The 118,254-nt window shown below is 36.4% G+C and overlaps 1 protein-coding gene across 1 annotated transcript; it reads left to right on the top strand.

The window, feature by feature from the left end:
- The first annotated feature begins 23,022 nt into the window (after positions 1-23,022).
- Megf9 (multiple EGF like domains 9) lies at positions 23,023-117,189 on the top strand. Its single transcript, XM_026408650.2, has 6 exons — positions 23,023-23,761; positions 72,749-72,950; positions 95,956-96,095; positions 105,884-106,027; positions 110,268-110,537; positions 112,640-117,189. The coding sequence occupies exons 1-6, from the start codon at positions 23,125-23,127 to the stop codon at positions 113,089-113,091; spliced, it is 1,845 nt and encodes a 614-aa protein (XP_026264435.2). The 5' UTR covers positions 23,023-23,124; the 3' UTR covers positions 113,092-117,189.
- The last annotated feature ends 1,065 nt before the right edge of the window (positions 117,190-118,254 follow it).

The raw sequence follows: 118,254 nt of genomic DNA, 5'->3' as shown, positions 1-118,254 counted from the left end.
AAGATTGATAGTAGGGACTCTATAATGCCCAATAAGTTGTTGATAGTTTAATAATAATTTTAAGTGATAAATGTGAACTAAATTTATGGGATTCTCAAGACATTGGAAATTCAGAATAAAATGTCACAAGCAAAATGAAAGACCAATTTCACACGACTCCTGTTCTTCCAGACTTCCTTGTTCTGCCTCATCCAATCAATGTCCAAAGCATACTGTGTGTAGTTGGACAGAGTATTTTCTCATGCTGTGATTAAACATGAATAGTCTTTGCCAGTGGGATGTTCTTGTCCTTTATGTTTTAACCACATGTTCTCTCTTCACTTTGTGGTAAAGATAATCTAATAAAAACTAAGAGGACTATTACCCATAGCTGCTTCATCATTACAATTTTTAATACTATCTTTTTTAATCTTAATGCACATGTGTAGATTTATATTACTGTACATCATTGTTTTGTAGTATGCTGTCAGAAATGTGCGTTAAGTTTTTACAATTACATACTACTTAGCAATACGTTCTTTTAGTACTGTAATTTGCTTAACTATTCCTGTTTTGGTGGATAATTAGGTAGTTTCCAGTTTTGCTGTAGCAAAAATTTCTTTGTATTTTGCTAGAACAAGTTTCCAGTAGATTTGTTGATAAAAGCAAAGGAAAAAAAATTATGTTACAGATAGGTGAGTGAGTAAAGTAGTTTTATCAAATAGCTACAAAGTGAACATCTGTCTATCCACTGCCCGATTCAGGGGAAAAAAAAAAAAAAAACATTTCTGGTGCCCAGGAAACCTCTTTGTGAAGGAAGGAACACTCTGGCCTTTGCTTTATGTTTAGCCTGTAGCTTTCCAAGTGAGAAATTGATGTATGTTGCCACAATGCTGGATCAGTGTTATGTTTTTACAACATTAGTTCTGAGTGGTAATTCTACTTTTTTTTTTTTTTTTTTTTTTTTTAGCCTAGGGCACTCTACCACTGAGCTACATCCCCATTCTGTTTCCATTTTATTTTGAGACAGGATCTCATTAAGTTACTCAGGCTTACCTTGAATTTGTGATTCTCCTGCCTTGGCCTCCTGAGTAGCTGGAATTACAAATGTGTGGTGTGTGCCATCACATCTGACTAATGGACATTTCTTTAACATGTGAATGTGTGCTTTTTTTTTAAAGCGTGCTTATTTGAATTTCTCATCCACATATCCAGGGCTTTTATGGGAACCACAGGGTACCTCTGTTTTTTCTTTCTTTTTAGATGTATATTCATGTACAACACTTTTTGTGTCAATTTTATTGAGGTACAGTTAACATACAGTAAGTTTTTCCAATTTTTTTGTGTGTGTATTTGGTGCTGGGGATTGAACCCAGGGCCTTGTGCATGCAAGGCAAGCACTCTACCAACTGAGCTATATCTCCAGCACCCCTTGGTTTTTAACCTTGGCTCTCTACTCAGTGACAGGCACCTTCCAAGATAACAAATGTAGACATAGCAGGGCCTTGCAGTCAAGTATCTGGAACTCTAGATAATCCCTTCTATCATGTCCTCTGGGTCAAAGCAAGCCAAGACAACATTCCAGAATCAAGGGGTGGGTTAAACAGATTTCTACCTTTTAATAGGAGAAGCTGTAAAATATTATGGCCCAGCTTTTCAATCTACCACATTGCTATAAAGCAGCTTTCCTAGTTTGTAAGTAGCAGAAAAGTTACAGGAATCATCCGCCAGTGTCCAGCCCAGTACTTAGCGCCTGGCAAGCCCTCACTGTTGGTTCAGTAAATGAATGAAGGTCATCAGTGATACTACTCTTTGACCTTGTTCAGATTCTTTAGAAATATTGGCTTGTGCTGCCCCCTAGAGGAACCTGAGGATTGGTGTGTCTATCCTGGGGCCTGGAATGTTCTTAGAGGTGAAACTGTAGGGTTATGGCAGTGGGTCCTGCCATTTAGCATAGGGTATGAGTTATATTCCTGGGCTCCATCTAAACAGATCCATTGAGTCCTAGGTCTTAGGCTCTGATAGTGGATGCTGCAGGGTGAGGCTACAGCACTGGAACAGGAATCTATGTTCAGGTGGTGAGACATGTCAGAACAGAGCTCTGCCTCTTTCTGTCTGTAACCTTGGGACATCCACTTAATATCTGTGATTCTCAGTTCTCTCATTTGTTAAATGGGATTAATGATATCCACCTCATAGGGTTGTTGAGATTAGAAATAGTTACAGTGCTTAACAGACTGTAACTCAGGAAGTGGGTGGTTAATGTTGTATAATAGACAAAGGTCTTTGAAAATGTGTAGTAGATGTTCAACAAACATTAGAAGAATTTAGAAACTTAAACACCATAAGAACAAGAAGCATAGCTTCACCACTGGTTTCCAAGACCTAGTGTTTAAAAAATGAGGTATATTAGGTGCTCAACAAATTATATATATTTTTGGTACCAGGGATTAAACCCAGGGGCACTTAATCACAAAGTCACATCCACAACCCTTTTTATATTTTATTAGAGACAGAGTCTCACTGAGTTTCTTAGGGCCTCATTGATTTGCTGAGACTGTCTTTGAACTTGTGATCTTCCTGCCTTAGCCTCCCAAGTTGCTGGGATTACAAGTGTGTGCCGTCACATCTGGCTCTAACAAATATATATATATATATTTTTTTTTTTAAAGAGAGAGAGAGAATTTTTTTAATATTTATTTATTTTTTTTAGTTTTCGGTGGACACAACATCTTTGTTTGTATGTGGTGCTGAGGATCGAACCCGGGCCGCACGCATACCAGGCAAGCCCGCTACCGCTTGAGCCACATCCCCAGCCCCACAAATATATATATATTTTCATATTTTTTTAGTTATACATGGACACAATATCTTTATTTTGTTTATTTATTTTTATGTGGTGTTGAAGATCAAACCCAGTGCCTCACATATGCAAAGCAAGCACTCTACCACTGAGCCACACGGTCTGCCACTGAACTACAACCCCAGCCCATCTAACAAATATTTTTTGAAAGAGTAAATGAAGTGCTCAAATCCTGCCTCTATCCATATGGGTATTCTCCCAGTGGATATTTCATTATCAATACTGGTTGTACATTACTGATAGTATAAGAAATTTGGTGTGTGTGGCATGTATACACGTGTACCCATGTGTGTTATTTTTATACAAGTGTCTTCTCAGGACTTGTAGACACTTTGTTTTGTGTCCACCTCAACACTGACTAAGCTGCCAGGAAGCAAGTAGTTTTTATAATTTTTTTTTTAAATGGGTGTAGTGATAAGTATGGAGGCTTAAAGATAGATGATTTGTTTTGCTTTTGGCTCTTTCTGTTTCCCAAAGAGTAGCAACCTAGCTTTGGTTTAGCAAATGATGACCCCTAAGGTATAGCAGAGCAACAGAGAAACTGTTAATAGCGGTGTCACTTCACCAACCTGGCCTGGCTGTTCAGTTTGGGAAGAGAGAGAAATAGATTTTGATCATGTTTGGGCCAGTAGTTTTTAGGGTCTCTCTCTTCCAATGACCCTAACTAATACATACTTCTCCCAACACCGGGGACATCTTGGTGGCACCACTTAATGGTTTGTGGAGCTGATTGGAGGCTGGTGGCAGAGCACATGGAAGTCATTGTGTACTTTACAGAATGCTGTCTTTTATATTCTTTCATATAGACTTCTTAACAAAAATTATTAGTATTTTTGTTTATAAGGTTTGGAAAGAAATGTAACTTGTTACAATTGATCCAAAATGCAAAAGTGCAACACAGAAATCACAACCATAAATAGAAAGTAAGCTGCCAAGCCACATGCTCCTATTAATATATATTTTTTTAATTTTCTTGATTTCTTCTAATTAGTTGTACATGACAGTAGAATGCATTTTGACGCATTGTACACATTTTGAAAGCACATTTTCATCATTGGAGTGTTCTGTACAGTCCTGGAACATTGCTACATTGTGTCCTCTTTTCTTTTCATTGTGTACTCTCAGTGGCAATGATTATAGTATATGTGACTATGGCAGTAGGAGGCATACGTTTTTTAGAAATTGGTTCACGCGATTGGTTAGGTTGAATGTGCTCACAATTCCTGTGGTTGAATGTCTTTGCAGTCTCTCCTCTGAAAAGTACAGTGTCAAGTAGCACTCTGAGGAGTCAGCCTTTGTCCTAGATACTGAATATTTGCAAGGGATCCAGCACAGTACATAGGAAATTCAGAGGTACCCATCATAACAGATCATCTATTACCTTTATGAACGACCGTTTCCACAGCCATCAAGATAACCTGGGTCCATGATTCTCATCATTGTCAAACCAGTCTCTCTGGGATCCCTCTCTGAGGCCTTAAAGGGTAGGGAACTCCAAAATCTAGGGACGTTATCTCCCCTTTGTCCCTTAGGAGGAGAGACCTCCTTCATTCTCTGAGCAAGCCCTCTTCTGGTATCCTCAGTAGGTATAAGGTGGCAGTGGTCCCCAACTTGCTCCTTAGTGAGGAAGCCTGGCTTCTCTTCATCATGGTGATGTGACAGGAACAGGTCCCTGAAGGCCAGCAGGTGAGGATGTGCTTCCCAGCTCCATTTCTCACTGTTAGACCCAGCATAGGTAAGGGAGGCCCCCCTTTTTTAATATTTATTTTTTAGTTGTAATTGGACACAATACCTTTATTTTATTTATTTTTACGTGGTGCTGAGGATCAAACCCAGGGCCTCACATGTGCTAGTTGAGCGCTCTACTGCTGAGCCACAACCCAGCCCCAAGGGAGGCTCTTTTGCATTTGTGTGTGTGTGTGTGTGTTTTCATTAGCAATTTACTTGCTGCTATATTGTCTTCATAATAACCATAACCATTTTTAGCAACTGTACATTATTTCATCAAACAATATAATTTATTTAAAGAGTACCTTATTGTTGGCTCTTTTTTTAATAAAAATATTTTTAGTTGCAGATGGACATAATACCTTGTTTTATGTTTTCATATATGGTGCTGAGGATTGAATCCAGTGCCTCACACATACCAGGCAAGTGCTCCACCACTGAGCCACAACCCCAGCCCTTATTGTGGACTCTTTAGCTCCCAATTTGTGTTACTGTGGAAATTGCTGTAATTACTATTTTTGTCTGTAACTTTTTGCCTCCATTGGAAAATTTCCTCAGGAAATGGGTAAGTTTCAACTACCTCTTATGGAAATCTAAACAATTGTTGTGGCAATGTTTTTTGCATTTTCAAAAAAAATGCGAAACCAGAATCATCCTTCAACAGCAAATACTTAAGTAAACTGTGCTACATTTAATCATTGCACTACTGTGCAACCATTAAAAGAAATCGGATTATTCACAATAGCTAAAAGATAGAAACAATCCACATTGTCCATCAACTCAGCTGATGAATGAATAAACAAAGTATGGTTTAAAGATCTACACAATAGGATATTATTTAGCCATAAAAAGAATGAGATTCTGGTATGTGTTACAACATGAATGAACCTTGGAAACCTTAGCATAAGTGAAAGAAGTTAGACACAAAAGACCACATATAATGTGATTCCATTTTTCTTGTAATGTCTAGAGTAGGCAAATCCAAAGAGCCAGAATATTTTCAGTATTTAGGGGGTGGGGGATGAGACAATATGGGGCTGGGAAATGATTGCTAATGGGTGTAGTTTCTTTTGGGATGATTAAATTATTCTAGAATTTGATGGTAGTAATGGTTGTACAATCTTATGAATACACTAAAAATCCACTGAATTATACACTTTAAAACAAAAAAGATGAATTTCGTGATATGGGAATTATATCTCAATTTAAAAGACTGAAGAACTATATTGATGTGATTTATTTTCATTGAAAAAGCTAAATGCAGAATTCAATCTATAATATGCCATTTTTGTGAGAATTTTTGTTTGTTTGTTTGTTTGTTTTTTCCTCCCTTTAGTGGTGGAGACTGGGCTTTTCCAGGAATAGGTCAGACCTGCCCTCATTCTGCGGTGAGTTCAGGCAGGAAAGTGGCTATTTCCTCTGAGACTATTGAGCACCTGTCATGGACCAGGTGCTGAGAATGCACACAAATTTCTAGATGATTTGTTATTATTCCCATTTTTCAGATAATAAAACAGAGATAAGAGAAACTAGTGACTTATCAAGGTTACTCAGCCAAGACAGGAACCAACCCCAGGCCTATCCAGAGGAGGTGAGTCTGAGGCTTGAGCCACGTGGATCTAGCTCCCAGCTGTGTTTGCACCTGTGAACTGTCAGGCCTGGGACATGGAGACTACTTTTCTTCAGGAGCACAGCTAACAAAGATGCTGGCTTATGAATTTACACTGAGAGGTCATTTGTGGTCCTTTATTTGAGGACAGTATAAAGTGGACTTCAGAGAGTCCTCTTGTCCTAGGCCAGGCACTTGTAACTTGATGGGAAGGTTTCAGTAGTTCCTTAAGTGGTCCACTCCTGTGGCCTGAACATTCCATTCTCCTTCATGAAGCTGCCCTTGATGTTTTTTTCTGACAGAAGACCCTGTCTACCAGCCACTCAACCAACTCCTATGTTGTCCTCAAAACCCAGCTCATGTCCCTTCTGTTGTTTCTCCTTAACAACACCATTTATAGATGCCTGACTGGAGCCTTTAAAATAATACTAGTCATGTTAACACAAGTAGTTATCATTTAGTGAGCTCCCTCTACTGATCACTGGTTTTTAACTGTACTTATTCCTTTAAACTCTCATGGTAATTATGCAATAAAAGTATATGTATAATTACTTACACTTCTTCCAGATTGAGAAAGAACCTGGACAAGTTAAGAAACTTGCCCAGAGTCATACAACCAGGACATGAAGCAACAGGTCTTTCTGACTCCAAAGTTCATATTTTCCCCTTGCACCACATCCTTTTCTTGCACCAATCACTTCAAATTGCAAATGCTACTTGTCTCTTTCTTCACTGTTGCCCTGTAAGCCCTAGGAGGTAGGTGGTGGCTCTGACATCAGGACTGCCACCCCACTGCCCAGTGTGGGGCCTGCTCCCAAGTGGCCAGTCATAAAAGTTTAATAAGAATAAGAGGCATTCCACTGGCACAGCCTGGAAAGTACAAGCAGTGTGTTTGTCCTTACCCTGGAGAGGGAACAGACCTGCTATCTGTCCTAGAGTGGTGATAAAGGGCAGGTTGTGCCTCCTGGAGGACTTGCAGATGTTTCCTGAGGCCCCAAGAGCACGTCTGCTTTCGAGCTGCCTTGGCTGCCCATTGGTGTGACTGCTGGGAAAGCCAATTTCGTGGCTGTGTTGGAGAATGTCAACAACCCACTCTAACCAGCTCTCTGGATATTTCCCTGAAATATTAAGGCCAGCAGGGACCCTTGAAGTAGAGGCCTCAATTGCCAGATTGTTGGATTCCAGCAGGATCTCTGTCGTAGAAACAGCAGCAAGGTAGTTGAGACATCAAGCTTGGTTGTCAGCTCTTGCTTTGAAAACCCTATCTCCCACTGACTACATCTGTGGCATTGGGACAAGTTCCTCAGACTTTCTTAGCCTCAATTACTTAATCCTTCACATGGGATGTTGCCTCCTTTTCAAGGTCATGGATAAAAGGAGATAATACCTATAAAAATCCTTACCAGTGAGCCTAGCACAGTACCTGCATACAACACTAATGGTAATAATAATTGTTATCATTAAACTACCAGAGTAGATTTTTTTTTGTTACTATAGTAGATTTTTGTTTGCAGCTATTATTTAGGGGAATAGAACAGTTTTCTACAAGGACAGGTCCTTGGGCCTGATGGGTAGTTTCCCCTGGTCTAGGACACATCCTGACTGAAGTAGTAGTCTCCATCCTTTGATGTGAGCATGTGCTGTTCCTAGTTAACACTGGGAAAGTAGAGGCTGGGTTAAGAGGAGACGCCACTTTTCCTAGATCACAGGCAGCAAACAATTATTTCTGTATCCCGACCACCTACCACGAGTTGAACAATTAATTAGCAGTTATTAACAGTATTGATTATTATTTGAAGAAAAGAAAAAGAATAATAATTTTACTTTGAACAATATATGAATTAGCATTTTCATAAGGATTATTTTATTTACATTGTTTAAGACAGAAATACCTACCAAGAAAAAAAAAAAAGACATGGCTTTATTTAAATTTCATTGAACTATCTGTTGAACTCCGTCAGTTTTCATCTGCAGGCCTCTGGGAAAGAAATAGATTGGTATTGTGCAGTTTTGATTTCTAACATTTTCCTCATATATCTTTTGTATATGCTTTTCCACACCTCAGTGAGCCTCATATTTGCCATTTTATTTAATTTATTTTTATTGTTTGCTACTGGGTATTGAACCTAGGGGTGCTTAATTACTGAGCCACATCCCCACTCCTTTTGTTTTTTTATTTTGAGATAGGGTCTTGGTAAGTTGCTTATAGCCTTGTTAAATTGCTGAGGCTGGCCTCAAACTTGCAATCCTCCTGTCTCAGCCTCCCTATTTGCTGGGATTAGAGGCATGCATCACTATACCCAGCTTATATTTTAAAGCCTGTCATATTATTCCTTCAAACAGATAGGCCAGAGTTTATTCATCCACCTGTCACTTGGAACCTAGATAGTTCCCACTTCGTGCTACTATAGATATTATCAACCCTTTTAAAAACACTGTTTTAAAATAATCTTTGGAAATATTTCCTTAGGACAAATTGCCAGAAGCCAAAGGACAGGAATAGGTTTTCCTGTTCCTGTTACTTAAGGTTAAGTCATCCTGAAAAAAGATAAAACCAACTCACAGAGATTGTCCATGTATTCACTTCTTGTCTGAAATAGGAAAGGAACACAGAAACAGTGCCAGTGAGATGACAAGGCGCTCTTTGCTGAGCCAGGCAGCATTTGCTGGAAGGGGCTGGACTTTTTTTCTATGGGAATATTCTCCACTGATATCCCAATCCTCTGATTGTCTGTTTATGCAGGGCTGCCCCACCCCGGCCTCAGCTGCCTTTGTAGGAATTGTGCAGTTGCAGTTAATCCAGAGCTGGGCAAGTTCTAGAATCTCGAATGAATTCCCAAGAGTCCAATGCCTGTGATGGGGCTGGGTGGGGGGGTTGTGGGGGGGCTGCGGTGTGTGTAATAAATGTTTACCTGAACTAGGCAGCGTGGCCTGCTGGAAGGAGCTCTGTACCAGCCAGGCAGGCTCTGCTTCCATCTGCTGACTCAACAGGTACTTCCCCCACCTGGGTGACAGAGATATTATGCAATTTTAGATGCATTCCTTTGACTCGGAACTTTGACACTTGATAAAATATGGGACTTCTGGGAGAGGGCACAGTACCATTTATATCCCAGGTGAAGTGTTTTACTAAAGCTGACTCTGAGAATAGACCTAGTTGTGGGTAGAAGATGCAAAGCATCATGAAGATGCTGGAAAGCAAGTGAAGGAGCCCACGAAGTGGGTGAAGCTCTGAGCCTGGCCTTCTGTAGTTCATAAAATCTCCTAAAACCTTCTCTAGTCTAGGAGGACAGCGCACCTGGGTGGGGAGGTATAGACAAGCCCTCCTGGTTGTCTGGTATAGACAGAGACTTAGGATGGACATTTCCTGCTGGGTTTGAGAACTGAGCTACAGATTCCAGTAGATTTGCCCCAGAGACCCCATCCCAGCCAGATACCAGTGATTGGCCTTCACAGTTATCATCACAATGATGCTGTGGTTTCTGCTTTGCTCTGACTCTGAAAGGGGAAGCATCACTGTGATTTAATCTTTAGCTCAGTTCAGTATAGTAGGTTGTGGCTCAGATCAAGACCTCCTCTCAGATTCTATCTCCTTTTCTACTTCCTCTCTTTTGAGGGATTCTACCCATTCTATTTTCTCCCCCCTAGGATATACCAAGCTTGTTTTTGTCCTAGAGGCGTCCCCTCCACTGCTCCCTCTCCTTGACCTTCCCAAGGCTGTCTCCTCCTCACAGGCTTCTCAATTCTGGGCATCTTTTCCAAGAGAACTTCTGGTAAAAGTGGCCACTCTGGTAAAAGTGACATGCTGTTCTGTGGGGTTTTCTATGCTATTATCATCAGCCTGTGTTTGCTTCTTAGCTCTCTCTTTTCCTGAAATTGTTGTTTTACAGATATTTACATAATATATTGTCCATCTCCCTAACCAGAATATAACATTCATGAGAACAGCAACAGGCTTTCTGCTCTCTGAAGAATGGAGAACAGTTCCAGCACCTACAGTCAGAGGAATTCATCCAAGAATTCCAGGCAGCGCTGCCCTCGCTCTTCTTCCCTTTGCTTCCTCCTCCTAAGTGAGACATATATATCTCTCCCGATTGAGAGCCATGCAGGGTGGGCCCGGGCTGTGTGCAGATGGGGACTCTTGCCTAATTTAGCAACTTCGCTTATGTCGTGACTTGGGCCACCTCCTACCCAAATCTCCAGAAGTAGCAGACTTGGTCTGTGGGCCTCCAGGAGCTGAGCGGGGCCCACTGGGAAGTTCATAGAGACAGACTTTAGTTCAATATAGAAAGAACTTTTGGGTGGGGTCCAGAGGAGGCAGAATGGTCATGTTGCCACTTTCCTATGCTGGCTCCCCACTTTGTGACCATGGTCCATTCTCCACTCTCTGCCTCTGCATCGCCTGCCACCAGCCAGCTCATGGAGGTCAGTGGTCCGGAATGATGCTCCAGCACAGATACGGGTGATTCTGCATCACTGAGGGAACTAGACCAGATGGTCTCTATGGGCCATTTTGTCTCCTGTGTCAGGGGTTTGGCTCAGAACCATTCATTTTTAATCCATGTTCTGTGGACTGCAGGGCCTCCAGGGAGAAAAGGGTGACGGACTGGATTAAGCTGTTAATGGTGTGCCAAGGTTAAAGCTTGGGGACCCAAATGCCAGAGAACTGGTTGGTGACCACATCCGCCCACCTGCTGTTTGCTTAGCACAGAAAGTTGATCATCTGCATCAGGAATGTGCCTCATAGCAGTTCCAGGCCTGGTTCTGCTGCCAAGTTATTGTATGAGCTTAAATATATCTTTTCCTTCTCTTCTGGAAAACTGAGAATATTTGGGTTAGACCTCGTTGCTTTGTCTCTTCTGACTTTAACATCTAGGATTCTATCAGTGAACCTCAAACACGAAAAAATCAGGCCTTTCGCAAGGGCTCATGCCTAGGTTCTATTCTTCAGCAGCTCATCTTTCTTTGTTGATAGCCTGGAACAGAATCAAGACCTCTGACCTCCATCATCAGTAGCTCAAGGCCTCTCAGAGTGTTTGAGTGTTTATTCACAGCTCTGACTGGGCAGATGACACAGCTGTGGACAGATCACACCTTGTGTCCAAAGGTGTCCATCATAAGAGATGTGTCTAGCAGCTCCCCGGAACCAGTCTCTTAATATGGAGGGCAAGAGGGGGATTTTGCATATCTAGGTGATAGTGCAGTGAATCCTTGGGCAGCATTGATGACAAGGAGCCTTTTCATGATACCGCATGGTCATTTCATGATGTTTCAGTCTATTATTCTCCCCTGAAACTCATCTTAATTTATCTTTGGCACAACTTGAAGGGAGAATAGAGAAGCCTAACCCTGTATTCTGCAACCAATCTCTGACCTGAACCAGGTCTTTTTCTTTCACCTTGTAGGTTCCTGTAGGAATGAAAGGCTCAAGCCAATGTGATAGTACACATCTGTAATCCAGCGGTTCAGGAGACTGAGGCAGGAGGATTGCAACTTTGAGGCCAGCCTCAGCAACTTAGTGAGACCCTGTCTCAAAAATAAAAAAGGGGTGGGGATGCAGCTCAGTGGTAGAATGTCCCTGAGTTCAATCCCCAGTATGTGGGGGTGGGAGGCTCAAAATGCCGAGTGCTTGAGGAAACATTTCACAAGCATCTTCTCTGAGCTAACTCCAACGCTCTAATTTGGCAAGTGGAGATTAAAACTGAACTTATTAACTTTTTAATGCTTTGTACCTCTCTCCCTCCCTACACACAAACAAACAGGGTATAGATTCTTAGAGGAATAGACTTTTCATGACACATATATCTTTTAGATCACTGTTAACAGCATGGATATACTGGCTTTAAAGGAATATATTTCTCATGTTTAAAAAAAAATTGAATACTTAAAAAGGACCAGACATAGTCCCTTATCTCAAGGATTTTGGATAAATCATTTTACCTCTTTGAGTCTCAATTCTGCAAAATGGGTTAAACTGATCCTGTCTAAGGTTGCCAAATTTAGTGAATAAAATTACAGGATATCTAGTTATATTTGAACTTCAGATAAATGATGAGTGATATTTTAATATAAGTATGTTCTATGCAATACTTGGGGCATACGTATACTAAAATTATTTATCATTTATCTGAAATTCAAGTTTAACTAGGCATCTTGCATTTTTATCTGGCAGCCCTATCCCTGTTCAAACTAGGTTAGGACTTTAATGAATAATAGAAGGAATAATTTGTGGATTAATAATGAATGGAAGTCTTTATGATTTACAGAGTTCTGTGTCAGCAGGAAGGGTTTTGGTTGCGTGACTTTGATGAAAAGGGGTCTCTTGCAGGCCTGAGTCTGCAAGACATGAGAACCTAGAGACTCCAAGACATGAGAAAAATCAATGCTGCATCCATATGAATGCCTTTTATTCTGGGACAGGGGATTTAAAACCTATGGTATAAGGGCTGGGGTTGTTGTGGCTCAGAGATTAGAATATTTGCCTTGCATGTGTGAGGCACTGAGTCTGATTCTCAGCACTGTATATAAATAAATGAATAAAATAAAAGTCCATCAACAACTTTAAAAAAAAAAAAAAACCTATGACATAGGGAGGACCCTGGAGCAGCACGTGAGAAAACCATAGGTTTTGGCTCATAGGAAACTCAAAACAGGACCCCTTAAGGGTATCAACTACATCTGAGTTTTCCCACTACATCCTCGGAAGTACAGTGTCTAGAATGCTATCGATACTCAGACTCTCCCCGCAAGGTTGAAGGGGATGCAATGGACTGGATTCGAGGGTTTTGACACCAGAGTCCAGGTAGGAGCTGGAAGAATGGGAAGCATTTGACCCAGAACATGTGGACATAGGGTCATAGGCCATAGGCTTCCCATCCAGCATGGATTTTGCTTTCTGGAAGGTGTCACTTCCAACCATGGTGGCTTTTTGCTTTGGTAGACAGCCCCAAATAGACATTCCTTTCCAATCCCTGCCCTGTCTAGAGGAGCAGAAGGCCACCAGAATCAGTTGTTCAAAATGTGAAGGTTGGAAAAGCCCTGGGAATCATCAGTCTTCTGTCCTCGTACCTTAGAGATGGGGAAGCTAAAGACAAAGCTGGGGAAGGACATACCCACGGCCATGTGAAAGCTAGGGGTGGAACTAGGACTGGAGCCCATACCTGCTGTTTTGCAGCTCTGGGTCAGGATCACAGCAACCCATTCTCTCCTAGGATCCCCTCTGTTGGGCAGTCCCCATCCTGCTACAAGCAAGTCACTGCCCTCCAAGGCCAATGATCCCTTCTCACGGGGCCCGGGGGGGGGGCAGCTATTTAAAATCATGATGATAATCTGCTTGGCGGCAGTATTTTCTAATTTGCAAGATACATTCAGGTACCTCCATGTCGATTTTCTTACCTCTCATCACATCCCACTGCCTCACACCCTACATTTTCTATACTTGCTGTCAGCTCCAAATGTGCAGTGCCTGTCCCACAGGCAGGCAGTGTGGCTCTGCCACAACAAGATATGTGATCTTGTACAAGTGATGGAACAGAGGTTAACTGTGCCTCAGTTTCCTCATCCATAAATTGAGAGTAATAATAATGATATGCCTCATAGGATTTTTATGTGAGGGTTGACTACTTGTGCCTCTGAGAGCACATGCTCAGGGCTTAATGAATATCAGCTCCTACTGTTAGACTACTACTGTATTTCAGAGCTCTTCTTATTCCTTTTACTCCTTCAAGACTCAGCTCAACTTTCCCTGCCCTAGGAAGGTTTCTTTGACCCTTTCCCTTCAGTGGAGTTAGATGTTCTTTAGCATTTATTGTACTTATTTAAATATATTATATTTGCCTATTTTCTGGTCTGTCTCCCTGACTTAGCTGTGATCACCATCCCCATTTTTATCCCCAGTGCCAAGCATAAGATCAGCCAGGTGTTTGTGCTTAATGATATTTGTTGAATGGATGAATGAGTGAGTGAGTGAGTGATCCCTTTGATTCCCAAATCTTAGCCATTCCTGATGTCTATCTCTCACCCCACACCCAATCCAATAGCACGTTTGGACAATCCCACTTCCAGAACAGATCCTGAATCTGCCTCCAGGCCAGTCCATGCCACCATCCTCTCACTGCTGGCCCTCTCCGCCTCTGTGGCTTCTGAGTTTCCATCCCTGCTGCCCTCATCCCCTCTCATCCCCCTGCCTAAAACTCTGCCTTCAATTCTTATGAATAGAATCTAGTCTTCTTGCGGAGCTGTGGAGCCCTGCAGTATCTTACTGGTACCTCTCTCTCCTGCATTTCACATGCTTCACTCAATTTCATCTCTTTATCCTCCTCAAAATCTCATGCTTGCTGTTCCTTCTTGTTTTGCAGAGTTGACTCCTCTTCCTTCTCCTTTTATTCTCCTCCTCCTCCTCCTCCCCCCCTCCTCCCCCCCCTCCTCCTCTTCTTCTCCTCCTCCCCCTCCTCCCTCCTCCCTCCTCCCTCCTCCCTCCTCCCTCCTCCCTCCTTTCTTCTTCTTCTTCTTCTTTTAAATTTTGCAGTTCTGGGGATTGAAGCCAGAGTCTCACGCATGCTAGGTAAGTGATCTACCTCTGACCTACATCTGCAGCCCTTTCTTTTGATTTCAGGTGGAATAGTACATACTCAAAGAGACCTTCCCTGACCATGCTGAGGGAATGTCTTTCAATTATTCTGCATCATAATACCCCTTTAATCTCCTTTGTAGTATTTATCATAATCCATAAATATCTTGATTGTTTACCCATTTATTCATTAATTGGTTTATCTCGCTTGCTATATTGTAAGCACTGTAAGTGCAAGTCCCTTACTTTGTTGTCTTGTTTACTAGAGTGTCTCTTGGTCATAGCTTAATACCTTTTTGCTGAATGAATGAATGAATCCTCCTTGAACATAATAGGTAGAGCAGGCATTAGATGCAGATTTTACAGATGACAAAACTGGAGTTTAGAGAGGTTGATTCTTGCTGTAGGTAGCATAGGCTGGATGTGGTACAGCTAGGTCCACAAGATCATTGACTTTTCCCATCAGAACAGAAAGGAGATGGACTCTGTGCTGGGAATCCAGCTTGGTAAATTCACAGACTAGTTCCCCAATGTGGGACTGGATGGGTAAGATTCCAAAGCTCCTGCTTCTTAAAGAGTTAGAGCTGCCAGCGTGAGGCGAAGGATTACATCCAGTTCCAAATTCCAGTCTGCACTTGAGGCATTGCACACACCCAACAAACACCCAATGATCATAAGAACAGTGCGATGATTGTTTGAGAAAGGAAATGAGACCCACAGGCTTGATCTCAATCTTCTTCAGAATTTGTTCTAATTTGGGCTTGATGGAATGAGAAAGACATTTCTAGTTTCCTTACATGAATGTGGCCTAATTTGGAAGATTTTGTCATTCCCAAGGTCCCCACTGCTGCTTGAAAGCAGACCTTGATTATTGTCATTATTTAAAATACTGCCTTCACCATTGATAATAGGCTGGCAGCAGGGTACCATTTCTGTGATTCTAGGAGGAAAGTTCCTGGAGGGGATGCCCAGTGACATAAAGAAAGCTCTGGAACAGAAGTCAGAGGGTGGGAAGGCCCATGGTGTCCAGCTGGTAGGCTGGAGACCTCTCACTGGCCCTTAGCTGCCTCTTACGTGAGGAAGGATCTGGGTATGATGGTGGCTTGTACTCAGAGGGTTAGGGTCTGATCCTGGTTCTGTTGCTAGTTTTCAGTGTGAGATCTTGTCAGGGTCTTTTCCTTCTGTGGTTCTGAATGCAATTGTAGGGGCTGATGCTTGTGTCCCCATGCCATCCCTATAGTTGCTCTTTGTGTGGTCTTTTTTGGGGAAACTTACTCCCCTAAAATTTGGTTTCCTTACCATCCAGCCCTCAGAAGCCAGTATGAAATTGACATGGCTACCTTAACATATTTCCAACAAAGGGCATAGTAGTCCCTAAGGCCTGCTTCTCAGGGCACTTCGGGTAGAAAGAGGGGTCAAGTGTCCACTCCTACCAAGCACTCTCTCAGTCCTGTTGCTGTCCTCTGACAAGCATGTGCTCCAAGGGAGGCTCTTGGGATGGGGGTGGGGAGGCACTGAGGGTATGAAAGGAGGGGAGTATGACTCTTCTGAGAGTCTAGAAGTTCTGAGCATGGAACCCCAAGGACACTGTACCCTCCTGGCCTTGACCCATTATGTGGAAAGACGTAGGAAAATCAGATATGTACCAGTGTCTTTTGAGTGTTTTCAGTGGGGCAGACTTTGGCTCAATGGTTTACATACATTGTTTTATTTGACCTTGAACTCTGTGAGGTAAATATGAGGATCCGAATTTCTACAGAGGAAGAAATTGAAACACAGAGTTGAAGTTACTTGTCCAAGGTTATACAACTAGGATGATCAGGATTGAGCCAAGCATGCTTTACTGCTAAATTATTGTCTCTGCTAATTAAAAATAGTGATAAAAAATAATTAAAATGGAGGAAGTGCAGTTAGCAGCTGTGGAAAGCACTTGAGGTCTAAAGTTCTACTTATTAGCTTAGTAACTATGGGCAAGTTATTTGACTACTTTGAGTGATAATATACTTGCTTATAAATTAGAGGTAATTTCTTCTTCTAGTTCACAGTATAACATTAGAGGAGACCATGTATGTAAAGTGTTTCAAGTTGATGCCTCATACATTATTAATTGCTTGTTACTGTTTCTATCACTACTGCTGCTATTGCTACTACCTTCTCTCCACTTTGTTACAAAGCTCAAGAGCTCTGTTTGCTGTGCACCTGTTAGTAATCCCTTTTATTACAATGATAGAAACCTAAGAGAATGAGTTATTTGTGAACCTTCAACCTCATTCCTCCCTCAAATGGTTCACATTCTTTGCTTTACAGCCAACTCTGATGAAGGGCCAGGGTTTGACTTGGTGCCCACTGTGAATGACGTCCTCCATTAGATCTCCAAGAACTGCAGCAAATGCTTTTCTGGTCTTATTTTAGCATCAGGGAGACTTTGAAGCAGGATTTCAATATTTAGTTTTCTCACTTGGAGATGGTGCTTGCAATTAATGTGGGTTTGCAGCTTGGGTCTGTCTTCTCATCTTAAGAGATGCCAGGGGGTAGATCAAGGATGTGGTGGCTGACCTATCCTGAGATTCAAATGAGTCCTATTGTTGGTTATTACTAAATCTGAGAGTACTGTGTACTCATTGTAAAAAAAAATTTGGAAAATGAGGGCAAATATGAAGGAGAAAAATATAAAATACCCATAATGCAATCACTCTGAAATAAAGAATTTAATGTTTTGGTGTATTTTGTTTTGTTTTTTTTATTGTATATCATCATATTTTACATAATTAGGATCATTGTATAAATAGTCATAGAAACTATGTTTTAGTAATTTCATATTGCCAGAATTTCCTTCATGAATATGCTTTAGAAATGTACAATATCCCAACATAAAACATCACAAAGCACTTTACCAATCCCCTATTATTAATTGTTTAGGTTTTTCTAATTATTATTATTATAACACTGACAATATGCATATAACATTTTTTATATATAAATATGTACATCTTTTGTATATAAATATGTTCATCTGATTATTTCCCTTGGACAGATTCTTAAAAGTAGAAATGATGAATCAAAGAGGAGTAAGGGACTGGGGATGTGACTCAGTGGTAGAGCATGTGTGAGGCTCTGGAGTTCAATTTCCAGCACTGGGGGTGGGAGAGGAGTATGAACAATTTTAAGGCTTCCTGGAAAAGTTATATTCTATCAACATTTAAATTCCTATCAATAGTGAGAGACAAATCCTGGCCAGTAGCAAGTATTACAAGTTTTTAAAACTTCTGATTTCATGAGAATCAATAGGTTCAAAAAATAGCAACTAATTGTCTTGATTTTCAATTCTTTGATTACTTTAGCTGAATAAAATTTCATGTTTCTTAGTCATTTGTATTTCCCTTTCTATGATTTGTCTATCAGTCTTCTTGGCTGGGCAGACGTGATTAGTAGAGGCCCCAGTAATCCTATAGTTGTCTGCAGAGGATGCCAAACTTTTGCATTTAGCCACATCTGATAGGCTCTGGCAGGATGACCATGTCAGCATTGCTATTTCAATGGAACCAGAAAGTGAATGTCTCTGTGTTTTATTGCAATCTGGGAGAAGCTGTTTTTATAAACAACATCTAGCATATTATTGTACTTTCTTCCTCTCTGAACTTCCCATTTCTTAAAGGTTGCTCTATGGGAGCGTTAAATTTGATGTGTGTCTGTTCAGCCTTTCAGTATGTGCTCATGTGCAATGCATAGAGGCCACATTAATGGACTGCAGAGTACAGAGAAGAACCTGGGCTTTGGACTTAGGCAAGTGTTGGACAAACTTCTCAAAGGCTCAGTTTCCTCTTCTTTCAAGCATAAATGATAGCCCTATCTTGGAGGAATAAATGTATTATGAATGTAAAACTCAGAACAGTGGCTGTCATATCATAAGGCTCCTTTTAGCCCAACAATTCCTGAGCCCATTCTCTACATCCAGCACTGGGCTAGTGCCAAGTACGAAGAGGAATCACACTGGGTCCATTACAGTGTTGTGTTTCCCTCAAGGTAAAGGTCAGTCTGCTCACAGACAAGGCCAACAAGGCCTCCAGGGGCCTGCCATCCTGTGGATCTTCATTAAGCTCCATGGCTCCAGCTGTCATAGGTCGGTTGACAGCTTGCACCCTGCCCCTGCCCTTGGTACTAAGGATTGAACCCAGGGGCACTTTACCACTGAGCTATATCTCCAGCCCTTTTTTTTTTTTTGAGAGAGAGGGCCTCAATAAGTCGATGAGGACCTTGCTAAATTACTAAGTCTGGCTTTGAACTTGTGATCATTCTGACTCAGCCTCCTGAATCACTGGGATAAAAGGTGTGCACCACTGTACCCAACTAATAGCTCTCTTTAGATCCCCAGACCTTAGCTGCAGTCCTGTGACAATCGAAAAAGTGTCAGTCAACATTCTGATACAGTATTACAGCTATAATTTTTATCTTCTCTTTTTTCTTCCTAACATTATACCATAAGCCTTTTCCCTTTATAGTTGAGGTTGCCAGCTGAAGCCAGCCACCCTGTTTAATTTGTGGCCCTATTACTTGTTAAGTGACCTTGGGCAATTACTTAACTTCTCTGTATCCTGGTTTCCTTATCTGTAACATGCAGATAATAATATGCTAGAGAGTGATTATTGGTGTTCCCCTAAAATTCATTCATTGAAACCCTAAACCTCCTACATGTGATGGCATTTGTAGGTCTTTGGGAGAGGATCAGGTCATGAGGGCACAGCCCCTGTGAATGGGACTAGTGTCATCATTATTATTGTTGTTATTAATTTTGGCAGTATTGGGGATTGAATCCAGGGCCTTACACATGTCAGGTGTGTGCTCTATCACCAAGCCACATCCTCAGCCCTATAGGATGAGTGTCCCTATAAAAGAGACCCCAGGGAGCTCCCTTGCCTTTTCTTTTTCTTTTTTACTGTACGATTATTTTTATTTATTTTTATTTTTTTAGTCATACATGACAGCAGAATGTATTTTGACATATAATACATACATGGAATGTACATACATCAATCATAATGTCTATTCTATTCTGCTGCCCTTCCTATCCCTTGCCTTTTCTACCATGTGAAGACACAGTGAAAAGACTACCATCTACAAAGAAGGGCCCTCACCAGACACTCTGTACCTCAATCTTGGATTTCCTAGACATCCAAACTGGGAGAAATAAATTTCTGTTCTTTTTAAGCCACTTAATCTATGGTACTTGGTTATAGCAGCCCAAAAAGACTAAGACATAATGGTACTTACTTCATGGGGTTCTTAGGATTAAAGGAAGTAACTCACCTTTAGCTCTTAGGAGCATGTCTAGCACATAGAAAGCATAATTATGTATTACTAATATTTACCATATTGCCTTGATAGCAACCCTTACAATGACATTATATAATTAAATTTGAATAGATATAATTATCCCTTTCTCTGATGTTGGATATTTAAAGTGTTTCCAATTTTTAAATATAAACTAAAATGTTATTCCAAAGAAATGAAAAGAAAATCATCTTGTGGTTTAAAGGCACAACAATTAATTTAAGAATTAAATGTTGAATGAACCCACATTAGTAGACCTAAATTGTCTTTTGGAAAAATTTAACAGTTTCTGTATTTATTAGGGCTAATTGTCCCCTCTGAGCAGCCCAACATGGGTGGTCCTTGCCTGGGCAGAACTGGCCTGGATTCCTCAGCAAGGTCTTCTAGTACTTTGCTGTGATTCTCCTGGCAAAGAAGCTGCATCAGCTTTCCTCTCCTAATGCCAGAGAACCTCCGGTACAGCATAGCTCTTGGCCAACCCAGCAGTTTTTAGATATCATTTGGAAATATCTAGTGGGGCAACTATCAGGTCATGTCACCTGATGGGGAAGTATTGGGACAGAGGTTTCTGATCTGGTCTTTCAGACAACAAGGCTCAGAGTTAGCCATGGTATTATTGAAATATGAACCTACATAGACAGCATTGTGACTTAGGCTCTATAAATGTACTTTTGCATCCTCAACGAAGTAAAAGAGGATTTATGGGCTCCACTTTATAGATGAGAAAACTGAGGTCAGAGAAGAGAAGACTTTCCTCCAAGGTCACACAGTCAGTAGAGTCATGAGTCAAGTCTGTCTGACTCTAAAGACACAAACTCTTCCCAGGGGCACCACAGGATCTTTTCAATTTAATCAGCATGTATTAGCATTCACATTGTATTGCCCCCATGAGGCACTGAAAACAGACAGACAGACACATCAGTCACAAGTTCTAGTATTAAGGCTGATGCATGCCTGCGAGGAGTAATAAAGCTGTGTGGGCAGTTCAATTTATCCTGTTGTATATATTTCTGAAAGCCATCCTTAATCCTTTTAGGAAGAGGCAGGGGAGAGGTAGACTGGTAGATCAGGGCTATAATCAATGAATAAACAAAGGGCAGTAGGAAAATGGGGAGGGAGAGATGAGTTCTCAGAAATCCAAAAAAGTCTCTTAGAGGATGTGACAGTTTGGTTAGGGTTAGGAGCCAGGAGGAATCAGCAAAACAGGCACAGGGCATGTCACATTCACTCTCTTCCTAAAGAGAAGTAAAAATAGAACCTCAGTTAGTGCTTGCTAAATATTGGTCTTGAAACCAGAACAATCCATTTCATTTTGTCCCCACTTACATACATAGACAGATCTATCATGACACATTCAGAGGTATCATGATGCAAAAACACAAAATCCCATGAAGCCTGTCAGCACACTTAAGACAAATAATATATAAAAATAGATACTTAGCTCCCATAGACTCACAGATACTTGCAATATTCATACATAAAGACTTAACAAACATGTTTATGCTTTCATACACAAGCCATAAATATCCTCCCTCTCCAACTACTCATGCAGCCAAATAAATGCACGTTTTCGTTAACATATACAAGTTCATACGCAAATCTCATCCTGCCGGTCTGGTTAGAGGCCAGTGACTAATGGGAAACCATGCACAAAGGCAAGCATCATGTAGGGGAGGCCGGGACTGGTTTAGTGACAAGGCTGGGATTAAGCCCGTCAGATGACAAACTCCGTCCTGCCTGGCTGCCCCTGGAAGCCGCTCAGCGGAGGAAGCAGCAGCAGCTGACCTAGCTCTGAATCCTGGGCCAATGATGCGAGGCAGCGTGCCCATTTCCAGCTTCGTTCAGGGTTTAAAGTCATACAGGGTCAAGCTACGCTATCAGCCCCACCCCAATCCCTGCAACAGGCAGGAGACTCTGGGGACACAGCAGGGCTGAGACCTCTGGCTGTTTTCTAACCTAGGCTTGTCCAGACACGGCATTAATAAGGGTTTACAACAGTGGGCCAAGCACTAGGTTAAGCCCTGTAGGAACATTACTTAATTCTCACAACAGCTCTGAGAAGTGGGTGGGATGCGTCCAATCATCTCCATTTAGTGGTGAGAAAACTGGGCTCAGGCCACAAAACCACTCGGCAAGAGAGACAAGAAGCCCGATTCTAGTCTTCCGGGGGAATTAGGGTAAAGTGCATAAGTGTGCTGCCTCCCCTACGCAAGACGCTTGCACCTTCTGCTCCTGACCCGTTTCCAGACCTCCCAGAACTGCCCGGCCCCAGCGCCTGGACCACTGCAGGTGCCTTGTCACAGCATGAAACATGGGTTCAGTGAGGCGCTCAGCAAAGACCTCAGTTTCCCCATCTCTAAAATGGGAACGGCAGTGCAGACTTTGCAGGACTGATGCCAGACTCTCCCGGGTAGCAAAGGGAATTCTGAGGCTCTACATCCCTGCGGCTCTCGCGCCTATAACGGGGTTTCTGCCCACTCCCCGTCGGATCCCGGGTGCGGCACCGGCACCCCATTGTTAGGAGGGCGGGGACGCTCCCAAGAACGGCTTCCCCGCCCCGGGTTGCGCTCACAGCCCAGTGGAGCAGACCATTTGGCCTGGCGTCTGCCGCACGGGGCGCGTCCTTTGTCTACTCCGCGGCGCCGGGTGCCCGAGGCCCGCGCCCCGCTCTTCGGGCAGACAAAGCGGGGGCCGCATCGAGCCCGGCAGGCTGGAGCGGGGCTCGCACCACCCTCCTCCCGCCTTACGTACCGCCCCCTCCCTTCGGCGTGCTCTGATTGGCCATCGAGGTTACAAAGAGGCCGGGAAGCGGGTGGGTCACGTGGGATGGCGTGACCTCCCATTGGTTGGGGACGGCTGCCAATCGAGGAGGGCGGGCTGTCCGCGCTCGGCCCGGTCGCTCTCTCCTCACTGGGGCCCGCCCGCGGGGCCGGCCGCCTGTCAGAGGGAGGTGGCGATGGTGCGCCGGGTGGCGGTGGCGGCTGCGGCGGCTTCCTTGGTCGGAGTGCAGAGAGGAGAAGATGACTGACCAACCGACTGGCTGAATGAATGAATGGCGGAGCCGAGCACGCCATGAGGAGCTTGCCGAGTCTGGGCGGCCTCGCCCTGTTGTGCTGCGCCGCCGCCGCCGCTGCCGCTTCAGCAGCCTCGGCGGGGAATGTCACCGGTGGCGGCGGGGCCGAGGGGCAGGTGGACGCGTCGCTTGGCCCGGGGCAGCGGGACGAGCCCAGCCACCCTTTCCCTAAGGCGACGGCTCTCTGGACCCAGACCCCGAGGACCGGCCCCCCACGGACTACCGCCAGCCGACCCTTGGCTGCGACCTCTTCAGCCCAGTCCCCGGAGACCACCCCTCTTCGGGCGACGGCCGGACCCGCTCCGACCACCTTTCAGGCGCCGCTCGGCCCCTCGCCGACCACCCCTCCGGAGGTGGAGCGCACTCCCACCACTCCTCGGGTGCCGACCAGACCCGCGCCCACCACCTTTTCGACGACCACTGTCCTGGCGCCGACCACCCCTGTAGCGACCACCGTTCTGGCACCAACCACTCCCGGGACCCCGACCCTCCTCTTTCCTACCAGTAGCAGCGGCAGCAGCAACAGCAGCGGCGGCGGCGGCGGCGGCGGCAGCAGCAGCAGCAGCGTCCCGCCCACCCCACCTGCCACCGAGGCCCCTTCTCCTCCCCCAGGTGAGTCCGGGCGCGGCCACTCGGGTAGGGTCCTCCCCAGTGCTGCCCATCCTCCCCAGCCCCCGGGCATCTAGGGTTGGCCGCTTCACTGGAATTGATCGTTTCTTGTCCTAAGGATCCCCAGATTTCGGCTTCCAAAGGGAGGGCCAAGCTCCACCTAGCCCCCCAACCCCCAAATCTGGAAAGTCTTTTGTCCCCCCCTGAGCTGTGCTCTCTCGGGAGGGGCCGGCTGCTGTGTGGAAGGCATCGCATCTCTTTCCAAACAGGGTTTTGGATTTGGTTGGCTCAGCGGGTCACCCCGCCCGGGTTATTTGGGGAAGTTTGAAGGCAACACAGTACCTCCATCAACCCATAGGCCAAAGCTTACAAGGGGTTTCTCCCAAAGCCCCAGTTTCCTTATTCATATCTTTTTGCTTATGTAAATATCCGATCTATGTGTGACAGGTGGAAGAGATATTAAGAGGATTTTGTTTACAAAACAGTAGTGCAGAGCACTTGAGGCCAAAAAATAAAAATAAAAAATATCCATGTTTTCTCTGCAAATAAGTAGATTCAGTAGGTCATCTGGGACAGGTGTATATCTAGGTTGAGCAGTTTATAAAATTAGGTTAAATCCCTTCCTTGCACTTTTTTTTCTTTCTCAATTACAAGGTCAATATGTTTGGAAAAATATAGTTTAAGGAGGGATACCCAGTTTTGTCCCTTAAACTAGGATGTTCAATTTTGCTGATGCTGACAAATACCAATTTTCATGTGAGTTCCCAGGGAAAATATGGCTCTTCTTCCTTCTGAATGAAGTCTTCAAGGAAAGTTAGAGATGGCTTCTGTTCTTTCCCCCTTCAATTGGGATGGGAATTAAACAAATAAAATCTACTTTGTCAAGGTGATGGACAAGATTTTCTGAGTTCTGTACTTTGAGTGGGGGTGGAGATTTGTCTAAAGCACTTGCCTAGCTTGACCACTGACCTAATTCTTAGGCTCAGTGGTTTACTGTGGTGTCAAGTATGAACCTTGGACTGTAAATTAATTTGTAGAGAATTTCCCCACATGGTTATGAACCTTAATATTATCTTGAATCTTGAGTTGGAACTTGGCAATGACAAAAGGAAGAACTCAGATTATTCACCCCCAAAACAATTTATATCTCTTTCAGTTTCAAGGACTATTTTAACTGAGTTTTTACCTGTGGTGCCTTTTGGCTTTTATACAGAGAGATTGGCATATTATTGAAAAACAGGAAGCATGATGGTTGAAAATATGGACTGTCCATTCTTAGGTTTGAATTCCAGCTCTGCCCCTTATTGGTTATATAAACTTGGCTAGGTAACTTAATCTCTCTGGCCTCAGTTTCTTCAATTGTGAAATGAAGGTAATAATAGTACTTACCTTGTATGATTGCTGTGAAGATTAAATAAGTTAATACATTTATAGTGCTTATAGTTCCTAATGCTGAATAAGCACCCCTTATATGTTGGCTATGCCTATAACCAGACTTCCTGCTCCCATCCTTCTCATGGGTAGAAAAGCATTTGAGAAAATTAGTAGGGAACTGTGATGATTTTTTATTTGTTTTAGTAAAACAGAATAGAAGAAGAATGAATTAGATTTTATGGAATTTCAAGCAATCTCTCTGTATAAAAGCCATAGTTTAAGGAGAGATACCCATTTTTTGTCCCCTTAAACTAGGATGTTCAATTTTGCTGATGCTGACAAATACCAGTTTTCATGTGAGTTCACAGGGAAAATAAGGCTCTTCTTCCTTCTGATTGAAGTCTTTCTTCAAGGAAAGTGGCATTTAGGTAGCAATTGCTTTGGTTAGTTTTGATAAATAAGTCTTTTTCCTTAATGTTATTTTACTTTTAATGTTTTTAAAACATAAAAGTAACCCTTACAGTGAAAAAATATAAACAGCCAGAAGTCTACACAGGAAAAAGTGAAAATTACTCCTTCATTACCTTCTAGTTGGTCCCTAGAGGTTACTACTGCTAGCAGTTTGTTAGATCTTTTTTCAAACGTTTTTCTGGGTATATATGAATGTACACACAGAATATTTAAAAATAGTTTTTAAAATGGAAAAATTCTATATATATTGTTTAACAGTTGTATTTACTTAATTATGCATCATGGACTATTTTTTTTTCATGCCAGTACCTAGGGTCTACATTATGATTATGGTGATTATTATTATCACTATTATTTTTTTTTGTGCTGAGGAATGAACATTGACAATGCCTCATGCATAGGCAAGTGCTCTATTACTAAACTACACCTCCAGCCCTACTTTAGTCTTTTTAATAGTTGTGCTTTCCACTGTAAGAATGTATTATAATTTATTTAACCCATCTATAGACACTAAGAGTGCTTCTGGACTTTGCTTTAGAAAACATGGAGAAGCATGGACTATAGTCTGCTTCAAATAGTAAACATATCCCTTTAACAGAGAAAATTTGTATTTGAATTTGAGAGCTGGTTTGACTTGCAAAGTTAGATTCCCTGGCATTTGGGAAGATGATTGTACAGGTTTTTTTTTTTTTTTGTTTGTTTGTTTGTTTGTTTTAATTAATTTTACATTGGACTGCATTTTGACATGTAGTACGCAAATGGAGCAAAACTCCTCATCCTGTGGCTGTATGTTGAGGGCCACAGCCTAGTCAGGATGACGAAGGCAGTGGTTGAGAGGTGAAGCCAGCGAGCCATTGAGATGATGATGGTTACGTTAAGCTGTGTATTCAATTATATAGAGACCTTTACCGTCCAGCAATAGGGTGGCTCTTGCTGCCTGGGGCGCCTGCTACTTTGGAGTTCCGTGGAGTTCTCACAGGGGGGTCCCAGAGAGCCGGGTGGAGAGCTGAGAGAGTTCCCTGGGAGTGTGTGTGGAGTGCTGGTGGAGTTCGGGCAATAAAGTTTCCTGTTTGAACATACAAGTGCTTTTGTGGCGGCTCGGTGATTTGTGCCCAGCCAGACTGCAGAAGCTGTACATGGTTGTATAGGGTTTTTTTTTTTTTTTTTTAATTTTAATGTTCCTATAAGAACTGAGTGCCATTACTATTTGGTTGGCTTTAGTGCTTTTTGAATTAATAAAAATTTCCATCATGGAGATTTTTCTGAGAGCTCTTGCCTACTCCTCACTTAGGGCCCTTATTGTTTACAGGGACCCTTATCTACAAACTGAAACTACTTGCCCCACAAGTAGGAACTCTTCTCCCAGAAACCTGGCAGAACATAGGGCTGATGGGTTGGCTGGATAGGACATTTTAAGAGAGTGAAGGGAGATACCATGATACTAGAGAGTAATAATAACAGGAGTAATGAGATAATGGCAAATATTTGTTTTTTGAATTATGGATCTTTAGGGCTGGATAGAACCTTAGAAGCCGTTATTTTCTAACATGGCCCTGGGTATTTTAAGAAGTACTTAGGTAGATTTAGTTGAAATATTTCTCCCTGTCAGTCAACACTGACCCAGTCAGTTAACACTGACTGGTGGGAATCTGCCCTGTGGGGCCATGTAGAACAAGTGTATTCCTAATGTGCCATGCATGGCCCTTCTTCAAGGATTTGGGAATAGTGATTGTATTCCCTCTGAGTCTGGACTAAATAACTTCAACTCCTTCAACTGGTCTTTTTGTGAATGTTTTCACATTCTTTTACTGTTGCAGTCACCCGATTGTGATTTTTTTGTCTTTCCGTGATTCTTCCAAAATGTGGAATGGAGATTCATTTAATACTCCAGATGTGCTCCAGCCAGCTCATAGTAGAGAGGGCAGTTAGTTACTTTATTTTTCTGGATATGATACTGATGGTAGTGTGGTTAGTTCCTAATCATAGTAGCTTTTTTGGTGCCACATTATTTTGTTTGCTCAGAGTCCATTGAGATAGCAAAAGCTTTTATTTAAAAAAAAATGTGCTGGATGAGTCATGTCATTCCATAAACTATAACCTGAGACATTTGCCAAACTTATAAAGATTGATTGTGTTAGGTTCGAGTCATCCTTTTAGATCGTAAGTTTGCCAGTGTACTCCACCCAGTTTGTTCACATTACCTGCAGGGTGTTCCTATAGACAGACTCTAAGGACAAGTCAGGGCAGATTATTCTTACCTCACATGACAAAGTAAACTTATGGATGATAAAACAATTTGGAAGGAAAGAGATAACAGTTTAAATTAGTTCTCAAGGGTCTTTTTCAACTCTGAAATTCTGTGATAATTTGATACATATGATTCAAGGCAGGCACATTGATGCCCCTAAAGAACCTGAATTTTTTGTCAGCCAAGTTATGAGAGTAGACTTTGTTTAAGCAAGCCCTAGAATTTAGAGTTTGAAAACCCCTAACTATTATGCATGTAAGTGAAATTTTACAAATGTATTCTATTTGAAAAGAACATTCTGGGAATCTAGGGCCCTCCTAACTATGCTGGGAAATGCTCTCTTTATCTTAACATTTTCTACTAATAGCTCAGGGTTTTATTACTTCAGCTATTTAAGAAGATACCATTTGTTTTAAGGAAATAGAAACTGTGTAGGTTCCCAAGATAACATAGGCTAACAATCCTCCTCCTCCTCCTCCTCCTCCTCCTCCTCCTCCTCCTCCTCCTCCTCCTCCTCCTCCTCCTCCTCTGGTACTGGGGAGTGGACTTAGGGCCACTTGACCACTGAGCCACATCCCCAGGTCTCTTTTGTATTTTTTTGAGAGACAGGGTCTCACTGAGTTGCTTAGCACCTTGCTTTTGCTGAGGCTGGCTTTGAACTCGAGATCCTCCTGCCTCAGCCTCCTGAGCCACTGGAATTGCAGGCGTGTGCCACCATGCCCAGCTTAGGCTCACAATTCTTTCTCCAGAACCTTTGGAGCTGAATATATTTGAGAATTTTGAGATTTTAGGAAAAGTCTGAAAATACATACCAGTGAAGCTGGGATAGCCTCCAGTAATCAAACACATTAAGATACCTGCAGCAAAATGCACACTGAATTAGGTACATAAAGACTAAAAGTAGCCTTGCATCTGTTTAGGTGAGGTTTTGATGCCAAATTTTTGGTTTTGGAGCTTCTGATACTTAGCATCAAGTTTGAGGGATGAGGACCACTGTAGTAGTAATTGCAAACACACTTACTATGTTCCTGCACTGTTCTAAGTGTCTTAATGTATTAACTCACTTAATCCTCAGAGCAGTTAGGTACTGAATTAGGTGCTATCATCATACTAATTTTCATTGTTTATTTTTTGGTGCTGGGGATGGAATCCAGGGACTTGTACATGCTAAACACGTACCCTACCACTGAGCTATCTCCTCAACCCCATCCTTATTTTATAGTTTTAAGGGGAACTGAGGCCCAGAGAGACCAGTGTTCTTTGGCATTTACTCCTTTGTGCACTATTCATTAATCTACAATTTTTTGTTTTATAATGTTTTATGACTTAGTATTAAATTTTTCTTATTCTGGTCTATGAAGGATAAATTTGTCTGAATTCTTTTTTAGGGGTAGGCCCAGGGACTTCTTAAATTTACTATGTCTTACTCCTGGCTCAAGTGCCTAGTTTCTATAGAAATTCCTTAGTTTCATTAGTTTCTGGAACACCATACACCCTAGAATGTTAATTTCAAAGCTTTTGAACGATGTTTCTAGGAAGCCTCCTGGCTAGCTGAAAATTTACACATTGAAATAATCTGACTAGGTCTTTTTATCTTGATTTTACTAAAGACCCATAAAATTAAACTGTGCATTACTTTTCATCTCTGCATTTCTAAACATGTATACTTTAACTTCCAGACGTCCTGGCACCCTTATAAAAAGAATGTAAGAAAAGTATCACAGTGCTGTTTTACTGATGGATAAATTATGGGTAGAGAGAGTTCTGCTTTAGGGCACTTAATAGATCAGAAGAGAATAGAAATGTAAGATCTCATTTAGCTGAAAGAAAACACTAGAGGAAACTTTTATTTATAAATAGCCTTAATCTATGCTTTTTGCCTTGATCTTGATTTTCGTTTGTTTTCTTTAGGTATAATATAAAAATCTTTGTTGCTAATTTTGACTTTGTATTACAGGCACTTCTTCTAAGATCAGTTAGTCTTTTTAAAAAATATATATTTTGGTTTATTTCTTTTTCACTAGAAACAACTATACCTGTACTAGTAACTTTAAAGGGAGATTTTTAAAAATCATGATGAAAAGGATAAAGATTATGTCTAGATCCATATGCATTTGAATCGTTGTAAAGGCTCCCTCAAAATAATTATGCTTTTAGATGTATTTAAGTACATGTGATTAATTTGTGTCAAAAACAATCTCTAATAATGCCACTGGTCCACAGATTATTATTGTCCAATATTTTTCCATTTTTCTTCTTTAGGGAAAAAAACCCCTTCCATTCTCTTTGCTTATTTTTTCAATGTAAACTCTTCTATATGTCTTCTTATTCTTTTTTTTCTTTTTGTCTCAGTCTTAGCTTTACCAATTCTTTTCATGTTCTTTCAGGAGCCAAATTACCCTCTCCAACAATTTGCTACTTTGTCCTCCTTCAATGCCTCTTCAAAGCCTAATTCTTCCAAGAGGTCTTTCCAGATGAATGAAAAGTCCTTGAAGATGTCCTGGTGTCAGGGTGCACAGGGTGCAACACTTTGCACTCAGAATAAAACTTGTCTTTCTCTGTGACTGACTTTTTTCCTATTGACTTGTTTTTAGCTTACTTAATTTAGATTACCAAGCCCACCTGACAAGGAAATGTCATTGTTTATACAGTTTATACATATTTTTGTTTATACATATTCAGGATATGGTGTTGATTATCTTTTTGGAAAAAAAAAACAGAGAAAAGATTTTCTTTTTGCTTTGGGGTCTTCTTTATTGCTCAGCTTTCCTCCACCCTCTTCTCAGGAGCAACGAAGAAAAGACTGTCATAACAAAAGTTATCTACCTTTAAATAAAATCAAGTATTTTGAGAAACTAGAGATTTTCTTTATGATTATGAATAATATGAACTGTTTTTGTTTATAGGTAGATTTGGGATGCATATCAATATAAAAGTTTAATTTGGTTGAGAAATAAATGTTTGATATTTTGAATGACAGAATTTTCCCTGTAGAAATGTAATTAAAGTTAATAGTGAACAGAGTGCTTCTAATAATTAACAAGTGTGCAGTGAAATGTGGTTTACAAAGTGCTCTTAAAATCCTCAATCTTTGCCATCCACTTTTTATTGATTTCTGTGTATTATATGAATGAAAAAAAAAAAGGACTTGGTTTCTGTCTCCTGTTGATACTTTTAGTAGTCAACATTAACCAAACCTTTACAAATTTTTGGTGGGTTTCACACTTGATGTTTTCTATTCTGACTTCTGTCCTCACAAATTTTATTTTGCTGAATGGAAATCTTTGTCTGGTTTAGTTGCCCATATTTAAATATGTAAAAATGATATTTGGAGATGAGGCTTTCTTAGTGTACGTTCTCTTTCCTAGGCATTTTATGGGGCTGAATGTTATAGAAATACCTCAGTAGTAATTGAAAGTAAATGGTGAGAGAGATGACAAGGTGAACTAGAGAACTTGATTGGGAGGGCATCTAAATTTCATTTCTTCAGATTGAAATATTCCTTGCTTCTTTCAAGCGGATATTTAACACTTAGGCAGTTAACTGTGCATGATTATTATATACCTGACTGTTCCGCTGTTGACCTAATTTCTACTCTGATCCGTGACGAGTCCTTGCTTCCCCAAAGTTGAAGAATAACACCAGAGAAGCACTCGGAGGCAAGGTCAGAGTAGAAATGAGAAGTTTATTAAAGGACAGCAGAAAAGACTTCTCCCGGAGGAAGAAGGGGACCCAAGAGGTGGAATCCGTGGAAATGCGGTTGTCTCTCCATTTTATAGTTTTCAGTTTTGGAATGTAGGTGGGAGGGCCCAAGGGGTGGGACACAGGTGGGCCAAAGAAGTAATCTGGGCACTTCCGAGTCAGCATCTTTAAGTTTGCTGTTCATTAATATTTCTTTGGGATGGGCTAGCTTCAAATCTTTTGGGGGCTGTTCATTAACATTTCTTTGGGATGGGCTATCTTCAAATCTTTTGGGGGCTGTTTCCAGGACTTCATTAACATTCCGAGAGTTGCTCAACTTTTCTGGGAATTCATTCTCAACATGGCCTCCATTTTAGATTTCACTCGATATTAGACCCGGTTTACCTAACTATACTGATTTAAATCTGGCTTCATGACTACCTATCAGGATTTTTTTATATGCATCATATCATTTAGCTTTTAAATTATAAAATAGTAAAATATTATTGGCTTTAACTTATGGATGGCAGATTCTGAGATTTAGAAAGTTTAAGTAGTTTGCCCAAGCCTGTCAGGCGTATATTATCCATGAGGACAGGGACTTCTGTTTGTTTGTTCACATTTATATCTTCACAGTCTGGCCCAAGAAAATTCTCAATAAATATTTCATGATTGAATGAATGAAATTACATTAGACATACAGGAAAATAATGTAATTGGCCTTTTAATTTAGAAATGAACTTTTCTTCATTTTTTCCTCTTAGTTCATGGTAATAGTATAAGAGCCTACTTAGGGCAAGTGGAGCTCTTTGAGATCTCAAATATTTCATTGATCATTCATTTTTCTGTTATATAACTCTGTGTCTTCTATTTTTCTTAAAGAAAGAGCAATAGACAAATGAATATCTGATGACTCATGGAAAGTATAGCTAAGTTAAAAAAGCTGAGCTTTTGTAAAATGTGGATCTCTAGGTTCTTACTAGTTCTTTTACTAGTCCTATGATCTTGGTCAGGTTATTTCATTTGTAAAATAAGAGACTAGATTGGTGGTTTTTAACCTGTTTCATTTTGTGACTTAGGGTTCTTCAGATGTGTGTGAGAGTCAGTAGGTACTAGAGGGGCCAAGTGGTTCTATTTTTGGACTATCTCACTTCCTACCCTTCACCTCTCACCCCCATATCCCCACCCATGCTTTGATTAGCTCTTTTCCCATTTTGTTTGTATATTGGATTTATTCTTCCTGTGAAGATTTTTTAAATCTTTTTTTTTAAAAGAGAGAGAGAGAGAGAGAGAGAGAGAGAGAGAATTTTTTTAATATTTATTTTTTTTTTTTAGTTTTCGGCGGACACAACAGCTTTGTTTGTATGTGGTGCTGAGGATCGAACCTGGGCCGCATGCATGCCAGGCAAGCGCGCTACCCCTTGAGCCACATCCCTAGCCCTCCTGTGAAGATTTTTGAAATAGGAATTTTCTTAGTCTAAAATTTTATGATTAAAAAAATAGGACTGGGAGATGTAGCTCATTTAGTTGTAGTGCACTTGCATAAGGTCCTGGGTTCAATCTCAACACCACAAACCAACCAACCAACCAACCAACCCAAAAAACCTCATATTATGTTAATGTTAAGGAGCAATATACACAGGAGGAGATAAATATATGGAAATAGTAACTTGTTAAGGCTGAGTATTGGAATTATGAGTAATTTTAATTCCCTTTTTTGTGTTTTTTGAAGTTTTTAAAGTTTTTTTTTCAATGAATATGTCCAATTTTAATTTCATGTTCATAAATAAATAAAATGAAAAAAGAATAAAAAGTTGTGATAAGCTTGGCAAGGCCTTACTTATGTAAGATCAATCCAGATGATATTTCACAGATCCATTTAAATACAATTTCTGTCATTGACTCAACAAGTGTGATCTACATTAGAGATAATTGCTTGGTCTCACAGAGATTCTGATGAAAGGAGACTGCTGAAGACACTACCCAAGAAAGGAGACTGTTCCTGAGGTCTGAAAAATCTTAAACAGGGTAGGGATGATGTATCTAAGATTCTGTACTGTTAAAAAAGATTAACTGAGATTTTCAGTAGAGGCTAAAAACAGGGAATTGGTTCTATCTCCATTTTATTCTGTATAGGGAATTTAAATCATGCTCTTAACTAGGGATGGTGGTGGCGCTCGCCTGTAATCCCAGTGGCTCCTGAGGCTGAGGCAGGAATGTAAGTTCAAGGCAAGCATTGGCAATTTAGTGAGGCCCTCAGCAACTTAGCGAGGCCCTGTCTTAAAATAAAAAGGGCTGGGAATATGAGTTAGTGGTTAAGTGCCCCAGTTACTAAACAATAACAACAACAATAAAAAAACTTTAAAAAATTGATTTAAATAACCTATTGATATAGATCTTATTTAAATTGTGCAAAATTTGAATTCGTTGCATTTTAAGATGTTTGATTGTTTCTTTCGTTAGAGACAGAGACCCCCAAAATTTGGTTTTGGTCTATCCATATGTTTTGCAATTAGATCAGATGGGATTGCTTTTATACTGGTAATATAACAGCTGTTCTATATGGTGCCTTGCCAGGGAGAGAGTTAAGCTCCCAGGGAAGGGGAAATTTATTCATTTGCAAAAAGGAATGTATTCTGCTTAGTCATAGAAAAAATGATAAAGAGTAGGAATGTTTTCAATGGATGGGGAATGTTAAAATAATTTGTATTTAGTAAATGTTAGATAAATTGATTTTGGAAACTCAATTCAGTCTTGCATGCTTCCTAGAAATTAGCATATTTTCATGGATCTTCTTATATTTTTATTATTTATTTATTTATTTATTATTATTTATTTTTTTAAAAATCTAGTGATTTTATTTGATGTATGTGAGCTAAAAGGAGAGATTAGAAGTAGCACTGTTATCTCTAAGGAGAATATGATATTCCCTAGTTCCCTTAATTTTGGAAATGGTCTTTAAAGGTGAAGTTTCTTTAAAAATATCCTAGAAAATGTTAGATGTTGTTCAGTGTGAAGGGATTGGATGAATAGCTTTTTAGGTTCTCGTCATTCTTCATTCAGTCATTTATAGGAACGTAATTGTAGTATGGGAAGGGTTACTGGAAATAATGGAGGAAAAGAAGGCATGTTTAGCATTTCAACGTACTTATTCTGTTTTATTTGTATGTGAAGGCTTGGTTAGAGGAAAACATTGGGCTTTTTCTCCTGGAGATGTCTTATTTGACATTATGCTAGTTATAACCCTACAGTTCTATATATACAGCATTAACAGTATAACCCCACCATCCATTGATGTTGTGTGGGTTAATGAAGTGTTCCAAACATACAAAGCAATTTAGCTCTTGAGTATTATTATATTGAATTGTTGGTGTATTGCCTGCAAACCTATCCTGTTCAACTGGTTTTAATTTTTAAGTTAGTTTGTTGCTTCAACTTGTCTACAAAGCAGGACTGAATGGTCCAGCTGTGGAATAGCAATCAGAATAACTAAATTGCAGTCTTTCTTTTCATTCATTTTGTGAATTACTGAGCACATTATTTTAATGGTCCTGTGACTTAGTTTCCCTAACTATAAAATGAAACATTATATCCAGTTTTCCAAGGTTTTTTTGAGAAGTAACATATAAATTACTTTTTCTTCAACACAAAGGCTTTATAGAATTCAAGCTGTTTTCTGGTATTCTTTCCAGATTACATGGTTTATATTAGTTTATAATGTAATGTGAACAAAACAGTTTTGATTAAAGGCAACAAAGAAATGCACACATGCATTTTTTTTCTAAAGAGAGAGTGAGAGAGGAGAGAGAGAGAGAGAGAGAGAATTTTTTTTTAATATTTATTTTTTAGTTTTCGGCAGACACAACATCTTTGTTTGTACATGGTGCTGAGGATCAAACTCTGGCCACAGGCATGCCACGCGAGTGCGCTACCGCTTGAGCCACATCCCCAGTCCCTGCACACATGCATTTACATGTGGCTTTTTTTCTATATATTTTTATACTGTTTTGTAGTTAACATATTTTTATAACCTATTATACACTGGTATTTTCCAAAGATTTGGGATTTTTAAAAATATTTATTTAGTTGTAGATGAAGTATCTTTATTTTTATGTGGTGCTGAGGATAGAACCCAGTGCCTCACACATGTGAGGCAAGCACTTTATTATTGAGCTACAGCCTCAGCCCCAGACTTGGGATTCTTTAATGTTATTTTTCTTCCCATACTACCTTGAGAAATTAATGTAATCTTTATCTCATATTAAATCACAACAGAAATAAATTGTGCTTTGTAAATCTTTAATATTGTTGGTTGATCTTTTTAGAATGGATTCTACGTAATAGTTTTTGTGATTGAAAAAAAGTGTTCATTTTACAAAATACAAAGAATAAAAATATAAAAAATGAACCCAGAAGTAATGAAAGGAAACATTTTAGTGTTAACTACAGAATACTTTTTAAATCAGTATTTTATCCTCCTTTCTGCCACTGAGATATTCTGTATGACTGTATTGCTTTGAAATTGATTTAGCACATTTTAATGTTTTGAAATGGGATATCTTTCAAATAAAGTTGAAAATAATGCTGTTGGGGCTATTATTATAATTTGAATTAGAAAATTTTGAGTGTTTACTATGTTCAGATTACCATGATATAGGTACCTCCTGATACTAATAGAAAAAAACTATACCATAAAGTTTTATCTGAGTTTAATTTTTTGGTTTTAGTAGTAGGTATTGAATTCAGGGGCCCTTAACCACTGAATCATATCCCCATCCCTTTATTATATTTATTTAGAGTTAGGGTCTCCTTAAGCTGCTTAGAGCCTCACTAAGTTGCTGATGCTGGTTTTGAATGTACGATCCTCCTGCCTCAGCCTCCTGAGCCACTGGGATTATAGGTGTGTGCCATCATGCCCAGCAATATTTTTTTAATTGCATATATTGCTCCATTTTTCACAGCAATAAATGAGATGACTTATTTGTTACAAAACAAAGGTATGAGTTGGATTTAGCTCTCTTCTGAAGTCAAATACATGACAGATCAACATAGGAAAAAAGGGCTGGGGTTGTGGCTCAATGGTGGAGTGCTCACCTGGCATGTGCAAGAATTCTGGGTTTGATCCTCAGTACCACATAAAAATAAATAAATAAGATAAAGGTATTGTGTTCAACTACAACTAAAAATATTTTTTAAAAAATAGGAAAAAATCTACCACATTTAAATTATTTATCATGTCATCAAAAAGAACATAAACCTATTTTGGATAATAAAATGATACTTTACTTGAGACTTGGTGCTTCTTGGCAGAACCAGACCAGTGACTTATTTTTCTTGTGTCAGCTCCAGAACAAGCATGCTTTTTCTTGGGTTCAGATTGCCCCTGAAATCCTAAAACAGTCTGGAACCAAGCCAGGTATTTGGTATTTTCAATACTGTGGTGGGAGAAGTCAAGGTATCTGTCTGCCTGGCTCAGACATTGCCAAAAGGCCTAGGTGCTATGCTGGACAGTATGCCAAAGAATAGGCCAAAGAAGGCTCTGTCCTTCAGAAACTGGTATCTTACACAATGATGTCTATTCTCTGAGTTTTGAACTTTGAAATCAAACCAATAGTGAACTGTAGTATTACTGAGAAGGGATTAAATTAATTAATGCATGTAAGTCAATTTAGCAGTGCTTAATAATCAGCACATAAATTAATAGCCTTTATTATTGTTAATGCTGTTTTATTACCTATTCACAATGTTTGGAAAACAGCAGGGAAAATTTTGTCTATGAATTCTAGATTAACACATCTACCAGATTCTTTGACACAGTCTGTAGTCTGGTAACACATTGATAATTGGGAATACTTGCACATTGCTACAGATCAACCTTTTATAATAGGTAGTTCTAAGTGCAGGGTAGGACCAATATATCTGAGGCAATGGCTACTACTTTTCCTTCTAGAGTGGACCAGATCAAGTGAGAATTATCCTGTGCTATGTTGCTAGACACAAACAGTATTGGAACTGCTCAGAACTGGACGTCATGCAAGCTATTTTCAAAAAGTAAATGCAAAGATAAGACTCCAGGGAATTCCTGAAATAGCCATTGTCCAGTTTGGCAGTTGTACTCTTTGGGGATCTTTTATAGGCATCAGACCCTAGCCACATATGGTCTATTAGAGTGAAAATAAGTTTGGGCCAATAGAAAGACGTGACTGTTCAATTCTATGTTGTTAGCACATTGGCATTTTTTTAAAGCATGCCAAATACAACTTGCATATACAAGTGTAGGTCACATAATCTTCTTAGGCTTCAGTACTGAGCTCTGTAACATAAGTATAATAATACCTACTTATTAGGATTCTTGAGTGTTAGACCTAGAATTCAAAATCAGCTCTGTCTGACTCAAAAGTCTATATACTTCTCTTCCTTGGAGTAAGCTCTGTTGCATTGCCAAAGCAGATGGGAGTAGCAGAAAATGATATAAAGTATTCAATGGTTACAGAACACATTTTGGGTTCTGTTTTTGCCACCTTTTCTAGCCTCTCCCAACAAGATCATACTTTTTCTCTGTCAGCATTGGGTCCAAGTTGAACACAGTGATCCAGGTTTGCTTTCAGTAGTTACTATAAATATTAAAATTAGATCAAAGAATGTTTCTCAAAGACAGATATAGGTGTGGAGTAGGGGTGAATATTTCTCAAAGACAGATATAGGTGTGAAGAAAGATGATGGTGGAAAACAAAGGAGCATAGTAAATTGAATGCTGGACTTAACGGGAACTATGAGATTGCCTCTTCAGCACTAGAAGGGTTGTTGCTAACAGAGAGTGTGTAATGCTTACTAGCATTTGACAAGTAATAACCATACACTGTGAATGGTAGTATTGATGGTTCTTGACTCAACAATAAAACCTTTAATCTTTAACTTAATATGGACTGGAGATCAAAATGTTGATGTAAAACAATATGTTGTAAAAATAGCAAGTGACATTTGATTATATTAAAGTTATTGAAGAATATCAGATTTGCAAATGTGATCCATACTTCTGCCTGTCACCTCAGTGTCCATTCCTTTTCTCCCTTTTATAAATTTCCCTCCTCATGCAAAGGTTAGTTGTCTCTCAGATCAGACAGAGGAGCCACTATTATTTCAACTATAGATCCAGCCCCATCTGATCCAGTTGCAAAACATGTTTACAGATAATATTAAAAAAATTGGTGGTTTTGTTAATTAGAAGCTTCAGTAGGTATTACATCAGCATTCAGCAATAATAATATTATTACATCCTGCAAGTGCACAAATACTGTGGTCAGGTCAAACTATATATGTTGAGAATACATATATAATATAAAACTTAATCGCACCATTCTTCCAGTTAATAATTTAAGATAATATTTATATTTGATTCTCCTGTTAAACACAGTTAAGTGATCCAAGCCAATAAATTCATGTTTCTTAATATGACTTAAAACTTTATCCATTTCTGTTCTTATTTCCTATACCCTTTTCCTTATGCTTTAATCTCTAGCAGAATCAAATTACTTACATTTTCCTCCATATACCATCATCATTAGTAGTAGTGAAGCACTCATCTGTGATGTTCCTACTCTTTGTCAGATTCAAAGAGATTTAAATAAATTACCATGGAGTGGGGATAGTAGGGGATAGGAAAGGTAGCAGAATACAACAATTACTAATAGGGCATTATGTAAAATTGTGGATGTGTAACCGACGAGATTCTGCAATCTGCATTTGGGGTAAAATTGGGAGTTCATAACCCTCTTCAATCTCTTGTATGAAATACGATATGTCAAGAGCTTTGTAATGTTGTGAACAACCAATAAAAAAAATAAAAATAAAATAAAATTTTTTTAATTTGAAAAATAAATAAATAAATAAATTACCACGACCTCATTTAATTCTCAAAAGAAGCTATGAAGAAATATGTGTTGCTGTCCCCATGCTACTAAGCCAGGATTGAGGTTTTGAGAGTTTTTATACACTGAGCAAGGTTTCACAGCTAGTAAAATGTAGAATCATAACTCAAATTCAGCTCTGTCTAGATTCAGAGCTTTTTTAAAATTTATCACTAGGGATCTTAATTGTAAGCAACAGAAATCAGTGACTGTTGATTTAATCAGAAAGTGAGTTTATTAATAAGATATTGAGAAGTTCCCCCAGAATCTCCAGGGGAACCAAATCAGGCCATGGAGCTAAAGTAATAACTAATTGCATCCATGAATGTGCAACTGACACCATGGAGCATAGGTTCTGTAGTTTGCTCCATTGACCCTGCTAACCCTGTGTACTGGATGCACTAGCAGGTACTACATCTAATTGTCATACTGCACCCATTTCCTCCTTAGCAACTAGAGAAAGGGCCTTATGCTCATTTCTTGAATCATTAGTTTTTAATTGCATGCATCTGATTTTAGAGCCCCAGTCACTTGCTCATGCCCTGGCTGCAGGGTAAGCTAGGAAAATAAGAATCCAAAATTATGAATCTCTGTGGTGGGAAATCAAGGCTAAATAGGAAGGGATTCTGAGATAGTAGGAAATTATAATATGATACTAAGCTGCCAAAAGAATGACAGATGCCTGTCACACCCCTTTTCTTGGCCACCTGACAAACTTATTTGTCCTCGAAAAACATTATCCCTGTAGCCTCATAGTACTGTTGTACCCAATACATTCTAATATTATTAACACTTTTAATTCTTGCCTTTTAAAGACCTTTTGTTTTAGGTATTACTTGTTTATGTAATTGACTCATCTGTATTCATGTTTTCAAATAGCTTATAGTCTGTGTTGTATTGTTGTTTGCACTCTTTTCACACCATCTAAGATAGTGTTCAGCATGTGATAAATACTCAATAAATGGTTGAATTGCACTAAAACATAAATCTTTTTTTCCTTTCACCACTAGAATGAAAGTTCCATAAAGGAAGGGATATTTGTCTTTGTCAGTCTCTCTGTCTCTCTCTCTCCCTCTCTTCCTCCCTCTCACTGTGTGTTTAGCAGCTAGATTAATTCTTAGTATGTGATAGGTCCTCAGTGACTATTTATTGAAGAGAATACTCCTAAATAGTAAATTATTTACCTCTAGAAATGATACTGTCAGATCTTTGAATGAGAATGACAATTTTGAAGTATCATATCATATTTTTCACTTAGATCACAGACAGTAAGAGGATAGAAACTGCCATATTTGTCTTTGGCTAACTCTTCCTTCTATTCAGAAGCATAACCAGAAAAGTGCAATTTGGAATTTTTTCCCAGATCTACCACCATAGTCAATAGCAACAAAAATGGCCTGAAGTAGAATATCTGTTCAACATGAACCTTTTTTGGTTCTCTCTCTCTCTCTCTTTTTAAAAAGAGTTTAACCTTTATTTATTTTTTTATTTATTATTTTTTATGTGGTGCTGAGGATTGAATCAAGGGCCTCACCTGTGCTAGGCAAGTGTTCTACCATTGAGCCATAACCCCAGCCCTTTTGTTCTCTTTTTAAAAACTAGCTTTGTCCTGAGATTGTATCTCTTCTGGGAAGAAAAAAAAAGGCTATTGGGCAAACTATCTTGTATGTATATTTTGAAAAGTGTAATAACCCAGGACAGTAGCATCTCTCTTTGAAGAAGTGGAGGCCCCTAATGGTAACATGATTTGTATAAGGGCAGTGGACTGGTAGAGAGATACTGTAGACCAGAGTTTTATAACTTTAGAGGTTAGTGTTTTGGTATGAACAAAAGCAGAATTAAACCAAGCTGAAAGAAAGCTTTTGTTCAAGCCAAACTTAAGAATTATTGTCATTAATGATAGCTGTCATTTCTGGAGCAAGACTTCCTAGATTTGAATTCTTTTCTTTACCACTTACTGTGTGACCTTGGGTCATGTCTTAGTGTCCTCCTTTGTAAAATGGATATAATTATGATGACTACCTCACAGAGTTATTGTAAGGATTAAATAATAGCATGTGTAAAAGCATTCAGAATTGTTGGCATAAGTTGGCTTTCTAAATGTTAGCTGTTTTTTTAAATTTCTTTAGTTGTAGTTTGACACAATACCTTTATTTTATTTATTTATTTTTATATGGTGCTGAGGATCAAACCCAGTGCCTTGCATGTGCTAGGCAAGTGCTCTACCACTGAGCCACTACCCCAGTCCCTCAATGTTAGATGTTCTTTTTGTGATTATATTTTGAATACCTATTTACCCTTATTACTCCCATCCTTTTAATTCTTTACTACATCTAATTCTTTGAATTCTGATGATAGAAAGTGTTATACCATCTTACCAGTAGAGAACCTGAGTCTAAGAGGAGACATTGTTTGCCCTATAAGTCATCTAGCTGGGAAGGGCCAGTTAGCTGGGATTCAAACTTAGATATATTTTATTTTTTGAGGTACTTTCTAGCATGTTATAAATAGATTGAATTTAATGCTATTTTATTGTTCTAGCTCCTCTTGTTATTTTAAATGCCTATTTTCCTCCTTTGCTTCTCTTTTCTGTTTTTCTTTAGACCTGTTTACTATCTTCTCCAGTTTCCTCTTGATTCTTTGAACTTGTAATAGAGAGTGTGCACTTTACCTGAAAGAACAAAGCATATCCTCACATGCTACTTTGTCCATTTTAATTTTGCTTTCATTTTTATTTGTTGTTAACTGGTCTGTACAGTAGATTGTTTCCAGAGGAGAAGACTAGAGTATCTGTTACGAGTCAGATGAGTAAACTTATACAAATAGTATGCATTCAAACACTAAGGGCCATTTTAGCTGTTATGAAAGATGAAACACAAGTTGGTCATAAATAGACAATAGCAAATAATAGTATTGAGTTGCTATTGTCTGTATTGTCAACTTTTGTGTATTAATCGTTTTTATCTTATATATAATACTTTTGAAAAATTCCTAGACTTGTTTTTCTTTCCTGTTAACAACAGGCCTTTTAAGAGTTTATTAAAAAGTTAGCATTTCTCTTTGCATGCCATTTAGTTTCTAATCTCATGTAATAGAGTATTCATTTAGAAATACACATTTAAAATCAGTGATTAAGTTTCTTCAAGAACTAAAACCACAAATGTCAGGATGCTATTACTTTCTATTTCTCTGTTGCTTGACCAATCTGCAATGGTATCTTCCTCTTTCCTTTCTTCTTCTTCCTTTTTTTCTTAACCAGACAAAATTTTAGATCCTCTTTTCTCCTGATTTATTTAATTTTCCTCATGCTCAAATTCGTTTTCAGTTATGCTTCCATAAGATGGTTCAACTTGACTTTGCATTTTTAAAAATTTTAATTTAATTTTTTATTTTAGGGCCGGGGTTGTGGCTCAGTAGTAGAGCGCTCGCCTAGCATATGTGAGGCCCTGGGTTCGATCCTCAGCACCACATAAAAATAAATAAAGGTATTGTGCCCAAGTACAATATATTTTAAAAAATTATTTTATGTTTTTATGGTGCAGGGGATCAAATGCAAGGCCTCATGCATGCTAGGCAAATTCTCTACCACTGAGCTGTGCCCCAGCCCTGCATTCATTTTTATTTACATAATAGGGAAAAAGCTTTGCTTTTGCTAATAAGTTTGCACTTAGCTTTCCCAGTGATCTTACAAACAAAATAAGGTGGTCTTTGTTAATCAACCACTGTATACCTACTGTCACCTAGACAATTAAGATAGAATTTCTGTTCTAGAGAACACAGTAGAAGGTACAAAAAATTAGACTACAGAATGGGAAGGTCCATCATAGTGGTGTGTACAGGACACTAAAAGGAGCAAAGAAGGAACTCCTCACCCAGACATTTAAGGGTAGGCTTTCTGAAGGAAGTTTTCTCTGATCTGAGTTTTGAGAACAAATAGGTGGTGGTAGAGGAGGACACTGTAGGAAAAGGGAACAGCATGTGAGAAAGTGCAAAAGGTAGAAGAGCACATGTATGGCTCATTTAAAGAGCTAAAGTTCTGAGTAGGTTGATAAGAGAGGAGAGGAACTGAAACCATGAGACTGGGAATTGTGAGATTTGAGGCTGGAATAGTTGGCAATGTCAAATCATGAAGTGCTTTCCATATCATACACAGAAATTTATTCCAAAAGCCATGAAGAAGTATAATACAAGCCAGGAAGTGACATGGTAAGATTTGTGTTTTGCAAAGGTAAGTCTGAAAACTGGTGTACTTGTAGAAGTATAATTGGTCCCCAGGAAAGATAATTAGAGATCACTGACTGTCTCTTTAAATCTTTTCTAGCATTAATTTGGATTAAAGGGTTTAAATGGTAGATGGCGTAATAATAGAGGGGGATATGAATTAGTTTTCTATCCTCTCTTATTAAGTAAACATTTGAAGCCTATTTTGCTTGTTGTTGTCTTAGAAGACTAAAATTAGAGACTTGACAAAACTTGCAATTGGTGCTGGACCTCTTAATGGATCTGGTGTTATGTTGAACAAACGCAAGCACCTGTGTGCCAGGAGCTGAGGAGAGTATGGTGGACCTATGCATTCTCAGTCTGGGAGACACTCATGCACAAATACAGTGGCCTAGGATAGTATGTATCAGTTTCTCTAACATTTTCACTTCCCAGCCACTTACCCCAACCTATGGATGCAGGAATTGAGGATGAAAGTTATTTAACTTAGTCAATGTCATGTAATAATGAATGGAACATAGCTACAATTTAATATTCAATCCATCAACCTAATTTAAATTTTCCCCACTTCCCCATACCACACCAGAATATTACACTGCTGCCCATGACAAGGCAGTACATATATACTTTTGAGCCTGAAATAGTTTTATTTTCTTAATTCTTTCCAAAACTGCCCAAAACAGTTTTGTGGTTAAAGGTACAGGCTCTGAAGTCACATTGACCAGATTCTAATGCCAGCTTTATCACTTACCTCTCTGTTAACCCAGTTCCTGGAGCACTGATTACTATATGAGACTATGTTGGTAAAGCACTTAAAACAGTGAGAATACAGGAAAAGAATTCAATAAATACTAGTTTTTGAAATCATCCCTGAAATAGCAGCTCATCTACTTTCTAAACATTGAGGAAATTTTGGTAAAATGCACTTAATCTATCCTACCTTATTCAAATTAATCTTGGTGAAGATCTCTTGCCATGTGTGCACATTTGAAGTCTGATTTCTTGTTGAGGGGTTCAGTGTCATTGCTATCATAAATAAAAACCCAAGGAAATATGCATTTAAAGACAATTAAAACTTTTTCTTGTTTTTGGCTATGCAGTGGTTGATTTCTGGGCCTTGTACATGCTAGGAAAGTACTCTACGTGAGCTACATCCTAGCCCTTTTTAAAAATTTATTTTGAGACAAGATCTGGCTAAGTTGCTGAGGCTGATTTCTGAAACTTGTGATCCTCCCATCTTAGCCTTCTGAATAGTTGGTATTACAGTGGTGTGCCACCATGCCCATTTTACAAACTTTTTGTTTTGGAAAGTTTTGAGCATACATAAATATTAATATAACAGAGCAAACCAATCACCTTTCTCCTATCTATTATCCAACTGGACCTCTCATGGACAATCCTGGCTTATCCATACTCTTGGACCTCTCATGGACAATCTTGCCTTAATCTATACTCTTATCTATTTACTTTGCTAAAGCTAAATCTAGATGCTTTATTAATTATGTTTTGGGAGAAGTAATGAAAAATGGTGGGTTTTGTTGTTGTTGTTTGTTTTGTTTGTTGTTGTTTCTGACATTGCTAAATTCGTAGTATGGCCCAGATGGGGATGAAAACTGAGGATGAATTGTTATTATAGAATAGGGCACAGATTATTATATAGTTTTTACATGTGAAAAAACTGTGACTCAAAGAAATGATTTGTCAATGGTCATATAATCTGCAAACCACTTGTGAAGAGACTTTTCATTGAACTATGTTTATTTTATAAATATTTATCAAATGCAAGAAACTTAACTATTTGTATTTCTTTTTTTAATGTTTATGGTCCACATTATTTTTATTCTTTGATCACCCAATTCCTTCTATCTTTTGTTATGAATTTAAAGTATGTTCTTCTTCCTCCACTACCTTAAATTTTAGCTAGTAGAGTGACTTTAGGACTAATACAGAGGAAATTTTGGTCTCCAGCAGAGGTCAGTTGCAACTATGAAAACAACTCAGGCAAATGGTCTATTGATGGGGGAACTTTTCATTATAAAAAGTTCTTTTCAGATTCCAGGATATTGGTTGCTTGGTCACTGAAGAGTCTGTACTACCATTCACTAGCACCCTGGGTGTCTGAACAGACCTGGTTAGGAATGTACTGTTCATTTTGAATAAGAAAAAAGGATAGAGAAGCTGCCTCAAACATTGTATCACCCAAGCCAAACATCTGATATTTGGTTGCTACAAAACATTAGTCTTTCAAAGTATATCCTAAAATACAAATCTTTTTTTTTTTTAAGAAATTGTTTTAGTTCCCTTTTTTTTTTTTTTTGAGAGAGAGAGAGAGAGAGAGAGAGAGAGTTTTAATATTTATTTTTTAGGTTTTCGGCGGACACAATATTTGTTTGTATGTGGTGCTGAGGATCTAACCCGGGCCACACACATGCCAGGAGAGCGCGCTACCGCTTGAGCCACATCTGCAGCCCCAAATCGTTTTCATTTTGAGTGATTTAATCTTTGATTGTAGCCCCCCCCCATATATATATATATATATATATATATATATATATATATATATATATATATATATATATATAGTGACTCTTGAGGTAACTGATGAAAGTTTATTGCTTTCCTGACTCTGTGGGTGAGTAAAATTGTTCTAGTGTATCAGGTCTGGATTTACCAACAAAATACCCCACCCAGTATGTCTACCTTCTTTATACAATTTCTTCAATTTTCAAACCCCTGAACCTCATAATTTCCCCAAAGTTTTGTATACTGTTCACTTAACAATTAGCAGAAATGATGGTGCTGATGAAGTATGACTTTTATATTAGTTCACTTATATATCTGGAATGTTCATCTCCCCTAGGTTTTCCAACTGAGGGAGCCCAGCATGAACTCCTACTTTGGAAAATATCTGAGTGGGCAGACCCGTTTGCCACATTACCCTCATTGTCTGTCTTTGTTTATTCAGCTGAAAAGCAGTACTTGCCTCTTACACAGCCGGGCATGAATCTTAAGATCTTAGAAGCTGTTAAAATGGGTAGAAAAATTGTTTTGGAAAGAGAAAAGATGAAAATTGTTTTCAGATATTCACACAATCAAGGAAAGGTGCTATCTTAGGAAGGGCATAATGACTTTAGGTGATTATGCACAATCCTGATAACATTTTATGGGTCTGTTTTATTAGGGTCTTTGATTTTATGCAATTTCCTACCTTCTGGGTAGGAAATTTATTGGCACATTTGATTTTTTTAAAACTACAGTGTAGAAAAAAACTGTTTTTAGGACATGAGAATACCATCCTGTGCAGGTAATGATGAATTTCCTGTGGCCATAATAGCATGCACATATTCTTGGCATTTATTTCTCTGGCTGTCTTCATCTATCAACTGGATTATTTTAGCTGTCTGCTAAAATGTCTCTTTGCCTTATTCTTTCTCAGTCTGTTTTCATACTGCCCCCAGAGTTATGTTTCTAAAATGTAGAACTGATCATATCATTCTCTCTTGTATAAAATTCTTCCATGGCTACTCATTTGCTCTTAGGAAAGTTCTCATGTGTTATCACTCCTGCCTCCTGATTTATGCTTGAGCCACAGTGAACTTTTCCCAGTTCTCTAGGGTACTATGCTCTGTCTCCATATTATTACACATGCTGTTCCCTTGCCTTTGGGATATTTCCCCCCTGTACTCTTAGCTTGGTTATACCTCCTCATTCTTTTATTTATTTATTTATTTTTAGTTGTAGTTGGACACAATACCTTTATTTATTTTCATGTGGTGCTGAGGATCGAACCCAAGGCCCTGCACATGCTAGGCAAGTACTCTACTGCTGAGCCACAAACCCAGCCCCTTCCCTCATTCTTTATGTCCCAAGTTATATGTTCCTTCCTCTGAAAAATCTAGATTATGTATTTCTTCATGTGCAAACACATGTACTATATTTTCCTTTAACACTGTGAGCATATTTTCTGTTTAGTATCATACTATATCACTGCTTTGTTCTTATTTCTCTATAAGTTGTATGAAGGCATGAACCATGTCTGTCTTCCTTATTTGTTGTATCTGTAGTATTTCTGGTACAATACAGATTTGTCAAATGATTGAATTAATAATCAGATGCTTTGCCAAGACTCACTTCTCTTGCAACCTTTTTGAAGTATTAAGGTGCTCTGTTTTCATGTTCTTGATCTTATTCTCCCTCTCTTCTTCTGTTCACGTTCATTCATTTAATTATCTAACAGAATGTTGCTTACTGCATGCCTCCTTTGTATGTACTATGTAAAATGGCATTGTACATACTCCCACAACACGCATATAGTCCTTTCCACTGGCTCATCTCCCTTTCCTGTTTGCTTTCCTACCTTAGTATTTAACAATCTTCTAACACACTAGATGAGCCATATTAGAGCTGAAACGGAAGGGGAACTGTGTGCCAGGCCCCATACTGCATTGTTCATTTATTTTCCACATTTGTACAGGTCAGAAAACTGAGGCTTACAGTTAAATATTAGAACCATTGTTTGGATTCTAGTCTGCCTGGCTGCAAAGTTTATTAGGGAAATTAGTGTATTACTTATAACTTTCAATTATCTATAAAAAGAAAGTAGTGGTAGAGCACATAATCAGATCCTTAAGTTCCAGCACTTAAGATTCCCTAGCTAGCTTCTTTGGTAAGTTAAGAAATACATACATACTTACTGTATAATGATAGTCCCTCCCTTAAAACTGTGATTTAAAAAATACAAATTTTAACCTTTTGGAGCGGGGGATACATGGGATAGAACTCTGAGACACTCAACCACTGAGCCATATCCCCAGGTCTCTTTTGTATTTTATATAGAGACAGGGTCTCACTGAGTTCCTTAGCACCTCGCCATTGCTGAGGCTGGCTTTGAACTTGCCATCCTCCTGCCTCAGCCTCCCAAGCCACTGGGATTACAGGTGTGCACCACTGCACCCAGCCAATATTTACCATTTTTAAATGTACAATTCAGTAGTGTGAAACAGATCTCTAGAACTTTTACATCCCGCAAATTTGAAACTTTACACCCGTGAAATGACCCCTTCTCCCCCTCCTCTAGACTCTTGGTAACCACCATTCTAATTTCTGTTTCTATGAATCTGACTATTCTTGATAACTCATGTAAGTAGAATCATATACTGTCTTTTTTCACTGAATATAATGACCTCAAGTTTCATCCATGTTGGAGCATGGGACAAGACTTCCTTTGCTTCTATTTTTATCCTGGCATTGAGAATTGAACCCAGGGACACTCTACCACTGAGAATTATTCCCAACCCTTTTTATTGGGAATGAGGCTGTCCTCAAACTTGAAATCCTCTTGCGTTAGCTTCCCGAGTAGCTGGGATTATAGGTTTGTGCCACTGCACCTGACTGATTTCCTTCTTTTCTAAGGCTGAATAAATATTCTTGTGTTTGTGTGTGTGTGTGTGTGAGAGAGAGAGAGAGAGAGAGAGAGAGAGAAAGAGAGAGAGAGAGATTCATTTTTAAAATCCATTCATTCATCAATGGATATTTGGATTGCTCTACCCTTTGGATTATCTTGAGTAGTGCTGCTATGAACATGGTTGTGCAAATATCTTTTTGAGACTCTGTTCTCAGTTCTTTTGGATAAATACCTAGAAGTGGAATTATTGGATCATATGGTAGTTCTTTTAATTTTTTGAGGAACTATCATACTATCTTCTATGGTATTGCACCATTTTACAATGCCACCAAGACTGTGGTAATACAGAAAGTAGTGAATGGTATATATGAAATCAGAAGCAAAGAAGAAAGAATAGGCAAATGCTAATAGGCAAACTTCACTTAGTCTGTTTCCTTTAGGTATTTTAGCTAATACCACCTACTTTATCAGGGTTCTTACTTCAGGAGTGGAATGTCCCTCAAAGACTCATGTGTTGAAGACTTGGTTCCCAATGCAACTGAGGTGGAGCTTTTAGGAAAGGATTTAGATCAGGTGCACTCTAGCCTCATAAATTGATTAATCCATTGATAGATTCATAATTCGCATGACCATTGGGAGATGGTAGAAATTATGGGAGGTAGGATGTGGTTGAAGGGAATAGATCCTTGGGGACATGCCCTTGGGGACTATATCTTATCTCTGGCCCCTTTCTTTCTCTCTTTCTCTTTCCTAGCCACACCTTTGTGCTTCCAAATTCTCATTAAAAAATAAAAAAAAAAAAGCAAAAGAAGTCTTCTACTCTTTATCTTAGTATTGTTACTTCTGACTATCTCAGTTTTCTTTTGAGGATCCCATAAGCGTGTAAGTATATAAGAGTGGACTGGGTTCCACTAATGTGTGGAAGAGTAGGAGTGAGCAGTGCACTTAGAAGACAGGTTTATTCTTTTTGCATGTGAAGTGTTACCCAAATGCTTAGTCATGATGATAAAGTGCCGCAGTCTGGCTGGGCACAAATCACGAGCCACTGAAGCAGGAACAAATTTTATTTTTTCTACTGCAAGAAAAAACCTCACACACACTCCTGGGGAATCCTCCCGAAAAGCCACGAGGCTCCTCCAGGAACCCCCAGCCGGAAATATCTCCCCGGGAAAACCTTCCTCCTGCACTTCGCCAACCAATGGGAACTCCCGGGGAATCCCCGTGAGAACTAAAAATAGCGCGAGAACTCAAAATTAGCGCTAGAACTCAAAAGTAGCGGCAGAGGCGGATATTAACGCCTTGCCTGTCAATCAATACTGTTGGCAAAATGCCAGGGGCCATACAGACTCGGCTGTGGCTCTCAGCATCTCCCCCCTTCTGTTTAAATAAACAACAAGTAATGTGGCTTAGGGACCGTGCCTGTTAGGTAGTCCAATTCAACATATGGTCCTTACCCGTCATCGGATGAACTGACCTCTAGGCATCAGCCTCCTGTCTTAGGTTGGTACCACTGCAATCGGATCATACCCGTCACTGACTACCGGTCCAGCATACAGCCATACTTGTGGATAGGCCTTTGCACCAGTGGGGGGGGGTGAGGTTCTTTGCCTCACCTTTGTTGGCCCCCAAACTTGTCCTTGGTGCCAATGGGGGGGTGAGGTTCTTTGCCTCACCTCTGTTGGCCCCCAAATTTTAGACCATCACTAGTAGAAGGGAGGAGGATGAAAAATGCCATGACACCAAGCCAATTGAGGGCTCCTTTGAAAAATTGTACCACCGGTGACACCATCAGCAAAGATGTCAGCATTACCACAATTCGCTGCACCAACAGATAGTTCACAATGCATACAAGTGATACATAGTCCAGGCAAGTTCTGCAAGCAGTTCAAAGTAGAGGAATCTGTCAATATGTCCATTTCTTCCCAAAGTAAATCTACTCCTTGATTGAGCATTACTTGTTGAGTTATTATTCACTGATGCATCAGTTTATACAGTTTGTTGATAGCTACCGAAGAAGCTGTAGTTTGGTTTTATCTTTGTCTTCACCGGCACTGGGATGAAGATAGGAATTCTGGCAATGATGCTAGGAAAAAAATTATGTAACATTCCAACAGGCATTAAGAAAATAATTTTTTGAACAATTTACATTATCCTGAACAGAATTATTAAATATAATGAGAAGGAAAGGTGAAAGCAAACAAACAGATCTGTTAACCTCCTTATTTGTTCACATATTAAAACAATTTTCAACAGCTGTTTACCCAATCTAAATTAAACCATTAAAATCACGTGAATAAAAAAAAAATTCGGATCCATTTATTCATGAGCGCTCCTCATATAAGATATATGGACATACACACATACAGACATACAACACAAAACAGAAGTGTGCGCACATAACATACAACATATAAGACAATAATAAAGGCCTTGTAGCTTTACCTAGGTAAAATCTCCATTGCAATGTTTAAAAACTCCACAGTCAAAAAATAAAACACAGTCAAAAAACAAAACTGATCAGAAAAACATTAACCTAGGTTTGTATGAGCTCAAAAAATAAAATAGAACTTTATGATGTGGGAAAAATGCAATAATAAAATAGATATTGAAAAAAGGCACCGTGGTTAATCACTGTCGCAGATGTAAGAATAGCCAAGCTGGAGCTCTGGATATCAGCTGTTATGGATTTCAGTCAAATCATCTTCTTTTTCTGTAGAAATTGTTTTGGTTAACCTCTCTGGAATCCAAATCGGCTGCTGTTCTCCCTGTGGGAACACACAAACGGAACCCCTACTCCAGACAATAACTGGGTCGGGACCTTTCCATTGTCCTGTTAGAATATCTTTCCAAAGTACCTTAGGCTTATGTACATTTTTCGGATACATATGTCTTTCCGCAGCACTAAGTCCTGATGAATCCAAATTTAGAAAGTTTAGAGTAAAAAGGGTTATTTTAAGTTTATCTTTGGGGGATATATACCCCTTTCCAATTCCCTCTTTTTGCTTTAATAAGTACGTTTTAATAGTTTGATGAGCAAAGCAATCTTTTTTTCCGCCAAGAAGGTATCTCGACCACCTTCAATTTAACCTTTTAAAGCCTTTCATTTATCATGTATACTGTACTTTTAAATGTACTTTTTCACCACCTACAGCTTTACTCTTTTAAATGAGGCTTATATTCTGTTTAAATCGCTAAATGTTAGTTTACATGGCTGCCCTTCAACCAAAGGCTCTTTTTTTTACTCCATTAAGAAGCTTTGTCTCAATCTGCCATGTACAAATACCTTTTTTCTTCTTTCTTCCTTTCTTAAGCTTTTAAAGTAAGTCTAGTTTCCTCAAAATCTTTTTAAATGGCATTTTACAACTTTTTACTTTACCACACAGAGATTATCTCATCTAGAAACATTTCTTTTTCCTTTAACCTTTTATATTAAAATATATTTCCACATCTTGAATCTTTTTATCTCTTTTTTAACCATTAACCCTTTTTATAAATTCACATTCTAAAACAACCCTTATAAAATTTCTGATTTAGACAAATTACTCCACTTTAATAAGATGAAATATTTTCATGTTTTCTAAGGTACTATTATACTGTAATTGAAACCCGACTGAAACTTCTTATACTCTCTGTATATAAATTACACATGATAGAATCTTAACTCTTAGTATTGTTTTAGCAAAGACACAGACCAAAGCAATATTAAACCTTTTTTTTTCCCATTTACCAATTTATGAAAACACACATAATGTTTAAATATATTACCTTATGGAACTTAATAAGTAAAGAGTACTTGATTTTATATTTAGTGGTTGATATTTTAACACTTTAGCTTGGTAATTAATCAGATGTCTGTAAAAACCAAGATCTTAGACAAATGTAGTAAACAGAACTAGCCATCTCTTTCTTGTTGAAGAAAAATCCTTCTACAGGATACCATGATGGTCCCATTGATAGACTTAATAACTCGTCTGTAAAAAGCCATGGGCTACATTTTTGTATTGTATCAACATATGCCCTAGCTGTTCTTGGTCTTACTGGGGTGCCTCCTTTCTCTAACAATTTGTCTTCCTCAGAGGCGAACAAATTCAAACCTTGAGTCAACCATTTTCCCCAGTTTGCCTGAGAAAGTTCTAGGAACAGGCAACTTGAAATAAAAACAAAATAAATCACAACAAGAACACATTGTTTTTTGAAATGGTCACCCATTTTTTTTGCTCTCCTTCAGGAGCGAGCAAATTCACTTACCCCCAAGCTTCAGACATCCCACTTACGGACCACCAAATGCCGCAGTCTGGCTGGGCACAAATCACGAGCCATTGAAGCAGGAACAAATTTTATTTTTTCTACTGCAAGAAAAAACCTCACACACACTCCTGGGGAATCCTCCCGAAAAGCCACGAGGCTCCTCCAGGAACCCCCAGCCGGAAATATCTCCCCGGGAAAACCTTCCTCCTGCACTTCACCAACCAATGGGAACTCCCGGGGAATCCCCGTGAGAACTAAAAATAGCGCGAGAACTCAAAATTAGCGCTAGAACTCAAAAGTAGCGGCAGAGGCGGATATTAACGCCTTGCCTGTCAATCAATACTGTTGGCAAAATGCCAGGGGCCATACAGACTCGGCTGTGGCTCTCAGCAATAAAGCAAAGTACTTCATGGCTTGCAGTGTGGAACAGTGTTTATACCAAGTAAGTATTTGGTAGTAGTGAAGGGTGGCAGGAGTGAGAAGAATTGTTCAACAAGTTTTGAAGATTAAGAGGATTAGATAGGGAACACAAAGTAAGATAGCCCCCTTCCAGTTCCAAATGCAAAATGTAGTTCTATTTAAATGTTCTTTAGAAATACTCAAGGCCCAGCTATTTTCCTTCCTAGCCCTATAGACAACTATAAGCAGGTAGGTTTTCCACCTTGAGGTATTATTATTCATAAAACAAGCAAGCTGACTAAATTTTATTGTGTAACACACAGACAAATGCTACTTACCATGCCAAACCTGTCTGTATGTTTGAAGAAACAATCTTTACTAGTGACTGTCCAAACTCTTCCAAACTTCTCCTGTTAGATTGCTGCAGTAATTTACCAATAGATCTACTTCATATACTCTCCCTCCTCTAATTCTTCTTTTACTCTTCTCTTAAAAATAACATAATCCCAGCTGGACTCTTTATGAGAAAATTATTTAATTTCCCTTTGCTTCCATTTATTTATCTTCTCTATGATAAGGACTGTATCTGCCTTTTGAGTTCCTTATACATTTTTAATGTTAGTACATTTAAAGTGCCTAAAAACAGTGTCTGTCATGTAATAAATAATTAAGTAAATAAATAAACACAGCAATAAGTAGTAGTAGTGTTAGTTACTTTTTCATTATTATTGCTATTTTTTATTTTATTTGTTTTTATTTCTTAGTTCTAAACACATGATGAGATTGATTAATGCTTTTCCATTTCTCCCTTTAACTTATGACAAATTTTGGGGGCATATGAGAATCAGTTTTCAAGCTTGTAACAATACATATTCCTAAATAGCCCTCATTGGGTCCCAGGAATCAGTGTTTTACATTGCTCCCCAGGTTATTTTGAAGCTAGTGGTACTGGGATCCTCTGGGGAGAATCATCTCATGTAGGACCAAGTGAAAATTTCCTAGATTAGAATTCAGGGTCCCAATTTATCTTTCCAATATGTATTTTCTCCTTTTATTCCTCCTGATCAGTCTTTGCTGCTTCAATATTTAGCAGATTTTCTCTCTGAGTATGAGGAGTGTCCCTCACCATACACCCAATGTATTTTCCCAGGTTAGTATGTGGCAACAGAATTCTGATGGAAACAAATATTTATGAAGAACTAAAAGAAATTGTAAAGAAGAATAAACTCATTAGTGGAACACATTATGAAACTATAGTTATTAGAACTTCTTTTTTAGTATATTGATACAAGAATAGTCAAACCAATTTAATGTCAGAAATAAATATTTATGTATGAAAATATATTACTATATGATTGCCAGGTGTAGTGCATGCCTACAATCTCAGTGACTCTGGAGACTGAGGAAGGAGGATTGCAAGTTTGAAACCAGATTGAGCAATTTAGTGAGACACTGTATCATAATAAAAAGTAAAAGGGTTTTGGGTATAACTCAGTGGGTAGAATGTCCCTGGGTTCAATTCCTAGTACTGCAAAAATAAATAAATAATAAAAGGATCATATTTTGTTTAACCATTTACTGGCTAAATGACATTTGGGTTATTTCCAATTTATTGATTATGAATAATGTGGCTATAAACATTCAATTATACTTATTTGTAAGCTCAGGATTTTATTTCTCTTGGGTAGATGTCAATAGTGGAATTATTGGATCATATAGAAGGTATATATATATATATTTAACTTTATAAGATACTGACAAGTTATTTTCTAAGCATTCCCATCAACAACATATGAAAATTCTAGTTGTTCAGCATCCTTATCAGCATTTGGTATTGCTAATTTTTAAAAATTTAGCCATTGTCTTAGGTATATAGTAGTATGTCATTATGTTTCTTTTTAAATATTTATTTATTTATTTATTTTAGGTGGACACAATATCTTTATTTCATTTTTATGTGGTGCTGAGAATCGAAGCCAGTGCCTCATGCATGCTAGGCAAGCGCGCTACCACTTGAGCCACATCCCCAACCCTCATTATGGTTTTAGTTATATTTTCCCAATGAAAGATATTGAACATCTTTTCAAGTGATTGTTTGCCATATCTTTTTTTTTGTGTGTGTGTGAAGTATCTGTTCAGATATTTTCCCTATTTTAAAATTTTCAGTGTTGGGGCTTGAACCAAGGCTTCATACGTGGCTAGGCAAGCACTCTACCACAGAGCTATATCCCTAGCCCTAGCCCTTTAAAAATTTTAATGTGAGAAATATTCTCAGTAAGTTGCCCAGGATGATCTTGAACTTGGAATTCTCCTGCCTTAGCCTCATAGTTCCTGGCCGTTTCCAATTTATAATTGTACTTTCTTTTTTTTTTAATTGTTGAGTTTTTAGAACTCTATATATTCTTTTTTAAAGATATTTATTTCTTTTAGTTGTACACAATGCCTTTATTTTTATTTATTTATTTTTATGTGGTTCTGAGGATCAAACCCAGGGCCTTGCACACTCCAGGCAAGTGCTCTACTGCTGAGCCACAACCCCAGCCCTAGAACTTTATATATTCTTGATTCAAGTCCTCTGACAGAAATGCAATTTGCAGATATTTTCTCCTTTTCTGTGGCTCATGTTTTTATTTTATACTAGTCTTTTGAAGAACAATGTGTTTTAAGAAAGTCTACAAATTTTTCTTTTATGGATTTTATTTTTGGTGTTGTTGTTAAAGCTCTTGCTTAACCCAAGGATTTGCCTAACTCAGAGTTTCTCCTGTTTCTTCTAAGTGGCATAGTCTTACATTTTGCATTTACGGTTATAGTGCATTTTGATTTAGTTTTGGTATAAAGTAAGGTTAAGTCAAGTTTTAGTCTTCGTCCTGTGGACATCCAACTGTTCTGACACTATTGGAAAAGTAACATAAAACTAACCCTTCTTCACTGAGTTGTCTTTCTTTTTAATATATATTATTTTTAGTTGTAGGTGAACATAATACCTTTATTTTTTAATTTTTATGTGGTGCTGAGGATCGAACCCACTGCCCGATGCATGCTAGGCGAGTGCTTTGCCCATGAGCCACAACCCCAAACCCCATTGAGTTGTCTTTTTACTTTGTCAAAAATTAGTTGATGTTTGTGAGGGTCTGTTTCTGAACTCTATTCTGTTTCTTTGGCCATTAGTGTTTGTTCTTTCATCAGTAACATATTGTCTTGCTTACTACAGCTTTATAGTAAATCTTAAAATCAATTATTGTAAGTATTCCACTTTTCTTCTTTGGCTATTCAGTTTGCCTTACTTTTTCATTTTTATTTTAGAACCAGCTTGTGAATATAAGCAAAAAATCCTGGGATTTTGATTAGGATTCCTTGAATTTTAGATCTAATTATTTATGGTATACCTCTCCACTTATTTAAATCTTTTGATTTCTTTCTTCATTATTTTGTAGTTTTTAACATAAAGGTAATCTACATTATGTTAATTTATATCTAAACATTTCATATTTTGGGGGCTATTCTAAGTGACATTTAAAAATTGTATTCAAATTCATAATATGTAGAAGTACAATTGATTTTTTAAAATATTTTTTTAGTTGTAGATGGACACAACATTTTTATTTATTTATTTTCATATGGTGGTGAGGATCGAATCCAGTGCCTCATATGTACAAGGCAAGTGCTCTACCACTGAGCTACAACCCCAGCCCTACAATTGATTTTTTAATGTTAATTTTGTATTATGCAGCCTTTCTAAAGTTATTTATTAGTTCTAGGAATGATTTTTATAACCATCTATGTTTTCCAGGCTAGTCCCAAATTCTTGGGCTCAAGTGATTCTCCCAAGTAGCCAGGTATGTGCTACTGGATCTGGCTTAGGATCACTGATTTTAAGAAGAATTCTGTTTCTAGTCTTGATCTTTTGCTATTACAAGTGGTCCCTAATTTAATGACTTTTTTCAACTTTATGACAGTGTAAAAGCACTATGCATTCAGTTGAAACTGTACTTCACATTTTGAATTTTGATCTTTTCCTGGGTTAGCAGTAGGTGTTCTATTAGACCTGTGATTCAAGGCCAGTGACAGCAAAGGATAAACAGTAGATACTCTATAATGTACTATTTTGTTAAGCTATGATGTTTGGGAGTTTAGCTGTCTTAAATACATTTTTGACAAGATATGTTCTATTTCAGTGGTTTTCCAGGATATAACTCCATTGTAAGTCTAGGAGCATTGCACACATATTTATTCGGATATTGAGTTATTAAAGTTATAGTTGTTATTTTATTTATTTGTTTTTTTTTTTATTTGGTACTGGGTATTGAATACACAGGTGCTTTGCCATTGAGCTACATTGTTAGCCCTTTATATTTTTTATTTTGAGACAGGATCTCCCTAAGTTGTTTAGGGCCTTGCTAATTTGCTGAGGCCAACCTTGAACTTGCAATTTTTCTGCCTCAGCCTCCCAAGTCTCTGGGATTACAAGCATGTGCCACCATACCCAATTCTCCTTTACTTTAAAAAATATTATTTTGAGATAATCCTACTTATAAGAAAATTTTGAAAAATTAGTAAAGAATTCCTATATATTCTTTATTCTGTTCTTGATGTTAGCACATTATATAATTATCAAAATCATTGAGACTAGGAGTTAACACAGATAACAATACTACTTACTAATTTACAGATCTTATTTAAATTTTATCACTTTTTCCATCAATGTCTTTTATTTGGTTGTAGATCCAGCACAGAATCTCACATTGTATTTAGTTGATAACTTTCCTTAGACTTCTCTATCTAATCAGAATTAGTTCTATCTAGGATAATCTTTATCTTTTATGACCTTGACACTTTTGAACAGCACTGATCAATCATTTTTTTTTAATTTCCCTGAATTTGAGTTTGCCTGATGTTTTCCTCATGATTAATTAAGGTTATGCAGTTTTGATAAATATACCATAAAAGTGACATTGTAGTCTTCTTAGTGTATTATATCAGATGGAACATGTTGAAAATGTCTTATTACTAGTGATTTAATTTTAATCATTCTACTAATATAGTGTCTGCCAGTTTTCTCCACTAACAAGTTACTATTTTTTCTATGTTTTTTACAAAGCATCTGGTTAAGAGATACTTTGAGGCCATGAAAATATCCTATTTCTCAAATACTCTCACTCAGTAATTTTTTTACATTCTTTTCCTCAACAATTATTACTGTGGTGTTTGCCTAATGGTAATTTTCTACTTTCTTTTTCTTCTTCTTCTCTTCTTTTTTTTTTCCCTTTTTGGTTCTGGGGATTGAACCCAGAGCCACATGAATGCTAAACACGTTTTACCACTAAGCTGTGCTACCAGTCCCTATTATTTTGTTTTATTTTCAACTGGGAAAGCATATTTCAAAGTATTAACTTCACAGGGAATTTAAACCTAGGGCAAAGGAAGATACTGGTGCTTTGACACTTTCATGTTTTTAGTGTGAGCATTCTCTGTGTCATGGCCACCTGTTACAAACATTGGAGCCAATTTTCCCAAATGGAGAGACAGTGTAGAGGTTGACATGTCCCTGCCCTTCTTTGGTTGTTCTTTGAGGAGGCACTCAAGTACCTGTTGATTTCACTAAACCTTGGTTTTTCCTTTACTGCATTTACTGGTATTGTAAAAACAAGCTATATTCAAAGTCTTGCTTCTGCATCTGCCTGAGGTCCTATAATAAGTAGTGGAAGAGTTCCCAAACTGGTTAAGCTGTGCTGACTCAGTGGCCCATGGGCATCTCACACACACTTCTGAGCCTTTTGAAGATGCCATGTTTCATATCTTGCTCTGTTTTTATCATTTGTTCTACCTTTAAGTAATAGGAATTTTACTGTAAGGAAGTGCTGACTCTTGTCATTTATTTATGTATTCTGTTATTTATTTATATCAGTATGAACTTATGGGTATTTAGTTATTTTTAACTGTTTTCTTTGTTTGTATGTTCTGATGGTAAAGAAGCAAATGAATAAATAGACAAATGAATAAATTGAAAATAGTAAGTAAAGTGTAATAAAGATGTAGATAGAGATAATGGTGATGATTGTACAACAATGTGAATGTACTTAATGCCACTAAATCCATATATGTAAAATTATTGAAGTGGTAAATTTTATGTTATATATATTTTAGCACAATTAAAGAAAAAAATAGGGCTGTCAAAGAACCAAGAGGCAAATAATTGATTAAGAAAAATGTCCGACTATTTTCTCTAATATGCAGAAGCTAATTCACAATAAGGTGGGAGGGGAGGGGATGGGGGACACTAGGGAAGAATAGCATTACCTTAGATTATGTGTTGGGAGGGGAGAGGAGGGGATGTGGGGATAGGAAAGATAGAATGAAACAGACATTATTACTGTATGTATATATGTGACTACATGACCAATATGATTATGCAACATGTACACTCAGAAAAATGAGAAAGTATATCCTGTCTATGTATGATATATCAAAGTGCATAAACACAAAAAATTTTAAAAAAAGAAAAATGTCTATAATATCTAGTAATATTTTCCCCCTTAACATAGTTATCAGGTTTGTGTAAGTGTTTAGCCTTGATTGTTTCCCAAAACAATTCAGATTTCTCTTTGAACTGATCTTAAGTTGTTACTAAGTATTATTACCACCTTGTCTGTGTTTCCTCCATGTACTATAATAAAGAGTTGATTTAACAGATCCCAATAAGGTGTCTTTTGAGAAAGCAAATATTAAAAACAAACCAAGAAAGTATAACAAGGAAACATTGACCTTTCTAAGGGAGTCTGACTTGATGAAGATTAACTTGACTATTATGTAATGGATGGAGTCGAGTTGGGTGTCTACAACCAGGGAAACAAAAAGCATTTGATTCTAATGCTAGGAATCTAATGCAGGGCCTCAAGCATGGTGGGCAAACAGTCAACCACAGACCTCCAGCTCCAGCCCAAGAGATATTCCTTTCCATGAAGTTGGAAATGAACTAATGGTTTGGTCATAGGGTGGAATGGAAGACTAAAAGGGAAGGCACATTTTGAAATAGCCTATTTTGTATTTTTATTTAGAGACAGGGTATCTCACTGAGTTGCTTAGCACCTCACTTTTGCTGAGGCTGGCTTTGAACTCTCAATCCTCCCATCTCAGCCTTCCCGAGCCACTGGGATTACAATGTGCTGCTGTGCCAGCTCCAGCCCAAGATATTGACAGGCTATGATAAAATCATCTGACTCAGGCCCCTGGATATATCAGCTATCTATTGCAGTGTAACAAGTTCACCACAAACCTCAGTGTCTTGAAGCAATAGCAATGATTTATTTGTGTTTGTGATGGGTAGTTCTTCTGTGATCTCTCCCAGGCCATGTTGCTGCATTAAGTTAGAACTAGAGGATTTAAGATGGCCTCACTCATATGTTTAGGGCTTTGATGGAGATGGCTGGGTAACTATGAAGTTTCTCTCCATGGAGTCTTCTTATCATTCAATGGTTTAGCCCTTGCTTCTCTACATGGCAACTGAATTAATGAAGGCAGAAGATGCAAGGTTCCCTGAGACCTGGGTTCTGGAACTCTTCACCTCAATTATGCCTTGTTCATAAGGACATCTCACAGTGGGCTGATGGGAAATTGCAGCAGTATCACAATACAAAGGGACGTGGACATACAGAGACAGGATTCAATGGGAACCATTATTACAAGTTTCTCTCTTTGTGGCAGTGGTAGCACAAGGACAAGACTTGACAGATAAATTCTCAATACTCATGATTGTTTGTCTAATGACAGATACCAAGGGAGGAAAGAGTTTCAGAATGGAAGGGGTGTGAATGGGTATGTGGTTCAGTGGTAGAGCATGTGGTTAGCATGTCTGAGGCCCTGGGTTTAATTCTCAGCAACACTTCACCCCTTAAAAAAGTGGGGGAGAAAGCTAAAGGTTAAGAATAATATGGCCCAATAAGGATATTGTTTTGGGTCACAACTTTTGAGAAAGAATTTTCAGTAGAGTTTGGAAAAGATTGTAGAACATTAAGAAGAGAACATGTGGTGAAGAAAAAGAGGCAGTCTGTATTTTTGGTTTGAGAAATTTTATTTAGAAGATAAATGATAGTTAAGCAGAGCAGGAGATTAAACAAAGTATGCTTTAGATTATGAAGAACTCAATGCATATTGAAGAAAGATTCTGGGAAAAGTGAAAGTCTAAAAACGCTGAAGGGGGAGGAGGGCTGATTCCTGTAAATAGCTGGGAGAGGATATGATAAAGAGCACAGTTGGAGAGATCGTTTGATCTTGAAGGAGGTGGATAGCCTGAAACTGGAGGGAAACTTGAGTGAAAGAGAAAGGGAGGAAGAGAGGAAGAGAAAGAAGATTCCTTTCCATGAAGTTGGAAATGAACTAATGGTTTGGTTATAGGGTGGAATGGAAGACTAAAAGAGAAGGGTACTTTGGAAATAGCCTATGCAGGCAGTGGGTATAGAAGCTGTAAGATAAGTCCCAGGATCTTGGAGCAGTTCTAGGGACTTAATGAAGTAAAACCTTTAACAGGTCAGGTCTTCATAGAGTGATTTTTTTCTAGGAATACTCTAGGAACATGATTGAGGATAGATAGCAGAAGGCACAAAGAACTTTTAGGGGGAAAAAGAGACTCAGAATCTAATGAGAGAAGTATTAAAACATTTATCTTTTAGAGTAAATATTTTTCTAGCATAGTCAAATTGCCTTTCTCTTCCAACCTTTTCATGATTTCATGAAACTTGCATAATTCTTCCAATTCTAGGTTAAAAAGAAGGTTTCCTCTGCTAGAAAATGAGCAAAAGCTGTAGTTTAACCAGTACTAATTCTTGGTATCCAAACCCACCTCCTGTTTTAGAGTATTTCTTGTCATGTCTCATTTCTGATTCTAATTTCTGGGAATAATTTCCCAAAATTCCAGAAAAACGACACATCTTGGAGATAAAATAGTGAATATCCTATTTAAATAGAAAGTACATCCTTATCCCTCTTCATCATCACAGATAATACCATATTTGTTCCCATTTTACTTTGTATATTTCTAGGCTACAATCTTAGATGCATACAAATTTAGAACTCTGTCTTTTTAATCAATTATACATTTTTTCATTATGTAGTGAGAAGATCTCTTTGCCCCTAATAATGCTTTCCCCCCAAAGTCTATTCTTACCTCATATTGAGAGCTCTACTAATTTTCCTTTTATCTTTATTTACCTACTTCATCTCTTTTATTCAGCTACTTTCAGCCTCTGTGTGTTGTTTTTTGTATCCTGTGTTGGATTTTATGGGTTTTAATTCATTGTGAAGAACTTTTTTTTAAAATATTTTTTAGTTGTAGATGGGTACAATACCTTTATTTTATTTATTTATTATTATGTGGTGCTGAGGATTGAACCTAGTGCTTCATACATGCCAGGCAAGTGTTCTACCACTAAGCCACAAATCCAGCCCTGACCTTTGGTTTTTAAATTGATCAGATCTTATCTTATTTCATAAAATAAAATCAGGTTTTGAGTAGATCTCAATAGTTATTTATTTATTTTGGAGTACCAAGTATTGAATTCCAGGACACTCAACTACGGAGCCACATCCCCAGCCCTATTTTGTTTTTTTAATTTAGAGACAGGGTCTCAATGAATTGCTTAGGGCTTTGCTTTTACTGAGACTTGCTTTGAACTCTCGATCCTCTTGCTTCAACCACCAGAACTGCTGGGATTACAGGCATGTGCCCTCATGCCGGACTCAATAGTTACATATTGATCATTTCTATATTAAGCATTTATGAGAAATTTAGAGAAATGATGAGAAAATTTGCTCTTAATGAACAATTTCAAACTTATGAATTTTTCCTGAAAACATAGCATATATACATTTAAACTTTCAAAGAAAAGTGTTTTCTGACTTATTAGGATTACTAGATACACTAGTTATTCAATTAAAAATGGGTATTTATAAGCCAAAAGCAGCAAATGTGACAGTACATAATTTTATCTTTTTTATGATAGATGAAAATTATTCACATTTTATAGATTAAGTCACTACAACTCAGAGTAATTAGACTCATTGAAGATCATAGAACTATTTAATTAGTTGCAAAGTCTGATTTAAGGTGTTCATGGTCTGTCTGGTGGGTTTTTTTTTTTTTACTCATTTTCAAAGGTAGAAGCTTCTTATGATGAAATGAATGTACTTAGGAGTTATTCATTTGGGTTCTTGTCCTTTCTCCATTCCTGGTTAATTGAATAATTTGTTTCATCTCTCTGAGACTCAGATTCCTATTTAAAACTGCCTATATTGCAAGACTGGCAGAAGGATACCATATATGTATAGTTTCTAGTGTGATGTCTGATACACAGGTAGTACATGCTCAATAACTGGTAATGTTGTCTTTATTTTTAGTAGGAAAAGTTAGCTGTTACATTTTCAGAACTTGTCTTTTAGTCTCAATTATTAGATTAATTATCTTTGAATTTTGGAAAATTGGCAATGAGCCAGGGGCAAGTAGCACTAAACAACAATACAAAAACTGGATTATAGTCCCATTATTTTCATATGTCCACCATAAAGTAGAATAAATGTTTCCTTATAGTAACTTGTGATTGGAAGATTTAATGGCTACATTTTCATTTGAAGAGGTAAATCTTAAAGCTTTTCTTTGAAAGTGGTGGCCTAAAACTTTCCACATTTCTACAAGGTCTGGCTTAACTCAAGAAACTCAACAGTTTTAATATTAAGTTTCTCAGCTTTTCAAAGATTTGTGACCCTACCTTGGCATAATATACATGTGAAATGTAATGTGATTATCAATATTATGCTAGAGTAACCTTTATAAAAATAAAAACTCTGTTGAGAACTTATTTTCCCTAGAATGAGATTCCTTTTCTGAGATTCCTTTTCTCCAAACCTACAAAGATGAAATATGGTCCTAATTAAAAGTGTATTTTGAAATATACCGTACACATAGTAAAGATAATATAGTTCATTGGCTTTTAAAGAATTGATACACAGATAGAGGTTTGAATTAAGAATTCTTTGATTTTTGTCAATTAATTTTCCTTTTCTTTTCAATTTGAAAACCAGAAGAGATGTTGTTTTTTTCTAGGTCCTATCCTGGGCTTATGAAAAAGATGAAGTTCTAAATTGGATATATTGTGTAGATTCAAAGTTGTTATCTTTATATGTGTTTTCCTAGTCTTTGTTGAAACAGTTTAGAATCAAAGTTTTTTCTAAAGGGGCTGGTGGGGGGGTGGGGGGGTACTGGGGATTGAACCCAGAGGCACTGTATCACTGAGCTCCATCCCCAGCCCTTTTACTTTTTATTTTGAGACATGGTCTCACTGAGTTGTTAAGGGCCTCCCTGAATTGCTGAGATTAACTTTGAACTTGTGATCTTTCTGTCTCAATCTCCTCAGTAGGTGGGATTGCAAGTGTGTGCTATTGTGCCTCATTAGAGGCAAATTTTTAATGATGAATATCTAAAGGAAATAAACAATTGTAAGTGAAAAAAGGAATGGGAATCCTGTACATCTTTTATTGTTCATTTTTCCTCTCTTCTCCCTCATTTTACACAAGAGCAATTACATCCCCAAATTTAAGTTGGAGCCAAAAGGAAAAGAAGAAATATACCATACACATAGTAATTGCCACTCCTTTTATTTAGACAGCATTTTAAATCCTAGAATGTTATACAGCTCCTTATGTAATAATCAGCCGACACATTAATTACCTCCTTCTATCTTAATTGTAACATTTACTTAGTAAAGGATTGAGCTATTGTTGAATCTTCTGGTTGACTTTAAAACCACAGTCCAGCTAAAGTAGTTGCTTGTGGCACACCAAGGCATCCCTTCAAGAAAGTTTAAAAATCCAATCTAATAAAACCTTATTGCTTTTTTTAAGTATAATTTTTGCTTATTTAAAAATTTATATCTAATAAAGTTTGCTTATTGAATATTCAGTTCTATTGATTTTGATAAATGTAATCAAGATACAAAACAGTTTCCTTCCCCACTCAAAATAACCCTGTGCATCTCCTTCGTAGTCAGCCTTTCCCTCCTATCTGTAACTACTGGCAAAGCCTTAGTCTATTCTCTGCCCCTATAGTTTTGTCTTTTCTAGAATATCAGGTAAATGGAATCATATAATATAGCTTTTTGAGTTTGGCTTTTTTTATTCTGCATAACATATTTGAGATTTATTCATGCTCTTGCATGCCAGTGGATTATTTATTTTTTTATTACTATTTTGTGGCTGTACCATCGTCTATCCAGTCACAAGTTAAAGTAGATTTGGATGCTTTCCAAGTTGTGGTGATTATGAATATCGATGATATGAACATTTGTGTTCAAGTTTTTTTGTGAAAATACATTTTCATTTGTCTTGGATAAACACCTAGGAATGGAATTGCTGAGTCATATGGTAAAGGTGTATCATTTAACTTTATAAGAGATGATCAAACTATTTTCAAAAGTTTCTTTATTGTTTTGCACTCACACAAGTGACTTTTTAAAGTTCTAGTTGTTCTGCATCCTTGCCAAGAATTGGTATTGTGAGGTTTTTGTTTGCTTTGTTTAGCCATTCTAACAGATGGCTAATCATTGCCATTTTTTGTTTTTGTTGTTTTGTTTGTTTTTGGTGCTGTGAATTGAGCCCAGGGCCTCCTGCTTACTAAGCACTCACTCTACAACCCAGCTATATCCTGAATACACTCTTTGCATTCTAATGTTTAGTTTGCTCTTTGACTTGCATTCAATGTATGTTCTTATAATGTTTGTGATGTATATGTAAAGAGTAGCACTACTTTTATCTGCTTTTGCAGCTGAGGCTATGGTTTGAATTCTCTCTTTTGCACTTAAACTTTGAATAGCCGTTATTCATTTCTCAGAATCTTAAATATATGTTCAGTAAATGATAATACTCTTCTGATAAAGATAATAAAATCCATATATTAAAAATAATAATGTTTTATTGGGTACCTATTTTATGTTAGTACTCTTTGCCTCATTTTATTTTCAAACATTGGGCCACAATTAATAGGGGGAAAAGGAGGGGTGAGAAAAGGCAGAGGCATAGGAGGTTATTCTCTGAGAAGATGCAAGCATGGTTGATTCTTTGATATTAAGATAGAATGCGGGAAATAATAATTCTTCCAGCATGACAAGTGACCATGTTATCTGACTTTTGTCCTTAAACTCCCCATATGTTTCATATCCTGGAATCAACTTGTTTCATGTAACAGTAAACTCAGTATGGTCAATTTCTTCATAACTGTAGATGACCTCTAGCTATTGACTTATAAAGATTTCCGAGTGATGATACTAAAGTATCAAGTATGCAGGTCCAAATAGAGAAATGAAATCTAGATATATTGAAGCCTTGGAGGAACATCCTTCCCCTCTTTGAAGGAATATTTGGAAAAAATAAAATCTGGTGGTACATTTAAAAACCACCTTTTATAATTTTTTTTCTTTTTCTATTTTCTGTGGTGCTGACAATTGAACCCAGGGCCTTGTGTATGCTAGACAAATAGTATCACTGAGCTATACTCCAGTCCTTATTATTATTTTAATTATAAAAGTATATTTTAGTATACTTTGCTTATAGTTCATAAAAGTAATGTTTTAGAAATATTTTTCAGATAAGTTTAAATTTATTAATTGAATTTTTAAATGTTTTAAATTTTTAGTTACAAGGGAAGTACTGAATCTTAATGCATTTTGAATATATTTGTTCTAGTTTTTGCTTATTTGATATTAAATAAAAGATTATATCAATACAGTATATTTTATATGTCTTCTGAATAAAGGAAGAGTGAAAAGTTTAGGAGAAGCCTAGAACAGTTTTTTTTGGCATTCTTTTTAAAATTTTTTTTAGTTGTAGTTGGACACAATACCTTTATTTTATTTATTTATTTTTATGTGGTGCTGAGGATTGAACCCAGTGTCTCGCACGTGCTAGGCAAGCACTGTACCACTCAGCCACAACCCCAGCCCCTGGTATTCTTCATATATAATAGTATTTGAAATATTGAAAAGTATGAGTAAAATTATTATTAAATGAATATGGGATTGTAAATTGTGTTTTGCAAAGGTATTTACTCAACTTTTTATAGTAGAATTTCAGGATGTACTCATGAACTAGATTCCTCTGTATTAAAGTTCAATTATTTATCCAATATCTGTTTAAATGCAATACTTGTTTATAATCACTTTTAGCTTAGCAACATACTGTTATCAATTTAACATTTCTTTGTTTTAAGAGGTTTGCATCATGAATTGACTGAAGAAACAAGTTTTTCATACATCTTCAAATTTTTCATTTATTGCTTTTATAGTTTCTTTGGGGGGGGGGGTGTGCTACTAAGGATTGAACCCAGAAGAGCTTTACCACTGATCTACATCCTCAGTCCTTTTTATTTTTTTATTTTAAGACAGGGTCTCCCTAAGTTGCTTAGGTAGGGCCTTGCTAAGTTGCTGAAGCTGGACTCAAACTCGTGATCCTCCTGCCTCAGCCTCCTGAGCCACTGGAATTAGAGGAACATGTCACTGTCACTGGCTATAGTTCTTTTTTATTTTAAATATAAAATATCTATAAAGAGCTAGCTATCACACTATTGTATTAAATTGCTTGTGCCTCCAGACATCATAGTTAATTACAACAGAAGCACAGAGAGTGGGGACATATTCACTAGGACATGCTATCACAACTAATATATTTTTTTTTTAAGGAGAGAGAGAGAATATTTTTTAATATTTTTATTTTTTAGTTTTCGGCGGACACAACATCTTTGTTTGTATGTGGTACTGAGAATTGAACCCAGGCCACAGGCATGCCAGGCGAGCTGGATACCGCTTGAGCCACATCCCTAGCCCAACTAATATTTTTTTAAAAACTCCCAGCATTAGTGCAAAATAGCTGCAGATAACAGATTTGCTTATCAAGACAGGTGTTTGTGTACAAAGGTTCTTGTTGTTCTTACAAGCAAAATTATTCTCTTGGTTGGTCCTTACTAAGGAGTGTTTGAAAAAGTGCACCATTTGATTTATATGCAGTGATTTCTTTGGATATTTTTACATCAAAATTATTTCACAAGTTGAAGTTCTCTGGGGAACTATTCTTTCTCTGGGCCTTTATATATATTTTCTTCTTCTTCTTCTTCTTCTTCTTCTTCTTCTTCTTCTTCTTCTTCCTCTTCCTCTTCCTCTTCCTCTTCCTCTTCCTCTCTCTCTCTCTCTCTTTTCCTCCTGCTCTCTTTTATTTCCAGTTCTGGGGATCAGACCCAGGGCCTGGCACATACTAGGTAAACACTCTACCACTGAACCACACCCCTAGCCCCTGGACCTTTGAATTTCTCTTTTCAAATGCTTAAAGCAGCTTGGCACCAGATTTTATTCTCTTATTCTTCTTCAAGGTTCAAATCACTATGTCTCATTGTTCTCCAGAAACTGCAAATACAAAAAGAAAAAAAATTGCCAAAGATTATATTCTCTCTGTGAACATTTACATTGCTTTAATTATTTCTGAATAATTATTTCTGAATATACTTTTCCCAAGAAGTATAGGGCATTGGAAGGTAACCTGCTACTTGGCAAATTTTTATTCCATATTTTTACTTAGGCAACTGAATGAACTTTTTGACATTTCATTGATACTATTTGTGTTTATCTTTTGGTGTCCTCTTCATATTGTTTCATTCTCATTAACATTCACACTAATGACCTACCATTAATCATGTCAGAGACTCCTTTGAGTTCTGGTGTCTGAGATTCCTCCTCATTAAAAGTCAGCATTTCCTGTTGTCTTTGCTATAGGTCCTTCCCATTGCTTCTACCATTGAAATTTCCTTTTCTCTTTTTCATATTGCTGGCATTCTACTAAGGGATTGAATTATTTCTGCATTATCTCCTATCTGGTTCCCCACAAATGTCCAGAACCATGAAGGATCTGAAATTTTAGTTTTCATTTCACTTAGGTCATTTCTTTTGAGGTTAATCAAGGAACTTCAGATTCTGAGCTACAAATGACAAGATGTACACGCTCTCTAACACTTGGTGTGCTTTGTTCTTGCTTCCTTTTCTTTGCTTATTTTGGGGAAAAGTATTAACACGATAGCACATCTTTGTCTTGATGTCAGCCTCCTTCCCACAACTAGGATGGTCTCTCTTGCTAAAATATTTGCCATTCACCTTACTATGGGTAGGATGATTAGTACCATGGCATATAATTAATGAATATTTGTTTTTCATCCTCTCTGAAACCACATCCTAAATTCTTCTGTTTTATCACTGTGTTTGTAGGCACACATATTAGTGATGCATGGAACCTAGTATTACAGGCTATCCTTTTATTTCTTACCTGGATGGCTCACAACTTGGATTTCTGTATAACAAGGCACTAATTCCATTTTCTAGACATTGACCAAAGATGCCATGGTAATAAATCCATTCCTAGGCTCTCAGATCTTGTCTATGGGGTATAACAAAGCTGTGGCCTGTGAATCTAACAAATGAATTACATTTATGTTATTTTTTCTAGTATCACTTCCCACTTTTCCCCAGCTGTTATGTTAATTATTTGCAGTACTTCCAAAACCCAGTTTTGGGGATGAGTGTTATAGATAGTATTATTAGGCCCTGTTTGTTGATGAGAAAATGAAAGCACACAGAGGTTAACTAATTGGCCTAAGGTTATAAATTTAGTGAGAGAGTATCATAGTAAACCTTAGCTGTCTGCCTCTGTGGTCTGCATACAGAACTGTTTTGCTTTATTGTCTCTTCACATTCTCAGGAGAGTTCCAGGTAGTAGGTGTTAGGAGGGGCAATAGAGTTAGAAGTTATGGTGGACTAAGTTTCAGCTTCTTGAAATAGGAGGAAGGTTTGAATATGTGAAGAACAGAAAACATTTCAAGTGCACAGAATGAGGAAAAGTTAAGAGACGGGACTAACAAGAGTTTGTTCAGGAGGTAATGAAGAAATTGAATTTACTCAGTAGAAAAAATAGCCAATGAACTTGGTTAGTACTGAAGGTTTATCCATTAAATCTTTACTGAAAAAAATACTGTGTTTTTAATCTCTGAGTTCTTAGATTAATTGCATTCTTTAAAAAATACTGCTAATTATATCTGATTCATTGAGAATACTGATTGATTATTCAGATGGAAATACTTTTAATATTAAAAGTAGAATAAATTTACCGTCTTTATTATGAAACTTCTTTTTATTTTTCTTTAGCTAGTTCTTTCTGTACCAGCATAATTTGGTTAGTTTAACCTGTGATGAAATTTGTCCAGCAGGAAGAGTTGGATATATGTTGAATTTCTGCCAAATTCCAGAAGAAAAATGTTATTTTAAGCATTCTGTCTATTTTTGGTGAAGCAAAGGTCTTACCATGAAGTTGTTGTTGGCAGCTTTAAAAGCTACTGAACATGCCTTTCTTATATACAAAACCCACCACACACACATGCCTGGAAAGTAAATATAAAGTAAAAATATGTAACTCTTTCAAAGAAATACCATGCTTATGTAGCTTAGTTAAAATAAGATTTTTTTTTCTCTTTAGTGCTAGGGTTTGAAACCATGGCCTAGCACATGTGAGACAAGTGCTCTACCACTGAACCACATCACCAGTCCCAAAACAAAGAACTTTGATTGTGGTGGCAAGCCGATTCCTTTCCTATACTTGGGGCTAAAGAAATCTGAACTTTCCTTTGGAATTTTTAATCCACTATCCATGCTTGGAATATGCATAAAATAAACAAATCACCCACTATGTGTATAAATTAAAAGAAGTGTGAAGAGCCTGTTTATTAACTGACACCAACGGTTAGGAACTGAAGATGCATAGGAGGTACAGAGTTGGCCAAGTGGGAATTTCTTCATGGAATCCTTTGTTTTGTCTTGCATGGATATGATATGTGTGATCACACAAAGAATTTTGAAGTTTAATTTTTTTTTTTTTTTTAGATAAAAAGGAACATCCCTTTTTAACTTTTCTCAAGTCGCTGCATTTGTAGTTATTCAGGAACTTTTAGAAAAACAATAAAAAATAGCATGTAAGGGTTGTATTTCTGAAGTAAACTTTTATCAGTATGTTACCAGTTTATATACTGTCTTACCTATTCATGAGTATAATTTGTACCATAGATTTCTCTGACTTCTTTTAGTCTAAGTTCATCTCTATTTTGAACCGAAGCTTTGAAACTTATACCTAGAATATATTCTAAGTTTTGTTTTCTCTGCTACATCTTTTTGGAGGTGCTTACAAAATACTATGTTTATTATATGTCAAACTATGTTAAAAATCATTTCCTTTTAATAAAATGAGTAGATGTAGTAGAAAAAAAAATCCTAACCTTCAAATAAGTCTTTGTATTAGAAGGATAAAACCAAGGGCTTCTAATTATTTTCATCCAAAGAGCTGCTTGAAATATACCTAAAGAAAATATTTGTTTTCTAAATCTTTCAATTTGGGAAAGACACATTATGGTTGGTTTTTACTACTGATCTTGATGAACCTGCAGTCTTTTTATTCTGGACTCATTGTTCATCATTTCCTTACCTTAAATCTTCAATCCTCTATTAGTTTCTTCCTAGGTGGAACATATTAGCTCATGATTACGGCTGTGACACAATCTTATATGACCTTGTATATGTTATTGGACTCAATCATCAGTATTTTAGGTCTTTACTGTTATGCAGTGGTATTATTTATTATTTCACATTTCATTTCTAGCATGTGCTCTCAGTGCCATGTAGAAAAGCCTGCTTTTAGAGGCTTCCAATTCATAAAAGCTAATAACATAAAGAGTACTGGAAGGGAAATTGAGGATGTTAGCTTTATAATTATGAACCATACATAATTTTATGTTCCCCGTTTACATTTTCCTAATGTAAATTAACAGTATAGAAAGTAAATTAGTACTAGATAAAAATAATTTATCAAGCCTTACAAATTTGTCACAAACATTTATTATGAGAAATAAAATAGAGCTCATTTTATTAAGAGGGTATTGAACTTTGTTTGATATGTCTCTTTCCTTTCCTTTTCAGAGTATGTATGTAACTGCTCTAGGGTTGGAAGCCTGGATGTGACTTACTGCAACATGACAACAGGGCAGTGTGAGTGTCAGAAAGGTTATCAGGGACTTCACTGTGAAGCCTGCAAGAAGGGCTTTTACCTGAATCACACTTCTGGGCTCTGTCTGCCATGTCACTGTAGTCTACATGGGGCCCTCAGCGTCCTCTGCAACAGGTAAGCATAGAGGATGGAGGTAAAGTTCATTTTATTTTAGCAAGGGGAAAAAAGGGTGGATTAATAAAGATTCTTTTAAATAAAGGGAAAGAATGATCATAAATTTATAAAATATTTTATATATTTTTATTCCCTCACTTTGTATGTTACATGTAATATCATAACCCAAAAGCTTCTAATTTACTGATTTAGTTCTTCAAAAACATTGGGGACACCAATTTTATTTTGTGATAGTTTCTCTAAATTTCATGTAAAAAAATTAAGGAAGGAATCTGATTTCTGGAAGGGCTAACTTTTAGATATCTCCAATGAAAATATTTTGTTTTATTTATTAATGTATGATTGGAGTTTAAGGAAACTTGTTCTTTGGTTTTTTTCTCCTATCAAAATTCTAGGGTTGAACATCTAAGGTTTCACTTGATTATATCAATTTTTTAAAAAGATAGTGGTAAATGGACTGGTTTCATTCTATTTACCATTACATTTTTGAGGCCAAAACCAGATTAAATAGCCCTGAAAAAGTTTGTGATTTGGAGAGACGGATCTGGTGAAACCATGCCTTGTTATGTAAAGTTTACCTACTACTAAACCAAAATTAATTATTCTTTGGCCTTATATAAGGCACTTAGCTTTATGTGGATCCCAAGTCAAAAAGATGAAAAGAATATTATGTAATAAAAAGAATATAGCTTTAGAATCAGTGTAACCAGGGTATAAATCCAAGACATTGTGTGCTGTGGGCAAGTCATTTCATTTTATTGGATTAGTTTCATCTCAAGATTGTTGTAAAGGTTAAATGGGTTGATGTACATAAAATGTACAGCACACATCACGTAATAAATCCTGGTTTGTTTTAATTTCAAAGAATATCTCTGGTGTATACAAGGGAATGTTTTTAAAGAACTTTCATCTTCTTGGCAAAAAAAAAAGTGCTTTTGTACTTTATCCTTAGCAATAGATATTTTGGACGCTTTACAAATCATGTTATTGCACTGTATTGTATCATGTTGTACTTTTATTCACATATAGAAATGTCCTTGATTAGGAAGTTTATAACTTCAAATGCAACAATAATCAATGTTTATGATGCTTGGTATTATAACATAGTTATTTGTCTTAGTCTTCACAGCAATTCCTTATATGTAGGTTACTAGGTCACAAAAATAGTAATTGGAAAAAAAAACAATTCTAAATTAGGTCTTCTATTTCCAAGTCTGGTGTCTTTACTACCACACTGTGTAACATCTTTTTTTTTTAATATTTTAAAGTTGTTGATGGACCTTTATTTTATTTATTTGTATGTGGTACTGAGAATCGAACCCAGTGCCTTATGCATGCTAGGCAAGCGTGCTACCACTAAGCCACAACTCCAGTCCCCTGTGTAACATCTTTAATGAGAAAACTGATAATAACTCTGTTCTTTGAGATTGAGAATATAGTAGCTGCTTACTGTTGTTCCCTCTACTTAACCCTTTCCCTTCCCTCCCCAAACCCATGTCCATATAAGTTATATTACAAAGTTTCACATTTCTACTATTTTAAGACAAGACATTGATAAGTGTGTTTATTTTAATATCTCATCAAATGTCCACCATATCTTTTAAGATAAGATTCTGCAAACATATTTGCCTCTAATTTTTAGGAAAATAGAAAAGTATTTACTTTAAAGCCAACTGCCTTATTAAAGGAGAAAGAAATAAGGAAAGAGACAAAAGAGAGTTTTAAAAGCTGGAGAAGAGGAAAAAACAGTCGCAATAATATCTATGTAGTGTATATTACTGTCTTCAAGTTCTTTCACAAATTATTTCTGATTTATATTGTCCCTGATGGTTAATGCTATTAGAAGTTTAATGATAAATCACTATCCTGAAAATAGGTAGTGACCATAAAGTATTATAAAAATACATAGGACTGCTAACCTAAAAGTCTTGGGCAGGGATCAACAAACCATAGTCCCTGAACCAAATCTAGCGCACAACCTGTTTTCATAAATAAAGCTTTATTGCAGTATAGCCCCACCCATTTGTTTAGCATTGTTTATGGCTCCTTTTGTGCTATAGTGGCAAAGTTTAATAGTTGCAACAGAGACCATATGGCCTGCAAGTCATATGGTCTATTAAGAAAAAGTTTGGCAACTGTTGGTTTATAGGTGGCTTATCTCCAGTCATGGTGGGTATTGTTAAATGACCAAGTAACTTTAGGCACTTATTTTAAGCATTTATCATTTTACTTTTGAGGTGGAAATCCATGTGCTTTCTCTTGCATACAGTTGTTATGTCTTAAGGATCAAAGAATATTCTGTATGTATAAATATTTATAAGCTACAATTGCTAGAAAGATAATAAAAATAATAGGAATAGATAAATAACTAATAATTATTGAGCATGTACTATGTACTAGGGCACTATGCTAACTTATTAATTTAATCTTCACAGAAACTCTCTTGAGGAGATCGCTACTATTTTCCTACTTGGAATATGAAAATTCTGATGTTTGGTGGGGATTGTTAATTTGCCCTATTTTTACACTAATATAGCCTTTCAGTCCAATTGAACAAATGTAATATGAAGACTCCGTAGAATGACTTCATAGTTAATTTTTTTCCTATTAGAAAGTCTCTTAGTATTTGACTCCCAAATGTCCCCATGTTAAATGTGTTTGGCTGATGTTTAGGGAAGAAAAATTTGTATTTCTGTCCAAAAGTGAATAAGCCATATACTACATCTTTAACAAAATAATGTGTGGGAGTCTGTATTAAATTCTAGTTATAATTGTTAGAATCAGAATCACATTTATATGATTTAAAAGGTTTACCAGATATCAACAAAGATGATTTAATGCCTTATAAGCTGTTGATAACCTTAGAAATGTGTTTTGATCCAGAAGTGATGTTTTCAACATTTTGCATCCTAACCTGGGAGTTTGTTACCTTTTTGGGGTGCTTAACTATATTTTAGTACACTTTTTTTTTTTGGTTTGTTGGTTTGGTACTAAATTTTGAACCCCAGGGTCTTGCATGTGCTAAGCATGTGCTTTACCACTGAGCTATAACTCTGGCTTTGGTCATTTTGAATTGTATTTTTTTTCATTCAAAATATTGAGAGATAGGTTTTTTGTTAGTATTTCATATAGAACATCTGATTTTCAGTAATGAATGACTAAAGTTAAGAAGGAGGTAGAAAATACCTGTTTTATTACTTACTCTGCATGGGCTATTTTCTATGTGTAACTTCTAGGTTTTGTTATCCTGTAGGTTTCTTTTGACAATGAAGTAACATATGAATTTATATTATCTGCATACCTCTTGAGTGCTCTCCCTTTCTCCTCCTAGGAAAAAAACAAACAAACAAACCTGTGAAGCTCATGGCAACAGACTATGCTGTTCCAACCAAATCCTTGTTGCTCTCCGGCATCACCCCTTATTTTATACACATGGCTCACTGTTGTCTCTTTGACAATGATCCTGTCAGAGTTCTAGATGATTGCTTTATCTTTAGATAATCCTCACAATACTTTGGCCTCTTTCTTCACTTCTCTTCCAGTCACTTTTCCTTTTTCCAATCTTTAATTCTTTTACTTTCCCTATTTCTTATTTGTCTTTGGCTACAAGGATAGGTATGTACATTTTAGAGAAAAAATAACATTTTTCTATGGTTTAATGCAGAATAATATTTATTTTTTTGGCGGGGGGAACATTCCAGATCTAAACCAAAACAGAAAGTAGTGAGGAATTGAATCAGTATCTTAAAAGAGCAGGACTAGGTCAACCAGACTTGAGTATAAGAAAGAATTGAGGTATTTGTTTTTTATTAATAGGCTAAAAAATAAACTATTCATTATAAAGGAAAGATTTTTCACTTGTTTGCTTCCATTTTCATAAAACCCTATTATACCATTTAAAATTGAATATTCTATATTTTAGAATAATAATAGCTGAAATTAATTAAATACATATTAGGCAATATTTTAAGCCCTTTTCAGTGATTTATTCATCTAATCTTCATGGCAACAATATAAGATAGACACTGTTATTGCTGTTCTCATGTGCACAGGAAAACAACTGGAAGTTAGGTAATTTGCCTAATTTACCAGGAGATAACCAGTAAACAAAAGAGGTAACATTGAAACATTTGCAGTATAGATCTAGAATATGTTTTCCTAGCCACTGTGTGGATATAACCTTTCTCAAAATCTCAGGTATTGGGTCAAGAGAGTGATTATTGTAAGAAACTCTGATGCTATGACTTAGACTACTTGTTATTTTCTAGGAATAGCTTCTAATTGTCCTTGGTAATTAGACCTTAACCCTCATGTGATGTAACTCATGCTATGTAAATAGCTCTGCTTGATAAGGGCTAATCCCAGTTTTGGATTAATAGAAATTTAGAACATGAGAGGATCATCCCTTTGATGAACAAATGTCATTTGCAATATGTATTATATTGCCTTCTCTTTGTATTAGGCAACATTTTAGAATAAAAACAATATTACAATTGCCTTTGTCAAGAAACTTATAATCTTTGCAAGACTAAAGGACACAAACAACTAGAATACAATATAAAATAGTTGATAAATATATGCTTAATTTGTAAGTAGAGTTGTTTAGAGTAGGAAAAGAATAGGGGTAATTTGAAATTATAAGGAAAGGATTTCTAGAGGAGTACAAAACTGAGGTCTGCCTTATAAGTTATAAATTAGAAATAAAGAGAGATTAAAAGAACTTATCACATGGAGTAAAACATAAGAATTCAATTGAGGACTGAGGTTGTAGCTCATTGGTAGAGGGCTTGCCTAGCATGTCTGAGGCATTCAGCACCACATAAAAATAAATAAAGGTATTATATCCATCAGAGAGAGAGGGAGGGAGAGAGAGAGAGAGAGAGTTAGTTCAATTGAATTTCCCAAGATTATACAATGAGATGAGAAATCTTATCTAACACCTACTCAAATTCTCTTCTGTTTTGACTCCCTGTTCTCATTCCAAAAATAAATAAAAGTAAAAAAGCAGACTCAATTCTGTCCTGGTTCTCTCACACATTGAAAAACTATGGAACAAACAACTGACTTTTAAAAAATTAATTTCCCTGTCCTTTATGCCATTATATTTCAGCAGGAGTTGCCCTAGTGAGGGTAGATTTTGGCTGCAGGAGCCAGATGTGGGTTGAGCAATGCCTTTGTATGCAGACACAAAGTCCTTTATGTACTGACAGATGGCCACCCCCTCATGTCACCATTGGTGTTCCAACCTGTTTAATTGGAAAGAGTTGGTCTATAATATATGAACTTTTCATTTTTCCTTTGGGAACACATTTCTAATGTTTTCCTGTTTTACATTTTGATATAGATTTAATAAATGAATGGATAGTATTTGATGTCAAAACACAGTATTACTAGTCAAACCTTAAATCTCTTCATGTAGCTCTTAAAAATACTGCCAGGTCTGACTTTATATGTAGACTATTATATACTGATGAGAGAATTTTTTTTAGTATCTCCAATAGGTTAGTAGACAAGATGTATTATTTTAGATTGTGTTAGTAAGATAATAAAGAAGTTTTAAAATGACCTAATATCCTTTCCATAAAATCTATGGTTGCTGCTATACAATATATTTTGAATTATTTACTACTTTGCATTTTTGCTGATGAGAATATGCTACAGGATATAAGGCAAATTTTACTTATGAAGTAAACTAATACCAAAATAAATTTCAAATAAATGCCAAAACACCTCCAAGATACACATTCAGTTAGGGCTCTAAAAATCATCTCTTGTGTAATACATGGGAGTAAACAGCTGTTTATGCAAACTCTTATTTAGTACTTTGTAATTCTGGAAGAGTAAGGAAAAAATTTGATCGCTAGAAAAAATCTTATAAGTTAGTATATTCTTATGTTATTTTATAGAAAAATAGAAGACATAGCTCTTGTTTTAAAATAACATTTTTCTGCACACCAATTGTTACTCCTGTAATTATACCAGTATCAGATTTTTTTTGTATACTTCAATATTTTTTACCTGAAAATGGAATTTTTTAAAGGTATCCATCTTGGTCAAAAGTACCTCAACTTATCCTTTATCTTGTTATTATGGTTCATTGTTTCCATAAATAAACAAGTGCTTTATATCTTAGAAGGTATATTAAGTATATCACACCAAGGTTCATGTTAAGGCCATGGAAAAACAAATTCTAAAAGTTAAACATTAATAAATGGTCAGAAAGTGGTTTTTCAGAAAAAGGTACTGAGTATGTTGAGATTTTTAAGTGTAAATGATGTATAACTAGTTCAGTCTGGAAAGCTCCAAGTTTTTTTGGTGCACTTTTATCTTAAAACTTCCATTTAATACAGGGCATAATTTGCCTTCCTGGTCTTCTAATTATTAATTAGATATCAACTGTAGTCAAATGAATAAAAAAAACCTTTTTCCTCAGCTATTGTTTGTGAATGTCACATGAGTTGATATTTTTTTTAAGATCTGAACAAAAATTTATGAAACAGAGATATTTCTTTTGATCAAACACGTCACTGTCCTTAAGCCTTATTGTAGATTCCTCTACTTGCTTCACCTTGTTAAGCCACTTTTAGGTCAATTTGGAATTTTTAAAAAATATTTTTTTACTTGTTGATGGATACAATATCTTTACATTTATTTATTTATTTATTTGGTATCAAGAAATTCATTTATTAAACAATTGAATATTTTCTTGACACCAAATACTATACTATGTGCAGGTAATTCCATAAACTTTATGAGAGATAAAATACAAATAAGACAATGGGTTTCGTTCCATAGGAGCTTCTAGTTTAGTTATATATATAACAATGAGAGAATATTGACAAGAGTGGAGGATGGTGAGAATAGTGCCATGACAGCAGTGTTTCTGTACATAATTCTTTAGAAATTTTCCATTTTTTGTATTAATACATTGTACAATCTAAGTTTGTATTTCTCAGTTGAATTTAGGGAAATACTCAGCCTAGGGCTCTTTTCAGGTTCATACCCCTCGATATGCTTACCATTCTTCCTTTGTTGCAGGCTGCAGGAATTAAATTGCTACCACCCACTGTATCCCATGAGATTTTAGTCCCCTATAAGCTGTGCTGCTGAGTGTCCTCATACTCATGTTCTTTCTGGGTTGCTAAAAACAAGTTGAAGGGCCCTTTACTTTTTAAGAGTTTTTAAAATGGTTAATCTTTATAGGGAGGTCTTTGGGGGGTAGCAGATATGTAGAAATTGAAAGTTTATGTAAGTGTCAAACTTTTCCACAAACAAAGCTCAAATATAGACATACCTCCAATTTTTTCTTATTAATTTTTCTGATTCTCTTATACCTCAGTAACATAAAGTGCAATACTGTCCTTTAGAGAGAACTCATTTTTCAATAGTTAATTACTAATTGTTCATTAACTCTATGGGTCAGTCCTGTGATGGTAGTCATAAAACGGACATGATTCTGATTGGTTTATTGATATTGCTGTTTCTCACTGCAATGTGAATTGTGAGTAGAAGTCTAATCCTGAACAACCTGGTGGATAATGCTTGCTCTCTACTGCAGTGATACTCTTACTGGTCCAGATCCTGGCAGAGTCCGAGTGGTGTTTTTTTTTTTTTTTTTTTTTTTTTTGAGGGAGAATGAAACTTTTCCCTTAATGCCAAGTTCTTTCAAGAATACTCTAAATTAGGGCTTCTAAGTTGTAGATCTGCATAATCAGCTTCTTCAGTTTATACATGCAACCACATCCAGTGTGCAAGTTAGTCCCAAAAGGTTGAAGACATTTTGCAGAGTCTTTCCACCAACCAACCCTAAGTCCTCCTCTCTTTTCAAGGGTGAAACACTATTCTTTAACCATTGGAAATACAAAGGGTTTTAACTTTATATTTAAAGTTATAAAGTAATTGACTTGGGAGCATCTGCTTCAGTTATTCTCTACTGCCCAAATGGAAGAGCAATTGTAAACTTCTCTTCTAAAGAAGAAAGAAACCACACTTTTAATCTCTAGTTAAACATCTTCCTAATAGGACATTTCACTACACATAAAAAGTTTTAAAGTCTTATAATACAGTGTTTTCTGGTCTATAGTTTGACTTCATTCTGAGTCAAAAATACCACAAACTTGCAAATGATACTAACATTATTACAGTAGACTATGTAATCCTTATCTGAAATGCTTGGGACCAGAATTATTTCAGACTTTGTAGCTTTTCAGATTTTAGGATATTTGTATAGTCTTTATCAGTTGAGCATCCCTACTCCAAAAATCCAAAGTCTGAAATGCTTCAAAATCCAAAACACTTTTTTCAGAGTATTGAACCCACAGGTGTTATACCACTGAGCTGCATCTCCAGCCCTTTTTATTTTATTTGTATTTATTTATTTAGAGGGGGAGGGGAGAGAGAGAGAGAGAGAGAGAGAGAGAGAGATATTTAATATTTATTTTTCAGTTTTTGGTGGACACAGCATCTTTATTTTATTTTTATGTGGTGCTGAGGATCGAACCCAGCGCCCTGCACTTGCTAGGTGCTGCAGTCTGGCTGGGCACAAAATCACGAGCCACTCACACCTTGTAGATGCAAACAGCAACTCTTTATTCTCGAACTGTCACCGGCACTCTACACACAGGTTCTGGGCAAAATCCACGCTCTCCACTGGGCTCTGAATCCCAAATACTCTCTGAATCCCACGAGAACTCAACGGGAACTCAAGGAGTGGGTGCCTGGAGGCAGCAGGATACGCCCTATTCCCAGCAGGATACACCTTAAACCTGGAACCGCCCTAAACCCAAGGAGCGCCCTAAACCCTGATCCGCCCTGGTCCTTGAGCATGACATGCAATGTCACTGCAAATGACCTGGGTCATGCCATGTGTCATTCCTACTTGGCAATGGCTCTCAGCAGCTAGGTAAGTGCGTTACCGCTTGAGCCACATCCCCAGCCCCCTTTTTATTTTTTATTTTGAAATAGGATCTCACTAATTTACCCAGGATGGGCTTGAACTTGTAATCCTCCTGCCTCAGCCTCCTGAGCAGCTGGGCTTACAGGCATGCACTGCTGCACCTGGCCAAAATCCAAAGCTTTTTGAGTATAATGTCTGTGTTCAAAAAGTTTCAGATTTCAGATTTTCATATTAGGGATGCTCAACCTGTACCATCATCAACTCTGTAATGACCAACATTAACATTTATTGAATGTTGGCTTTGTACCAGGCTAAGTGCTTTATATGTACTAAATTGTAAGGATAAAATAATAATTAATTGAGGGCTGAGGTTGTGGCTTAGTGGTAGAGCACACTTACCTAACATGTATGAGGCATTGGGTTTGATCCTCAGCACCATATAAAAATAAATAAACAAAATAAAGATATTGTGTCCATCTACAACTAAAAATATTTAAAAAAATAATAATTAATTTAAAGTGTATTGTTCCAATTTTACAGATGAAGACACTGAAACTTTATTTGCCTCAAAACAGACTATTAGTAAGTTGTAGAAACAGGCTCAAACCACATCTGTCCTCTGCCTTTTGTGTTTGTTAATTGCCTTTAAGTTTACTATCACATAGGTAAATTCCTAGCATTATAAAATTATCATTTGAGGGGCTGTGGCTGTGGCCCAGTGGTAGTGCACTTGCCTGGCATATGTGAGGCACTGGGTTTTATTCTCAGCATTGCATATAAATTAAAAAAAAAGGTCTCTCAACAGCTAAAAAATTTTTTTAAAAATTATCATTTGAGTGATAACATTAAATGATATACCTTCAGTAATAAGTCATGTGGATATTATGTACCCCATAATATGATGAGATGAGAAAGGGTACATTTCTTATGTGATATTTTTCCTCAGAATTCATAACCTCAGTCTAACTGTGACAAGACATCAAATGAACCCAAGTTGAGGGACATTTACAAAACACCTGACCAACTCTTCAAAAGCTGCAAGGTCATAACAGACCAAAAAGACTGAGAAACTGTCAGATTGAAAGAGGCTAAGGAAACATGATGAGTAAGTGTAAGTGATATACTAGATTGGAACCTTGGACAGAAGAAGGACATTAATGGGAAAATATTCTTTTTAAATAGAATGTTAATTGAATTATTATTTGGAACAACCAAGAAAATATAGATGGTTATATTTATTTACTTTCCTTTTAGCACTGGGAATTGAAGTTAGGGCCTGTGAATGCTACGCAAGCTCTATAACTGAGCTACTTCCCCAGGCCTAGTTTTACTATTTTATTATGAGGGCAAAGTTACTGGTCCTAGTGATAATTCTTAGCCTTAAGTTCAGAAGAGAAATTAGGATAAGGAAAAAAACTTACTTTGTTGGCATGAGGACTTGCCATTATAGATAAATAATTAGAATATGGTTAGGAAATCCAATCAAACCCATAGCCTGATTTAATATCCTTTTTCTCTAAAGTTTAAAAAGAAAAGCTTCTAGAACTTATGTGGAGGAAACATTAGTCTAAATAGAAGAACTCTTGTTCCCACAGAGAAGGCTTTGTCTTCTTGTGTCCCCTGAAAGAGAATTAAATCAGCATGGCTTTTGCATCTCATGTATTTTTTTTCCATAGGAAGAAATGTGCTTTTTGAAGGGTAGAGAGAAATACAGAACTTTAAACTTTTTTTCCCTCCCTGGATAAAATTTCCACTCAAAATATCTAAATTTTTCAATCCCAGAGAGAGATTTGAACTTGAAATTTTTCTAGATTTCCTGTGAAAAGGGACACATGTGTTTCAGCTTTAATTATTGTGACAAAATATGTAGGATTAGGTCAAAATTATGAATTTCATTTTTAAGGTTCTGCATAGATTAATTCTTAACACACATTCTGTGTATTTCACCAATTTGGTTTTTTAAAGTTGAATTGAAAATTTAACATATATAAAAGCATAAAATCACACATATTAATAGAGTATCATGTGATGTTTCAGTACATATATACATTGTGTAATGTTTAAGTCAGGTTAAACATATTTATCTCCTTAAACATTTAGCATTTCTTTATGGTAAAAATATTCAAAATCCTTTCTTCTAGCTTTTTGAAATATACAGTACATAATTTTTCTCTATAGTCATCCTACTGTGCAATGGCATACCAGAACTCCTTCCTCTTATCTATAATTTAGTAACCATTGCTCCACCTTTTCCTGTTCCTTCTTCTCTGCTACATTTCCCAATCTCTGGTAACCACCATTTTACTCTCAACTTCTATAAGATCACCTCTTTTTTTAATCTTCCACATATGAGTAAGATCATGTAGTACTTTCTTTGCCTGGCTTATTTTACTTAACGTAATGATCTCCAGTTCCATCGATGTTATTTCAAATAACAAAATTTCATTATTTTTAATGACTGAATAGTATTCTTTTGTGTGTATTTCTTCATCAGTTGGTGTGGACAGTTAGGTTGTTTGCACTTCTTGGTTATTGTGAATAGTGTTGCAATAAACATGGGAGTACAGAGGTCTCTTCAATATACTGATTTCATTTCCTTTAGATATATACCCAGCTGGATGCTGAATATATAATCCCAGTGGCTTGGGAGTCTGAGGCAGGAGGATCACAAGTTCAAAGCCATCCTTAACAATGTAGTGAGGCCCTGAGCAACTTAGTTAGATCCTTTCTCAAAATAAAAAATAAAAAGGAAAAGTGCCGTTGGGTTCAATCTTTGGTACCAAAAAAAAAAAAAAAAAAGGATACATACCCAGTAAAGGAATTGCTGGATTATGTGGTGGTTCTATTTTTAATTTTTTGAGGATCCACCATACTGTTTTTCATAATGACTATATTAATTTGTATTCCTACCAACAGTTTGCCTGGATTACCTCCAGTGGATTTTTCAAGCTTCCTGTTGTGTTTATAAATTAAATTGGTTTCCAGGGAATATAAATTACTAGTATCTGTTGGGGTTGGGGTTATGGCTCACCGGAAGAGTGCTGGCCTTGCATGTGCAGGGCCCTGGGTTCGATCCTCAGCACCACATAAAAATAAATAAAAAAGTTATTGTGTGTAACTACAAAAAAATAAAAATATATAAAAAATTACTAGTATCTGTAATTAAAACTATTAATTTCCAATTAATAGTATTCTTTTATTTTTATTCTAACAATAGGTAGATAAGGATGATTATCTACCAAATTACAATAAATAATAATAAAAGCAAGATTACATCATTAGCCCAGGCTTCAATGACCATTAACTACCAGAATGAGGAGAGTCAATTCAAAGTCTTCTAACATGATATTCCATATTCTTTTACTAAGTTAAAGTCGCATGGCATTCAGAACTGGGTTAGTATACACCCCAGTGCTGTAGATCAGGGAGGCACAGGAAAAGTATTTATGGTTCATTTTTCTGTGGAGACATTTTATTACATTGGATAGATTTTCAATACCTTCAAGTTTGCTTTATTCTAAAAAGTATATGGGGGGACATAGATATGTTTTTCATGTTGATGAAAACACAGCTGGGTGTAGTGGTGCAGGCCTGTAATCCCAGTGGCTCAGGAAGCTGAGGCAGGAGGATCATGAGTTCAAAGTCAGCCTCAGCAAAAGCGAGGTGCTAAGCAACTCAATGAGACCCTGTCTCTAAATAAAATACAAAATAGGGCTTGGGATGTGGCTCAGTGGTTGAGTGTCTCTGAGTTCAATCCCTAGTACCATTCCCATCCCCCGAAAAAGAAAATAAAATACAGTTTATGTTGTCAGTAACATACCCCTCCCCTTTTTCCAATTTCCAACACATACACTATGACCATTTAATTAATTTTTACTTTTGCTTGTCTTAAGTTGATGTTTTAAAAGTTCAGCAATTGAAGGGTCGTAGCTCAGTGGTAGATCGCTTTTAGAACGCTTGCCTAGCATGCATGAGGCACTGGGTTCAGTTCCCGGCACCACATACAAATAAATAAAAAAATAAAGGTCCATCAACAACTAAAAAATTAAAAATTAAAAAAAAGTTCAGCAATTGAATAAAATGTCCACCAAAACAGATATTATAGATATTTGAAGGAAATATTAGCTTTATTGGCTGACTTGTTTGTCTAAAGAAGCTGCATGATTCAGGAGAGGTAGTGGAGGAACAGAAGGAAATTAACATTAGTGAACACCATTAAACTTCCATGCTCAAAGCTTTACACATATAACTTTTCTTCTTGAAACAACTCATTCATCTTTCTCTTAGAGGCTATGTTACTTAGTAACAAGGCATAACTAGTAAATGGCAGAATTTAGATTCAAGCCTAGATCTCTCCAGCTCCAAGGCTCTTCCCACTGTACCCTGAAATAGAATGAGCAAAATTAGATATGGCAGTATGCACATCTCAATATGAAATGCAGGGCTCCGCGTGGGTGAGCATGAATCAACAACTTAGGTACTAACCCATGGAAATTTAAACCTAGAAATCAGTTTGAGCTATAATGAAAATAAATGTTTCATAGAAGGTAAAGTGAAGTTATGAAAGTATATATAGAGAATCACTTGAAATGAAAAGGTAAAAATTAGGACATTATAATTATTAAAGATGAGTTCATGGTTTGAGGTGTCAGAATATCTGATTTGCTGGGCTTTAAATCACAGCCATTTGACATGTGAGGTCTGAAAGCATGTGTCATGGACCTAGTATTTGGGGTGGGAAGTGGGAGGCAGGGTAACTGGGACTAGAAGCCAGGCATTGAGAAAGTAGGACAATAGTTGTAATTCAGTCATAGAGAACATAGAGGTCTAAGGTCAAAGGAACTAGCAGCAAATGGGGCTTGATAATCCACTACTGGGGCTGAATGCCTTAAATACCCTTTTCTTAGGTCAGGCTTGATACCAAATTAATGGTTCAGCACTAAGGCTGGAGGTAGAAATTAAGTAATTTTGTCAGTCAAGTATAAGGATATAAAAATAGAGTAAAATAAGTACAGTGCTGTTTTTCTAGTTAATGTAGTACGGTAATTCCCCATTATGGTCTCCAGATCAACAATATCAGCATAACCTGGGAAATGGTTAGAAATGCAAATTCCTGAGCCCAATCCAGAACTATTAAATCAAAAACTTCAGAAAAGGGCCCAGCAATGAGTGTTTCAACAAGCCCTGCAGAAAATTGTTGCATGTTAATGTGTCAGAACCACTGATCTAGGACATTATGTTGTCCCCCAAAACCTAAGGTTGACTTACATACAAAAGAAAATCAGAAGAAAAAAGAGGAGGTTGATGGAGCACTCCAACTTCTATATTTCGCTTATATATATGAGTATTATATAAGCTAACAAGGCCCATTTGGCAGGTCCATAATAGATTAATCAAATCTACTAATAGGGGTTAAGCAAAATAGATTTTTCTTTGAGGGGTAATATTTTTTTTTGTTTTAAAATACTTTTAAGTGTGGGCTTTTCTTACTTTAAAAAGCAAACCCAATAGATCTGTGTCTTATAAGATCTATAGCCCATCATGCACCACTCATTAAATGTCCATTTTGTTCATGTAAAATGAATATCCCATTTCCAGTATTCTGAGAGGTTTATTTAAACATGACATAAAGTATCAAGTTTAAGTGCATGGAAAATATTCAATGGGCTAAAATGAAAACAAATTTTGTACTTAGAAGTCATCATGAGTTATGAAGAAAGTATATGTAGATTTTTGGAGCCAGATCATACATCATTAAACAAAGTTTGCAAGCCTATTACATGCAAGGTGTTATGCCAGACACTGGGAATGCAGCAGGGGATGAAACACACACAGATACACACACACCCTGATTCCACAGAGCTGACATTCTAGTTGGGGAGAGAGATTATAAACAAGAAATAAAGTCAGAATTGTTTTGAGACAGAGCAGAAGCAATGTCTCATTTCTTTGGCAATTATGTTTTTTAATCTCTCATTTATTAGAAGAAATATTTAAATGACTACTGAGAAGATTAACATAAAAACTTCTTTTGGAGGTACTGCAAGTTTATTAAATGAATTAAACACATTAAATCCTTCTGGCTTGCTTTTATTAAGTTCATAGAAGTAATCAATAAATAAGAAGAGAGAAAAAATACTGTTAGAAGACAAATACCCAGTTTCTTATTCTGCCTACCATTGACTATGTTATCTCGAAAACTGAGTCCATTTATGTTCCTGAAGATCTACCAGTTGAGAATATTCAAAGTATTTATATTTTACTGTAGGTAGTGCTCCTACTGTTTGGAAGGCACTTAAATATTTAATTTTAATCCTCACAACCTTTTGAAACAAGGATTATTACTCTTTTTTTTTCAAATGTAGAAATAACTTGTTAAGTGGACATTATGTTGTCCCCCAAAACCTAAGGTTGACTTACACATTTAAACAACTTGTTGTTTCTACATTTGAAAAAAAATCAGCCAGAAAGTGATAAAAATGAGATTTATGAAAGTCATACAAAAATTGAAAAGATTACATTAAATAATTTGTGAATATCATGCTGTGTACTTTATTTATAATCCATACTAGTGCCTCCTGAGCACTCTACTCTCTATACAGTTCAGAATTTTGGTATAAAAAACGGGCTTGATCTTTCAATATCAACATTTAAGGTTAAGCAGTTTGTTTGCTAATCTGAAAATTAAGCCACCGCTTATGCTGTCATTTCTGTGAGAAAATGAGTTCTAAATTCTATACCTTAAGTTAAATTAGTTGGAACAGAGTATATACACAAACCAGGTATTAATGATTACACTTTCATCAAGTAAAACTTTCATATTGGTCACAAATTCAAACGTCAACATATTTGAGAAGCAGCTTCTTATCTAGATGATCCCTGGTCCCCATGTTTATCTCTACATTTTCTTTTCAACATGACTTTTTGAAATTCAGAAGTCTCTATAAAAATAATGGGGTCATTGAGTAAGTTTCAGAATTCTTCTGGCTGTGTGTCTTCTGTTAAAAAAAATTGAAAGAATTAAGTAATAACTTTTCTGGTTGAACTAAGTTAGAATTCCCAAGTTTGGGCCCTGGAAATATGATATTTTTTATTCTTTTACCTTTAAGTTCTACTTTTGGCTTTTCAAGAAAATTTTTAAATTTGATTTTGGTAAGATCAGTTATCAGAAAATATTTTTGCAATTAGATAATATTCTTTTCTGAGTATTAAGAATTTCTGTCTGAATACGGATTTCCTCTAAACATATTTTAGACTATTTGTCCTAAAAAATACAAGGAATGTTTAGCATAATAGCCCAATGTTTCAACAATAAAGCTATCCTTTTTTCTTTCAGAAAAGGAGCTTTGCTTGTTGCATAATAGTCTTTTCCATGACTGTAGACAGAGAAACAGACGATCTTTTGCCAAAATGTCCAATTATTGAGTTTCTTTCATAACAAAAAAGAAAGCTATTTTTTTCATTACTTTCACTAAACCATGTCACAAACATGAAGTTAGAATTGTTAATAATTTTTCATTTTGTTTACCTTCCCATGTAAAAACATTTTCTAGTGAGAAAAATTTTTCTTAGCTACCTCTTAAAATTTATTTTGAATGTGTCCGAGAGTTTATAATTAGCGATTTTGTATTGATTTCAGACTGTATCCACAGGGAACTTAGCTGTGCACTGCTGAGTTCCCTGTGGTTGCAGTCTTTAATTCTCACAATAGCCCTACAAAGTTTGGAATAATTATCTTCATTTTACAAATGAGAATACTGAAGCTAAGAGAAAAAAGTACTTGTGTCAACTAGATCCTAGCGGACTAGACTATGAACCAAACTCTGTCTCTTTAGACTATTTTTCCCCCCTTAAATCCTGATACCTTCCTTTCTGCATTTCACTCTTCCAACCTAATCAATATGATTATAAAATAATGGAAATTCTGAACATTCTCCACCCAAACAAAACAGAACCTTTAAAAATCAGTTTGACTAGTATTTTTGTGACATAAATATGTGCCATGTCTTGAAATGATACACTTTTGAGGTTCCTTTTGAGAAATTAATAACTATTTATTTATATTTATTTATGTATGTTTGAGAATGAAGTTTGGGGATTTTCCTTTAATTTTGTTTATTAATTTTTTTCTTTTGATATTGGAGATTGAGCCCAACCCAGGGCCTCCTACATGCTAAGCATATATTCTACCATGGAACAACACCCTTAGCCTCAAAAAGTATTTTTTTAATTGCTAAAACCTTGCAATATTTGTTCATACCCATGAGTGTATAAATTATATAACATTGACATGGTAAAAAATATGAGAATCCTGTTTTGGTATGATTTAAGAAATGTGTAGAATGTGTTTATTTATACTTAGTGTGGTATATGCATTTGCTTTTTTAAAAAATATTTTTTTTAAGTTGCAGATAGACACAGTACCTTTATTTTATTTATTTATTTATTTTTATGTGATGCTGAAGATTGAACTCAGTGCCTCACACATGCAAGGCCACAACCCCAGCCCCGCATTTGCTTTTTATTTCTTTCTTTCTTTCTTTTTGTAGTTGTAGACGGACAGCATGGCTTTATTTTATTTATTTTTATGTGGTGCTGAGGATTGAACCCAGTGCCTCACATGTGCTGGGCAAGTACTCTGTCACTGAGCTTTAGCCCCAGCCCTCCTGCATTTGCTTTTTAATGAATATTCTATATTCTTCTTTGTGACATAATTCTATATACTATGTTAGTACTTTACTATAAACTCACATTTTTAAGAAGTGATACCAGATGAGCAAATTCTATCTTAAAATTTTTGTTAGCTGATCTCAGTAGTATAGATTTCTGATTTTTATTCAAAATCCAGTTCTGCACCCTTATTCTCCACATATGAAGCTGTGAATCTTTGGTTCTTTTATTTCGAATCTGTGGTTAAGCATAAGTGATATGTTAACAGGCTTTTTTTGATTTTGTTTTTGCATTGCATTTATATCTTTGACCTTTGCTTCAGAAAGAATTCAACAGTCTTTAACAGAGGGAGATCATGAAAGGGGGTGCTGTAAAGGCTTTATTCTATAAAAGGAGTCACACAGACAAAGCTTTATGTTTGCTGAGTGATTTAATTCCTATATATGCAGAAACTGGCCATGGGCCATGAGTAACATCCCCACAACCAAACTTTCCCATTCTGTGTCATTCATATATGTATACATATATCTACATATATGTAGATATATAGATACAGATGTAGATATAGATTAGATATATAGATACAGACAGATACTTTTTTTTTAAGTATTGGGGATTGAACTCAGAGGCACTCACCCACTGAGCCATGTCACCAGCCCTATTTTATATTTTATTAGAAACAGGGTCTCACTGAGTTGCTTAGTGCCTTGCCATTGCTGAGGCTGGGTTTGAACTCGTGATCCTCATGCCTTAGCCTCCGAGCCACTGGGATTACAGGCACGTGCCACTGTGCCCAGCTATGCTTTTTTTTTTTTTTTTTTTTTTTTTTAAAGACAGGAAATCACCTCCTTTCCTGTTATTTTAAAATCTACCCTGGAAAGACTGAAGCATGGTATCTAGACTCAGACAATAACTTTATCTGGATTCATGAAGTTAGTCTTGGATTTTTTTTTTTCTCAAATAGACAACTAAGGAACACATTATCCAGGGAGAAAGATGCCTGCTTACATTAGACCTTTTAATGCCCAGAACAGATTTTTTAAGGAAAAGTCTCTGATAGGGCAAGCCACTACTTTGGAACGTTGGCTATGTTAGGGCTATGAGATATTACTAAGTGATTCTGTATTCCAAGGTAATACCTTTTACTTACAGATGGTGAATTAGGCAAACACCATCATTAGAAGTAACTGTTTATCCTCTTGTATACTGAATAATATCTTTTAGGGAATGAGGAGCTAACGTGTTTTGATTAACATCTAAAAAGCCTTGGAAATGGGCTAATGAAATGTTCTTAGCCATTCTTTGAAACAATATGATATCCTTTGTAATTTTTTTGATAGCATAAAGGGACTTAAATTAACTGTTTCTTTCTTATTTTGTAATAAGATATTCTTTTTTAAAATATATTTTTTATTTTTTCTAATTAGTTATACATGACAGGAAAATGCATTTTGACAAATCATACATAAATAGAGTATTCTCATTTGTCTCATTGTAAACTATGTAGAGTTACACAGGTCATGTAATCATATATACACATAGGGTAGTTATGTCCTATTCATTCTTCTGTCTTTCTTACCCTCATGCTCCCTCCCCTCCTTTCACTCCCCTCTATCTAATCCAAAGTACCTCTATTCTTTCCCCCCTCTTATTGTGAATTAGCATATGCATATAAGAAAAAATGTTCTTTGGGATTGACTTATTCTGCTTAGCATAATATTCTCCATTTCCATCCATTTACTGGCTAATGCTGTAATTGCATTCTTCTTTAAGGCTGAGTAACATTCCATTGTGTATATATACCACAGTTTCCTTATCCATTCATCTGTTGAAGGGCACCTAGGTTGATTCCATAAATTAGCTATTGTGAATCAAGCTGCTATAAATATTGATGTGGCTGCATCACTATAGTATGTTGTTTTTAAGTCCTTTAGGTATAAACCTAGGAGGGGGTTGATGGGGTCAAATGGTGATTTCATTCCCAGTTTTCTTAGGAATCTCCATACTTCTTTCCTTAGTGGTTGCACCAATTTGCAGTTCCTTTTCCTCCACATCCTCGCCAACATTTATTGTTGCTTGTATTCTTGACATTTGCCATTCTGACTGATGTGAGATGGAATATCAGTGTAGTTTTGATTTGCATTTCGCTAATTGCTAGAGATCTTGAACATTTTTTTCATATGTTTGTTGATTGATTGTATTTCTTCTTCTATGATTATATTTCTTCTTGCCCATTTATCAATTGGGTTGTAATAAGATGTTCTTGTACTTCATATTTGATGAATACAGATTTACTTTGCCAGATCTTTTAGTACTTTGGAGCATACTTGTGTGAGACTCTGCATTATGTATGTGTGTAGGATTTCTTTTGTGTAGTTACTTAATAGACATGCTTGGTAAATTTCTGTTACATTTAAAAAACCAAATGCTTATCTTCTATATGATCAGTACAAAGTTTAATTAAGCTTTTAAAAAATATTTTTTAAATATTTATTTTTTAGTTGTAGTTGGACACAATATCTTTATTTATTTTTATGTGGTGCTGAAGATCAAACTTAATTAAGCTTTAATATAGCTTAAACATAAAAATATTTTGAGTTTGTGTCTCTGAGAACCTTGGACTTTGTTAGGCAGATGTTGCTCTTCGAGCAGTAACCTTGCTCAGCTCTTGTTAGGGAAAACCTGAAATTTACTTGGCAGCAAGAAAGGAGACTGGTGTTTATTCTGGACTAAACAGAAAAAGCATCACTAAAGTCAACACCTGTATAGATGGTAATGGTGATGCTTGGGATCTACAGAATGTGAAAAGTCTGGCTTGCTATAAATAAACCTGACTCACTGGCTGTAGACAATAGCTTTATCATCTCTGAATTCTCTCAATAGTAAAATGAGGATTATGACTCTTATAGTAGGGAATTACCTTGAAGATTAGAGAGAATGTGTATTTACCAACACAGCCCTCAATAAAGGGGACACATTATTATTATTATCATCATTATTATATGACTCCTTCTTTTAGATGACTCCATTTTACATTTTCTGTAAAATTAGTTGTTTGCCAAGAAATTACATGACCCAATACAGTACTCAACTTTTAATAGGACTAGAGAATTAATAGGTGATTCCTTAGGATAAAAGGCTTTAAGATGTGGTAAGTATTATTATATAAGCCTGGCTTTCTTTCTTTTTTGGACTGATTTTATTTGATTAAAGCTCTAAGAACTGTTTTTTTTTTTCTATAGAGAAGCACATCCTAAGTTAAATTAATAATAATAATAAACCTTAAGTTTATACACTACAAATAGAATACATATGCTTTAAAGTTGTTTTATTTCCATTCAATGCTAGGTTACAAAAACTCTCAAATTTAGAACTTCTATTTTTAGTACAGAAATAGAAGCATATGAGGTAGGGATAGGGGATTGCTTTAACTGATGCATAAAATCTGTGTGTTAACAATTTTAGCTTGGGCTCCTGAACTAAAATTAACAATACCATAGGGTCTCTTTATTATGAGCTACATCTCTAAGAAAAATTATTTTTAAAAGCAGTTTCAATTTAAGAATTTTCCCTTATTCAATATGGCTGGTGCCAGAATCTAATCAGATGAAATCTAAAATTTTGAAGTCCAGAATGAGCATATAAAGAAAGGTCACTATTGGGAAAAAAAAAGGAAAGTACTGTAATTTTTCTGATATTATAATAATTTGTGTTGCCCTTTATCTTTATTTCCCCCAACAGTGCTTAATTCTAAAATTTAGTTAATATATTTATTGAACATTTATATTTATTAAGTGCCTCAACAAACCAGGCATTATCTTTTATATTCTTTCTGAGGGTACCAAGATGACTCATACAAGGTCCTTGGACTAAGGAAATTTACTTAATAAGGTGTAATAACAGTTTGTTACAGTTTGTTACAATACTTGATCCCTATACTTATGCTAAGTCTTTTTAAAATTTTGTACTTGAGATGAACACAATATATTTATTTATTTTTATGTGGTTCTGAGTATTGAACCCAGTGCCTCACATTTTTGTGGGAAGCACTCTACCACTGAGCCCCAGACCCAGCCCCTAAGCTAGGTCTTAATGATAAGAAAACTGCATAATATGCCCATTTCCTCATGGCTTTTACAATCTAACTAATCTAAATAAGACAGCATAGTGTAAGAATATAGAGCAAATCACATTAGGATCAAAATGTCTGACATGGAGAATATATAGTCAGGAAGCTGAAAGATCCCTATGGACCAGTTAGAGAAAAGTTTCATGGAAAGCTGAGAAAATTTTAGAGGTAAAGAGGAAGAGAGACATTATATTAGGAATGATTATGAAAGAAATAAAAATACCAAGAAATATTGGAAAGAATTTTTTTTTGGTAGTGGGATTGAACCTAGGGAACTTAACCACTGAGCCATATATATCCCTTGCCTTTTCTACTTATTGATTTATTTTATTTTAAGACAGAATCTTGTGAAGTTGCTCAGGGACTCTCTAAGCTACTGAGACTGGCTTTGAACTTGTAATTCTCCTGCTTCAACCTCCTTAGTTACTGGAACTACAGGTGTGCATCAGTGCACCGAGATGGAAAGAAAATTTGACTGAAATTGATGATATATTAGATATGAGTGGATGATCATAAAGAGCATGGAATAGAATTAGAGGAATTGAAAAGGACACCAAAGATTTAGATTTTAATAATTGGAAAGAAATGGTGTTCTTGTTATAATGGATATGTAAGAAAATATTTAAGTAGGAGTAGATGGAATACTAAATAAAATATTTCTTAGTTTAGGTGCTTTGTCCTTTTTTTTTTTGATTGGTAATCTAAAATTTTTATATAGACTAAATTCCACTTTAATTACTAGAACTACTATTTAAATATATCCTATGCCCCAAATAGAGAATTATGTCAAGTTTGTAGTATCTAAAGGGATATTAGTTGACATATTCACTAAGATCTTGGTCTCAATATTTTTGATCTAGAAGCATGGTGAGGTTTAGGTGGCATTTCTTCTTTTCCCCAGACTGGGATGGAGGCTAATAAAACTGTGGGATAATCCAGAAAAGAAATACAGTAGTCATACAAGTTCTGGTCCCTAGCACTTACTAAACAAAGATTTCTAAGCATGGAGAACTTCAATTTTTCCATTGAATCCTTTATCATTTTTTTCAAGCTACGCAAGTAGGTAGGATTCATTGTTACACATGATTAGTTATTAGTAACATATTGTATTATATAATCATGAAGTTTTTCAATTTCCAATGTAAAATAAAAATCACTCTTACAGCAAATAGAATCTAGTTGAAACTCTTTGCTACATTAAGATCATCTGTATTAAAAGAAAAAAAAAAAGATCATCTGTATTGAGATACTAGATGATAAAACTTTCAAACCACTTTACTTTTGTTCATTGTCTTTGCTTCTATTTGCAGTTCTGGAAATTGCCAGTGCAGAGTGGGTGTCACCGGCCCTACATGTAACCAATGCCAAGATGGATATTATGGCTTTAGTAAGAATGGCTGCTTGCCCTGTCAATGCAATAATCGATCTGCCAGTTGTGATTCTGTCACAGGTACATATTTTCCTTAATTTTGTCATATAATTATTTCATTTTTTAAATTTTGAAATATTTCAGTGTATGTTGATTCTTCTCAAATTGTTAATAAAGGTCTTTTCTAAGTAGGATATAATAGGTCACAGCAAACCAAACTCTTTTATAACATCTTGGAGAAAATATATTAAATTCAAAAATCATATTGATTGGAGAGCTATTGAAGCACGGAAAGCTACATGAACTAAAATTCCAGAAATGACAGAACACTTTGAAACTCTTCCTAAGTAAGCTGATCACCAGATACTCTTGTGAAAATCCAGTGTAAATGAATTGACCACAAGGCGCCATGATACCAAAGAAAGATGTAGACAAGTCTAAGATTTCGGAGTGTAATTTATTGGAGACTTACTGACAGAAGCAGAGTAGGGGTGGCAGCAAGACTGGTGGATACCTGAAAATTGGGTCAGAGGGTAGAAGCTTACATAGTAGTCAGGATGAAATTAACTTCATCTAAGCTGGAATGTACCTGGTTTATCTTAAGCTAGCATCAAAGATGTCAGGCACATTCCCTGTGTTGATGGTGCCAGGATCCAGTTGTAAAACTCCACATACTCCTCTAATGGCTTTGTATATCTGTAGCATGCTAGGATACCATGCAAGGAAACAAGCTATGGTTACTCAGGAACAGTCATGGCAGTTATGACTGAAGATGGCTACAGTCAGATCAAGCTGGATCCCTATACTAGGCATTTTCTCTTTCTTTCTTTCTTTTTTTTTTTAAACAAAGAAACCTGTCCTTTTTATTTTATTTATTTATTTTTTAATATTTATTTTTCAGTTTTTGGTGGACTCAACATCTTTATTTTATGTGGTGCTGAGGATCGAACCCAGCGCCTGCGCATGCCAGGCGAGCTCGCTACCACTTGAGCCACCTCCCCAGCCCAAGGCATTTTCTTTCTAGGAAACATTTGCTGATTCTGGGTATAGACTAGGAAGATAGATTTGGTCTAAGCAAAGTTTTTCTCCTTGAGGAAAGTTACAAGAAGTACATTAGGCAATCATTTGGGGCTTGTATGCTGGTTGGAAATTAGAGGGACCTTAAACAAAAGGCTAGTTTTCCCACAGAACATTAGCTGACTATGCAGGAGATGGATGGCTGGGCTATAAGATAGAAAGAAATATCAGTTTTGTGTTAAGGAGACAAAATCCTTTTAGTAGACAGGCATGGTGGTGCATACCTGTAATCCCAGCTACTTGGAAGGCTGAGGCAGGAGGATAGCAACTACAAAATATGACCATCTCTTTCTTAAAACATTGCCAGACTGAAGATGCATGGGACCTAGGCTCAAACCAACAAAGGTCAGTACTAAACCTTTTAGGGCTAAGGAGATGAAGGACTGCTATGTTCTCAGTCAAAAGGGCCAGGACAAACAAAGTGATGAACCAGAGGTGAAATGACTCATGCTAAAACTCCATTCATTTTCAACCCACTTTAATTTCTGATTGAACTGTGGTGATCCTTTCCTTATGTTTGCCTAACAGAGGAAAGAAGGACCCTTTGGTTCTTTTATACCATGTTTGGCATCTGATAAAAAAGTACTAGAGAATGTAGAGACAGGAAAATGTGACTAAAATAAAGATAAAATACAAACAATGGAAGAGGAACCATAAATAATCCAGATTTAGAGTTAGCATACAAAAACTTTAAAATAACTAAAATTATGAATATAGAAGATACGTTAGAAAAAATGGGTGTAAAGGAGTAAAATTTCAATTCCGTATTACACTCTGTTTAAAAAAAAAAAATCAAATGCCAGGTGTGGTGCTACATACCTGTAATCCCAGCAGCCCGGGAGGCTGAGGCAGGAGTATGGTGAGTTGAGTTAAAAGTCAGCCCGAGCAGTGGCAAGGTGCTAAGCAACTCACTGAGACCCTGTCTTTAAATAAAATTCAGATAGGGCTGGGGATGTGGCTCAGTGGTTGAGTGTCCCTGAATATAATCCCCAGTATCATCCCCCCTGCAAAATCAAATCGGCAATTTAGAACTGAAAAATAAAATATCTGAAATTAATCACTCATTGCATGTGTTTAAATGCAGATTGTACACAGTGAAGACAGGTTTGTAGGCCCAAATGCAGTGCAATTAAAAACACCCAAACTGAGGTATTTAGAGAAATTACAATGAAAAGAACAAAGCAGAAAAGACATGTGGGACACAGCCAAAAGGTCTAACAAAATAGTGGGAGACCCAGAAATGGAGGAAAGAGATGTTGCATCAAAGCAGAATCTGAAAATATGAACAAGAATTTTCCAAACAGATGACAGACATCAGCCCACAGATTCAGAAAGCTCAGCAAACCCTACACAGTATAAAAACAAAGAAAACCAGATTTAGGCAAACTTAGTCACTGTTAAAAACTAAAGACAATTAACTTCTGATTTTCAATTTTCCTAGATGTAAGGATTAGAAGCACTTCCTTAAAAATATTTTTACTACCAACCAAAAAATCAGAGCACACTAATCTGACAAGTACTACAATTATTTTGATGAGAACAGAGTAGCAAAATGTTTGAAATTGAAAATACCCTGGAAAAAGCTGTTTTGAAAGCTCATTCTTAATTCTAATCCTGTACTCTCTAGTGAAGCATATGTAAGGAAATTGATTTAGAAGAAATTGTGCTATATTTTTTTTTCTTTTTATATGATGTTCCCTGTCTACTTGCCAGTAATGTCTTGTGCTGTTCTTTTTCTTTTCTCTGTGATGCAGGCACACTGGCTTTTATTTCTAAAACAATCTGTATTCCCTTGTCCCAGGGTTCTTATACATGATCTTTCCTCTGACTAGAATGATTGTTCTGATCTGCCTCTACCTGGGCCCCCTTTCCTTATTAAGTCATAATCCTCCTTCAGGTCTTCAATGAAAGGTCACTTTATTAGAAGGCAATTCCTGATGCTCTCTGCTAAATGAAAACTTCCCTATTGTATATTCTCATATATACTTATTCTTTATTTTCTTAGCACTTATCACAATTTTTTATTATATATTTATTATTTGTGGTTGTGAGTTGCATATGGCTCACTGCATTCTTAAATTCCAAGAGGGCAAGAACAATATCAGTTTTGTTCCACATTCTACATGCAATCTCTAGCATGGGTCTTGACATAGTTAAGTACTCACTGAATGTTTGTTGAATAAGTGAACAAATAAGTAGCAAAACCTATACAGGAAGAGATGAGATTCAACAGTGGGTAACAATAGGAGTGCTTCATCAATTTTGCGTGCTCCATAGATATTTGACAATAGCAGAAAGCAGTGTACATTGCTGGTTCTCGCTTTTATTTGTCCTTGCAGCAATGAAGCAGCTTTCTTTACTGTTAAGTAAATGCCAACCTGTGCTTGCTCTGAAAATAATTGAAGGCAAAAGAAATCCTTTTCATGGTTGATTTCTAAAAGCAGTTCGTAATGAGAGAAATAAATAGTTTCCCTTTTTGGAAATACAATTAAAGAGGAATCCAACATGAAAGAGTGCAAATACTTGATCTAAAACTGCAAGCTTTGTATAAAATGAGTCTTTCTTTTTACCTCAAATTGGATTTGTTGAAAAAACAGCACTGTGATACAGCTGCCCTCTGGTGGCCATTTACTATGTTTCACAGTCCTTAATCCTACTCCACCCTTACAACTTCAGATTGAAGTGACTATCCAAGTGCTTTTCGTGGTAAAATGTATTGGGAACATTATGGGTAGCAATTTGACGTAGATATCAGAAATCTTAAAAAATACTTCTTTGATCTAGTAATTTTGCTTCCAGGAATCTATTTTGAGAATTATCTTCCTGATAGGTTGTTGTGAAGATGAAATGCAATACATTTGTACAGCCCTAATAGAATGCCAGGTTTATCATAAGCAATCAGTAAACAGTGACTGTTTTACATTATGATTAAAATATTGTCAAGAATCTGGGTGCTGTGGCTCATGCCTGTAATCCCAGCAGCTTGGGGGGCTGAGGCAAGAGGATCATGAGTTCAAAGCCAGCCTTGGCAAAAAAAAAAAAAAAAAAAAAAAAGAAAAAAAAAAAAAAGCTCTAAGCAACTCAGTGAGACCTGTCTCTAAATAAAGTACAAAATAGACTTGGGGATGTGTCTCAGTGGTCAAATGCCCCTAAGTTGAACCCCCAGTACCCCCCCCCCAAAAAAATATTGTCAAGAATAATAGGTAGCAACATGAGAAAGTAAAAGAAGCAGATTAAAAAACGACATGTACTATATAATTAGACTATTTAAATAACAAACCACAAATCTCTATAAACAAAGAAAGATTTCAAAGAAAATAATTAAAACCTGAATGAGAGATTTCTTTGGTTGGTTGTTTTTCCACTCCTGTGTTTTTCTGATTTTTCTTTATTGGTCATATTTTCCTTAAATGGAAGTGGGAGGGGGTCTATGTAATTTTTTAACCTAGAACTTTGTGTTTACAAAGTACACTTCTTTTAAAGTGCCTCCATGTATTCATAGCATCCCACGTGAATAATGATCTGGGCAGCTTCACCGAGTCAACTGTCTCTTTCTCTTCCATGATGTTCTTCACTTCAGGCTATCATACTTTTCCTGGTTTTCTCTTGATGTAACTAGCTTTTCCTTTCCGATCAGCTTTGCTAGATCTTCTTTAAGCACTATAATGCTTCAGAGCTTGACAAATTTGTCCTTCTCCATTTATACTTTCTCCCTACTGATCTCATTCAGTTCCCTGGATTTAATTTAAATTAGATATATAATTCTTATATATACATTTATGTTTCTCCCTTGATACCCACACTCAAATATCCAACAGACCACTTCACTTGAATGCTTTAATTGGTATTATAAACCTAACACATCTAAAATAACTGTTTCAATTGCCCTGAAATCTAAGCCTGATCTGCATCTTAGTAACTGGTGTCATTTACTCCATTGCTAAGTTCCAAAACCTAGGAGTCATATTTGATTACTGTCTTTTTTACTGCAAAAATCCATTCTATCAGTGAGTTTTGTCAGCATCAGAATACACTAAGTCCTTCTGCTGTTCATGACCTTTGTTCTGTCACTCTTGTCCAAGCCACTATCATCTTTGAACTACATTGACATTCTCATATCTAGCCTTTCTGCCTCCTGTTTCCCTGACCCCCACCCTTAATTGCCCATGACCCAGTCTATGTAACAATTAGGATGATCTTTTTAAAATGTAAAGTAAGATCATAACATTCCCATGCTTAAGCCTTCTAATGGCCATCCCTCTTAGAATAAAATTCAAACTTCTTTCCATGGTCTACTTGATTTAAAATATAATTTTTTAGGCTTATCCTCTTTCTAACCTTATCTCCTGTTACTCTCTTACTTATTAGGCCATTCTGGCCTTCTTTCGGTTTGACAGGTTTAAGTTTGCCTTCTGTCCTATAGAGAGGATCAGACATTTCTTGCCATAACAAAATACATTGCTGAATTTCTGACAGGCTTAGCTATAAACTATGAAATAGTAAAATAAAAAAAAGAAATAAGGAAAAGGCTTTTTACAGGTGACAATTTATGTTTTCAAAGTTTTGTCTTTAAATTTAGTTGGAAAAGAGCCCTACATTCCTTTCTTTGACCAATTATTTTCTTGGTTACCCCTACCAAATTTTTGAGATGCTTAGCCAAGGAATGTGAAATCACTTTAGGAAACATTCATTATTATTTCTCATTCTTATTTTCCTCTTCCTTCCCCTTTTCTTCTTCCACCTCTGATTCCTCCTCATCCTCCTCTTCCTTCTTCCCCTTCTTTCCTCCTCTTGGCCCTCCCCCTCCCTTTCTTCTTCAACCAAACTTTGACCATCTTTCAGCAAAGAAAATGTGCATTTTAAGGCAGTATCATTACATATAGGGGTGGGTTCTATGTGGAGCAAAATGAACAACATTAAACTTCAGCATATTTTTATGTCATTTATCATAAAAGAAATATCTTCAACATTTAGATTTAAAGGAAACTTAGATCACGTCTAGTTCAGCTTTCTTAATTAATAGATGAGGAAAGTGAGATGTAAAAAGAAAACATTATATACTATGGAATAGTCTTTAACCTTTGAATTATTAAGATTACATTAAATCATTAGCCAAAGAGTTATCCCATTTTACAGATTAGAAGAGTGAAACTCAGAGAAGCTGTTTGTTTCAGATCACATAGCTGGTGAGGGGGTCAGATGGGAGTAGAACTCAGATCTACCTTAAATTTCATATTTCTTATGCTACGTTGTCTCTTGGAGGAGTTGTAAGCTATTTTAAAAAGCTACAGTGGAGGGGCTGGGGTTGTGGCTTAGCAGTAGAGAGTGCTTGCCTAGCTCCTGCAAAGGCGCTGGGTTCGATCCTCAGCACCACATAAAAATAAATAAATAAAAATAAAGGTATTGTGCCCAACAACAACAAAACAGTTGCCCCTCATAACTGTTATAAATGTTCCAGTGTAATGATGTCTGGTCTGTCTTTAATAATTTTCTTTTTCCATATCTGTACTCCAGGTGCATGGTGTCTTTCTTTAAAACAATATATATATATAGGCTACAATGGAGGTAGAAAAGGAGCTTATTAGGTATGGAAAATGACAAACCCCCAAAATAGTGAGACTTGGGAAAAGGGAGTGAGAAAGAAAGCCATACATTGAAAGCATTGATCCTTTCCCAATATATTCTTTCCTGGTGATAAAACAAACCTTGAGGAAGAGGTGTCCATCAAACATGGAAAGGCAGTCTCTGGGAAGAGGCTGAAGCATTAATCCTTATATAAACAAATCCTTTCCAGATACCAACCACTGACCCCAAGCCCTCCATTAGGTCCAATACGATATATCCCAGAAACTGACCACTGACCCTAGACTCCCTCCCATTTTGCCCCATAAAACAGACCCCAAATTCCTAAGCACTAAAACTGACCCCTTCACTGATTCATAGAACAAACTCCAAATTCCTGGGTGCTCAAAGTAAAATGATAATCTCATTAGACCATCTCTCAGAATAACCTATATAAGCCCAGGCCCTTTCTTTGTTCAGGGGCTCATTCTTCACCAGGAAAGTGGGTCCCACCATAGTGTCATTTCGTCCCTGCATCCCCTGCTCCTGTGTTTGTTCCTGAATAAAGCGCTGAGCTAATTTGTGAGGTTTGCATTTGTCCCCATCTTTTTGTGCTAACAGAGCTATTATTTTTTAACCTACAACTTTATGTTCAAATTATAAAAGCAAATTTGCATTATTAGTTTCTATTACATGTGTATTTTAAAGGTTATGATTTTTGTTTTATAAAAATTAATCACCTTCAAGTTTCTACATGAGATGTTTTTGAGTTCTTGCAACATTTACTTATTTATATGTGATATATTTGTGACATATTAATTTTTCTAATGAGAAAAAAATTAAGATAATAAAAACAAAAACAACACATGTATTTGAGACAATTTGAAAATCAGAGACAGAAAAACCACTGAAAGGACATTTGTCCCTCATAACTGTTATAAATGTTCCAGTGTAATGATGTCTGGTCTGTCTTTAATAATTTTCTTTTTCCATATCTTACTCCAGGTGCATGGTGTCTTTCTTTAAAACAAGAAAAATGTGAAGGATATTTAAGAATTGATGATTTTTACTCTTAACATTTGCTTTCATTTTACTTTTAAGATAGCATACTTATTGTTTAGGGCTTTTGGGTTTTTTTGTTTGTTTGTTGGCTTTTATTTTGTTTTTTACTGACTTCTTATTACAGGGTATGGCATTAAAAAACTAAGTTCTTCTGGAAAAAAAATTTAAAGTAAAAGTAAATTAAGTAAATGACTTAAGATAGTGAAATTATATTGCAACAGTTTCAAAGACTTGTGGTCTTATCTAGAATGGTAGAAAGCACCAAAATAATAAGCATGTGGGCTCAGTAGCTTTGTAGGAACAAAGTATTAAAAGTATATACATATAAAATAAGAATAGCAACATGGCCTTTTCTTTCACACAAAAAGAGCTTATTATTGAATTATATTTTACCCTAAATGTCCAAATTTTGTTACAGAACTGTTTAACTCTTTTGAGGTATTTTTATATTTTATTAAAGTTTAAAGTTTAGCACTTTGTCAAGATTTTTTCTCTTAGAATTTCTTTTCATTGAACATATTTAATACAAGGAGATCAGGTAGACAGATTTTGCATAAAATGCAAGTTTTGGCTTTTGTAATCTGTACAACACTTTGACATTTCAGATTATATCATTTTATACAGCCAAATCCACCCTTTCCTAGAATGTATTTTTTAATTTTTTTTTAATTGTCACAACGTATAAGACTAAAGAGGGATCAGGACATAAAAAGGCCTGGAAGGAAACTAATACTTACGGTGCTTATTGCTTTATTAGTTATATGCTGTTTCATTCTATATGTGAAAAATATCATTAACACTAATGGGTCTTTAAAAATTATATGATTTAAAGTGATAATATTTACATCAAGGTTCAACTTAAATCACAGTTAAAACTTAAATCACAGATTTCTTTCCCAGGGGGACTTCTGTAATCACCTAAGAATTGAGATTTGACATGCATACTAATAACATTTTGGGGGCTTTTCAAATATTGTTCCAGTGATTAGGCCATTTTATTTCATAGCTTCATTCTCTTATCTTTTTAAAATAAATATTTCACTAGTAAGAAAAAGAAAACAAATCAGACTATGAACAGTATTAGTATTGAACTGTTTTAGCTCATCTTGTAAAATGCCATCATCTTCCTAGATTTCTTTGTAAAATTTACTAACTTATTTCTGAGGTAGTAGTTCTAAGTGTTCTTTTGAATATATGTGGCCTGCAAGGAGGGAATGTGTGTTATACTGCACTTTCTTGTCCCTATTTTCAGATGCTATGTTGCTTTAGTGTCTGTACAGCAACCTTACTAATAGAGTACCAAAGGAGCAGTATTATAAAACTTCACTCATCTATGGAGCATTTGCCTAACATGTGTGAGTCCCTGGTTTCAATCCCCAGCACTGCCAAACAATTAAATATAAATAAAAACTTATGAAAAATAATATGACAAACACCAATGTTCCCATACCCAAAATTCATAAATATTAACATTTTAGTATTTTGTTTCATATTTACACATATATGTATATATGATTATATATTCAAAATAGGAGATTCCAAATAAAGTTGAGGTCTTCTTTGTTTTGCTCCTTTGTCCCTTTTTTCTCTCTCCCTTGGCAGAAACAAGCACAGCATAAAATTCTGCATTCTCTTTACCTCTTTCTGTATACCTTTTAAATTTTTACCACATATGTTGTATGTATCAATCTGGCTTAGCAGTATTATGTAGCCATTTGCTTAGTTATTGCTTAGTGTGGTTTAAAATTTTTTTTTAAATAAGTATTCTTCTGTATGTGTATTATTCTACAATTTCCTTTTAAAATCAGTATTGTTTTTTAAGATATTTACATGTTCATGCATTTAGGTGTAGTTCACTTATTTAACTATAGTATCCAAACTATGAAAATGCCACAGTTTTATCTGTTAATTGATATTTAGATTGTTTTTATTTTTCTTTGCACATAGCTGGCCTCCTTTTAGTATGCATTCATTTGACCAATGGGAATATTGTGACTCTAATCATGTACCCATTCTTTCCCTCTGGGGGACACTGAACTCATAGACATGGCTAGAACAGAAATAACATGGTTAATTCTTACAGTCTTTTTGTTGCAGGCATGGTTTTTGAAAGTTGTTGTGTTTTCAGTGTAAACCTTTAACTCTTAAAAATAATTTGTTTCTTTTAGGTGCTTGTTTAAACTGCCAGGAAAACAGCAAAGGGGTTCACTGTGAAGAATGCAAAGAAGGATTTTATCAGAGTCCTGATGCCACTAAAGAATGTCTTCGGTGTCCTTGTTCAGCAGTGACATCTACAGGCATTTGCACTATAAGTAAGTCTTCATTTCAGAGAAAAATCCTCCCCCAAATTCTTTATTAATAATTATTAATTGCATCGATGAATCAAGTTCTGGATATATAGGTGGAAGAAAGTTATAAAAGCAGCAAAATTTTCCTTTTTAGGAATTTACAATCTAACTCAAATATATATGTGAAATGATACTTAAAATTTATCTACAAACCGTCACAATTAGTTAATACAGGAACTGAGCAACTTTTGCTCACCTATTTGAAGGTACAATTACTAATTAGTTCTTCCAAGGTGCTTAATAATGTGGGCTGATTATGTTTATACAGTTATTTACAAATACAGTTAATGCCATATATTCCTGGTGTATTAATTATCAATTGCTTTATAACCAATTACCCTAAGATTTAGTGCTTTAAAACAATAAATATTCATTATTTCCCATATTTTCTGTTATGAGGTTGAGAGCAGCTTAGCTAGACAATTCTGGTTAGTTTTTCCTTCCTTTCTTCTTCCCCAGCCTTTCTTTTAAAATTGCAGCTTTATTGAGATATAATTTGCATTCCATACAATTTATTCAACATGTAATGTTAAATGTTTTTTAATGTATATTCACAATGTTGTGCAACCATCATCACAGTCAGTTTTGGAACACTGTCATCACCTCTTCCCATCAAAAATCTCAAAAAATGAAACAAACAATTCTATAACCATTAGCAATCATTCTCATTTCCTCTAGCCTTAGGCAACCACTAACCTATTTTCCTTCTCTGTGGATTTGCCCATTCTGAACGTTTTATATAAATGGAATCTACAATATGCGGCCTTTTGTATTTGGCTTCTTTTACATGGGGTATTTTCAAAGTTCATTCATGTTGCAACATATACTGGCACTTCATTCCTTTTGTTTGACAAATATTATGCCATTCTATGGATATACACATCATGCTTATCCATTCATCAGTTGATGGACATGTGGGTTGTTTCTGTTTTCTGTCCATTACAAATAATACTGTTGTGAACATTTGTTTTTGTGTGTACAAGTGTCTCCATTTCTCTTCGGTATATAACCAGGAGTGGAATTGCTGAATCATATAGTAGCTTAACTTTGTTTAACTCTGTGAGGAATTGTCAGATTATTTTCCAAAGTGAGTACACCATTTTACATTCTCATTTTCCCCAATAATCTATGAGAGTTCTAAGTTCTCCACACCCTCACCAAAACTTAATATTGTCTTTTTATAATTATAGCCATCCTAGTGGATGGGAAATGTTATTGTATTATGGCTTTAATTTGCACTTTTCTTATAACTGTGTGCCTACTGACCATTTGCATATTTTCCTTAGAGAAATATCTATTTATCTTTTGTTCATGTTGAAATTGGATTGTTTATCTTTTTATTATTGAGTTAAAAGAGTTTTAGATACAAGTCCCTTATGAGATACGGTTTATAGGAGCTGAGGACAGCATGGGGGAGCCACCACTTGCCTAGCATTCCAAGGCCCTAGGCTTAAACATAAGCACTGAAAAAAAAATGTTAAAAAAGAAAGATGTATGAGGGCTGGGTTTGCTCGGTGGTATTGCACTTACCTAGCACATGTGAAGCACTGGGTTTGATTCTCAGCACCACATAAAACAAATAAATAAAATAAAGGTATTGTGTCCATCTATAACTAAAAAAATTTTTTTAAAGATGTATGATTTGTAGATATTTTACTTTATCCTATAATTTTTTTTGCTTTCTTGATGATATTCTTTTAGCACAAAAATTCTTAATTTCAAGAAAATCCAATTTATTTAACTTTTTCTGTCATTGTTTGTGTTGGCCTGAGATTTCTCATGCGGTTATAATCAAAATGTTATTCAGGGCTGTAGTCAGTGATCTGAAAGCTTAACTGGGACTGTAGTATCGGCTTTTAAGTTGGCTTACTCATGTAGCTTGCCAGAGGCAAAAGTCTCCTATTATTCACCACGTGGACCTCTTTATAGAGTTACTTAAATGTTTTTACAGCAGGACAGCTGGCTTTCCCTAAGAGTGAATGATCCAAGAGAACAAGATGGAAGCTGCAATGCATTTTGTAATTTAGTCTCTGAAACAGAGATTGGTTTCATATGTCTAGCCTATCAAGTGTGGGAGGGTACTACACAAGAGTGTGAATTGTAGACAAGGAGCATTAGGTGCCATTTTGAAAATTAGCTGCCATACCTGGTAATGGGAACTGGCACATTTACTCCTCATAGAAAGGTCTTATAGATACTTTCACTGATTCCAAAAATAGTAATTGAGCACCTGGTACATGCTTGTCAACATATTAGACAAGGGATACTAAGATCTAAAAAGTGAAATATGGTCCTTGTTATAAAAGATTTGGCAGTCTAGTAGAGATGAAGGCACATAGATATAGCATGAAAAGTAGCAAATGTATTTATAGAATATAATGGGACATAAGAGGAAGGGTATTCCATTGAACATGGGAATGAATATTAGGAAATTTTTTATAAAAGGTTATACATTTAGGTAACATACCTTATTAATTATCATTATTTGTGTAAGTATATAGTAACCATTTAGGATAAATTAGGACTGTTATAGAGTTAGAAATATGAAAATATTATGTATTAGCACCTAAACCTGCATCAATCATATCAGAATTCTACGGTGGTTATTTTTAAAAGCATATTGATGTGTTACAGGTGTCAAGAATTTAAGATTTTAGAACTTTATAGGAATTATAAATAAGAATTTAAGTTATATTGGTCCTTGGCTCATATAGAGTAACTTTCCTTTTGAACACAGAACTTCACTTATGATAGTTGCTTTATAAATGATTGTTGAATAGCTGACTAAATTTACTTTCTTTTGAAAGATGGTGCCTTACAAAAGCAATATGCTTGAAATCCTCTGTGCCTTTTCCAGGTACAGAGGATTTCTGTCCATAAAGACAGAAATCATGTCTATATTTTTAACCATTTTATCTTCATTCATAATGTTTGGTTAATGTTAATAATACATGTGGAGTGAATATAAAGGGACATAGCCATAACTCAGACAGAGAGTAGTCAGATGTACAAACTAGATCTAGTTTAGAGGGGAGAGGATAACTTCCTACTGGGACTATAGAAAAATCTTCATGAAGCAGGTAACATTTGAACTGGGCCTTGAAGAATGAGGATTGGGACATCTAGAAATGTATTTATGTAGAGTTGAGTGGGAAATCAAAGAAAAAAGCTGAATAGGGACCTGACCAGACCAATTTGACCTGCATGTATATATTCCAGAACATATATTGTACTCACACTATGGACTAAGGGTAGGACAGCCAATTCAGATAGTTTCATGCTTTCAGAACTCACTGTTTCTAGTGGAGAAACATACAAACAAATGCAATGCAGTATTATGGGGAAGATCATAGAGAATATAAAGTGTCCCCTTGTTAAAAGAGACCCCTTAGTAAGTAATGGCAATAATCTAGGTGAGAAACGATGAAGGCCTAAACTAAGATCCCTTAGTGGATATGGCGAGAGATATAAGTAGATTGGAAAGATTTTAATGAGGCATGATTGATGTGAATTAATAACTGCTTGTAGGAGTTGGGGAGGAAGACTGAGGAAAGATGATGTAAGTTGGTACCATTCACTGAACATTGGAAGAATATAGGACTTAGGAAGGGAAGATGTCAAGGACAATAATTTATATTAAGTTTTAAATGTTTGTGGATCCAGCCGTACAAGTTAGTATATTGTTTGGAATTTTAGACAGAGAAATGGACTATAAATACACATTTTGGAATTGTCATTCGTGTGAGTGGTTGCGCTCACCTGGGAGAATGAACAGGGTGACAAGTGAAAAAGACCAAAAATAGAGGTATGGGAATATACCAGAATTTAAGTAGGGAAGAGATGGAGGAAATGTTCATTAAAGCAATAATTTCTCCAATTTTTCATGTCTAAAAAGAGAAGGAATAAAAAAAATTGGGCATTTTTCAGAACAGCTACCATCACAATTGTTTGGACTCCCAACTTAAGGATTTTTCTTTCACCTTCTCATTCTACCTGAATAGGTTCTCAGGAGAGTCCCATCTTTTCTATGTTAAGCTGGAAAACTAGTAAATAAATTAGATTGTTAAGTTGATTCCGCATATCTCTTAATGTTGAAAAGAAATAGTAAGGAGGATTTTATAAATATATTTGAGAACTAAAAGTTATATTGTATTTTTAATTATAGCTTGAGATTTTATTAAATTAATTTGATGTTCTCTTTTAGAATCGAATGAATTGGGACCTAAATGTGTCCAGTGTAAAGATGGTTATACAGGCCCGAACTGCAATACATGTGAAAATGGCTATTACAATTCTGACAGCATTTGTACACCATGCCAGTGTCATGGTCATGTGGATCCAGATAAAAGTCCAAAGATTTGCAAGCCCGAGAGTGGTGAATGCATCAACTGCCTCCATAACACCACTGGGTTTTGGTGTGAGAACTGCCTAGAAGGTTATGTTCGAGACCTCGAGAGAAATTGCATCAAGAAAGGTAAAACTTCACCTAAGATTATATTTTTAATATCTAAGCCTAGTACTGAAAATTTCAAAACCGCTACCTTTAGCTTTAAAACTGTCCAATCTCACCAGAGGAATTTTTGAAAATAGAATTTGATAGATATTTGCCTACAGAGGTTTCCTTCCCTTCCTGCTTCTCTCCTGATGTTCCAAAGTCAACTCCAGAAATTTGAGAACCAAGACAAAGTCATTGCAACAGTGAGACCAAGTGTTCTCACGTTTTCCCTCATCTATTTTTATTTTCATGTTAATAATTTTAAAGTCCTATCGTTCCTTTTATCCTTTCCTTCCTTTATTCTCATCACTTTCAGCGATCATCAAAGGTCTTTTCAAGTAGGGTCCTATCATCTGGTTAGAAATTCCAGCTGAGAATAGAGTTTATTTCAACATCTGTCCAAATTTTGGGCTTAAGTTATTCCATGTGTGATGGGAGAAATAGTATTAATATTCCTTTAGGTTTTTTTTAAGTTATTCACATGGCAGAATATTTCTTATAGGGAATTTCAGTAAAGATTTAGAAACAATTAATGATTATAAATTCATGATGAGCTAGGGATATTTGGAGATTATTAGGACACTGAGCGATTAGACCATGTTCTACAATGCAATATACTACTCTAACAGATGCTGAATATTAGGTTGACACGCACTTGGTCTGTGGCAGGTGCAAATTTTCTGCCATTTTCTTGATATACTTTTGTGATCAAGGCTGAAGGACTCAGATAGAACCCTATCACTGGAGACCTTATCACTCAATTCTCTTTTCCATTTGGGAGGCAGACCTTGTTCATACCTTATCCATACCAAGGAATACCTAATTAGTGGATAGGAGTTTTTTGGGTTTTTTTGTGTTTTTATTTTAAGTTATTAAGTAATATAAACTTTGCCCCTTTTCAGATAAATTTATCTGGCTGACTTATGGTAATGAATAATATTAAGACCAACAATAATAATTTTAGTAAGTATCTATGTGCCAAGTACTGTAAGCATTAACAGTGATAGTGCTGTAAAGGGCATTATCTCATTTGATTCTGCCCAAGAATTCTGTAAAGTGACATTATTACTCTCGTTTTAACAGGTGAGAAACCGAGGTTTTAAAAAAGATTGTCCTATCAGGCTGGGGTTGTAGCTCAAGGGTAGAATGCTGGCTGGCCTAGCAGGTATGAGGTCCTGGGTTCAATCCCAGCATCTCAAAAAAATAAAAGAAAGAAAGAAAGAAAAAGAAAAGAAACAAAATTGACTTTTCTATAGCAACATAATTTTGTTTGAGTCCAAAGCCTTGGATCCTTCCACTAAGCTATGCTGCACTAGTACAAAGTCTAGTACCTTAATTATAAAATAGCTATAAGCTACACAAAGGAAGAATTACCACACCTGGAATTAAAGGAAGCTTGTTTTTTCTGTTGGAGGACATCAAATTTGAGCACTTAAATTGTGTTTTTCAGGTGTATTTAAAGGAAATATTTGTTTCAGGAAATTTTACCTTCCTCATGAAATGCCATCAGACATGTTGGGCTTATAAGTCAAATGATTGCCATCTATCTCTGTCACTTTTAACCATGTGATTTAGAACTCAGTAGTGGCATCTTTACTGCCTTTACAGGAATTTATAGGATTCTATCCATAAGTGAAGAAGGATAGAAAACTCCAACATTGGGGCTGGGATTGTGGCTCAGAGATGTAAATCTCTTGTCTAGCACATGTGAGGCCCTGGGTTCGATCCTCAGCACCACATAAAAATAAATAAACAAAATTAAAGTATTGTGTCCAACTACTTCTAAAAAATAAATACTAAAAAAAAGAAAAGAAAACTCCAACATTGGAATTTTCTCAAAGATTTTAATAGAGATATTACACATATTAGAGAATAGCCAGGAATGTAACAAGTTAGCTTCCCAGACTCTGATTCTTATCACTGTATTTCTTTGAAAATTATTTTTAACTTGCATTATCTTAAAGCAAAGTACCATGTCAACATCCCACATCCACTTCCACTCCCATGTGTATTTCTTTTATTGTTTCTTGAAACTAGATAATTTTGTCTTTTACATTTCATTCTCTGTTTTTTATTTTCAGAAGTTATTGTTCCAACACCTGAAGGTTCTACCATTTTGGTTTCCAATGCCTCTTTGACCACATCAGTGCCCACCCCTGTTATAAATAGTACATTTACCCCCACAACCCTGCAGACTATCTTTTCAGTAAGCTCTTCTGAAAATAGCACTTCAGCTTTAGCTGATGTATCATGGACCCAATTTAACATCATCATTTTGACAGTCATCATCATTGTGGTGGTGCTGCTAATGGGATTTGTCGGGGCCGTATATATGTACCGTGAGTACCAAAACCGGAAACTCAATGCCCCCTTTTGGACCATCGAGCTGAAAGAAGATAATATCAGTTTTAGCAGCTACCATGACAGCATTCCCAATGCAGATGTGTCGGGACTGTTGGAAGATGATGGCAATGAAGTGGCTCCCAATGGGCAGCTGACCCTGACGACACCCATGCATAACTACAAAGCCTAAGGAGCTGGATTGTTAAACTACAGTGCTTACTAAAACAGCATCAGCCCTTGAGCCAGACAAAGCCTGGGTAGAGTTTGCTGAGAAAGCAAAGGCAAATAGTGCATCTGATATTTGCAGGTACAAATCTGTAATGCGCTTAGCCTATCTATTGCTTTTAGTATTGCCATGAAGATCTGAAGCATTCAGTCATTAAGGACCTGAAGTAAAGTATATTTTTGTACCAAACCACATGGGAGTATGGAAAGGCTGAACCCCATAGTGCAGCCCAAATCCTCTTTGACCTCCAAATAGACTGTTGGGGAAGTGTTTGCCTCACTAACAGTAACAGGATGATGGTTGGGAAGGGAGGAAAGGACTGCTAGAAGACTTCATCTCTATTCCTGAAACATATTTTTTTTTAAAGGAGGGCCAGGGATTATTTTGATTTTACTCTCCTAAAAGACATCATTGAGGAAAAGATGGTGTCTATGCTGTATCACAATAAACAATCTTGATTGTTTCTAAAATAAGGCAGAAAAGTCCCAAGATCTTTAGAGGGCTTGATTTTTTTTCCTCCCAGGATTCTCGCTCAATGTTGAGATTAAAGCACAGGATGAGCTTCTAATGGTAGAGAACAGAAGGCAGCATTGGGGGAGCAGGAAGCTGATGGTCCTCCTCAGGGGCTCTGTGTAAATGATAAATTGTCTAAAAATAGGAATATCCCTGCCTCTAGAGAAATAAGGTGTACATAGTTAATGTAGCATATCTGGTCAACATTGTATTTGTATCTATTTGTAAAAAAAATTCATGTCATATTTTATCATCTAGAATTTATTTGTACAGCAGTTAATGGCACTGTAAAAAGAAAATATGGGTATTGGTTAAAAAACTGTAAAATAGATGGCAATATTGCTAGAGCTGGGACTCTGGTGAGCATTAGTCATTTTTAGTCCCTCTTTGGACATTGTTGAAATTTATAAGAGGTTGAATGTTTCTAATCTTTCCTTCCTTTCTCAACCTAAAAGTAGAGTTATATGCTCTTTGACCTACTATAGATTCAAGCAATAGATTTTGAAGTCAATAATTGTTAAGCTGGGACACAGGCTACATTTTCCAAAACACTCACCTAATTAGACACTAGCCATTCTATATGCTTTACATAGATTAATATAAAATATTCTCATTGAAATATTTTTTCCTGAATGTAAAAGTTAGTCTTCCAAAGGATAGAAATATTTGATTTTCAAAAGAAAAGCCATCATCTCACTTGGGATCCCTGGTTTTAATGCCTGTGAACTATTTATATCTTCCCCTCAAAACAAAACAAAAAAAACTCTTATAATTGAACATAGCCCATCACTCATTTGCCCTCTCTTTGCAGTGCTGTAGTTCTTCCATAATCTTATTGTCTGGTTAGAGGGTAGCTCTGTAGTTGAATTTTTTTTTTAAACTCCTGGAGGCCAACTACTGTTGCTCTCATTTATTATGATATTGACAGATTGTGGATTAAGCAAGCTAAGAAAGGTGACCAGAAGTCAAATACAGATATTTATCAGGAGGAACAGCAAACAATGAGACAGAAAAAAATGAAGACTTCTTAGACCTAGGAAATCTAAGTTGACCCCTTTGACTAACTTTCTAAGATAAAACCCTAGAATTTGTTACCTTTTATAGGAGACCCCTACAATGTTCTCAGGGTTTGGAAATGATGTTCTAGAGAATAGATAGGCATAGAATCTGCTTCTGGTAACCTGAGGATATTCTGCATATTTGACCATTGATCACAAGAGTAGACATTATATTATATTAAAGTTATTTCATATTTCTATTGATCTTTGTAGCTTACAAAGCACTTTTCCATGTGTGTGCCCTTTGTTCCTACCATAGCCCCTGAGAAAGTAATCATTCTACCCACGTTTAAATGAGGAGACTGAGGCACAGAGGGGCTGAATGTCTTATTCAAGGATCCTCAATGTGTGTCATTATTAGGCTTGGAATGAAGATTTCCAACTCTGAAGCACATGTTCTTTCAACTATACATTGATGCAAAAATTGCCTAGCCACACACATAAGAAGGCTGGGAAGAAGAGTCCCATTGTGGATGTTTCTAATTTTTTGTCATTACCAGGTATAATACAGAGCCATAGATCTAGGAAGGACTCTGAAAAGAACACAGGAAGATTACTATCTGAAGCCAGCATTAGTGATAAGAAAACAAAACTGCCATTTCTGCTTCATTTAGGTGATCTACTCCCTTCAAACAGGGAGGGGAAGCTTGGTTTCCTCAGAAGTTGCTGCATAAGTGTAGAGGTTGTGTCCTGAAATTCTAAGGAATTATGTAAAGTGACGTACCTGCCTTTCTCTGATACCCCACGTCCTGCCAAAAGAAGTCAGGATTGAAGCTGGTGAAAAATAAATGTGTTAAACAGAAGTTAATCCAATAAAGAAAGAAAGAGTGTCTGTTGGAATCTTAAGACCAAAACTAACCAGTTAGGATTCTGGCCACATATAGATTCCTTGAAACAGACCTTAAAAGATATTGCAAAAAATTGAATCACAATGTTTATCTTGTTAGCAACTCTTAGATCATGTTCTTAGTTTTTCACAAAGGAAAAATATTAAGGCCTTAATATGTGTTTTAAATAATTTTATTTAGTGATCCTGCATTTTTGCTTGTGGAAATAATTTTGCTCCAAAATACAAATCAATCATGAGTTGTTTTACCACTAAAGTCAGACTAGGAAGTTGGTAAGAAATGAAGCACTACACACTGTTGCTTCCTCTGAAGGCATTCCGGAGAACTCTGGCATCCAGCAATGGGATCCCAGCAGTCCTTTAGAAGAATAAAAATTCTAGGGATTAGGAATGAGCTGTTTTATTTCAACAAGATAATACCAACGTTGAAATGGCAGAGGCTATTAAGTGATACTTTTATCTTCATTAATTCATTTTAATAAGCTCTTATGCATTTCTGATAGTTAGATACTTTAGGTAGTATTGTTAAGTATGTCTTCGTCCTCCCTTACTTCCCCCTCCCTCCACTCTACCTCCCAGGGCTCTCTTATTAATGGAATTTCTTCAACTATAGGAAAAAAGTGATAATTTTTTAAAAACTCATATTTATCCTGAGGTCCCATGGACCCAGTGTTTTAACTTTTCCCAGTGAGATCTGGATTTTAAGAGATAAGAACAAATCAGCTATATGGAATGGGAAGAGAGAGATTTTTGAACAGGGTTTGTATCAGCCTCAAATTATATGGCTACTCTCCAGCTTTAATAGTCCCAGGATAATTGACCATCAGAGAAGTACTCACTGACTTCCTAGTTGATTTTGGCCAGCTGACTGTCTTCAAGATATTTAGCCCTTCTTGTGCTATTGTGGAAATGAGGAGCTAAAGCAACAGTACTTATTTTTGGAAGATTTAATTAGAACTGGGTTATTACATCATTGGTCCTACACTTTTTGGTAAATATAACACCACCTGTAATTAGTATATACTGGTTCTCCTATTTTGGGTTATGTGGTTAGGAGTTGAATTTCCTCATCTCAAAGAAAGCTCTCTTGCAAAGTGTTCAGAGAAGTTAGAGCTAAGAAAGTCTTCCTGGCCTCATCCACAAAGAACTTTTGGTTTCTTTTGATCTTGAGAGTAAGGAGTTTGGGAGCTAAAATGGGTTTGATGTGTGCTGGGAGTCAGGAAAGGTTAACATATATTTCTCTTCAATCCTGAGCCAGTCACTATGCCAAGGAGAAAAGCAGGAAGAACACACTGATTCATCTGAAGAAGTCAAACAGGATCAAATGGACTATAAAGGTTATGAATCATTAAAACATCAGTGGTTGAATGATGCTTTTTCCAAAGCAACGGGGAATCCTTCTTGTTACTTATGCATATGCAATAACTAAAGCAGCAGGCCTAGAATGTGAGCCCAGGGCCTCAGATTCAAATTAGTCCAAAAGCAAAATGAATTTAAGTCAAGTTTTAATGCTAGGCACAAGCACTCTGTAACAAGTTAAATTTCATCCCAAGTAATTAGGGAATGTTTCTGAAACATTAAACTTGTATTTATGTCACTACAATTCTAACACAAATTTTAAAAACATGTTTCACTCATGTGCTGTACTAGGCTTCATGATGCATTTCTAAATTTGTGTATGATTTGAATATATGAAAGAATTTATACAAGAGTGTTATTTAAAATTATTAATAAATGTATATAATTTGTACCTATTGTAGATTTGTTGTTTTACTCTTTTGTGTGGTCAAAGTTGATATAGGTCTGTGTGGTTAAGAATATTTAAAGAATGTTTTCTACTTGGAGAAAAGTACCACATGAAGAAGATTCCCTTTCTTAAAATAAACAAACACCTGAGAAGAAAATACATATTAATATGTACTCGCATTTGTGCTTTTCTTCCCCTATTAAATCCATTGGTATTTCTATGAAATTTTTATACAGATTTTTTTCACATCTATGAGGAATTTCCTTTTTTTTAGTAGAAGTCTGAATATAAACCGTGTTCTTTGTGGTGATTAGTTAATCATAATGAGACTACACCTTTTTATTATTTTAAAGTACCCTTGAAGATCTTCTATTCTGACAGTTAAACAATGTTTAATGGCATGCCATCTAGAGATCTAAGGGTGCTTTGTGGCAAATGTACATGTGTGTGTGTGTTACTGAAGATTAAGCCCAGGAACCTTTACCACAGAGCCACATCCCCAGATCTTTTTATTTCATTTTGAGACAAGGTTTTGCTAAATTTATGAGGTTAGCCTCAAACTTGCAATCCTCCTGCCATGGCCTCCCCTGTTGCTGAGATTACACATATGTGCCACTACAGCCAGCTCTAAGGGGTATTTTGAAACAGAAGAAAAAAATAAGTCAAGAATTTCTTTTTGCTGAGAGCTTTATAAACTTAATTTACTATACCTCAGTTGGTATTTATATTTTAAAACTTGTTTTTTCCTTTCTAGTCACATGAGAAAACAGATTCTGTAACTATATAACACTTTATATATTAATACATGTAGTTCTGTGATGCACTTGAATTGGGAACTACGCTAAGGGAACAGAATTAACTATGGCAGTATTCTAAACAAATGATAATTTCTAGAGAAAGTAAATATGAATATAAATATACTTTTGATGAAAGTCTATCAAGACATTGACTAGACTGTATTA

Source organism: Urocitellus parryii, chromosome 4, assembly GCF_045843805.1.
Source record: "Urocitellus parryii isolate mUroPar1 chromosome 4, mUroPar1.hap1, whole genome shotgun sequence".
NCBI lineage: Eukaryota > Metazoa > Chordata > Mammalia > Rodentia > Sciuridae > Urocitellus > Urocitellus parryii.
Note: the sequence above shows the minus strand (reverse complement) of the source record. Positions and strands in the feature narration are given on the sequence as shown.

Coding starts and splice junctions, on each gene's coding strand:
- Megf9 (XM_026408650.2), top strand. CDS start 23,125: ATGAATGGCGGAGCCGAGCACGCCATGAGGAGCTTGCCGAGTCTGGGC. Junction 23,762..72,748: donor GGCCCCTTCTCCTCCCCCAG/GTGAGTCCGGGC, acceptor TTTCCTTTTCAG/AGTATGTATGTAACTGCTCT. Junction 106,028..110,267: donor TACAGGCATTTGCACTATAA/GTAAGTCTTCAT, acceptor GTTCTCTTTTAG/AATCGAATGAATTGGGACCT.